Source organism: Lygodium microphyllum, chromosome 4 (genome assembly GCF_053477565.2).
Source record: "Lygodium microphyllum isolate KBCC chromosome 4, Lygodium_microphyllum_v1.1.10, whole genome shotgun sequence".
NCBI classification, from domain to species: Eukaryota; Viridiplantae; Streptophyta; class Polypodiopsida; order Schizaeales; family Lygodiaceae; genus Lygodium; species Lygodium microphyllum.
The window spans coordinates 27,064,247-27,208,425 of record NC_141138.1 but is presented as its reverse complement, the minus strand read 5'-3'; positions in this window follow the sequence as shown (position 1 = coordinate 27,208,425).

Genomic DNA, 144,179 nt, shown 5'->3' with positions numbered 1-144,179 from the left:
ATGTTATTTTTGATGAGATGGGTTCTTGGTATGTATCACCGGCTACAATGCCATCAGATATACCTTCCATTCATGTATTCACAGTTGATATGCAGCAAAGCACTGCTATGACAAGACCTAGTAGTTAGACCGCATCCCCATGGACAGGGAGATTGAGGAGCTCACAGTCCACTAACACCAGTATGTCAGTGAGGGGGAGATATGATGTTGCGGACAAAGGAAAAGAGAAAGTTACTGAGGATGTATCTGGGATGATGACACTTGGTAGAATGACTTCTGGATATGAGTCTATTGACACTTTAGATAGTGAACTTGATATTCCGACTATCTATACGCCTGGCACAAGGTAGAGCAGGTACATTCCACCTCATGAGAGAGGGAAATCAAGCAGTGCACCACAACTTAGATGCTCACAGAGGGTCAGATACCCTGTTGATAGGTTGACATATAGTGGCTACACTGCAAAGCATTATGCTTGCATGACAAAAGTGATAGAGATCAAAGAACCACGTACATATGCTAAAGCAGTGGAAAATGAGAACTGGTGTGCAGCCATAGATGAAGAAATGAATGCCTTGGCTGAAAATAAGACATGGGATCTTGTGCCACTGCCTGAAGGAAAAAAGACCATTGGCTACAAATGGGTCTATAAAATCAAATGCAAGTCAGATGGCAGTGTGGAAAGGTACAAAGCCAGGTTGGTTGCTAAGGGGTATGCCCAACAGTACAGACTTGATTATGAGGAAACCTTCAGCCCTGTTGCCAAGATGGCAACCATATGCACTATGACTGCCTTGGCTGCTGCTAGAGGCTGGAAATTATAGCAGATGGACGCTAAGAATGCATTTCTTAACGATGACTTAGTAGAGGATGTCTATATGGTTCAGCAAGAAGGGTATGTTCACCATGATTTTCAGTATTATGTATGCAAGCTGAAAAAGACACTGTATGGGCTGAAGCAGGCTCCGAGAGCTTGGCATGCTAGGATCAGTAACTACTTGTTGCAGAGGTTGGGATTTACTATTGGTAGGGCTGATCACAGCCTATTTACAAAGAAGGCTGACAGTGGCTTGATAGTGCTGGTCATATATATTGATGATTTGATAATCAGTGGTGATGATGACTTGGGCATACAGCATGCAATGAAGATGCTGAAATCTGAATTTGACATGAAAGATCTCGGTGAGTTGAAGTACTTTTTGGGTATTGAGGTAATCAAGGCTGAAAATGGTTTATGGCTAATGTAGAAACATTATGCCATGGAAATGCTGAAGAATTATGGCATGGTTGAATGCAAACCATTGGATACATCCCTTGATCAGAATGTCAAGTTGGACATTAGCACTAGAGCTAAAATTCAGGATGTAACTATGTACAGGCAGATGGTTGGAAGTCTGATCTACTTGACCATCACCACGCCAGATTTGACCTATGTAGTTGGGCTCATAAGTTAGTTTATGCAGAAGCCCAGGAAGCCACATTTGGATGCTGTTAGGCGGATCATGAGATATGTTAAGTCCACTGTAGATTATTAGGGTGCTCTATATGAGAGATAAGCCCTTGAAACTAGTTGGATACACATATGCAGATTGGGCAGGATGCTCATATGATCGCAAATCTACAAGTGGTTGTGATTTTGGTCTTGGAAGTGGCATGATCAGCTGAAGCAGCAAGAAGCAACCAATGATTGCATTGTCTAGTACTGAGCTAGAGTCCAGGGGTGTTGCATTGGCAACATGTGAGATTTCATGGCTACTCAAGCTTATGGCTGATTTGGATATTCAGGTGGATGCTCCAGTGACCTTATTATGTGACAATCTTAGTAGTGTACTCCTGGCAACGAATCTAGTATACCATGCCAGGACAAAACACATAGAGGTACACTACCATTTTATCAAAGAGATGGTTCTTACAGAGAGAGTAGATCTTATGCATGTGAAGACTGGTGAACAGGTTGCAGATATCTTTACCAAGTCTTTGGGTAAAGATAAGTTTAGTAGTTTTAGACAACTACTTGGAGTTCATCAGATGATTTGAGCTTGAGGGGGAGTATTAGCATATCAAGCTCATGCTATTCTCCTATTAGTATGTATGGCCGATATTAGCCGTGTCCAGTTGTATCAGTAAGTGTGGGACATTAAATAAGTCAGTGGTCTTAGACCCAGTGTGAATGGTCCTATGGATCTTAGTACTATTGTATACACTTACTCTTGTGTGTGGTTAAGTGAGAATGAATAAATGAAGAAGATGAGAGCATGCTTGCTTCTCACTCCATCTCTACCTCTCTCGATCTCAACAGCGGGTGTAGTATCGGCCGCTTCAAAGTAATCTTCCATGGACTCTATCCAAATCTCAGCATCAGCTTGGATAGTCCATCCTTTTTCGTCAAATTTTGGCAGCTTGATCTACTTGAGAAGAAACTTCTTCTCCTAAATCACGGTCGTACTTGGTGTAGGGGTCGGAATGGGAATCTGTACCTAGGGTTGTGCTTGGGCATTGAGATTCTTAACGTTAACAACTTGTTAAACGTTTCTTACATTACATATTATGCCCAACTCAGCTTTCAGCCAAGAAACCTAATCACTTAACTTTTTATCAATACTCATAGACAAGACAATCATTGATAAAAAGAAGTCTTATTTCATTCATATGGGCATAGCCCTTTCGGAGTACAATATTTCTTGGGATGGGTGGATTTGGGTCATGGATCTTCAGGAATTGATAAGTCATTAGAAGATTAGGATATCCTTTCCTTTGGTACCCATTCCTCTCGTAGCGTCCCAACACCTTGATCCTGTCGGCGGGGATTATGCAGGTCACTTCCTCGTACACATATGTGTTCAGCTCGACCTTCCGACCTTCGACATGTAAACTTGTGTTTACGTGAGCCACAACAAAGATGAATAGCTTCACGATCTTCAAGTCCTCCAACCATTTGATTCTCTTTAGGTTGGTTCGAAGGTACGCAAATCAGTGGCCAGCTATGTAATAGATTCTTGAGTCACCCGTCCATCTCGGTTCCACGTACAGAGGCAATGGATTGTAAATGCAGTCTAGGATGTTCATCATATCGATCCTTGGTCGATAATTCGAGGCATGCATCGCGGACATAAACATGACCTGGAATACCATGAACCTGTTCCATGCTTCATGACTTTGCAAGACAGCATCTATAAGTAAGGAAATGTTCTTAACAACAAAATTTTCTTTACTTTTTCTTATTAAGTTTTCTTATAAAGACAGATCCTTTGTTGGTTCGCTTTGATACCAAGTGTAACGTGTCCACCTATTTCCTTTCAGGACACGTCTTAGTAGCCCATCGGAAAGAGGGTCTAGAAAGCTCCGCCGGGACTCCCATAGAATGTTACGGGGTTTGCGATCTAGGTCTTTCTAAGTCTGCCATGTAGCGAAAGTATTCTGACCGTTTCCACTTAGGACCGACCTGAATCAGGGTTTCCCTAGTGGTCAAACTCCTAGAACCGCAGCTAGCGTCGAACCCAAGCGAACTACTTTACTCAGAAACGTCAGTGTGGAAGCAGATTCATGTTGCACTTGGAGAATGGGAAACAAGAGGGATGCAAAGCTCGACCTCTCTGCCCATCGGGCACAGTCCCATTCTGTTCCCCTAAAACAACATAAATCAGGATTCTAGTAACCTAAACTCTAGGTCAGCGCCCTTGCTGTTCATTTCCTTTGAGAAGAGCTCCTTGCTATCCATTTCGATTGAGAAAAGTTCTCGGCCAACCGAGACCACCCATCCGTATAACAGACCCATGGCCACATCCACCGCACTTTCCTCAATGTTGCTTTAGTTGTCTAATTACCTACCACATTTAGTTAGACAGGCATAAAACAGCTTCCTTAATTAGCCACTTAGACACAGGTTCTTTCACATAATCTTGGCACTTGACATAGAAAAACAGTGCCAAACAAGTTCCTTTTCAACAGGTTATCTTACTTATCTTTGGAATACATCAATAAAATCCAACCCATAGGCTAATCCATAATCCGCCCGAAGGCTATCTAGCAATCCACAGGGATTAATAATCCAAGATTCTTCTCGTAGACTAGTATGCGGGCCTCGAGATCCAATCCCAGTTGCGTTGGCCTCTTGTGCAGGGCCCCAAAGGCAAGGGATTTACAGCCACAGCCCCTTCGCACCCAAGCATCCTCCTGCTTCAAGTAGCACTCAACGAAGAGACCTCACATGGCGACGGGTTCAGTCCACGTTCCCGGCGCGGCTAACAACCCCCTTGATTAGGGTCAAGCAGAGAGTCGGGGGTAACTGATGCTGCCTCTCCCTTCAGGCCTTCAACCTGAAGCATTAGTTATCTTTCCATCTTTAGTTCCTTGAGCAAACAATGCAAACAATGCTCCTAAACTGTTACAAGCACAATCAATCTAGTGGTCATTTATTTGGCCAACTGCTAAGGAGTGAATCCTTATCTCCGAATGCATCTAGCATTCGATCCGGGACAATTGCAACTTGGCAAGATCCCCAAGGGTTTGTTTGTTCACCCTTTTGTCCTTGGGTTAGGGCCATAGCCTGTTAACCCAGCTTAACCAACACCTTAGGTTTCATAAATTAAGACAGTGAATCCTGGCGACCATGTCGCTCTAACTTGATTGATCCTTTGTTTACGAGGCAAATACATAACTTTCCTTAACTTGGCAAATCACCCCAAGAAAGGTGACATCACTCAATGTCTACTCATCCTCTTGCAAGTTAGACTTGTGCTAAAACATGCCAACCTCATTCCAAGGAATGACAAATTTATCTTGTGGATAAACCACAAAGTTATGCGACGTTGCAACTTGTTACACAAGTGTCACACCTAACTCATGGGATCATCTCACCCATTGAATGGCATTTCTTAGTCAAGGAATTTTGTTTAGACAATATGTAGGGATTAGGGCGTCTTCTTACCCAACCCAATCCTAATTGTACTAGGCCGACAACATTCAGTCCTAGGGTTTTCAAACTCAATCCAAGTCTTAGCATTAGGTCGAATGATCCTTAGGGTAGAAACCCTAGATCGTTATTTGCATGAGAATCCAATTGACCCAAACATTCCGTGAATGTGGGTAGGACCTTAGGGTTTGAGGGTTTCAACTTGGTGTTCCAAGTGCGATATTAGGTAGCACTTCCAACGTGCCAAGCCCTAGCTAGTACTTAAGGTGTTTATCATGTCGAATAATTATGCCTATACGAAACCCTAATAGTTATAATATCATAAGTGATTTGGATAAATTGTTTTACTTGTCTTGTGACAAGAACAACCCTTTCCTAGAGATGATAAACTTGATCAAAAGGAGAAAAGTAGTTGCAAAATGTCACAATACATGTAAACATGCGATTCATTGCTTCTACATACCACAAGATCCGCAATAAGCCTTTCTTTTCTTGCTAATGTCAAAATGCATGATAATTTGAAGAATAACTTACATAGTACCTACTAGGATTTACATCGAGGAGTAATGCCTACAACCTTTTCTCTAAGCATTTGAGTTTCATACTTTGATAAGCCATACAATCTTTTCTAAATACAACTTGATGAAATGAAATTTATGTAATATGCGACCTTTTCTAAATACAACATTGTTAATGAAGTTCATGTGAAGTGCAACCTTTAGTCCGTCTGACAACATCTTTGCAAGCAACGTGCAATGTCCATTGTTTCATTTTCATGCCGTGCAACAGAAATTAACAGTTTCCTCATGCAAGTCATAACGAAGGAAGTTATTGACTAAATGCAAGATACTCTTTTCCTTCACGGCCAATGCACTTAACAATTTCCTCTTTAACCCTAGGCAATATGTGTTTTAGGCTTCCACTTTGAAAATGCACGACAAGAAAATTTACGACTAAGTTCATAGAGCGAGTAATTGCTTTTCATTCATAACCTTGAAGATGCATGATATGCACAAATCCTTATCTATCGTTCAAAGAGATAATTTATCAAATGTACTTTTATCATTATCCATGAATTAACGATAAACGTAGAATGCATTTTCCCTATGGAATTAAGCATACTTAAAACATTTCTTCATGTGGGAATAAATTTGTGGAACCTGGGCTTGTGGATGCGTGGTGATATCCACGTGTAAGTTCGGGGACAAACCTCCCGCGGGTGCGCCTTGCCTCTTCTAGGGAGCCATCGTTGATGACTTGAACTCCATGAATTACCCTTGCTTCTATGCATTCCCCGAATAGCCTCAAGATTTTCCTTATCCCTCGTACGCAGGAAATTTCTTCACCAAAATGCAGATCTTTAAAAACCCGGGGAGGCTTGTGGGATTGGGGCTTACTGGAAGGCTTGTGGGAATGGAGCTTTATGAGCCCAGTTTAAAAACCAGGAAGGCACGTAAGAACAAGGGTTAAGGAAGCCCCTTGTGGAAGCTTCCAAGGAAGATTTTGAGCCTCAAAAGCTTACATGGATCAAATGATTGGGAAGACGGAAGGATTGACGACGGGGGGGAGTGATTAGGACGAGGTAGGGGGCGATTATGGCGGCGGCTGCAATGGCAGCAGCAAGCATGTGTGGCGGAGTTTCTAGCGGCCCAATGGCATCCTCTATCCTTCCTTAGTGCAGTAGCCTCCACTCCCCTCTCTGATTGTTTGCTCCTCCCCCTTTGATCCTCCCATATGAAAACCTCCTCCTTAATGTGCCCTACTCTTCCTCTTCTCTCGTCAACACGGCAAAGTGGAAAGGCGATGATAGCAGCAGAGTCATTCCCTTCTTCTCTCTCCGTTCATCTGCTCCTCCCCCCGCTTTGTCCACGGGGGGGCTCATATGTTAGAATATCAAGCTCTTTCATATGTGTTTGACCGACATGAGCTGGACACAGCTAGTCTAGCTATATTAGTTAGGTATATTAAATAAGTCAGTACTCTAGTATTTATGGTTGGAGTGAATGGTCCTTCTGGACTTGTAAATACTTGACTTATGTTCTTTTAGTAAAGGAGGAGAATAAGAGAGGAAGCATGTTTCTTCACTGTGTGTGTTGCTCTCTATTTGCATCCATGAAAGCTAACATGGTATCAGAGCCATGAATGGGCTCACTGGTGGAATGCACTGAAGAAGAAGACTTGAAGACTGACCTAAAGGGTTGGAAAAAGAAGAGGACTGACTGTCATTTCCATCAATGGTCAGATAGAGGTATGCATTATTGAGCATTAGATTCTCATTGCTTGAAGGAGGAGCTATGGCTTGCTGAGGAATCTCCCAAGGATTAGTTAGTGAGTGCTTCATCATTAACATAACCATCAAAACGTGCAATAGCAGACATCAGTCCTGGCAGCGTGATTGCGCTTGTTTTGCAGGTTGAACTCCATGGCTGGGATCTATCATATGGACTGCTCATTTTGTGGTATAAGAAATGTGTGTAGCTTGTTTGGAGGCTCACCAAAGCTCCATTGAGCATCAACAAGTGGGCATTCATCATCATTACCATCAAATCTGATCTGGATATACTCTGAGCTGTCTATGTGGACTGCACATGTGAGCATGCTGCTCTCATTGGGCAGAGATTTAAGGTGAAAAGCACTTATCAAGTGGCATAGAGCATGGATGCATACCAAGGAAGGTTCTTGAAGGGTATACTTTGCTATTGCCCCTGTGGGAGCTCATGTGTGAGCTGTAATAGAGTTGTACAGATCTGAATACACAAGGCTGAACTATTATTGGAGTTAGAGGGAAATTATACACTTGTGGTGTCTGCATTTTGGATGCTCTTTGGCATGTACATTGAGCTTGAATGTAGCATATGATGCTTGGTAGAAGACATGTCATATTTCTTGGGTATTTTAACATAAATTTGGAGCTTGGAATGGCCTGATCTGAGAGCTTGTGACAGGATGAAAACTCTTTTTTTAATAAAAAAAATTGCATACATAAAGCACTAATTGGTTACTCCTATTCTTGGAAGAACTAGTTGATTTGGTTAGCCACACAGGTACTTGAAGACTTAGTTTGTGACTGTTAAATGCTTGAGCATTGGAAACGGAAGTGATGCAAATGTTTTATGGTTTTTTGGGACTGAAATCAATCCCTTTTGCTAGTGCATTGGATATTTGAACTCTGGGAATGTATTTACGACATTCATATCGCTGGTTATATACTGTTTTGTGCTTCTATGCCTATGTATGGCTTGACACATGTACTAGCAGCTATCTATGAAAGTTTGAACATGTATGACATGTATACCACTCATGGGCTTGAAACCACTACTGGTCACTCACAAAATTATACTTTTCAGATTGCATGTATGTACCCTGGCAGTGAGGTTGCAGAAGTTCAAACCGAAGTAAATACATAGCATTTGTACTGATTGTTTTACCTACAGGTTAGGCCACTTGTTTGTGGGCTATTTTGGGTTGTCAGTGGGCTGAAATACCCTGGTTTTTTACTGCAATTAATTGCTAAAAACTATCATAAACAGTTGTGGGCTGAAGTTGAACTGTTAAGAAGATCTTGGTTTGTAGGTAGTTACGCAAGGTCTACAACATGGCAAATGCTGATAGAACTGATAACATAACCCAGATTGTGGGAGAAAAGCTTGATAGCAACAATTATGCAATATGGAAGCTCCGCATGGAGAACTTTCTGATAGGCAAAGGATACTAGGACTTAGTGACAGGTATTGAGGCTGAACCTGAAGTTCTAGAAATAAATCCTACAGCTAATCAAAGACGAGCGCATCGAGCTTGGACGGAAAGAGCTCGTAGGGTTTTACATTGGCTGTCATTATGTATCTCGAATGCTATGGTGATGCAGATCATGAACTGTAAATCCCCAACAGATGCATGGAATATATTGGTCAAATACTATGGCACAACCACAAGTGCCAAGAAGATACAATTGAAGCAGAAATTCAATAACATGGAGAGGAAGAGTAGATCCATATAGGATTATGTCATAGAGGTTAAGACCATAGCAGATCGGCTGGCATCTGTTGGTTCATAGGTTGCAGATGAAGATATGGTTGCAGTGACTTTGAATGGCTTGGGTCCTGAATACAAGTCTTTGGACACTTTAGTGTCTGTGTGGGCTGAAATGCCTGACTTTAATGAGCTGGTTGCATTATTGATTCATGAAGAGGTGAAGCTTGGCTTAGCTACACGGTCAAGTAGTTCAAAGAATAAGGATGCAGTTTTTTACTCAAATCAACACGGTCGTGGCAGCCGTGGTAGGGGTTATGGATCTGGCAGAGAAGGCCAGTAGAATGCATCCTATGGTAATAGCAATCAACAGTCATCAAATGCAAGAGGTGGTGGAAATTTTCGAGGTAGGGGGAGATCTAACTCCCTTGGAAGAGGCTCATGGCAGCAGCAGCGTCAGTCAGACAATCCAAATAAGGATAAGGATTGTCACTACTGCGGAAAGTATGGGCATATTGCAAAGGACTGCTGGAAGAAGTAGGAAAACCAGAAGGGCAAACAGCATGGACACTATGCTACATCCAGTCAGGCAGATGACTCTGGTGATAGACTGTTTGCCATGCAATATGTCAAAGATAAGGCTACTGAAAAATCATCTGATGATGTAGTGTGATCCATTGACTCAGGGGCATCGAATGACATGGCCCCTCATGGTGATTGCAATGTTCACGGATATGGTGGCTGAAAAGCATGGCTATGTATGCACAGGTGATGACACGCAGCATAGCATTGAGCATAAAGGCAAAGTGCCTCTTGTGGTTCATGATGGCAGAAAGAAAAATTTGCATGATGTATTGCATGTCCCATCGATTACGAAGAACCTACTGTTTGTCGGGAGCAGAACTTGCAAGTTAGATTCAATAAACATGGCTGCTTTATTGAAGAGTTTGGCAATGGATGCAAGTTGATAGCTCGTGGTCACAGGAATGGCCAAATGTTTACTCTTGATGCTTCTTTGCCTGAGCTAAATTCAGCTATGTTTGGCCATGGTTCAGGCACTGTTAGGGATTTGGAAATATGGAACAAGAGAATGGGGCATGCCAATTTGCAAAGGCTGCAAATTATGCAGAAGAAACAACTGGTTAGAGGTTTACCCAAGTTCCAATATTCAGATATTGGTCATGTATACGATGCTTGCCAGTTTGATAAGCAGTCTAGACTGCCGTTTGTCAGGCATGTAAGGCAGAGTACACGTCCATTGCAGTTAGCGCACTCTGATGTTTGGGGGCCAGCTCGTAATGCATCTATGGGAGGTTCGAGATATTATGTATCTTTCATTGATGACTACAGTCACTATACCTGGCTTTACATATTGAAAACAAAAGATGAGGTCTTTGCTATTTTTCAGCAATTTAAAGCACAGGTTGAGAAGGAGTTTGAATGCTACATCTCTTGCTTGAGATCTGATAGTGGTGGAGAGTATGTATCAAATGATTTTGATGATTTCTTGGCTGAAAATGGCATTCGTAGGCAGCTAACCTGCAGCTACACTCCACAGCAGAACGGAGTAGCTAAAAGAAAGAGCAGGGTTCTGATGGAAGCTACTAGGGCCATGATGAATGAAAAGCATATGCCGCTTTATTATTGGGCAGAGGCTCTTATGACAGCCGTATACATTCTGAAGAGGACTCCCACTACAGGTATTCACGAGGTGACGCCGAGAGGCTGTATGGCTATAAGCCGGATATAAGTCACATGAAAGTCTTTGGTTGTCTTGCATATGTACATATTCCACATGAGAAAAGAAAGAAGCTGGATCTAAAAGCACATAAGTGTGTTTTCATTGGATATACGCAGGAGAAGAAGGCATACAAATGCTATGATCCCTCTACCAGGGAGATTTTGGTGAGCAGGGATGTCATCTTTGATGAGATGGGCTCTTGGTATGCATCACCAGTTGCAGTGCCATCTGATATGCCCTCCACTCATGTATCTACAGTTGATTTGCAGCAGAGCACTGCTATGACAGGACCTAGTAGTCAGACAGTATCCCCATGAACAGAGATTGAGGAGCTCACCGTCCACTAACACCAATATGTCACTGAGGGGGAAACATGATGTCTTGGACATCAAAGGAAAAGAGAAAGCTATTGAGGATGCATATGGTATGATGACAGCTAGAAGAATGACTTCTGGCTATGAGTCTGCTGATACTTTAGACAACGAACTTGGTATTCCGACTGTCTATACGCTTGGCACAGAGCAGGTACATTCCGCCTCATGAGAGAGGGAAATCAAGTAGTGCACCACAACCTAGACACTCACAGAGGGTCAGATACCCTGTTGACAGGTTGACATACAGTGGCTACTCTGCAAAGCATTATGCTTACATGACAAAAGTGATGGAGATCAAAGAACCAGGTACATATGCTGAAGCAGTGAAAGATGAGAACTGGTGTGTAGCCATGGACAAAGAAATTAATGCCTTGGCTGAAAATAAGATATGGGATCTAGTGCCACTGCCTAAAGGGAAAAAGACCATTGACTGCAAATGCATCTACAAAATCAAATGCAAGTTAGATGGTAGTGTGGAGAGATACAAAGCCAAGCTGGTCGCAAAGGGGTATGCCCAACAGTATGGACTTGATTATGAGGAAACATTCAGCCCTGCTGCCAAGATGGCAACCGTTCACACTGTGATTGCCTTGGCTGCTGCTAAAGGCTAGAAATTGCAGTAGATTGACATTAAGAATGCATTTCTTAACGGTGACCTAGCAGAGGATGTTTATATGGTTCAGCCAGAAGGGTATGTTCACCCTGATTTTTAGCATTATGTATCCAGGCTGAAAAAGGCACTGTATGGGCTAAAGCAGGCCTCGAGAGCTTGGCATGATAGGACCAGTAACTACTTGCAGAGATTGGGTTTTGTTGTTGGCAGGGCTGATCACAGTCTCTTTACAAAGAAGACTAACAGTGGCTTGGTAGTGCTGGTCATATATCTTAATGATTTGATAATCACTGGCGATGATGACTTTGGGCATACAGTATGTAATGAAGATGTTGAAATCTGAATTTGACATGAAAGACCTAGGAGAACTGAAGTATTTCTTGGGCATTGAGGTAGTTCTAGCTGAAAATGGTTTATGGTTGATGCAAAAGCACTATGCCATGGAGATGCTGAAGAAGTATGGCATGGCTTAATGCAAACCGTTGGATACACCTCTTGATCAGAATGTCAAGCTAGACATGAACACTGGGGCTGAAGTAGAGGATGTGACTATGTACAGGTAGATGGTTGGCATCTTGATTTACTTGACCATCACTAGGCCTGACTTGAGCTATGTTGTAGGGCTCATAAGCCAGTTTATGCAGAAGCCTAGAAAGCCGCACTTGGATGCATTTAGACGCATTATGAGATATGTTAAGTCCACTATAGAGTATAGGTTGTTCTATGTCAGAGATAAGCCCTTGATATTGACTGGATACACGGATGCAGATTGGGCAGGTTGCTCATATGACCGTAGATCTACGAGTGGATATGCATTTGGATTTGGTAGTGGCATGATTAGCTGGAGCAACAAGAAGCAGTCTATGGTTTCTTTGTCTAGTACTGAGGCAAAGTATAGGGGGGCTGCATTGGCAGCATGCGAGATTTCATGGTTGCTCAAGCTTATGGATGATTTGGACATACAAGTAGATGCTCCAGTGAAGTTACTATGTGATAATATGAGTAGTATACTCCTGGCTATGAATCTAGTCTATCATGCCAGGACGAAACATATGGAGGTACACTACCATTTCATCAGAGAGATGGTTCTTGTAGGACGAGTGGATCTTATGCATGTAAAGACAGATGAACATGTTGCAGATATCTTTACCAAGTCTTTGGGTAAAGATAAGTTCTGTGGTTTTAGATAGCTGCTTGGAGTACAAATGATGTCTTGAGCTTGAGGGGGAGTGTTAGAATATCAAGCTCTTTCATATGTGTTTGACCTGAGCTGGACATAACTAGTCTAGCTACATTAGTCAGGTATATTAAATAAGTCGGTACTCTAATCTTTATGGTTGGTGTGAATGGTCCTTCTGGACTTGTAAATACTTGACTTATGTTCTTTTAGTAAAGGAGGAGAATAAGAGAAGAAGCATGTTGCTTCACTATGTGTGTTGCTCTCTATCTGCATCCATGAAAGCTAACATCATATAGTGCTTAGGGGGGGAAGGGAAGCTCCACCACGTGGATTATGCATGGCTCCCCCCTCATGCAACCCACACCACACTACCTAGCCCATTCCTCCCCACACTCCCTCTCCTCCAGCCATGCATCGGCTGGGGGAAGGGATAATTAAAAAAAATTGACCTAAATTTATCAAATTGCCCCTTCAAAAAGGGTGTTTCCCCGCAACTTTTACGGTCTTCAACCCCCTCCTCGATTTCACAATGCAGAGGCCTCATTTTTGCGCGTGCGGGATACAAATTAATCTACCAATAATTATGATGTGGGAGATAACCTTACACAAATTTTAGGCAGTATGCGGGGAGTTAAGTACAACAATATTTTTTAGCAAAAATATTACAAGGAGGTTGGGTGAGTCAGAGGGTGGTGAAGGACGCCATCAATTGTGAGATGGGTTGTCCTTATCTAGTCAACATCTTGAGGACCACCATTTTGTAGAGATTGTGAGATTTTGGATGGGTGGAGCGAAGTATATCATATCTTTTTTATGAGAATTGAGAGGTGAGGATAAGGAATTTTAAATTAATCAAGAAATTTTGTTTGCATTTTGTATGACGCACGATCACATGTAGATAGACTAGGCACAATTAATTCAATGCATACATTATTTTTGTGTGTAGCATCGATTGATTGGTTTCATATCATGGATCCAACATTGCATATTTTTCCAAATCATGAATGATTGGGCACGGAGTTCATTTCAAAAAACCATATTCATGCTAGGGCACACTACATAAAAAACAGACTCATATCCAGAGAATGTTTATTTTGAAGACTCAAGGATCAAAGGAAAAGATCGTACGTTTTACATCGTCAACGAATATTTCTTGAAGGAAAAGAGGACATGTGTGCTAAAAGTGTGTGCAATTACAAGAACAATAGGCCAAGGAAGGGAATAAGTCATCCAAGATAAAAGATGGAGAAAAATGATGCAATTTACAAAAATCAATAATTTTGTCCATTTTTGATAGATTTTCATAATTCTACGTGCTTTGGCTTGTCGACCAGATGTGTTCCAATCGTTTTGAGTACCCGAACAGCTATATTCGGAGTTCAAATGATGAAGTTATGATCCAAACAATTTGAAATATGCATAGGATAGAAAAAAACGAAAATAGTGAAAAGTAATAGAAAAGCAAAACCAAAAGCTGAAAGCAAAAAGCCTAATGTATGTGAGTGTGGATAGAAAACTATATAAGGAGAGGAGATTGAAGAGTTAAGGGCCTTCACCCTTGATTACAATTGTATTTTTTGAGAGAGAAGAGTGGAGGGTCGCATACTAGAGTGAGCTCTTGTCATGCCAATTTGGAAGTTGGAGCTTTTGGGTGTCAAAGTGCCGAGCATCGGCTCAAGGTTGTTAAGGTATGAAAATATATCTCACTTGGTTTGATTTCGAATTGTTGGTATTTTCATTGTGTTGTGGTTGTGTGATGCTCTACCCACATTCGAGTTTTTACTTGTTTTGAGCTTCAAGAGGCATTGTGTTTTGTCTTGTTTTTATATGTGGCTTGTGGTGTATTATCGAATGTTTGAATTTTTCAAATTGAGTTGTGCATTCAACAAAGTCAATTACCCCAACCGACACTCCTTAACATCTCGTTATCGGGTTATGAGTGAGGCTTGCTCTCGATCACCACTCGCATAACATCTTTTTTTTTGTGTCCCCCGCTGAGGAGTGCCGAAATTGACATTGATGTTGTTTTGCACTTAGGAACGACTTGAACTAGGGTTTCCCTATTGGTCCAGTACCTATAAAGTAACTAGCAAACGAACCCCAGGCAAACTACTTTACGTAGAAACGTCATGGTCGAAGCGGTATCATGCTGCAGTTGGTTCAAGGAGAATGGAAAACGAGAGGGATGCAAAGCTCGACCTCTCTACCCATCACACATAGTCCCATTCCATTCCCCTAAAACAACATAAATCGGGATTCTAGCAACCTAAACTTTGGGTCAGTGCCCTTGCTGTTCATTTCCTTTGAGAAGAGTTCCTTACTGTCCATATTGATTGAGAAAAGTTCCCGGCCAACAGGGACCACCCATCCATAGGATGGACCCATGGCCACATCCACCGCACTTTCTTCATGGTTGCTTTAGTTGTCTAATTACCTACCACATTTAGTGGACATGCATCAAGCAGCTTCCTTAATTAGCCAGTTAGACATTGGTTTCTTTACGTAATCTTGGCACTTGACATAGAAAAACAGTGCCAAACAAGTTCCTTTTCAACAGGTTATCTTATTTAACTTTGGAATACATCCATAAAGTCCAGCCTGTAGGCTAATCCATATTCTTCCTGAAGGCAATCCATAATCTGTCCGAACGCTATCGAGCAATCCACAGGGATTATTAATCCAAGATTCCACCCATAGACTAGTATGCGGGCCTCGAGATCCAATCCCGAGTCACGTTGGCATCTTGTGTAGGGCGTAGAAGGCAAGGGATTTATGGCCAGAGCCCCTCCTGGCACCCAACCATCCTCCTGCTCCAAGTAGCGCTCAACGGAGAGACCTCACACGGCGCGTTCCATCCACGTTCCTAGCATGGCTAACAACACCCTTGGTTAGGGTCAGGCAGACATTTGGGGGTAACTAATGCTGCCACTCTCTTCAAGCCTTCAACCTGAAGCAGTAATTAACTTTCCATCTTTTAGTTCTTTGAGCAAACAATGCGAATAGTGCTCCTAAACTGTTACAAGCACATTCAATCCAGTGGTCGTTTCTTTGGCTAACTGCTAAGGAGTAAATCCTTCTCTCTGAATGCATCCAGCATTCGATCCAGGATGAATTGCGACTTGGCAAGATCCCCCAAGGGTTTGTTTGTTCACCCTTTTGTCCTTAGGTTAGGGCCATATCCTGTTAACCCAACTTAACCAATACCTTAGGATTCATAAATTAACAGTAAATCCTGGCGACCATGTCGCTCTAACTTGATTGATCCTTTGTATCCAAGCAAATACCTAACTTCCCTTAACTTGGCAATTTTTCCCAAGAAAGGTGATGTAACAGGATGACTACTCATCCTCTTGCAAGTTAAACTTGCGCAAGAACCTGCCAACCTCATTCCAAGGAATGGAAAAACTCTCTTGTGATCAAACCACAAGGCCATGCGACGTTGCAACTTGTTGCACAAGTGTCTCATCTATTCCATGGGATCATTTCACCCATTGAATGGCATCTCGTGGTCAAGGAATTATGTTTAGACAAGAAACAGGGTTTAGGGTGTCTTCTTACCCAACCCAATCCTAATTGCACTAGGCCGACAACATTCGGTACTAGGGATTCCAACTCAATTCGAGTTTTAGCATTAGGTCGAATGATCGTTAGGGTAGAAACCCTAGATTGTTATTTGCATGAGCGTCCAATTGACCCAGCATTTCGTGAATGTGGGTAGGACCTTTGGGTTTGAGGATTTTGACTTGGCAACAAGTGCGAAACTAGGCCGAATCCTTAATGTGCTAAACCCTAGTTAGCACATGGGGTATTTATCGTATCGACTGAACCATGCCTATACGAATCCCTTGCGGCGGGTTAGGTGATTTAGATAATTTGATCTACTTATCTTGCAACAAGGACAAGCCTTTCCTAGAGATGATAAACTTGATCTAAAGGAGAAAAATAGTTGCAAATTGTCACAATACACGTAAACATGCGATTCATTGCGTCTATGTACCACTAGATTCGCAATAACCCTATCCTTTCTTGCTAAAAGTCAAAACGCATAATAATTTGCAGAATAACTTTCATAGGGCCTACTAGGATTTACATCAAAGAATCATGCCTACAACCTTTTTTTCTAAGCTTAAGAATCTCATGCTTTGATAAACCATGCAACCTTTCCTAAATGCAACTCTTGATGAATGAAATTATCGCATGACAAATATGCTACAAGCAACCTTCTCCTAGCTACAACGTAGTTAATGAAGTTCATGCAAAGTGAATATTGTAGGACTAGTGTTGACTTATTCCATTTTACAAGCAAATGCCACATGCAAGTCCATAGAATCACTTTTGTGCTCTGCTATTTCTTTTCGGATAGTATCCTACGGGTGTTAACGACTTTTCCTCATGAATCATTACAAGGAAGATATTGCCTAAAATGCGACATACGCTTATTCCTTCCATTTCCACTCAAGAATGCACTTAACAATTTCATTCCTTTTTACTAAATAAGTAATAGGCGTTTAGACTCATTACTTTGGAAATGCACCAAAATAGCAACATGTAGCTAATCTCCTTAGACGGACAACTTTGGAAATGCAAATGATCCAATTGCATAACATGCATTATTTCTTATCTATCGTTCAAAGAGATAATTTATCAAATGTACTTTTATCACTATTACTTGAACTAACGATAAGTGAGAAATGCATTATCCCTATGTTAGGTGAATTAGAAACATGCATAAGCACTTTAAAGAATTTCTTTATGTGGAAAATAAATTCGTGGAACCTGGGTTTGTGGATCCGCGGTGATGTCCACGTGAATGTTAGGGGAAAAACCGCCCGCAGGCGCGCCTTGCGACTTCTTGGGAGCCATTGTTGAGGACTTGAACTCCGCGGATTACCCTCGCTTCTACGCGTTTCCCGAATAGCCTCAAGATTTGCCTTCTCCCTTGTACAGAGGAGATTCCTTCACCCAAAAAGTGGATCTTTACACTACAAGGATTTGAGCTAGTAGCGATGCCAATTAGCGACGGCGGGTAGCGGCGTCGCTATTGGCGTTGCTATTGGCATCGCTATTTGCGTCAACGATGCCAATAGCAATGCAAATAGCGACGCTCCACAGGGAAAAAAAGCGGACTGAAATGGAGCGCGGTTTCATTTCGCGTTTGCACGTTTTGTGTTTTGAGAGCGAGAGCGAGGGAGAGAGCGACCATCATGAGAGAAGGAGAGGAAGAAGACTTGCCTCCACCATTGTTCGCGAAGGAGAGAAGGAGCCTTCATCGCAAAGAGGAGCCGCCCCACACTTGCCATATCTCATCGGTGAGTCTCCCTCTCTCTTTCTTTTGCTTGTTTAAGGTTTAAATCACTTTCTCTTTTTCTTGTTTAGGAGAGGAAATGAGAGAGAAAGAGAGGGAGAGGGAGAGAGAGGGAGAGAAAGAGAAAGAGAGGGAGAGGGAGAGGGAGAGGGAGAGGGAGAGGGAGGGAGAGTGCATTCTCTCTCTCCCTCTCCCTTTTGCTTGTTTAAGGTTTAAATCACTTTCTTTTTTACTTGTTTAGAAGAGGAAATGTGAGAGAAAGAGAGGAAGAGGGAGATAAAGAGAAAGAGAGGGAGAGGGAGAGGGAGGGAGAGTGCATTCTGTCTCTCCCTCTCCCTTTTTCTTGTTTAATGTTTAAATCACTTTCTTTTTTGCTTGTTTAGGAGAGGAAATGAGAGAAAAAGAGAGGGAGAGAGGCAGAGGGAGAAAGAGGGAGAGAAAGAGAGGGAGAGGGAGAGGGAGGAGGAGGAAATGAGAGAGGGAGAGAAAGAGAAAGAGAAAGAGAGGGAGAGGGAGAGGGAGAGGGAGGGAGAGTGCATTCTCTCTCTCCCTCTCCCTTTTGCTTATTAAAGGTTTAAATAACTTTTTTTTGCTTGTTTAGGAGAGGAAATGAGAGAGAAGGAGAGAAAGAGAGGGAGAGGGAGAGGGAGAGAGAGGGAGAGAGAGAGAAAGAGAGGGAGAGGGAGAGGAAGAGGGAGAGGGAGGAAATGGGAGAGGGAGAGAAAGAGAAAGAGAGGGAGAGGGAGAGGGAGGGAGAGTGCATTCTCTCTCTCCCTCTCCCTTTTGCTTTTGGAGAGTGTTAATATATATTGTGAGAGGGAGAGGAAATGCGAGAGAAAGAGAAAGAGAGGGAGGGAGAGGGAGAGAGAGGGAGAGAAAGAGAAAGATAACATATATTGGAATGATAGCATATCCATGATTATGGTAATGGTATCCACTTTACTTTTTTTATGGGTACCATTACATCGACTCCTTAAGAGGGCTAAAAATTAGTCATACACTTTATAAAGTCTAATTAGGAGATTTAAGATGCACGATAATAAACGTATCGATAATGGTATGCAATGTGCTTTGCCATGGGCCACGTACTCGCAAGCTAATTGAAAACCATACACAATAAGATTGGGTCTTGTTGGAAAATTTTCTATCCAGGGGGTGATGTCCCGTCCCAAGGGGGAGTACACCCTTTGTGGCCAATTAGAAGAGTTTGTGGACGTGTGATGGATGGATTGCAGGAGCCAATCCACCACTCGCAAGGCCCATCTATACCGTCAATGCCAGAGGAGACAGACAACCTTCCCGACCTACCTACAATCTTGGAGCCTGAGATGGAGGCAATGATTGATGCATTGATTCCCATGGATGTCGAGACATCTGATCCTCTTAGAGAGCAAGCATCCATACCATTATATGATGGGTGCCGAGTATCTCGGTTGAAGACATTGCTTGCACTCTTAAGTGTGTAAGCAAAATACGGGTGGAGCGATACGAGTGTGACCGAGTTATTCAGGTGCCTTGCACATAGGCTTCATTGATTTTTTTTTTGACACTATTATTACAAACATTTGTGCTTTTTCAAGGTGTTTTATGATTTTTTTCAGGCTATTGAAATATCATATATTACCACCTGCAAATACCATGCCTGAGTCTTGTGATGATGCACGACATGTTTTATGGGAGCTTGGCATGGACTACAATAACATCCATGCATGTATCAACGACTGCATACTATTTTGAGATGAATACGAGACTATGGAGACATGTCGAAAGTGTGGTGCTCACAGGTATTGACAGGACTTGCAAGGGCAAACCATCCCTCAAAAAGCTCTTAGACACTTTCCTCTCATCCCCCGCATAAACCACATGTTCCACACATCCGGCATGGCAAGCTTGACAACGTGGCATGTGCAGAATAGGTCCACGGATGGAGTTCAACGAATATCAGTGGATTCACGCGGATGGAGCCACATTGACTCTACCTTCCTAGGCTTTGCGCAAGAGCCAAGGAATCTTTGGCTCGGTCTCGCAATGGATGGTGTGAACACATTCAGTCTGCGCTCAACTTCTTACAGTGTGTGGCCTATAGTGCTTGTCAACTACAACATCCCTCCATGGCTTTCTACGAAGAAAGGACATCTCATCCTTAGCTTGCTCGTCCCAGACCACTACAAAGTAAAAAATATGGATGTGTATCTTCGTCCATTAGTCGATGAGCTTAAGATTTTGTGGGAGGAGGGGGTCACTATGCAAGATATAAGCAGGCGCGATGGTTTGCGGGTTAGCCAACATTCCAGCCATTCTCATGTGGACGATGCATGACTTTTCGGGATTGGGAGAGTGCTCAGGTGAGCAGACTCCATTCTCACTGGTAATATATATATTTTATCTCATTCAATCAAGTATTCACTAGGTCGTGGTACAGGTCTAGTTACCTCAGGTTATCATGCATGTCCATTGTGTGGGCCACAGTTAGACTCCCGAAGGTCACCAACCATGAAGAAGATGGTATATCAAGGGCACGCTGCTTTCTTGCCGCAGGATCATGAACTCAGGGAAGGTTTCCTTGGATGACCTCCAACACGTATGAACACCGCAAGCTGGTACGAGCTAAAAATGGTAAACCCGGAATCACATCCAAATGGAATGCGACAGTTCTCAGTTTTCTACGAGTTGCCATATTGGACCCACTTATAGGTCAACCACTTGTTGGATCCCATGCATATTTTCAAGAATATGGGCAGCTTGCTATGGGACCACATCACCGAAAAGAGAGACACTATAGGGGCACGAATGGATTTGAAGAAGGTAGGTAAGATGGAGGCGCTTTGGCCGCAGTCGAGTGCTAATGGTGAAGTGCAACTTCCTCGCGTTCCTTGGGTTATGTCCACTAAAGAAGAGCGCATTGTGAGGGAAGTAATCAAGTCTATCCGCACTCCGACGGGTATGATGCGTCCTCTCAGGTCCGCATTTTCTAAAGATGACCAATTGTCAGGGCTAAAATCCCATGATTGGCATAAAATATGTCACGTTTGTGAATAGAATGGATTTTAATTAGTGTGGGCATTTTGCAATTTGAAAAGTAGCCATTATTCATAATGCTTTCTCATTTGTGGCAGTTTGTCCTACCGATCGCGATCGCAGGATGCGTTACTCTAGAAATTCGCGGGGCCATTTACAAGTTGTCGATTTTGGTGCAATGGATCTCACAGAAAGAGATTAAGACATCCTCTATTGAATCCACGAGGCGGGGAGCAGTGGAGACGGTCAGTCTCTTTGAGAAATACCTGCCCACTAGCATGCTCAAGATACAAGTCCATCTTCTTGTGCATCTTGTGGATGAAGTGGAGATTGCTGGACCTGTCCATACGCGATGGATGTTCTTCTTGGAGCGCTTCATGAAAACCCTGAAAGGCTTTGTGCGACAATGAGCTTGGCCAGAAGGTAGCATGGCCGAAGGTTGGTTGGTGTCAGAGGCCTTAGTGCATATCTCACAATGGCTACCAACGGTGGAACCAGACAATGAAATGCTATGGACGCTGAAGGAAGATGATAGACTGACTGGAGATGTGGTGGTTGGAAATAGGGTAGAAAAAAGAATGGATGCCTTAATGGAAGAGAAGGTGAATCGCTTTTGTATGTTGCACCATGCCTCCATGGAGACATGGCTCGCCAAGTACCAGATTGCAAGGCAAGATTTAGAGGAAGCACGAGTTGAATTCCGACGTAGTACGCGTCATCGACCGATTCGATATCCCGAAGGCATGGAGGAGATGCTGTGGTTTATGTCAACACAATGGTTGCATGGAGCCTTGACCGCAACATCCAACGAAGGGACAGAGGTCTCAATGGAGGAGTGGGAATTCTCGAGGGGATGTATTCCAAAGGTGATGAGGGGTTTAGAATATGTCGTATCTAAATTTTATATGCGACATCTAATTTGAGTATTTCAATGTACAGTACAAAATATATAGTGCAGCGTGGTCGCGTAGACGGCATTTTCGTGTGGAGCGTATTGACAAAATGCACTCCACAATGGACTGTGGTGTCATGGCAAGGTTTGAGCAAGAGAGCCAGCGACGAGCAACGGATCCGAACACGGTTGTGGATGAGATGGAGTATTTTGGGAACTTGCAAAGTATTATTATGATGGATTACCATAGCTTCTCCATGATACTATTCGATGTGCAGTGGTTCAAAGTGGTACTTGGAGGAGCTATAGCAATAGTTCGACGAGGTCCATCAGGATTTCTCGAAATAGATTCCGAAAAAAAATTGGACGGATTTGCGCGACACCTTTGTGTTACCGGCCCATTGTGAACAGGTGCCTAGAGTCATTTGCTTGCTAATTGTAATATGACATGGTTTATGTCACAATGGTTTGAACTAGCTTTGTACGTGTTTGTGAACATGTAATCTTCTATCCAAACCCCCGACAACCTCGATGGTGGTATGTTATACCTTCAACTCTCCGAAGTGTGAGAGTATATGATCAAAGCGATGTTTCGGGAATAGATGAAGATAATATGCAAATAGAGGGGTCGATATTACAAGGGGTGGAGGCCGCCACAAGCTTGGAGCCCGCATTGGCTAACAATGATGGAAATACAGGAGTCCAAGAATTTTTTGAGAACGAGGCAGACTCATTCTTTTGTGGTGACATGTCTATCGACCTTCCAGTGTATGCGGAGTTGTGTCAGGAGATTAACATGGGACCATAGGTTACTTCATTCTTGGAGCATCCACTTACTCAATTCGTTGTTTAGATCTCTTATAAAGGTACATAAGATATGCATTTTAAGAGGGACTTTTTAAAAATGATTTATATTACTGTGCTTTGTATAATTTAAATTGATTATTCTAACACCATTTTTTATCTGTGCAGGTGACATTTTCAAGATGAGTCGAGGGATGAGCAATGAGGAGTTTCAGGACATCTTCGCATGCATGTCTCCAGACCAGCTCGCGAGATTCAGAGAGATGGCAGACCAGGAGCTGTCTCGTTCTTCGTCAGGGCGCTCTGCTAGATCTGCTTCAGCGCGATCAAATGCTTCAGCTTTGAGCATACAATCTCGATGCTCACGACTTGGGCCAGAGGGAGGGACTGCATCCGGATCAGGGGGATGTTGTTGTGGAGACATGAATGTGGTGTCTCTGTCTCGTCGTTCAGCTGGAGCTGCATCACCTCCAAGATTTGTCACACTTATGGGGATGTCTACTCCAGTTACTCCGGCTTTTGCGCAGTCGTCAGCACAGGTGGCACCCCTTTGGGTGCCACTCCGAGAGAGGTTACCCCCGTCGTTACACCGGATGTAGAGGGGTCTCCTGGATATGCCCAGGAGCATGGACGGAGATGGGAGAGGACCCATCTTAGGCAGACTCCTAGGGGTTATGGATATCTGGTTGATAGTAGGTCAGGAGCCTCATGAATGATGAGGGGAGGAGGGTGATGGCTCGCATGAGAGAGTTGTGCCAACAAGTTTTTTGGCACAACGTCCTGGATCATTGGAAGAACATACCGGAGGGGAGCAAGGACTACATAGTAGCATCCTTGCACGAGGAGTTTCCGGTGCCAGCCGCAGTAGATAGATTCTCTATGGGTTGGATGATGGATTGCATGCGTGTATACATGTCACATAGACGATCCGATGCACGCAAGGCAATCAAGAGTGGGGCTGCAAAGCCCGAGTGGTTAGATGCAGACGATTGGTGCCGACTGAGGGAGGAGGCTACAGATTTGCCAGCACGTTGGAGTTAGCAGTGCGAGGCGGTGAGGGCACGACTCGAGGCCGGAGTGGTCCATCATCTTGGAAGTGGCGGCCACAGGACATATTTGGAGGACTTTGTAATTTTCTCTTTTGTTTTTCTTGTTTGTTTTTTTGAAATATTCTTTGTACTGACAATCATGTTTCTAACAGTTAGCATTTTGTTTTCTTTGCAACACTCCATTACAAATCACGAGCCACAAGGCCTTGAGACTCGATATGCAGAGAGGCACGATCTCAATGCATTGATCGACCGATTGTATAGACGCGGCAGCCCTATAAGTCACTCATCTTTCTTGTCCATAGTTACCATGAGATATTTGAATGCATTATTGTATGGTGGATTGATGTGTTGTTTCTTTTTCTGCAGAATCCGCTCGATGCTCCTTTGCGGTGGGAGGAGCTTTCAGGGGATGAGGATTTCTAGCTCGCCCTTGGATCCTTGGAGCTCACACACCTTTATTTTTTAGTCGCCTGATCTATGTAGACATTTTCTATGTATTAGTGATATCCTGTCATGATTGTACCAATTGCTTTTATGCGATCATGTATTTATTTCATGTATTAGTTTTATGATTTCAGTATACATTCTTTTTGTTTGCAAGCATTTTGTATACAGTAGTGCAGAAACTATTTTGTATGGCTCTCATACAAGCTGCCCTGCCACAATTTTTTTTTTCCCTGTTACCATCGCTATTTGCGTCACAAATTTACTGCTTGCGTCGCTATTGGCGTCACTATGTGCATCGCAAATTTACTGGTAGCGTCGCTATTGGCGTTGCTATATGTGTCGCTATTAGCATCGCAAATGCGACGCATATAGCGACGCCAATAGTGATGCCAATAGCGACGTTTCTATGGTGTCGTCAATAACGACACTTTTTGCGACGACGGGGGTAAATTTTTTTGTTTGTATTTTCGTCACTTTAATCGTCAGTATAAGGTCTATATCTTGTAGTGTTAAAAACCCAGGAGCTTGTGGGATTGGGGCTTATGGGAAGGCTTGTGGAAAGGAGCTTTATGAGCCCAGTTTTAAAACCAGGAAGGCACGTAGGAACAAGGCCCAAAGGCCTTATCCTTTAGAAGCTTCTTAGAGAAGCTTCTGAGAGGCTTGTGACTTTCCAGGAGCCACGTGGAAGAGAGGAAAGTAATGATTGGGGGAAAAAATAAGCACCGATGGGAGGGGGGGTTTAGGATGGAGTGGCGGAGGGAGCATGATGAGCAGCAACAGAGCTGCAATGGCGGTAGCAGGCGTATGAGGGAGGCATCTTCCTGGAGGTGACGTCGCCAGCACAGTCGCTTCATGGCGGCGTTCTCCTCCTTATCCTCTCGTGCACAGTGCGCAGCCTTTCCCTCACGGTAGCATCTCAGACTCCTCTTCCTTTCAATTTAAAGCTAAGGGGGGGTTTTTATAGCTTAAGGGGGGGAGAGGGAAGCCACCATGTGGCTGGTGCATGGCTCTCCTCCCATACACCAACTTCACCACATCACCTCCTTTACCCATTCCCTTCCCTCCAGCCATGCATCGGCTAGGGGAATTAGTAAAAAAAAATTGCTTTATTTTCATAATTATCCATTTTTCCCCTTCCAAAAGGGTGTTTCCCCGTGGTTATGCAATCTTGAATCCCTAGGCTCGATTTCACAATGTTGAGGCCTCGTTTTTGCCCATGCAGGGTATGGATTAAACTACCGATAATTACAATGCGGGAAATAACCTTGCACAGGTTTTATGCAGCGTGCGAGGAGTCAGGTTTAGTAATATTTTTGAGCGGGAATATTACATTCTCTCCCCCTTGGAGGAATCGAGATGTCCTCATCTCGAGAAGAACTGGGGGTATTGTTGGTTGAGAGAGCTTTCATCCATCTAAGTGGCATCCTCCTCGGGATAATCTTTCCACTGGACGAGGCATTCTCTCAAGGTTCTGGATCTCAATTGTCTCTCCCTAACATCTAAGATCTTGTCAGGTCGTAGCTCAAGGACTCCTTGGCTAGGCATTACAACTTATTGGTCATCAAGTACATGGATAGGATTAGGTACATACTTCTTCAGTAGGTTGATGTGGAATACATTATGAACCTTTAGATTCTCAGGGAGTTGCAGTCTATAAGCATTGGGTCCTAGGCACTTGAGGATCTTGTATGGTCCACAACACCTTGGACTTAGCTTCTTGCAATCTCCTAAGGATAGGGAACTCTTCTTTGGGCGTAGGTCAATGAAGACCATGTCTTCTTCCTCGAAGGTTCTATCTTGACTTTTCAAATCCGCGTATGCCTTCTGTCTATCCTTGGCGGCTTGGATGTCCTGTCTTATTAACTTCATTTGGTCATCCATATCTTCCAGCATTTGCCTTGAAGCTTCAACCCTCAGGGTTGGATCCGAGAAGTTTGAAGGACTTCGACAGTCATGCCCATACAATGCTTGAAAAGGGGTCATCTGAATACTTTGTTGGTAAGAAGCATTGTAGGCAAACTCAACCAGTGCCAAGTATTGAATCCACCTATTTGGTTCACGGTAGTAGTGTGCCCTTAGCATATCCTCGATGACTTGGTTGACTTGCTCCATTTGACCATCGTTTTGGGGATGATAAGCTATACAAAAATAGAGTCGAGTCCCAATGGCTTCAAAGATAGCTCTCTAGAAGTGTGATGTGAAGAGAGAATCACGATCACTAATGATTCTTCTGGGCAACCCATGTAGCTTGAATATCTCCTTGATGAACAACCTTGCAATGTCTCAGGCTTTATAGTTTGTCTTAACAAGAATAAGGTGTGCAACCTTAGTAAGCATATCAACCACAACCATAATGGAGTTGTATCCTCTCTCAACTTGGGGTAGGCCAATAACAAAGTCCATACTGATGAATTCCCATTTCATTTGGGAAATGTCAAGTGGTATATTTGAGAACATATTTGAGACAAACACTCAATGACATATTTGAGAACATCACCTTTAAGCATCTCCCAATAGTAGCTCTTTCTGACTGCATTGAGGGTCTTGGAATAGCCAAGATGTCCTGAAAGGGGAATCATGAGCGTCCCAAAGTATCTTTTGCTTGAGTGACTGGCTTGCTGGTATACATAATCTCATTCTATAGTAGGTAAGTCCACTATTGATAGAGAATTCATGATACTTAGCCTGTAGTTTTGGGTCTTGATCCTTGATAGGGATCTTGTTGAGATGACAAGCTCAACACATGCGGACACTGATGATGGACCGCCTGGTTAGATGGGTCCACACGTCCACACTTAGCACATCGGTGGTCATTACGACTCACACAGGGCCACTGAATCATTACTTATTATATTCAAGTTGTTACACCTATTTACAGCTGGCATAGTTATAGCTCCAGTCGACTAGTGTAGTCGATTATGCATTGTTTGACTTAGTAGGCCACTTTCCTTTATGTTGTATCTTATCTATACTTTGTGTATGTTGTAAAGTGTATGGAAGAAGAAGAAGAAATCAGCAAGAAAACGTTTTGTCCTCCATCTCTCTTCTTGTCTCTTGAGTGAGCTTCTCCTTGTGCATTCTGTGTATGTTCGGCGCAGCATCTTAAGCAAGTCTCCCCACCACGCGATTCTTGACATGGTATCATAGCCATGCCACTTAGAGAGGCTGATTTCAAAGGCTGAAGTGAAGGAGAAGAAGCAAGGTTCGAGCAAGCAAGCCACGGGTAAGAAGCTCTCCCATTCTTTCACTCTCTCTCTTGGATAGTGCCTGTGGAGGCACCGGAAGCAGGGTCGAGCAAAAATCTCAGATTGCAGTGAGATTTGGTGTGCGTGAAGAGCACTGTATATTCTGTCCCGCAGTTATTTTGGGCATCTGAGGCCGTTTCAGGGCCCGTTTTAGAGCCGCAAGGTTGCGGATAGCACTTTCAAGGTATACTATGATTTCGATTGTTTTGACCGAAAGTGGGTGTGCAGGTTACAGATTGTGAATCTGTAAATCTTGGGGTATTTGCAGGAAGCAAACATAAGATTTATCTGCAAATAGGTTGCAGATTGTATGTATTGTTGAGCACACAGTAAAAAAGGCTGTCTGGTGTATTGCTGTGCACTATAGGTCAAAGGTTGGAGAAGATTTGCTTGCTGTTTGGTATTAGGTTTGTGATAATGGCAGAGAACTGTGGAAGCCCCATCATTGAGAAGCTCGACAAGAACAACTATCTATCATGGAAGTTCCGTGTCACGAACTTCCTTATTGGAAAAGGCCTCTACGAGTTTGTTTCAGGTGAAGAAAAGGAGCCGGAGGTGAGTGATTCTCCAACTGAAGAAGAGACAAAGGCACGGAAGGAATGGAATGCAAAAGATAAAAAGGTCATGTATTGGTTGTCTTCAGTAATTGACAATAATATGCTGGGACACATTAGAAATGCAGAGAATTCATATGCAGCTTGGACCATACTTGAAAGTATGTTTTCTGTAAATACAAAGGCACGAAAGATTCAACTCAAGCAAGAGTTAAATATATTGAAGAAAGGGAAGATGTCTATCAATGAGTATGCACTGAAGGTAAGGAGCATTGCAGATGCCTTGGTAGTGATTGATGCAATGCCCGATGATGATGATTTGGTGTCGTCTACCTTCGGTGGACTTAACAATGAAAAGGCTTGGAAGTCTTTTGTAACTTCCGTATATATTAGAAAGCCATTTCCAGATTTCGATGAGTTGGTCTCTCTTATGATCACTGAAGAGATCAACATGCAGAGTGAGACATCTGAAAGAAGCGGTGAACATGTCCAAGCTTTCTACTCCAGTTCAGGAAGGAGACGTGGCAGGTTCTCTTCAAGAGGCCATGGTATAGGACATGGTAGTGACAACCAGCAAAACAGATTGAATCAGCAATTTGGCGATATACAAGTTTCAGGAGGTCGTGGTAACTTTAGAGGTAGGGGAGCTTTAGAGGAAGAGCTGGATGGCAGAATGGAGGTTCTAATAACTCTGGTATTGTGTGTCACTACTGTGGCAAAACAGGTCATATTGTAGCCCAATCTTATGCTAAGAAAGATGATATCCGCAGTGGTAAGTTGCAGCAAGGAAACTATGTATCGTCTTCACGACATAATGAAGACAGAAATGAACGTATGCTTGTTATGCAGCATATGGTGAATGCTGTTACAGGAAAGGGAACACATGACGATGTTTGGTATGTTGATTCAGGTGCATCAAATCATATGACCAGCCATGCAGAATGGTTTGGAGAGATGTAGTATTCATAAAATGCAGGTTATGTACAGACGGGTGATAATTCATGCCACCCAATTTCACACATTGGAAAAGTTCCCTTGTCCTTGCATGATGGTAAGACAAAGAGTCTTTTAGATGCATTACATGTGCCATCTATTACAAAGAACTTGTTGTCAATCGGTTAAATGGTAGAGCAAGGGCTGCAAGTCAGATTTAATGCAAAGGGCTGCTTTGTAGAAGACTTCAATGACAAGTGCAGGTTGGTAGCAAAGGAAAGTAGACTTGGACGTATGTTTACTCTAGATGCTGGAATTCCTACTATGAATGCTACTATGTATACTAAAGGAAAAGGTGTTGTTGCAGATATTGAAATTTGGCACAAACACATTGGACATGCAAATGTACAAAGGCTGAAATTAATGCAGTCCAGAGGGTTGGTTACAGGTTTTCCTACATTTAGAGTTGTAGAATTTCATAAGGTATGCAAAGCATGTCAGTTTGGTAAGCAGGCAAGACAACCCTTTTCACATGACAGAGATGTAAGCAGAAATATCCTTGATGTTGTGCATACAGACATTTGGGGACCTACACAAAATATATCTCTTGGAGGCAGTTCATACTTTGTCACATTCATTGATGATTGTTCTAGAAAGCTGTGGGTATATTTTATGAAGGAAAAGAGTGAAGCGTTTGAGCACTTTAGAACTTTCAAGGCTGTAGTTGAAAGAGAAATATGCTTGAAAGTAAAGTGCTTGAGGTCAGATGGAGGGGGAGAGTACCTCTCAAATGAGTTTAGTGATTTTCTGAGGTCTCATGGGATAAAGAGACAGTTCACATGCAGGTATACCCCACAGCAAAATGGGGTTGCAGAAAGGAAAAACAGACATATTGCACAAGTTGCACGCGCCTTGAATGACTGAAAAGAATATGCCTAAGCATTTTTTGTCTGAGACTGTTTATACTGCTGTCTATATTATGAACAGAACTCCCACAGCTACAGTTCATGGTATGACCCCCAAAGAATGTTTTACAGGTAAGAAGCCTGATGTCTCACACTTGAAAGTGTTTGGCTGCATTGTGTATGTTCATGTGCTAGATGAGTTGTGGAAGAAACTGGATCCAAAGGATGAAAAGTGTGTCTTTATTGGATACTCTTTAGAGCAGAAAGGGTATCGTTGTTATAACCGTGCCACATGTAAGTTCAGAGTGAGCAGAGATGTTATCTTTGATGAAATGAGCAGTTGGTATGCATCTAGTGGTGATGCATGGAATGATGATGATGATCATGACACTCATGTGCAGGCTGAAAAGAAAGAATAACGGACTCTTAGTGGACCAGAGACATCATTTGGTAGTCCTTGTTCTGGGAGACTAAGGAGTACCTCTACATCTTCAGGTGCATCTAGTAGCACTACAGGTAAAGACAAAGGAAAGAATAAAGTGTCAAATGGCATTGATACAGTTCTTGATGGAGACTCCAGTGGCTCAGAGAGCTTAGATGATGAGCTTGGTATTCCTTTTGTCAAGACACCAGGTATACAGAGAGCTCATAATAATGTAAAGGCTCTATTGAGTGATCCGGTGGTACGCACATCTAGCAGGGTCAGATACCCTGTTAAAAGATTTGGTTTTGAAGGTTATGCAGCTCACCATTATGCTTATATGGTGAAACTAGTTGAGGATGTTGAGCCCACATGTTTTGAGGAGGCTATTAGTCATGCTCATTGGGATGCAGCAATGGATGAGGAGATGGTTGCATTAGAGGCCAATAAGACTTGGGATCTAGTATCATTGCCGAAGGGCAAGAAAGCTATTGGATGTAAGTGGGTTTATAAGATTAAGCACAATGCAGATGGTTCTATTAGTAGGTACAAAGCTAGGCTGGTTGCAAAAGTCTATGCCCAGACATATGGCATAGATTATGATGAAACCTTCAGTCCAGTTGCTAGGATGGCAACTGTCAGATGTGTGATTGCTTTGGCAGCAGCCAAAGGTTGGAGGTTGCAGAAAATGGATGTGAAGAATGCCTTCTTGCACGATGATTTGCAAGAAGAAGTGTATATGGATCAGCCAGCAAGTTATGAATATTTAGAGCATCCCACGTATGCGTGCAGGTTGAAGAAGGCGCTCTATGGGCTCAAGCAAGCACCTAGAGCATGGTCTGATAAGATCAGAGAGTATCTTGTCAATATTGGCTTTTATGTTTCTGATGCTGATTACTCACTTTATGTGAGAAAGGGAGATGCAGGTTTGGTCATCATAGTCATCTATGTGAATGACTTGATTATTACAGGTGATAGTGATAGTGGGATTGCTGAAGTCAAGGATTTTTTGAAGAAGAAGTTTGAGATAAAGGATTTAGGTGAGCTAAGGTACTTCCTTGGCATTGAGGTGATCAGATGTGATGATGGTATATGGTTGTCCCAAAGACAGTATGGCTTGGATATGTTGTCCAAGTATGGTATGATAGCATGCAAACCACTTTTAGTTCCATTGGAGCAGAATGTAAAGTTGAGTGCTGATGTTGGGGATGAGATAGAAGACCCTACTATGTTCAGGAGGATAGTGGGGAGTTTGATCTACATGACCATTACAAGGCCAGACTTGAGCTACATTGTTGGTCTTGTGAGTCAGTCTATGCAAGTACCTAGAAAGCCACATTTGGATGCAGTCAGACGCATATTGAGATATGTGAAGTTCACATTACATTATGGACTTTTCTATGAGGCAAGTACAGATTTACAGGTGTTTGGATACACAGATGCAGATTGGGCTGGTAGTATGTCTAATAGAAGATCTACCAGTGGATACATGTTCTCTCTTGGTAGTGCAGCGGTTGCTTAGAGCAGCAAAAAGCAATCTACAGTTGCTTTGTCGAGTACAGAGGCTCAGTATAGAGGTGCTGTTGTTGCAGCATGTGAGATAGTATGGCTACAAAAGTTATTGGCTGATTTGGATGTGCAAGTGGAAGGTCCAGTTGTTATTTATTGTGACAACATGAGTAGTATACAGTTGGCTAGGAACCCTGTGTTCCATGCCAGGACAAAACATATTGAGGTACACTACCACTTTGTGAAAGAGAAGGTACTAGTAGGTGAGATTGACTTGGTGTATGTCAGCACACAGGATCATATAGCTGACATCTTCACGAAGGCATTGGGTACAGATAAGCTTCAAAATTTTCGAAGCTTACTTGGAGTTTCAGAGATGCAATTGAGCTTGAGGGGGAGTGTTGAGATGATAAGCTCAACACATGCGGACATTGATAATGGACCGCCTGGTTAGATGGGTCCACATGTCCACACTTAGCACGGCGGTGGTCATTATGACTCACACATGGCCATTGACTCATTACTTATTATATTCAGGTTGTTACACCTATTTACAGCTGGCATAGTTATAGCACCAGTCGACTAGTGTAGTCGGTTATGCATTGTTTGACTTAGTAGGCCACTTTCCTTTATGTTGTATCTTATCTATACTTTGTGTATGTTGTAAAGTGTGTGGAAGAAGAAGAAGAAATCAGCAAAAAAACGTTTTGGCCTCCATCTCTTTTCTTGTCTCTTGAGTGAGCTTCTCCTTGTGCATTCTGTGTGTGTTCGGCGCAACATCTTGAGCAGGTCCTCCCACCACGCGATTCTTGACAGATCTCACTTAGCATCTTCTGATAGGTTGGATCATGGCAAGCTTCTTCTCTAGCTAGCTCAAGTATTGGGTTGTTTGGCATGGATACCTTTGTGGCTAGAGATCTAGATGTTGATGGATTTTGCAAGATTAGAGAATTAAGGAATACCTTGCGACTGAGTGCATCGGCAACTACATTCTCCTTTTCACACCGGCATTTGATTTCAATATCATACTCCTCCGGCACTGCAATCCACCGACGTTGCCTCATGTTGAGTTCATTCTGGGTACAGATCCACTTGAGACTTTTATGATCCACGTCACTAGGGTAAACTTGTTACCTAGCAAGGACACGCAGGCTAACCTATCCCATATGCACAGTGGTGCCTACTGCAGTTTTCTACTTTCCTATAAAGCATTGTACTTGCTTCCTTTTCTTAATGCAATGATAGTACTCCTTTCTTTTCAGTGAAGTTTCAATGTCATTTCCCACATACACAAGATTGTGTTTATGAGTCCAAGTCTCAATCTTGGAACCTAATTCACTTGTGTAACAAACAGTGTCTTTGTTATCTCCATCATGAGTCCACACTTCTCCTTCCATCCACCCTAACTCACTGCCATGTCCTAGATCCCGCATCTTTCACATGGTATCAGAGCATAGACGGGCATGGCACTACTCCTTCAGCTCCATTTCACTTTCATCTAGCTCAGCTTGAGCTCAATCCAGCTGAAGACTTCATCTTCTACTCTTTTTTCTCACTGCCTTGTTTGGCAGCCATAGCCAAACATGCACCTACCTGCCTTTGAGCTCTTAGATCTCTTGAACCATGCAATATCTCCCCAAGCTCTCTTCTAGAGGATTGTTCCTAAAATCCTTGAGATTCCCTCTGTTGCATAACAATCCAACATTGGGCTCCTATAGCTCCAGCATTGTCATTCTTCTGTGTTTCTGTCCTGTGGCCACCATAGCCAGCCTGGACATACCTCTGATAGAGGGCTGAGACCTCCCTCTACAGGTCAAATCAGCCTATGATCTCTTCTTGGAAGATGTTCCCCAACACTAGGTGCAACTCCCTATCACAATAACTGATGACATTGTTGCTCTCTGGCCCTGGCATTACAGAAATTGACTGCGCCGATTCTGATTCAGTGCTCTGTGTGCGCCATACTGCCTTTGATCTGGATGATCTCCATGGGGCTTTGATAGCCCTTGACATAAGCTTCCTAGACATGTAAAAAGTTTTGAAAATGATGAAGTATTGAGGTCACAGCAGCTGAAAAACCAGGCCCCTATCTCAAAAACCCTAATTCCACCATAGCCAAAATCTTCCAAGCTCATTTTTTCTCTTATTTTCTCACTCCTGCCACTAAACCAAGCTAAAGCCCACTCTGACCCATTTTCCCAGCACCAAATCAAGGAGAGGAAGGACCTGAGAAGATTGAAGAACGACCGAACGACCCCGAACAAGAAGATTCAAACTCAACATCAGCACAGACATAGTGTGTTTTCACACTGTCATTACCTGTGTCTCTTAACACATTGTAATCTGCTCTTCCACTGATAAAATCTCAGAATTCTGGAGTTGATTTACTGCTGATCTTGCAACCTCAACATCGGAAAAGACTCTCCAAATGCTCGATTCAAAGGAGTCAGGTTTCACACCTGGGAAACTTGCATCAAGCTCATCCTGATGAAGAAGGGTCTTTGGGCAATCACAAATGGCAAAGAGAAGAAACCTCGAGATGCAGACCTTGTAGTTACTTGGCAGAAGAATGATGACAAGGTACAAGCCATCATTAAACTAGAATTGGACGACAGCTACATCCATTATGTGGATGCCTGTGACACGTCCCATGACACTTGGGACAAATTGGATACCTTATTTGGTGCACAGTCAAAGTCGTCTAAGTATGGTCTATTAATTGAATTTTTTTGACTTGATATGAATCCTCATACATCCCTGGCATCCCATCTGAACTACATGGAAAGCCTTCTTACTCAACTTGCAGGGATAAAGCTAATAATGGATGAAGATGTTTGTATTGGTGTTTTGTTAAAAAGTTTGCCTCCTGCTTATGATAATGTATCAACACCTCTAATAACCAATATGCCTAATCCTCAACTTGTTGACATTAAAGCCTCTCTGCTAGAGGAAGAAAAGAAACTTAAAAGCAAAGAAGAGCCTAGCACTTCAAAGGATGAACAAATGCTATATGTAAACAACAGATACAAAGGTAAAAAGGAACCGCTCTTCTGTGACTTCTGCAAAAGGACCGGACACACTGAGAAGTTCTGTCATGCTAGAAAGAGGTCCCAAAAGGCCTATCTTGCATCTGTGAAAGAAGAAGAAGACCATGGACCAAAAGATGAAGATGAAGACCACCAGGATCGGAAGGACAAGACTCATCAGTCCTTCTACTCTCATTACTCTGATAGACTGTTTTAAAACCCTTGTATTTCCTTGCCCTAATGCTTCTTGTCATAAGCTTTGTAAACTCCTCATGTAACTTGGCATTACAGTCCCTATACACTTTGTGAGGTCCCTGTTACAGCCTCTGGATGTCCATCATGTTTTCGTGCCCACACTAAGCCTTTTCTGCGACAGCCTCTGGTGTCTACCATGTTTGTGGTGTGCCCACACTTTGCAGGTGGTTCTCATTACAGCCCCAACATACTTTGTGCCTTTCTAGTTGTGATTGAGGAGGGGTATTGAGATTCAGCAATCACACTCATTGATAGCCTCTTTGTATGGAGCTTCAGGGCCAAGGACATGCAGGCTAACCTATCCCATATGCACAGTGGTGCCTACTGCAGTTTCCTACTTTCCTAAAAAGCATTGTACTTGCTTCCTTTTCTTAATGCAATGATAGTACTCCTTTCTTTTCAGTGAAGTGTCAATGTCATTGTCCACATACACAAGATTGTGTTTATGAGTCCAAGTCTCAATCTTGGAACCTAATTCACTTGTATAACAAATAGTGTCTTTGTCATCTCCATCATGAGTCCACACTTCTCCTTCCATCCACCCTAACTCACTGCCATCGTAAGAGCAGTCATTGCTATGGCTGCATCAAAGGGATGGTCTTTACATCAAATTGATGTAAAGAATGCCTTCTTGCATGGTGATTTGCAAGAAGAGGTCTATATGGAGCAACCACCAGGTTATGTGCATGCTGTTTATCCTGAGTTTGTTTGCAGGTTGAAGAAAGCCTTGTATGGCTTGAAGCAAGCACCTAGAGCATGGTCTGACAAGATAGGACAGTATCTTGTCACTATTGGCTTTTAGATTTCCAAGGCAAATTTCTCACTTTATGTGAGAAAAACAGAGAAAGGTATTATGCTACTTGTCATTTATGTTGATGATTTGATTATGACAGGTGACAGTGATGAAGATATCCTTCATGTGAAAATGCTATTGAAGCAGAAGTTTGAGATGAAGGATTTGGGAGAGCTACGTTATTTCTTGGGCATTGAGGTGATTAGATCACCAAGTGGGATATGGCTCTTGCAGAGGCAGTATGGATTGGACATGTTGTCCAAATATGGGATGACAGGCTGTAAGCCTATTTCAGTTTCTTTGGAGCAGAATGTGAAGCTGAGCGCAGATGCAGGTGAGCTTCTGGAAGACCCTACTATGTACAGATGCATAGTAGGAAGTTTGATTTATATGACTATTACCAGGCCAGATTTGAGCTATGCTGTTGGATTGGTAAGTCAGTTTATGCAGGCTCCAAGAAAACCGCATTTGGATGCGGCTAGACGCATACTCAGGTATGTGAAGTCAACATTGCAGTATGGACTATTTTATGAGATTGGGGTTCAGATACAGTTGCATGGATACACTGATGCTGATTGGGCTGGTAGTATTTCTGATAGACGATCTACCAGTGGATATGTGTTCTCTTTTGGGAGTGCTACAATCACTTGGAGCAGCAAGAAACAGCCTACAGTTGCCTTGTCGAGCACAGATGCTGAGTACAGGGGTGCAACAATGGCTGCATGTGAGGTAGCTTGGTTGCATAAGCTACTTTATGATATGCATCAGTCTACAAATGGGCCAGTTGTCATTTATTGTGACAACATGAGTAGTATACACTTGGCAAATAACCCAGTCTATCATGCTAGAACAAAGCACATTGAGGTGTATTATCACTATGTGCGGGAGAGGGTTTTACTAGGTCTTATTGATCTAGTCTATGTCAACACAGAGGATCAGGTAGCTGACTTATTCACGAAGGCATTGGGCGCAGAGAAGTTGCACAAGTTCAGAGACCTGCTTGGTGTGCAGGAATTGGGATTGAGCTCGAGGGGGAGTGTTGAGATATCGAGCTCCACTCGTGATATGCCAGGGTGACCGTTGTGCATTTATATCACTGACTTGTTAGTTGCAGATGCGGTTGGTACACAGCCCATGAATAATAGCTACATGACAGCTATCCTTATCTACTCTAGTTCATGGCTCAATTAGTATGCCACCTTAGTTAGTTGAGTTTGGTTGAGACCCATATGTAGGGTTCTTCTATTTCTTTGTACTTGACTTCTTTTTGGCTTACACAACTAAGAAGAGAAAAACTGTTTTCAGCCTCCGCCTTTGTGTGTATTCCCCCATTGTGCAAGCAAGAAAGCTACAAGTGAGACTCCTTCCTTCTCTCCCACAATCTTGACAAAACGATCAATGGAAATGCTTGCGCTTGCTACATATTTTAGAGCACTGTTTAGCTTTGTTTGATCAATGAATTAAAAGATAAATGGATATCTTTACTTCAAGTTGATGGCTTGAAGGGAGAGGCAGCTTTAGTTACCCCCAACTCCCTGCCTGATCCTAACCAAGGGGGTTGTTAACCACGCCGGGAAAGTGGACCGAACCCACCGCAAGAGGTCTCTCCATTGAGTGCTACTTGGAGTAGGAGGATGCTTGGGTGCCAGAGGGGGCTCTGGCCATAAATCCCTTGCCTTCCACGCCTTGCACAAGAGGCTAACGTGACTCGCATTGGATTTCGAGGCCCGCATAGTAGTCTATGGGTGGAAACTTGGATTAGTGATCCTTGTGGATTGCTGGATAGCCTTCGGGCAGATTGTGGATAAGCCTACGGGCTGGATTCTTTGTATTTCAAAGATAAATATGATAACCTGTTAATAAGGAACTTGTCTGATATTTTTTTCTATGTCAAGTGATAAGATTATATCAAAGAACCAGTGCCTAATGGGTTAATTAAAGAAGGTGATTGATACATGTCCAACTAATGTGTTTGGTAATTAAATAACTAAAACAACCCAAGGAAAGTGCGGTGGATGTGGCCATAGGTCCATCCTAAGGATGGGTGGTCCGGATTGGCTGGGAACTTTTCTCGAATCATGATGGACAGCTAGAAGATCGTCAAAGAACACGAACATCAAATGCATTGACCTAAAGTTATGACTGGTCCCGATTTACGTTGTTTTAGGGGAACAGAATGGGACTATGCCTTATGGCAGAGAGGTTGAGCCTTGCATCCCTCTCCTTTCCCATTCTCCTTGAACCAAGTGCAGCGTGAATCCGCTTTGGACCTGGCATTTCTGTGTAAAGTAGTTTGCTTAGGTCCGACGCTAGTTGCCGTTAGGAAATGATCAATAAAGAAAACCCTAATTCAGGTCAATCCTAAGTGGGAACGTCCGGAATACTTCCGCTACGTGGCAGACGTGGAAAACCCTAAATTGCAAATCCCGTAACATTCCATGGGAGTACCAGGATTTTAGAAACTTGCAAAGTATTGTTACAGTGGATTACCATAGCTTCTCCATGATACTATTCGATGTGCAATGGTTCAAAGTGGTACTTGAAGGAGCTGGAGCAATAGTTCAACGAGGTCCATCTGGATTTCTCGAAGTAGATTTCGAAAAAAATGGACGGATTTACGCGACATCTTTGTGTTGCCGGCCCATTGGGAACATGTGCATGAACTCATTTGTTTGTTAATTGTATTACGACGTGGTACATGTCACAATAGTTTAAACTCTCTTATTCGTGTTTGTGAACAAGTAATCTTCTATCCAAAACCTCAACAACTGCGATGGTGGTCTGTTATACCTTCACCTCCCCGAAGTGCGAGAGTATATGATCAAAGCAATGTTCCGAGCATAGATGAAGACAATATGCAAATAGAGGGGTGGATATTGCAAGAGGTGGAGGCCACCGAAAGCTTGAAGCCAACTTCGGCTAACAATGATGGAAATACAAGAGTCCAAGAATTCTTTGAGAATGAGGTGGACTCATGCTTTTGTGGTGACATGTCTATCGACCTTCCAATGTATGTGGAGTTGTGTCAGGAGATTAAGGGAGGGTTACCTCTATTTTGTCTTACCACCTCGTCTAGCATCAACCTTTTTCTTCACTTAGAGTATACATGGCATATATTTTTAGTAAGCAATCTGCATGGGATGCATTGGAAAGGAAACATTGTGTCATTTCATGAGATGCAAGGATGAATAAGAGCTTGGATAGGGATTACCTTGGTAGTCCAGTGACTCACTAGCTGCTACTTACGCATTTACAAAGGTCTATTACTCACTTTGAGACTTATCCAAGACACACAAGAGAAAGAGGGGGTTAATGTTAGCAATTACAATTGATTTGGGATTAATTATGATACATTAGAAAGCAAACCATATATTGACTTTTAGTGGAAACATGCATAAAATGAGGGACTGAACTACCTATGCAATCTTTAATCTCTCCAACAAAGGGATTAAGATCAACAAGTGGATGAATATGAGGGATTAAGATTAGGTTAGTATACCTCTTCAGTGTTTGGGAAAGATGGTTGAAGCATAACTTGTTATGATGCTAATTGCTCCATCAAGCAAGCACGGATGGTTGGAGCACTCCAATGGCTGAAGACTTCAAGCATCCGAATGCTTCCAGTCATGATGGGGCTCCTATGTGTGCTCTTGAGTTTGGGTCTGACAATGGAAGCTTCAAATGGAGCTTTCATTGTTGCCCACAAAACTCCAGGTAGAAGAGGTAAAAGAGGGGGCTGAAGGAGCTTGAGGGGGCTGGGCTCTCAAGGCAAGAGGGCTTGGGTTGAGCTTCAATAGTCTCAGATAGCTCCAGGTGAAGAATCCATGGCTGCTGAAACTAATCAATTGTTGTCCATCTTTCCAAGTTTGTTTCTAGGGTCTAGAGTGCCAAGAAGGGAGAGGGAGGAGTGTTGAAGGAGTGCCCTGAGGTGGCCAAGAGTGCTAGAGGGTAGCAGGAGGGGAGTAGGAGAGCTGGAGCAGGCAGGGGTAGCCAATGCAAAATGTACTGCAAATTGCGAGGGCTACCTTGCAAGCCTTCTAGGGTAGCAATCCCCCATTCCACTACTTAATCTTAAGCTGAGGGAGTCAGGAAGAAGGTTGTAGGGATGGTTGAAGGATTGGAGTAGACTAAAACAAGTTCTTGGTGATTTTTGGGGCTGAAAGAAGGCAAAAATTAAAAAAGAGGTACCAAAGCTGGTCCAAAGACCAAAGGAGAGAATGGTTTGGCACGAGAAGAGAACTTTGGCTAACTATCACGACTTTGATCTAGCAAGTTCTCTTTGCAAAATTAAACTAGATGTGAATCTCTTGCAATTGATTAAAACTTTCTCCAGGAGTACGCAAGGAATTCAAGAAAATCTTGCGTATTGGGTATATTGTAGAACCTTTGGGCATAGCACGAGTGGAAGAAGATTGGTTGGATCATGCTGAAAAGCATTGTCCTAGGATTCCAGCATGCGTGGATGGAATATTACTACAGCATCCTATTGTGGATACTAGATCCTCCGTCAGTATCATGAGTTCAGACTTGATGGAGAGGCTAGGTCTCGAAATTCAAAAAGACATCTCCACACTTCTTAGGATGGCGGATGACAGTCTAAGACAACCAGAAGGTTGCATCACTAAAGTCCACATTATTTTTGCAAGCAGGGAATGCCATCTAGACTTTAGGGTGATAAGGTTTGTAGGATGTCCTAGCTATCGAGTTTTTCCAGGTAGGCCATGGATCTTATGAACAGACTGCCAAGTCGATATACCCACTAGTCGAGTGATTATAGGTAGAGGTGCTAATCGTGTAATAGTGGATACTTACCATGAGTCTCCTTAGAGTGAGAGAGCTCCTTTATCCTCAGCAAAACTAGAAACAGTAGATGACCCATCTAGTAGTGAGATGTCATCGAGCGATGGATCTAAAGAAGGGTCCACTACAAAGGACATTTATCAGATAACATTGAATGAGCTGATAAAGCCTCAAGATTGAATAAGAGACACACACATTATTGAGTTGGACCTTGGTATACCTAATGATTCATGGCCAGTGAAATTAGGTTCCATGCTCAATTTAGAAGAGAGAGAGGACTATGTGTCCTTGATTCAAGAGTTCTGTGTGACATTTTTGCTTGGAGCTATGACAGACTTAGGGGCATTTCCCCCGATCTGGCTATGCATACTATTCTTGTAAAGGAAGATACCCATCCTATACGTCAGAAAGTAAGGCATATGCCTTTTGAATTAAGGGACGAGTTGTTTGAAAAGCTACATAGGTTGCGAAAAGTGGGTTTGATCTTCCCTGTTCAGCATACTGAATGGTATTCACTGATTGTGATTAGAAAGAAGAAGAATAATCAAATCCGGCTTTGTTTAGACTTTAGAGAGCTAAATAAGTAAACAATCAAGGACTACTACCTGTTGCCATTTATTATTGACCAAAATTTGGATCAATTAGCAAGTATAGGGAAATATATTTGTTCATGGATTTTTTTGCGAGGTATAACCAAATGGCAGTTTTTTTCTGAGCAAGACAAGCTTAAAATGACATTTATTACTAACTTCGATACCTTTGTGTACCATGTGGTGGCATTTGGTTTATGTAATGCACTTGGTTCGTGGCAAAGAATAGCCGACAACACCTTTGGTGACATCCCCCCAAAGGAATTGAAAGTATTTATTGATGACCTGGGGGCAACCACCGCAAGAAAAAGGCGGTTAATTATTTTGTGGAACTGTTTTGAGCGTTTAGACAATTTTACATAGCTCTTAACCCATGGAATTAGCAAATTTTGCTTATGAAGAGGATATCTTCTTCAACTGTGGTCCTAGTTTGGATGTTGCTATTGATAATGAGATAGGACATGGTTGTTTGTGAGGAATTTCATCAGACCACGTGTTATATGGCAGGCAATAGTTGATATGGGTAATGCGAAGAGTGGCCGAGACCCATCTACCGCTATTATCTTGGACCCATAGGTTGATTCGATGACATGTAATGCGTACCCCTCTTGCTATATATGCAGGAGGGACAAGTCACAACTTGATGCATTTAGTTTAGGGCTGAGAGCCCTATTTTTCCCCTTGGAATGGAGCATATTTTCATATATATGCCTTCTTCCAAGGAGAGATCTATATAAGTTGGTTTGCTTGATTTCTTTAGGCCAAGAGGGCCAATTGCTTTTAGATTTTAATGATTGATTTATTTACGCCAAGAGGGCCAGTACTTAGTTTGTAGTAAAACATGCTATTTCTTTAGGTCAAGAGGGCCCTATGTCTGTTTGGTGTAGGTACATTTATGGTTTGTTGTTTTGGTGATTGCACCATACAGGTTGACAAAGTTGTTGGAGGGAGCCTTTGCTATGGAGAAGCTTCTTGTGGCCATTCCAGGTGGTTTCATCCCCATTCCGAGTCTTTTTCCCTTAAGCAAATAATGATACATGTGTATGTAAAGGTGCTTTCTTTTTGTTTGTTGGGGACCGGAAATCAAGGCATGAAGTCCCAAGTTTAGATTTTGTAAGGGTGCTTTCGTTTTGTTTGTTGGGGACCAGCAATCAAGGCATGAAGTCCCAAGTTTAGATCCTGTATGTCTCGGAGAGGTCTGAGTAGTCATTGCCTCCTGCACCGGCATTATCAGGCACTAAAAGGCCTATTTTAGATAGGAGTTCTAATGATTGTGTTCTGTTGAACTACTAGGCGACTATTCTAAGAGGTTCTATTAGTGTGGGGTAGTTAGAGAAGCCTACTAAAAATAACAAAAAGAAAACACCCTAAATATATGAAAGAAAATATATGAATATACAGAGGTGTGTAAAAGGGGGCTCTAACCCCTACAAAAATTTAAAAAAAGGAAACATCTTTGAGTAGTTGTTTATCGCCTTGCGAAGGCTTGGTAGGTTCCTGGGGACAAGGCAAGACCCGGGGCCGATGCCTTGTCTTCCTAGGGGTGAGAACTAGCTGAAAAGAAAAACAAATAAAAGAAGGTTGAAGCGAAAATAAAAGTGAGTGTTAGAAAAGGATTAAGTATTGTCTCGTGAGGGCTTGGTAGGTTCTTGGATACCGAGACAAGACCTGAGGCCAATGGCCTGTTCTCCTTGGGTTCCTACGCTCAGCTCCCTCCTTTTTACATGCCCGAGTATGGAAACTAAAGACCTAAAAGGCCAATGTACTAAAAGAAAATATTTGTTGATCAAGCTATAGGAGTCCTTGCCTAGTAGGAGCTTCTGGTTGAGTTATCCTTAGTTAGATCGGTAGTTCACACCACCACTTAGGATGACCTCTTTGATAGTTCTTTTTGGCTTGGCCGTGTTAGAGTAGCAAGTTAGTGACTAGCTTTGGGCTTTCTGTCAGATTATGCTAGGCCTACTCCTCGTGGATTTCCTGCCTTAGTTTTGTCATGGGGTAGGGTGAGAGCCGTGATGTGTTTTGTTGTGTATCTATTTTGTATCAGCTTGATGATCTTTGTGGTTGTGTTTATGTGCAGATCTGTTTGTGGGATTCGATAAGCTGAGTCACCCTATTTTGTGGTTACCAATGAGCGGTGATTTTTGACTCCGAGAAGTGCTTATAAATAGCCAAAGAATCCTAATTTCAAGGGAAAAATAGACTTCGCCGAAGGCGACAGCTGCAATCAGTACGATTTTAAGCGGCAAGGCCCTAAAGTGCTTTAAAGACCCACCAAGTGACGGTTGGGGAATTTTCATAATTTCCCATGATTTTGGATGAGACTCCACAATATGCCCGACTGTGGGGGACTTCGAGACGGACGTGTAGGATTTTTTAGATCGCAATTCCAATGCTAGACAATCAAATAGGGGTGCCCGGAGGCCAAGACCCAAAAAGGTCAAGTGTAAATGAACTTGAGGCTTGGGGGGTGTGACCCGTGGGGTCTCCACCCCCAAAAATTCACAAAATGGGGGGGGGGGGCATTTTTTTTTCCTAAAAAGAATGGACAGCTGTCATCCATGCTCTAAAGGTTTGGAGACACTATCTGTTGGGTAACAAGTTTACTCTAGTAACCGACCATAAGAGTCTCAAATGGATCTTTACCCAGAACGAGCTCAACATGAGGCAACGTCGGTGGATTGAAGTGTTGGAGGAATATGACTTTGAAATCAAATACCGACTAGGAAAAGAGAATGTAGTTGCCGATGCACTTAGTCGCAAGGCATTCCTAAATTTCCTAATCTTGCAGAATCCATCAATGGCTCGATCTCTAGCTACAAAAGTATCTATGCCAAACAACCCTATACTTGAGTTAGATAGAGAGGAAGCATGCACTACAAGGAATTGGGCAATTAGCGACGCCGATTAGCGACGACAGATATCGGTGTCGCTATTGGCATCACTATTGGCGTTGCTATTTGCATCGCATTTGCGATGCAAATAGCGACGCCGTAGGAAAAAAATGCAGCCAAAACCCGAGCGCCGTTTTCATTTCTTTTGTTTCGCCGTTTGAGAGCGAGAGCGAGGGAAAGATCGAAGGCTTTGTGAGAGAAGAAGAGGAAGAGACTTGCTGCCGCCGCCGCCGCCCCCACCGCCGTTGTTTGCGAAGGAGATGAGGAGCCCTCGTTGCAAAGAGAAGCCGCCCACGCTCGCCATATCTCATTGGTGAGTCTCCCTCTCTCTTTCTTTTGCTTGTTGAAGGTTTAAATCGTTCTCTTTTGCTTGTTTAGGAGAGGAAATGAAAGAGAAGGAGAGGGAGAGGGAGAGGGAGAGAGAGGGAGAGAAAGAGAGGAGAGGGAGAGGGAGAGGGAGAGAAAGAGAGGGAGAGTGCATTCTCTCTCTCTCTCTCCCTTTTGCTTGTTTAATGTTTAAATTACTTTCTTTTTTGCTTGTTTAGGAGAGGAAACGAGAGAGTAAGAGATAAAGAGAGGGAGAGGGAAAGAAAGAGAAAGAGAAATAGAGGGAGAGGGAGAGGGAGAGGGAGGGGGAGGAAATGAGAGAGGGAGAGAAAGAGAAAGAGAGGGAGAAGGAGGGAGAGTGCATTCTCTCTCTCCCTCTCCCTTTTGCTTGTTTAATGTTTGAATCACTTTATTTTTTGCTTGTTTAGGAGAGGAAATGAGAGAGAAAGAGAGCGAGAGGGAGAGGGAGGGGAAGGAAATGAGAGAGGGATAGAAAGAGAAAGAGAGGGAGAGTGCATTGTATCTCTTCCTCTCCCTTTTGCTTGGAGGATGTTTAAATCACTTTATTTTTTGCTTGTTTAGGAAATGAGAGAGAAAGAGAGATAGAGAGGGAGAGGGAGAAAAAGAGAAAGAGAGGGAGAGGGAGAGGGAGAGGGAGGGGAAGGAAATGAGAGAGGGAGAGAAAGAGAACGAGAGGGAGAGGGAGAGGGTAAGAGAAAGAGAGAAAGAGAGGGAGAGGGAGGGGAAGGAAATTTAAGATAATAGACTTATTGATAATGGTATGCAATGTGCTTTGCCATGGGCCACGTACTTCATCAAAATGAACCCAAAAGTATTGTTATAGAAGAAGAAACCCTTAAATTGAGTATAGGATAATTTCTCTCAGGTCTTATGACTATGAGTAGAATTGATTGAAATAAATTTTATTACTATAGTTATAAAATTTCATAGATGGCGCGCATTAATTTTAAAATGGATTACTTATACTCAAAGCCGAGATATAACAAATAATTATCTACCAGGACAAACAAATCGTTGAGCATGATACAAGGCCGAGATATAACATCGAAAAATCTCTCAACTACTATATACAATGCAAGATTTATGGTCAACTTGCAACTTGACGTACATCTCCATAAAGCTATCCATTTAAGCCTCGTTTGCTGTAATGTAGATAAGATGGCAAACAAAGAAGGTCTTATTGTTCAAGACCGCGAGACGTATCTTAATTAGAGTGTCCCATGTCCTTGCTCTCAATGCAAGTTGGCAATTAGACGAAAACGCCGATTGTCTATAGAACACGTACGACGATTTGGCGAGTTTTAATCTGAGATCATTGATTAGGTGATTGCGGATTTTCAGCAAACGGTAATTTGAAGTTAGCATTTCTCATGCATTGTACTCTCAAGCTAATTGAAAACCATACACAATAAGATTGGGTCTTGTTGGCAAATTTTGTATCCAGGGGGGTGATGTCTCGACCCAAGGGGGAGTGCACCCTTTGCGGCCAATTAGAAGAGTTCGTGGACATGCGATGGATGGATTGCAGGAGCCAATCGACCACCACTCGCAAGGCCCATCTATACCGTTAATGCCAGAGGAGACAGACAACCTTCCCGACCTGCCTATGATCTTGGAGCCTGAGATGGAGGCAATGATCGATGCATTGATTCCCATGGATGTTGCGACATCTGACCCGCTTAGAGAGGAAGCATCCATACCATTATATGATGGGTGCCAAGTATCTCGGTTGAAGACATTGCTTGCACTCTTAAGTGTGCAAGCAAAATACGGTTGGAGCGATACGAGTGTGACTGAGTTATTCAGGTACCTTGCACATTGGCTTCATTGATTTTTTTTTTAACAGTATTATTGCAAACATTTGTGTTTTTTCAAGGTGTTTTATGTTTTTTTTCAGGTTATTGAAATATCATATATTGCCACCTGCAAATACCATGCCTGAGTCTCGTGATGATGCACGACATGTTTTACGGAAGCTTGGCATGGACTACAATAACATCCATGCATGTATCAACGATTGCATATTGTTTCGAGATGAATACGAGACTATGGAGACATGTCCAAAGTGTGGTGCTCACAGGTATCGACAGGACTTGCAAGGGCAAACCATCCCTCAAAAAGTTCTCAGACACTTTCCGCTCATCCCCCGCATAAACCACATGTTTCGCACGTATGCCATGGCAAGCTTGACAACGTGGCATGTCCAGAATAGGTCCACGGATGGAGTTCAACGAATATCAGCAGATTCGCGCGCATGGAGCCACATTGACTCTACCTTCCTAGGCTTTGCGCGAGAGCCAAGGAATCTTCGGCTCGGTCTCGCCATGGATGGTGTGAACCCATTCGGTCTACGCTCGACTTCTTACAGTGTGTGGCCTATAGTGCTTGTCAACTACAACATCCCTCCATGGCTTTCTACGAAGAAAGGACATCTCATCCTTAGCTTGCTCGTCTCGGGCCGCTACAAAGTAAAAAATATGGACATGTATCTTCATCCATTAGTCGATGGGCTTAAGATTTTGTGGGAGGAGGGGGTCACGGTGCAAGATATGAGCAGGCGCGATGCTCGGCGGTCAGCCAACATTCGAGCCATTCTCATGTGGACGATGCATGACTTTCCGGGATTGGGAGAGTGCTCAGGTGAGCAGACCTTTGTTCTCACTAGTAATATCTATATTTTATTTCATTCAATCAAGTATTCACTAGGTCGTGGATCGCCTTGCAGGTCTGGTTACCTCAGGTTATCATGCATGTCCATTGTGTGGGCCACAGTTAGACTCCCGAAGGTCACGAACCATGAAGAAGATGGTATATCAAGGACACGCCGCTTTCTTGTCGGAGGATCATGAACTCATGGAAGGTTTTCTTGGACGACCTCCAACACGTATGAATGCTGCAAGCTGGTACGAGCTGAAAATGGTAAACCCGGAATCACATCCAAATGGAATGCGACGTTTCTCAGTTTTCTACGAGTTGCCATATTGGACCCACTTACAGGTCAACCACTTGTTGGATCCCATGCATATTTTCAAAAATGTGGGCAGCTTGCTATGGGACCACATCACAGGAAAGAGAGGTAAGATGGAGGCGCTTTGGTCGCAGTCCAATGCTGAAGGGGGAGTGCAGCTTCCTCGCGCTCCCTGGGTTTTGTCTACTAAAGAAGAGTGCATTGTGAAGCAAGTAATCAAGTCTATCCGCACTCCGATAGGTATGATGTGTTCTCTCAGGTCCACATTTTCTAAAGATGACCAAATGTCTGGGCTAAAATCCCATGATTAGCATAAGATATGTCAGGTTTGTGAACAAAATGGATTTTAATTAGCGTGGACATTTTGAAATTTGAAAAGTGACCATTATTCTTAATGCTTTCTCATTTCTGGTAGTTTGTCCTACCGATCGCGATCGCGGGATGCCTAACTCCAGAAATTCGCGGGGCCATTTACAAGTTGTCGACTTTGGTGCAATGGATCTCACAGAAAGAGATTAAGACGTTCTCTATTGAATCCGCAAGGCGGGGAGCAGTTGAGACGGTCTGTCTCTTTGAGAAATACATGCCCATTAGCATGCTCACGATACAAGTTCACCTTCTTGTGCATCTTGTGGACAAAGTGGAGATTGCTGGACCTGTCCATACGCGATGGATGTTCTTCCTGGAGTGCTTCATGAAAACCCTAAAAGGCTTTGTGCGACAACGAGCTCGTCCGGAAGGTAGCATGGCGGAAGGTTGGTTGGTATCAGAGGCGTTAGTGCATATCTCACAATGGCTACCAACAGTGGAATCAGACAATGAAATGCTATGGACGCTGAAGGACGATGATAGACTGACTGGAGATGTGGTGGTTGGAAATGGGGTAGAAAAAAGAATGGATGCCTCAATGGAAGAGAAGGTGAATCGCTTTTGTATGTTGCACCATGCCTCCATGGAGACGTGGCTCGCCAAGTACCAGATTGCAAGGCAAGATCGAGAGGAAGCGTGAGCTGAATTCCGACACAGTACATGTCACCGATCGATTCGATATTCCGAAGGCATGGAGGAGATGCCATGGTTTATGTCAACACGATGGTTGCATGGAGCCTTGACCGCAGCATCCAGCGAAGGGACAAAGGTCTCAATGGAGGAGTGGGAGTTCTCGAGGGGATGTAGTCCAAAGGTAATGAGGGGTTTAGAATGTGTCGTATCTAAATTTGCTTGCTACATCTAATTTGAGTGTTTCAACATGCAGTACAAAATATATAGTGCAGCGTGGTCGCGCGGACGGCATTTTCGGGTGGAGCGTATTGACCAAATGCGCTCCACAATGGACTGTGGTGTCATGGCAAGGTTTGAGCAAGAGAGCCGACGACGAGCAACGGATCCGAACACGGTTGTGGATGAGATGGAGTATTTTGGAAACTTGCAAAGTATTATTACGGTGGATTACCGTAGCTTCTCCATGATACTGTTCGATGTGCAGTGGTTCAAAGTGGTACTTGGAGGAGCTGGAGCAACAGTTCGACGAGGTCCATCTGGATTTCTCGAAATAGATTCCGAAAAAAAATAGATAGATTTGCGCGACACCTTTGTGTTGCCGGCCCATTGTGAACAGGTACAAATAGTCATTTGCTTGCTAATTGTAATACGACATGGTTTATGTCACAATGGTTTGAACTCGCTTTGTAAGTGTTTGTGAACATGTAATCTTCTATCCAAACCCCCGACAACCTCGATGGTGGTATGTTATACCTTCAACTCCTCAAGGTGCGAGAGTATATGATCAAAGCGATGTTCCAGGAATAGATGAAGAAAATATGCAAATAGAGGGATCGATATTACAAGGGGTGGAGGCCACCGCAAGCTTGGAGCCCGCATCGGCTAACAATGATGGAAATACAGAAGTCGTAGAATTTTTTGAGAACGAGGTAGACTCGTTCTTTTGTGGTGACATGTCTATCGACCTTCCAGTGTATGTAGAGTTGTGTCAGGAGATTAACATGGGACCATAGAATACTTCATTCTTGGAGAATTGTATTACTCAATTCGTTGTTTAGATCTTCCATAAAGGTAGATAAGATATGCATTTTAAGAGGGATTTTTCAAAAATGATTTATATTAATGTGCTTTGTATAGTTTAAATTGATTATTCTAACATCATTTTTTATCTGTGCAAGTATCGACATTTTCAGGATGAGTCGAGGGATGAGCGATGATGAGTTTCAGGACATGATGTCATGCATGTCTCCAGATCAGCTCGCGAGATTCAGAGAGATGGCAGATCAGGAGTTGTCTCGTTCTTCGTCAGCGCGCTCTGCTAGATCAGCTTCAGCTAGATCAGCTTCAGCACGATCAGATGCTTAAGCTTCAAGTAGACGATCTCGACGCTCACTACTTGGGCCAGAGGTAGGGACTGCGACTGCAGGAGGATCAGGGGGGTGCTGCTGTGGAGACACGGACGTGGTGTCTCTGTCTCGTCATTCAGCTGGAGTTGCGTCACCTCCAGGATTTGTCACACCTGTGGGAACGTCCACTCCAGTTACTCCGGCTTTTGCGCAGCCGTCGGTAGATGACACGCCTTTTGGTGGCACTCCTTTTGGTGGCACCCACTTTGGTGGCACCCCTTTGAGTGGCACTCTGGGAGAGGGTACCCCCGTCGGTACACCGGATGTACAAGGGTCTCCTAGATATGCCCAGGAGCGTGGATGGAGATGGGAGGGGGCTCATCTTAGGCAAACTCCTAGGGGTTATGGATACCTAGTGGATAGCAGGTCAGGAGCCATCATCATGAATGATGAGGGGAGGAGGGTGATGGCTCACATGAGGGAGTTGTGCCAACAAGTTTTTTGGCACAACATCCTAGATCATTGGAGGAACATACCGGAGGGGAGCAAGGACTACATAGTAGCATCCTTGCACGAGGAGTTCCCGGTACCAGCCGCAGTGGATAGATTCTCTACGGGTTGGATGATGGATTGCATGCGTGCATACATGTCACATAGACGATCCGACGCACGCAAAGCAATCAAGAGTGGGGATCCAAAGCCGGACTGGTTAGATGCAGACGACTGGCGCTGACTGAGGGAGGAGGCTATAAATTCGCCAAGACGTTGGAGTCAGCAGAGCGAGAGGCGGCGAGGGCACGAATCGAGGCCGGATCGGTACATCATCTTGGGAGTGGCAGCCACAGGACATATTTGAAGGACTTTGTAAGTTTCTCTTTTGTTTTGCTTATTTGTTTTTTTGAGATATTCTTTGTACTGACAATCATGTTTCTAACAGTTAGCATTTTGTTTTCTTTGCAGCACTCCATTACAAATCGCGATCCACAAGGCCTTGAGACTCGATATGCAGAGAGGCACGATTTCAGGGCATTGATCGACCGATTGTATAGACGCGACGGCCCTGTAAGTCACTCATCTTTCTTGTTCGTAGTTACCATGAGATAATTGAATGCATTATTGTATGGTGGATTGATATGTTGTTTCTTTTTCTGCAGAATTCGTTTGATGCTCCTTTGCAGCGGGACGAGCTTTCGGGGGACGAGGATTTGTAGCTCGCCCTTGGATCCTTAGAGCTCACACACCTTTAGTTTTTAGTCGCCCGATCTATGTAGACATTTTCTATGTATTAGTGATATCGTTTCATGATTGTACCAATCGCATTTTATGCGATCATGTATTTATTTCATGTATCAGTTTTATGATTTCAGTATACATTCTTTTTGTTTGCAAACGCTTTGTATGCAGCAGTGCAGAAACTATTTTGTATGGCTCTGATACAGCACACAATGCTCTGCCACAATTTTTTTTTTCTCTATTACCGTCGCTATTTGCGTCGCAAATTTATTGCACGCGTCGCTATTGGCATCGCTATGAGCGTCGCAAATTTGCAACCGTCGACGCATATAGCGATGATTCTATGGCATCGTTAATAACGACACTTTTTGCGACGACGGGGAAAAATTTTGTTGTTTGTATTTTCGTCGCTTTAAACGTCGCTATAAGGTCTATATCTTGTAGTGATGCCATGATTTGGCCTACCAAACAATGCTAAAGGATCAGATCTCTATCAAGGAGCAAAACCAAAAGTCGCAAGCTAAGTATCAGGAATTTTCCATTAATAGTGGACTTGTCTACTACAGAACAAGGCTGTGTATACCAGCAAGCAAGTCACTTAAGCAGAAGATATTGTGGGAAGCTCATGATTCTCCTTTCGCACGACATCTTGGCTATGCTAAGACTCTTAATGCAATTAGGAAGAGCTACCATTGGGAGAGGCTCAAAGGTGACGTTCTCAAATATGTTACTGAGTGTTTGTCTTGCCAACGTATCAAAGCCGAACATGTCATGATGCCCGGGAAACTGCAACCGCTTGACATTCCCCAAATGAAATGGGAATTCATCAGTATGGATTTTGTTGTAGGCCTACCCCAAGTCCAAGGAGGATACAACTCCATCATGGTTGTGGTTGACATGCTTACTAAGGTTGCACACCTTATTCCAATAAAAACAAACTATAAAGCCTCAGACATTGCAAGATTTCTTATCAAAGAGATATTCAAGCTACATGGGTTACCTAGAAGAATCATTAGTGATCGTGATTCTCTGTTCACATCACACTTCTGGAAAGCTATCTTTGAAGCTATTGGGACTCAACTTTTTTTTAATACCGCCTACCATCCCCAAACGGATGGCCAAAACAGAGTGAGTAAATCAAGTCATTGAGGATATGCTTAGGGCATACTGCTGTCGAGAGCCGATGAGGTGGATTCAATACTTGCCTTTGGTAGAATTTGCATACAATGCTTCTTACTAGCAAAGCATTCACATGACCCCTTTCCAAGCATTGTATGGTCATGACTATCGAAGTCCCCTAAACTTTTTTGATCCAACCCTGAGGTTTGAAGCTTCAAGGCTAATGTTGGAAGAGATGGATGACCAAATTAAGTCAACAAGACAAGACATACAAGCGGCTAAGGATAGACAAAAGGCATACACGGATTTAAAGCGTCAAGAAAGGGTCTTCAAAGAAGGAGACATGGTCTTCATTCGCGTATGCCCTAAAAAGAGTTCTCTATCCTTAGGAGATTGCAAGAAGCTAAGTCCAAGGTATTGTGGGCCATAGAAAATCCTCAAAAGCCTAGGACCTAATGCTTATAAACTACAACTCCCTGAGAACCTAAAAGTTCATAATGTATTCCACATTAGCCTATTGAAAAAGTATGTACTTAATCCTAACCACGTACTTGACGGCCAACAAGTTGTCATGCCTAGTCAAGGAGTCCTTGAACTAAGGCCTGACAGGATCTTAGATGTTAGGGAGAGACAATTAAGATCCAGAACCCTGAGAGAATGCCTCGTCCAATGGAAAGATTATCCCAAAGAGGATGCCACTTGGATAGATGAAGGCACACTCAACCATGAATATCCCCAGTTTATCTCGAGATGAGGACATCTCGATTCCTCTAAGGAGGAGAGAATGTAATATGTCAAACATTGAAAATTTTATGGTAAATTTTTATTCTCTTAATTTACCATCGGCGACGGTCATGCTCGAGGATGGAGAAGCAACTAGTAGGCCAGCAAGCTCCTTGCTAGATCTTGCTCGGCCTCATGGTCATGCAGGGCGACACGAGGGGAGGGAGGATTTCCTTCCCTCTCCCTATAAAAACCCCCCAACCAAGGGAAGTAGAAAGGGGGAAGTGAGAAGACAACACTGCCCAGATTCGTCGTACAGAGGAGCTGAAGTGAGGAGGAAGAGGCGGACGATCATGCTGGAGGATGGAGAAGGAACGAGTAGGCCAGCAAGCTCCTCGCTGGAGCTTGCTTGGCCTCATGGTCATGCAGGGCAACACGAGGGGAGGGAGGATTTCCTTCCCTCTCCCTATAAAAACCCCCCAATCAAGGGAAGGAGGAGGGGGAAGTGAGAAGACGATGCTGCTCAGATTCGTCGTACGGAGGAGCTGAAGTGAGGAGGAAGAGGCGAATGAGGAGGAATATCACTGAGAGCGCTGCCGCCTACAACCATCGACCCCGGTTCAAAGCGTTGCCTGCCCATTGCTAATGCAACGTTGAAACCCCCCCCCCACCCCCTGCCATGTTGAAGCATAGAAGCTTCTTAAAAGAAGCTTTTTAAGGGGGCTAATTAAGCCCCCTTTCACCCTCCCTCCTGTCCCCTTTTATTCCCCTCCCCCCCCTTTCTTTTGGGCTAGTTACTCCCCCCCTGTGTAACCCCTATAGGGCCTTTTTCATGGGCTTTTTAAGCCTTTTCCTCCCAGAATAACTAAGACCTTAAAGGTCTTATTACCCCCCTCCTCATGGTTAAACCTTTAATTGTTCCTTGCCTTTCCAAAATACCCTTGGAACTTGGTTTTTCCCCTACTAGAAAAAGAGAAGAAGAATATTGGCGTGCAAGGGAGCGATGGTGGAATTTCGAAAAGGAGTGTAAAGCTGCTTCCACGTTCAAAGGACTACAATTGCGATGTCTCCTAAGAAAGTCCAAGGGGTAGCTGCGGAACGGTCATCTCCCAGTATCCATGTGGATATCTCACCCCAAACCCAGGTTTTTCCTTCTTAATTTATATCATTGTAATTCAATCGTGCAAGATGAATTGTTAGGGATAGGATATATTTTGTCCTAGTTGTTCACGACGAAGGAATTTAGTTTAATGCAACATGCAAGATAAATAAAGTATAAACGTATTTTTTTTCAAATAGCATTATGCATTGAAATGAATTATGAGCAAGATTATTTACCCATTAAAGTAGTATACTTCGATTAAGCCTAAAAGGTATAAAACTGCATCTTGCACTATTAACCCCTATTCTTTTTACAACGAATCATCATGGAAAGTGTAAATCATGAAAGGATTCTTACAATGCTTAAACTCTAGGATGTTATCATTGCTAACTGCATAACTTAGCAAGGGAAAGGTTGCTTATTTGGCATGAGTTTTGTCCGCAAGGAAAAAGAAATATTAATTCAATTAACCTAACCTCAAATCGATAAAGTTCAGGAGTGAAAAATCAATTGACACATAGATAACAAATCATGCAGAGGTGATCTCGATATTACCTTCTAAAGTCAACCAAATTAATATAGACTTAGAAATACTTATGCTGCAAAATATTCATTGGGAATGAATTAAAATCCAAGAAACGCTTATACCTTAAATACTTGCCCACATTCCCTGATTGTAGGGTCAGTAAATTCTAAACGTAAAAGAAATTAGGGTTTGTCCCTGAGTTTCTTAAAATCAAATAATAAAGCTAGGAAACCCTAGGTCTAACAATGTCAGCTTAAAGAAACTGAAACGGATTGTTTCGTAACTCCATTATCGCATAGTACGATGCAGGACTTGCGCAGCAAGTACGAAGTCATATGGTCTTGTGATTGAATCACAAGAAGAAAGGCTAAATTCTCGCAACAAGGATGGCAGATCCTTACGCAAGTTATCTTGCGAGAGGATGTATACTTTGATATCCTTCTGAGTAAGAAAGGTTAAAAACTAGAAACTGAAGTATCCAATGAACTTTAGGGTTTGACCAAGTTGGGTTAATAGGGTACGCCCTAACCCAGAATAGAAGAGATCTTGCCAAGTTGCAAGACACCCCGGATCGAGTGCTGGATGCATTTGAAAGGAAAGATTCCTTCCTTAGCAATTTGCCAACAACAAAAATGATCAAAGGAAATGTTTGTGCTTGCTAGAGATTTTAGAGCATTGTTTGACTTGTTTGACCAATGAATTAAAAATTAAATGAATATCCATACTTCAGGTTGAATGCCTGAAGGGAGAGGCACCTTTAGTTACCCCCGACTGCCTGCCTGACCCTATCCAAGGGGGTTGTTGACCGTGTCGAGAATGTGGACCTAACCCGCCGCGAGAGGTCTCTTCGTTGAGCAGGAGGATGCTTGGGTGTCAGGGGGGGCTCTGGCCGTAAATCCCTCGCCTTCCGGGTCCTGCACAAGAGGCTAACGTGACTCAGGATTGGATCTCGAGGCCCGCAAACTAGTTGTCAGGCGAAAACTTGGAATAGTGATCCCTGTGGATTGCAAGATAGATTCGGGCGGATTGTGGATAAGCCTACAGGCAGAACTCTTGTATTTCAAAGTTAAATATGATGACCAAAGAACTTGTCTGATATTTTTTTTCTATGTCAAGTGATAAGATTACGTGAAAGAACCAGTGCTTAATGGGCTAATTAAAGAAGCTGGTTGTTACATGTCCAACTATTGTGTTAGATAATTACATAACTAAAACAACCTAAGGAAAGTGCGGAGGATGGGCCATGGGTCCGTCCTACGGTTGGGTGGTTCCGGTTGGGCGGGAACTTTTCTCAAATCACGAAGAACAGCGGGATGATCGTCAAAGGACACGAACAACAAAAGTGTTGACCTAGAGTTATGTCTTATCCTAATATATGTGTGCAAGTACCTAGAGCATGGTCTAACAAGATCGAAGAGTATCTTGTCAACATTGGCTTTTATGTTTTTGATGCTAATCACTCACTTTATGTGAGAAAAGGAGATGTTGGTTTGGCTGTCATAATCATCTATGTGGCTTGACTATTACAAATGACTGTGGTAGTGGGCTTTGCCGAAGTCAAGGACCTTTTGCAAAAGAAATTTGAGATCAAGGATTTGGGTGAGCTAAGGTACTTTCTTAGTATTGAGGTGATCAAATATGATAATGATATATGGTTGTCCCAAAGGCAATATATCTTGCATATGTTGTCCAAGTATGGTATGACAACATTAAGCCTCTTTCAGTACCATTAGTCTAAGTATGGTATGATAACATTAAGCCTCCTTTAGTGCCATTGGAGAAAAATGTGAAGTTGAGTGCTGATGTTAGGGATGAGATAGAAGATCCTAGTATGTTAAAGAGGATACCAGAGAGTTTGATTTACATGACTATCACAAGGCCAAAATGCTATTGGCCTTGTCAATTAGTTTATGCCAATGCCTAGAAAGCCTCATTTGGATGCACTTAGATGCATATTGAGGTATGTGAAGTCCATTATGGACTTTTTAATGAGGAAAGTAAGGATATATAGGTATTTGGATACACAGATGTAGAAGATTGGGATGGTAGCATGTTTGATAAAAGATCTACCACTGGATTCATGTTTTCTCTTGGTAGTGCAATAAATATGTGGACTAGCAAAAAGCAACCTACATTTGATTCATTGAGTATAGAGACTAAGTACAAATGTGTTGCTATGGCAGCATCATGTGAGGTGGTATGATTGCAAAATTTATTGGGTGATTTGGATATGTAAGGAGATGGTCCAATTGTCATTCAGTGTGACAACATGAGTAGCATATAGTTAGCGAAGAACCTGGTATTACATGCTAGGACAAAACACATTGACATGCATTATCACTTTGTGAGAGAGAAGGTACTTGCAAGAGAGGTTGACTTGGTATATATCAACATATAGGATCAAATAGTTGATATTTTTACAAAGGCATTAGGTACATAGAAGCTTTAAAAATTTCAAAACTTACTTAGAGTTGCAGAGATACTGTTGATCTTAAGAGAGAATATTGAGATGGCAAGCTCAAGACATGTAGACATTGATGATGGATTGCTTGGTTAGATGGGTCTACATATCTACACTTAGCAAATCAGTGGTCATTATGAACCTCATATGGTCATTGACTTATCACTTATTATATTTAGTTTATTCCACCTACCTCAACAACTAGCATAGTTATAGTGTGAGTTGATTAGTATAGTCAGTTATTCACTGTGTGACTTAGTAAACTAGTTTTCTTTATGTTATATCTTATCCACACTTTGTGTACATTGTATTGCATGTGAAGGAAGAAGAAAAAAATAGCAAGAAAATATTTTGGCCTCCATCTCTCTTCTTGTGTTGTTGAGTGAGCTTCCTCTTGTGTGTATGGTATGTGTTTTGTACAGTAGCTCAAACAAATCTCTCCACCACATGATTCTTGGAAGATACTAGCAGATGTATCCATTAAATATCTTCCTCATAAGTGTAGTACTTACGAGTGGTCTAGGCTTTTGTGGATTGGAGACACAATCAGAATTAACTATTGCTTCACTATGACTAGAGTTTTTTTTGGGGAGGGGAGGGTGACTTTGCATCCATACTCACATTTGAATAAGAGATAGGCAAAGAAAGAGAGAGAGGTTGTGCTAATGTGATGCATGTGCCAGGTGGCAAATAAGCTATTGTGCACAATGGAGGTGGAAAGGTGTGGGTGTGAGCCCATTGGTAGTGGAGTTGTACAAGATGGATGCCAACAACTATATATTGGCCCTACAAGATGATGTGGAGGACATTGATAGGAGACTTGCATGAGGTGGTAGCCTTTTATTTGCTAGCAAAGCCACCTAAAAAAGAAACCACTGAAGAAAACATGGGTCAAATCAAGGTACCTTTGCAAGCACAGGACCGTTTCATGCTTCGCAAAGGTTTTCTTGAAATGACCATATTTTCCATAATCCCTTTTGGAATAATAGAGTTGCAGCATGGATGAGTGTGCACAAGAGGGAGAAGAGAGCTCACAAAAGTACAGGAAGAAGATATTACTTATTTAGTTTCTCATGAAGTACAACTAGTACACTCTCTGTTTAACACTAAGAGCGACGCTTAGGGCTACTTGTATAGCCATTAGATGAGCTAGGATTAGGGTTTTCCATGTCTTCTAGTCTATTTACACCTCAACTTCCCTCATGCACCCTTGCTTATATAGGGATGTCATGTGATACTTCTAACACCCCCCACGAAATGCCAAGGTGGCATTGGATTACATAGCATGGAAATTTTCCCACCCTCAATTAATCAATGCGATGCATTTATAAAGGAGGCTACAAAGATGTTTATAGAAATATGATACAATAGATACTAAAAAATGTATTAATTAGGTGCTTTGGAGACATATTTGGCCTCCAATTATTTTGGTGCTCTAGGGGAGTTAGTGTTGAGGAACCCTTCACGTGCAGTTTGCATTTCTGTGTTTTGTATTTAGGGTTTGCAGCCCCAAAAAGGCATTCCACCCTAGACTAACTGTGCCTATTTCTAGGCCACTCTCTCACTCATTGTTTATGGCTGATTCATTCAGTCCATCATCTCTTCTCTCTAGCCTCTCCACTACCCTCACACCCCTTTAGGAGGACACTATGGTTTGTGGTTTGTCGCTGTCCTCATCATCTTCCTTGTGCTACGGCACCCTTGTTCCCTTGTATCACATTCATTCCATGATTCAAAACTTCATCATTCCATTCATCAGAGTTTCTTTTCTCCTCTCTTCTCTTCTCCATGTTTACCAAGTTCACTCCATGTTCCTCCCCACAAAACCTACTATCTCGCTGGTATGTCATCTAAATTTGACATGGTATCAGAGCTAGATCTTCTCAAACAGTGGCAAAGATCCTTCACTCCAGTGATGGAAAATATTGGTGGCGGATTCAACATCCACTCTTCTTTCTTCCATTGCATCAAAATCTCATTTTTGCAGGTTTTAGGTGTTTTCAGCTTGTTTCTCACACCCCTTTCACGAAGCACATCGCACTCTTAGTTGTCCCTTATTGTTGTCATCTACAGCTTGGTGCCTGTTTCCAGCCTTCCACCTACAGTTTGCAGCTATTTATAACAGAGCAACTATTTTTGACCACTCTCCATTCAGAAAATAATCTTGTTTTTGTAAATATCAAGTATCTTAGTAGCTTGCTATTCATACCCCCGATGCAGAGGACATCGCGATCCAAGCTGTCCATTAATGTCTACAACAGCCTGGCACCTGTTTCCAACCTATGACACACTGTTTGGAGCTGATTTTAGAATGCTAACTACTATTGTTGGTTTTTCATGCGTTTTTAGTCTTTCTCTCTCCTACAACAACTTGTGTTTGTTGTTTTCTCTCTCCTGTAGCCTTTGTTTTTAATATTTCTCTCTCCTCACCTATGTTTTTCTATGGGTTGCAGCCTCTTATTGATGGTAGCATCCTTCTACCAGTGGCAACTCACTTCTAGCCCTTCCACTACCCTCCCACCCCTTGCGACAGACATTGTGGTTTGTACTTTACACTGCCCTCACACCCCTTGAGGTGGACATTGCGGTTTGTGGTTCATGGTTGACCTCTTCCACCTCTTCCTTCTTCAACAAGGCACATTGGTATCCATGGCTTCTTTACCAATAGATGACCTGATTACGAGGTTCTCCTAATGTGGCATCATCGGACACACCACCGATGCTTGCAAACTTCGACCTTTATCCCCATGCACTCCTTGTGCCACCTCTCCTTTCTGGGCCATAGAGATTGTTCTGCATCCACTGTCAGAGTACTATGCTTAAGATAATAAGACGCATCCGATGCACACTAAGTCATTTTGAGCACATGGAGGATTGATTGGCACTACAGCCTCCTGGAGATCATCGTAATGGCAACGTCAGTCTTCTCCCACCTATTTTTGGGTACAGTGGCTACCACGGCCAGTGGTTCTGCAATATGCTACCACGGCCAGTGGTCTCGAAAATGCCTTTTAGGATATATAGAGAGGGTGCTCTAGACCAATAGGAGTAGAGTTTCTATAACGGAGGTTCTATTTTTAAAAATACCAAAAATCATTTTACAAAAAGATATATATATATAATAATATTATGACTTTGTATTATCAATATCTATTTTTAGCCTCTTATATTTGTGATTATGACATTCTTTGCATTAATGATATACAATCCCCGTCGCTTTTATTTAATGATATGTCTGGATTAATGATAATTACATATTTAATCTAAATTCAAATGAATAAATAGCTTGACACTTATTTTTTTTCCCTCCTTTCTTTTATCCCTCTTGTGTTTTCCCTCCTTTCTTGTGGTAGCTTAGTCCTCTCTCTCTCTCTCTCTCTCTCTCTCTCTCTCTCTCTCTCTCTCTCTCTCTCTCATATGGATACAAAAGTTTGACCTTCAACAAGGCGTCCAAGCTCCCAAATCACATCCATATTAATGTTTAACTCATTCCAAAAAGATGGAAGATGGATTCTTACAATCATTAGCAAAGGCAGTTGGATCACCATGCAATAGGCACAATGTGGAAAAAGGTGAAGATATGAGAGCTTGTTCATCTCTTCTTGGAAGGGTAGAATCTGAGATTTCAAGCTTGGAGTAAATAAGAATAGCATAAAAGAGGTTCTAGTGCAACATGTGTTTATGCATAGAGAAAGCTATATTTGGAACTTGGAAGTTCAAATCTTCCAATGCATAAACCAAATTGTAAGGATTTGATTCTTAAAGTATTTCTTTTCTTGAACTTGGTTTAAGGTTTTCCATTATAAGATTTGTTCATTTGTCTTGTAGATGTCTATCCCTCTAATCTTGAGGAATGACAACCGGCCGAGTCTATTTTTGATGTGATTGATGTGATGCATGGCTTGATTGGAGAAGAGATGTACAAAGGTAGAAAGAAGATGGAGCTTGTAGAGAATGGAATATTCTTCTATGACCATTCTTATATTGTCCCCATGCAGCATAGCCAATGGGGATCAATATCCCCCCTTCCTTTGCCAGATTTTTCAAGCTTTGAGTGGCCTTTGCTAAGTCCAGCTATTAGTGAGGGCTATAGATGTAAAATATTTTCTAAGATACAGAGAGCATTAAAACGTAGTATCTAGGCTAAGCAAAATTACTTTGTTCATGTCTATTAATATATTTTTTGACTTTTTTTCTAATTCTGAGATAATAAAATCAAAGGCTATGCTTTCAATGAAGAGGCTAACATATGATCATGTTATACAATTTGTTGATGAGGGATGGAACACTAGGAAAAAAGGGAAAATTATATGTAAGATAGATCAAGACTCTATAGCTTGTAAATATATGATACCTACTCAACATTTCATCCTTATCTTTTATTATAGTAGATGACATTATGTTGGTGATAGTTTGGTTGCCTTAGACCAAAATCTTGATAATTTTAGCAAAGATTCTATAGTGGATCTTGAGGTTTGGTACAATGAGGACATTATTACAATCCTAAAGGTTAGATAATCATGTACAATACATCAAATGAGGATGGATTTACAAAATAAAGATATTGAACTACCATACTCATTTGTGTTCCAACTTAATAACAGATAAGTAAGTTTTTATATCATATTATATCCACTTAGGTGTATATTTGATTTCACTTCCTGATTAATAAACATTTGTAACATATATTTTTTATAGATATCAATGAGGAGAGAGAAGAATATACAATGCAAGGATATTGAAGAAAAGATCTCTTTACTATCAATATAAAATACATATACAAATTTTTGTCAGCCATCTCCATGACTTATACACAAGGGCTTACAAATGAGGCAAAGCTACTTTTTTTGAGAACTTTTATTAGGAGAAGGAACATCCTTTCTAGGAATCCTTTTGCCTATCTTTTATGCTTTGTTTATGTAGAGGCGAGCTCAACCACCAAGTCCCACGGACCGCTTGTTGGTCAAGAATTTCAAGTGAGTACTAATGGCTACCTCTCACATAGCCAATGCGCTATCCTCTCTACGAGTGTAGTGAGCTAATCTTAATGCCCTATTGAGTTGCTTCCTCTCTCAAGCACTCCGATAGCTCCACAATTCCTGATGCACGCTAAAGCATCCTCAAGCCACGTCCTTCAAGCTCCATCCTCCATAGCCATGCACGAGACGAGAGAAGAGAAGAGAAGAAGAAGACAGGAAATGGGGGAGGGCTAAACCTCGAAAATCTATCACTCACTCATACTCCCTCCCTCAAGCACTCACAAGCAAGCAAGAGAAGAGAAGAAGAGAAGAAGAATAGTCCACTTTGCTGCACACCAAAGAATGAGCTCTCATTCACTTTTTGAACTTTATATACAAAACCCTGAATCCCTTTTGGCGGTCATCCCCTTATCCTCTTTTTTACATGGCCAGTCGTGGCCTAGGCCCTTTTTCCCATTTGCCCTTCTCTCTTCCTAGCTTGGTCCTCCTGCCCATTCATGGTTACAAATTGCACAGGAGGGAGCCTGGTGCTCTTTTATAGAGTTTTTGATTTTGCCTTTATATTTAAAGGTGCACCTTCTTGATTTTGGCTTCTTGTAGCTTCCATGGTTGCGTCTTGGACTCGTGGTGGTTGTTCCTATACCTTTTAGATTTCCTTTGGGCCCACTCTTTTGTAGGGAGGCTTTCCTTTTTTCCGCCTTGCGCTTTTCCTCTTGATGCCTCATTTTCAGCTTCCTTCACTTTGTAATAAACATTACCCCCTCCTAGTTGAGTGCCAGTTCCATGGCACTCTTGGGTGGTGAGTCGGAAGGTGTTGCTAGAGTAGCGGGGTGGCTTTTTGAGTTTGTATACGAGCTTTGGTGAATCGTGCATTGGAGAGATTTATGGATCTGGAAGGCCCTTGAGTTTGGAATTAGCCCTAGTGTTGTAGGGATTTATGGATCTGGAACACCCTTTAGTTTGGAATGAGTCTTGGTGTTAAAGGGATTTACGGAACTGGAAGGCCCTTGAGTTTGGAATGAGCCTTGGTGTTAGAGGGATTTATGGAATTGAAGGGCCCTTGAGTTTGGAATGAGCCCTAGTGTTGGAGGGATTTATGAAATTGGGAGGCCCTTGTGTACGAGCCCTGGTGGAAGGTGTGCTAGAGGGATTGATGCCTTTGAAATTGAAGATAAAGTTGGGCGAATCCGTGCGTGGAGAGAGGCGGGTGTGCAGATCCATATTTGAAATTGAAGATGTAGTTGGACAAATCTGTCGTTTGGCCCTCCTTGGCTACCTTCTCTTGCATTGTTCCAAATGAGCTTCTCCATTCACTTTTTGACTAGGGTTGTTGCATCCTCCCCTTGCTTTGTTGCCATTTAGGTTGACACTCATAGCTGGCCACGTACCTAGGCACTTCAAAAACCTTATTTTTCCAAAACAGGACATCTTCAATGGACCATAAGGTGGGATTGTGCTCTCTCTCCTCCAACCATTTCTGTTCGAGCTTGCTTCCGATGTTAATCACCTCCTCCACCACCTTGATGGGCAAGACCCTACGCAAGGTGGTGGGGAACTGGAACTTAAAATTGAAGGGGCTCATGGATATTTCTTGCCTCTCCCAGATTACAAGGTCGGTGTGGAAGCTCAATAGGGCATCATCCTCGTATGGTGGGATAGGTGCCTAGGGTGCTCTCACTCCCTTAGCATTCCATTTTCTCCTTGTGTCCTCCACCATTTGTTTTCTTCTTTTCCTCAGTGCCACCTTTCTTTTTGGGAAGGTTTCTGCGTTTTGCTGCTCTTCAAGCCACGAGGGAGGAGGGGGTGGGAAAAGCTCTTCTTTGTGTGATCTTATTTCAAAGTTCACATCCACCTCCCTCTCCTGGCTTGGCTCTTGTTGCTCTTCTTTGAGGAACCTGAGTGCATCCACTTCCTGTGAGGTTAGACCTACCAATAGGAGATAATGGAATTGCTCTTCCAGACTTGGACCAACTCCATTAGCTTGTGGTGGTGTCTGCAGTCGTGATTTTAGTGCCCTATGAGCCATTCCCAGTTTTGTTTTCATTGCCTCTATGGACTCTCCCTTCTCTGCCTGGGTGACATTCAATAGGGTATCCAGGAAGACGTATTGATGGGTTTGGAAGCTCACTTGGGTGGCTTTTGCTCTGCTTTCTGCAAGTATCTTTTCTTTTTCAATTTGAGTGAGACATTGTGCCAAGGCTTTGACTCTTTTTTCGTTTTGATTTGCCCATTCTTATACCCTCATGTTCATATCTTTAAGGCTTTCCCCCTGCGTATGAGCTAGCATTGTCAACCTTCATTCTTGATCTTACATTTCTATCCTTATCTTTTACCGATCTTCTTGTGCTGAAGTAGCCTCTTAGGTTACTTTCTCCACCTCTCTTTCATACCTGCGAGCTCTTTCCTCCCTCAACTCCTCCAGTTCTTCTGTGGCTCTAGTGATTTTCTCCATTTCAGCTTGTAGATATTCGTAGCATGCCACAATCTCGTCATTGTGCCATTTTAGGTGTTGTATGGCCTCAATTTCTTTGTTCAATCACGCTTTCCATTATGCTTATGTCTCTTCCTTAGCTTGTAGTTGCTCCTTCAGCTCGTGAACTTCCCTTTGGGCCATGGCTGTCTAGCATGTTTTCTCCAACTAGGATGTAGACATGGCCTCTTTTTTGGTTTCGAGCTCTAGTATGGTGATTTTTTCTCCTCCTTGGCTTTCTCTAATTGAGAGAGGAGCTCCTTGACATACTTGTCGTATTCTTTGGATGGCCTCTCTGTTGTGGGGATGGAGGTTGTGGAGTCTGCTACCGTTTTCCTCTTAGGGTCATGCCTTGACTCGGCGTTTGCTGCAGTCGGCCTTTTGGTTCCTACCAGGGGGTTTCTTCTCTTGCTCCTTGGCCCACTTCTTTATTCATGAAGTACTAGACCCAAGCCATTAAGTTGTTGGCATCCACTTGGATCATAGAATTGGGAGTGGAGATGGCGGCGGTGGTGGAGGGCGTCAAGAGAGTGGGAATGGGGGTGATTGGGGCCTTGCCCTTGCCTTCTTCCACTCTATGTGGCATGAAATCTGGCACATGGGTGCTTGAGCTTGGCCCTTCGTCTCGAATTGGGCTTGTAGGTTTTGGCTTGTTTTGCTTGGATTGCTGGTTAATGCACCTGCGCGTGGTGAGGGCCATGTCTTCCTCCTTTTTTGTCAACTCTTCCTCCTCTTCCTTATTTCTCCTTCTTTCCTCAACCTTTTTGGACTCCCTACGAGCCTTTTGCAAGTACGCCTTCTCTTGTTTTCTCCTATCCTCTTTCTACTTTATTAGTGAAATTTTTCTTTATCTTCTTAGCCTTCCCTCGATTAATTTGCTCTTCTTGTTCCCTATTTTCTTCTTCCTCACTCAGTGTCCTTTCACTAGACTGCGCCTACTATTCCTGGTGAGGCAGCGACTTTCTTGGCATTTTATCTACTCCTCCTACTTCTTCCTGACCTTGTTCCAAGGCTCCCCTGATGATCATAGTGAGGACCCCACCAAATCCGATGGTTGTAACTTTTGAAGATGAAGCTTTCCTTTTAGCCTTGGTGGTAGGAGACTCTCCTCTAAAAGGTTATCCTCCCGTTGCCAAAGCTTTTGCTGAGGTCTCAATGGTGTTTCTCACAAAACCATTGAGGTTCACCTCATCCAGCAACCTTGCTACAATGCTCTCTATCAAGGGGACATTGATGCGGCTCATGATGGTTTTGTATCTCTGACTAGAGAACAACGCGTGCACCATCTTGGCTTGGAGTTGGACTTTGGGATCGAGGATATTTGCCAAGCTGATGCCATTGTTGGTGTGGAACTTTACCTTTTCCATTCCTAGCAAGGCATATACATCTCTCTTCGGCTTCCTCTCTACTTTGTTTGCCAAGCCCAATGACTTTTCCACCAACTCCGAGGTCAGTTCAATCTGCACATGACGAGTTCCCTCTCCCTCATGCACAGTTACGGTGTCGCTGTTCCTGTGGAAAGTCCTTAGGAACTCTGCACAGTGGAAGTTCTACAGATTGCATTGCTCGATGATCTGCCTCATAGCCCACTCTTCAATGGCCACATCTTCTAGGTTGAAGACTTGAATTGGTTGAAGGCTCGTGTTTCCACTAAAAGTCTATGTTTTTCTTGTTCTTCTTTTGAAAAAGGAAAATTTCTAGCCTTTTCTTGGCCTGCCATGATAGATGCCTATCATGAAGCCATATTCACCATTAGTGTTTTTCAGGATAATTACAAGCAACACGAAACGACTACATACTTGTTGAATTGAAATGCTTGAGTGAAAAAGTAGATTTTTTTCTCCCAGTAGTCTATTGATTTTAAATTTTATTGACATTTTCCTCAATTACAAGTTGTTGCATCCTACCCTTGCAATGTGTACTTTTCCTTTATTATTTTTCTTATGTGTTTGGTTTAAATTACCTTACCCCCTCCCCCTTCTAAAATGAGAAGAATCCTTCCTAGGAGTAAAGGGTTAGAGGATGAAGGGTCTTCAGCACATAATCTTAGTGTTTTACTTTTGCATGAGCCAAGCGTATAAATTTAGATTATATTCTAAATTAGCATAGCTATCCATATCAAAAGGGTGGATGCCTACATGCATAATGTAAGTGAGGACATCAAGCAAGAAGTCACCGGAGTCCACTCCGCTAGCAACATGCAACTCCTCCTCAATGAGGATGCAAGCTAAATAAGGATGTCCCTTAATGTGTTCTTCGAGGGGTCGATTATGAAGGGTAGTCAACACCCTATATGAAGTTGGAGATACATAGGTTGGGTTGTATTTCGATGCCTTGATTGCACGTCGCTGCTCAACGTTGGTCATTAATTGGCATCCCTCTAGCTCCCATTGCAGTCGTAGAGTGTACCATTTTTTCAAGAAATGGGAGTTGTTGGTGGAAAGCTATTTCAAGTCTTCTATTTCTTGATCGTTGGTACACATTGCACGCTTGTCATATGTAGTGATGAGGCATTGTCACTACACTTGCTCGTGGGAGACCTTGGTGGCAATCAACTCTGCATCTGCTTCTGAAGCTTTGACAAACACGAATTCTGATTGTTCCCAAGAACAAGGGAGTGTCTGTATTTTCATCACCAAAGGTTTGTCCAAGAGCCCTAAGTCTAAGCGGTCATAGCTTTTAGCAAGAGGGACATGAAAGTCACATCCAAGCATCTAAAGCTAGCAACCAAGTCATCCCCTATTTTTTTAGCTGTCTGCAGCCAAGGTTAGAATTGAACGTTGCTCATAAGAGGGTTTAAGGCCGGTGGGTGGTTGAGGTTTGATAGCACTAGAGAGTTTAATAGCTAATGGTTGTAGCTTGGTTTGCTCCTTAGGTTGTAGCTTGGTCTCATATTTGATGAGTTGGGTTGTAGTTGTGGTTGTCATGCTACTAGATGCATCTGAGATTTGAGGGTATCATCACCATGAGATTTGGGTGTTTTATTAGTAGCAGACTACAATTTTGGGTGATAGATTGGTTTAGGCATTGTTGAGCTAGGTTTTAGCGGTTCTATGGACTTGGTGGCCCGCTTCTCTTGTGGTTTGAGTGTCTCCAACTCATAGTTTCGTGTGGCCAAGCTCGAGGGTTGGATTTGAATAGCAGTTTTGGTTGCTTTGGCTTTAGGTATCCAAATCTAGGGATTACCGTCATAATAGCCTTGTGCTTGCAACAAGATTTTGGGGACGCATCGCGATTTGACTATGCGTCTGGTTTACAGTTTCGTCTTGGCTTCCTAGGTTTCGAGTGTGGGCCCTTAGCGCCACAAGGGCACGGGTGTCTGCTTCGAGGTCGTAGTCCTTAACGCTTAGGTACCCATTTGAATTGGGGTTTCTCTATCGTAGTGTTGGATTCAACGACTTTGAGGTTTGGCAGGTTGTGACAAGTCATAACCCCCTCCTTAGGCTTGACAGTGGGGTTCTCTACTGGTGGCTTTGCAGACTTGGAAGGAGCCACACTGCCCTTGCTATAAGATGCAACTATTCAAAGGTCGCCTATGGCTAGTTAGGTATGTTGCAACTTTGTAGTTGACAATACAACGAGCTTGCTTCTTCAAGGTTCGTCCTAACAACGATTTTGTGCATGCATTCTTAGTGTTAGGAAACACATAGAATATTATCGACGTGCTTTCAAACTCAATAGAAACTACAACCTTGCACTTTCCCAACAGTGTGTAGGGTTGGCCTCCATAAGGGCTGAGCTTAGCATTAGTGGGCTATAACTATGGTTTGCCAATTTGGGTCCAATGGTCATGGGTTAAGATATTAAAATCAACTCCCTCATCGATCAATGTGTTGATGGTGCATGTGTGCTTAGCAATGACCATCATGCTTAGGTAAGCTGGTGCTACTACTACCTTATCCTCACTATCCATCTCAATGATAGTGGCTAGTCGTATGTGGACAGGGGGTGCTAGCATTGGGGGCTCATGTAATGGGTGTGTGGGAGGTAAGTACTTCTTTATAGGGCTACCATTGAAGAAGGTTATGCCCTTATCTTCTAGGGTTTCGAGTTCTATGTTGCTAGTTCGCTGATGGTTTAGAGCTTAAAAGGTCCTAGCCCCTGAAACTTGAGCTTTTGCTTATGTCCTTTGACTAAGTATAGCAATAGTAAGTCACCCTATTCAAAGTGCTGCTTGACATGCTTATCAAACTAGCGTTTGCATCTTGCCTTTTTGCATATTAGCCCATGGGTGGCTAGAGGCTTGTTTTCGGATAAGCATTCGAGTTCAACCAACTGTTTTGTCCATGCCTCCTTCCCATCCCATCTCTCTTGAAGGGCTGTCCAGAGGCTTGGTACGAAGAATTTTGAGGGAAGGATTGCCTATGTACCATATTTCAATCGAAAGGGGGTTTTTCCTATAGCCATCTTGTAAGCTATGTGGTAGGCCCACAAGGCCACCATCAACTTATTATCCCAATCACTACGTGAAGCAGAGATGACTTTGGTCACGACGTTTACTAAGATATTATTTGTGGATTCAACTTGACCGTTTTCCTGAGGGTATTAAGGTGAGGATTTCCAATGGATGATTAGAAAGGAGGACAAGAGGTGAGCTATCACTTCATTGATGAATTGTATGCTTTGGTTGCTAACTAGTTTGATGGGGCAACCAAACCATGAGATCACTTGCTCCCATAGGAACTTAGCAGTGGTCCTAGAATCCTTCTATTTCATAGCTCGTTCTTCTGCCCTTTTTGTTAGATAGTCAGTGGCCACAAAGATATATTTGGCTTTTGAATACTGTGCCGCAGGACTAATGGGTCCAATGAAGTTGATCCCTGATTTCTCGAAGGGTTGTTGTGTGCTAATTGGGGTTAGCTCCATGTGATCCTTATGAATTGGGACTTTAGTCTGTTGGCATTCATCACAATGCTTCACAAATCATACTGCATCTCGAAAGAGGGTAGGTCACCACAGCTGGGATTACAGTACTTTACTGGCTGTTGAGTCTCTGCTAAAATGTCCTCTTGTGATTCTACCATGTGCTTCTGTCAGTACGTCATGCATCTCATGCTCACACACACATCTGTGCAATAACCCATCTTGCCCCAGTCTGTAAAGTTGGCCTATTATCAATTGATAGGGTTAGATCTTCAGGATGAGCCACCTAAGTCAGGCTTTTTCTATCGGTCGTTTTCATAATCCATGCTCAAGTACTTGAACTATGCCATTTGCCCAATACGGCATCATGGTAGCTCTAAACAAATCTTTTTCATTGGATAAGTAGAATAGATGCACGTCTGGCAGTTCACCCATAATGCCTTGTCCAGCCGCTTCTCTCATGGGGATATGAGACAAATGGCTAGCCATGTAATGCTACTCCCTTTACACACCACCATGGAGAAGTCAAACTCCAAAAGCAAAAGAAGCCATCTAGTGATGCATCCTGTAGCTCATGGTTTATTAACAAGATACAACAAGGCTTGATGGTCAACAAAGAAATTAAAAGGCATAGCCAAAAGATAATGTCCAAATTTCTTTACAAAAAATATCATGGCCAAGCCCTCTCTCTCTATTGTTGAGTAATTTATTTCGGTCTTAGTGAGTTGTCTACTAGCAAAGCTCAGTGGGTAATCCAGGTTGTGTTCACTAGGTTGGCACAACACAGCTCCTACGGAAAATTTTGAAGCGTCGATGTGCACATGAAATGTGAGTGTCCAATCTGAGGCTCGTAGAATCGGTACTGTGATCAAAGCCTTTTTTAGTTCCTCATATGCATGTTATCATTCCTCAGTCCATTCGAGTATGATCAACAACTTTTATAGAGCTCTAGCAATCAATGCATAGTTCAACAAAAACTGTTGATAATACCCTATGTGTCCTAAGAGAAGCACTGAACACCCTTGACATTAGTAGGGGTGGAAGATTAACAATGACTTTGATCTTCAAGAAATCTTTGGAAATACCATTCTTTGACACCATCTGTCCTAGGATACATCCATGCTTTACCAAAAACTGGCACTTCAAGGGGTTGAATGAGAGATGGTATAGTCGACATTGTTCAAAGACCGCTCGGAGTCTGTCTAAGTGTTCTCTCCAAGTAGAGTGAATACACAAGTTTTCCATGAAGACCTCTAACTCCTTCCTCAACATGTCTTTGAATATTGTACATATTAGTCATTGGAAGGTGGTTGGCATGTTAGTCAATCCAAAAGGCATGACTAGGTAGGCAAAGATGCCCCATTTAGTGGGAAAAATGTGATTTTATGCCTATTTTTAGGATGTACTTGCACCTAATTGTATCCAAGGAAGTCATTTAGGAAGCTGTAGGCCTCTTTGCCAGCCACTCTCTCAAGTATATGCTCGATGTATGGCAATGGGTAATTATCTCTCTTTGTAGCTGCATTTACCTTCCTATAATTGATATACACTCTAATCTTTCTATTTTTCTTTAATACGATGACTATGGGGGAAACCAAACCCATGTGTTCAATTTCGTAGATGAATCCTACTCTCATTAGCTTTTTGATTTCTTCCTTGACAGCATGGGCGTGCTTTGGATTCATGGGATAGGGTCATTGCTTGACCGGTGTTGCATCTGCTTTCATGGGTATGTTGTGAGTCACCACACTTAGGTCTACCCCTTTGAGCCCTTCTAGGGACCAAGCAAAGACATCTACATACTCCCACAAGAGAGCAATGAGACATGCTTCCTCTTTCTTAGTCCAGTCATCGGCTGTAAAGACAAGTCATGGGATCTCCCCTTCTCTAGCTAAATTGACCTTCTTGACCTCGGCGAGTCCCTCAATTGGTTCGCTTGCTTGCCCCTATTGTTTGGATCCCAGCAAGATCACTACCCTATCTCCCTTTTTGAACTTTGTGAATCATTTTGGTAGGTCTTGCAAATTTCATTGTTTTTCTATCTATGTTTCTTTAGGTAGCTTCTGTTGTTCCCGTCGGTGTCTTAGGTGGACGGATAGGTCCCCCTTGGTGCGTCTAGTCTTGGGGAGTCAAGGTATTTCACGGTCACTTTTTGAGCTGACTTCTAACTCAAAATAAAACTCCCCATCTTTGCTAGAAGAGGGGCTCTCTCCTAGTGGTCGTAGCTCAGAAGGTGAGTCTATTCACAACAGTGGTGTGTCACTCAATTGGGTTAGGCCTGCTTGCTCGTAGTTGATTGCACCTATGTGCTCCAACCAAGTTCAATCACAGTCCTTTTGTTAGACTCCTTTCTCTACTCTAAGGGCATTATGCCTGTGTGGTTTGGAGTCTTCTCGTATTTGTTTGATTATATGTCCCCCAGTGTTGTATTCTATGGTACAGATTTCCATTTCACTCTAATCACTAAAGGAAAAACAATCCTCATATTCATCGTCAGAATTGTCTTTGTTCGATTGCTCATCATTCTCCAGGTTTTGACATTTCTCTTTTTGCTGGTCAAGGATTAAGGCCCAATTGTACCTCAGGTTTAAATCGTGCACCTTGGACCATTGCCATTCAGGCTCGTCTAAGAGGTCTTGGAGTGGCTTGAGATTCGTGGCTGGATTGTCATTCAATTTTTTTATCAGATATCCTAAGATCTCCAGGAGCTCTCCTCTATTTTTTGGGGCTCGAAACATGACTGAGTTGGGTCTTATATATAGGCTTTTGGTCATCATGCAGACAGGCACTGAGCGTATGTCCTTGAGTTTTCTAGTTGCCTTGATGCCTTGTTCGTACTCCTCAGTTTCTAAGAACGGTAGGTCAATGGTAGCAAGAACATGCATCCAGTTTCGCTTGTTCTCAGGGCACGAGATATACTTGGTAAGGGCCCCATAGGATCCCCTAGCCTATGAGTCAGCCTTCAGCATGGTGGAGATGGCATCTAGGTTGACAAGCATAGTCTTCCATGTGTCCATCTCCACTATTATGGTCTCTGTTCGATTACCCAAGAAGATAAGACAATTGCCCCAATCCTCCATGACTCTCGTGTTGCACATCTAGGGTCAGCCTCGTAGGATGTCGTAGTCCACTCCCTTCATGACTATAAAGTCAACAGAGAATTGGATTCCCATTATCTTCACTGGCCAATTTTTCAACACTTCAAACGGTTTCACCTTCATTTTGTAAGTGAGTGTGATATTGAACTTAGCAGTCTCGACCAGTGGGTTACCCCAAGATTGGAGTACCACATGGCTTAGCACAGTCACTCCTATCCCTGTGTCCATGATCTCCTTTCCGATGATGTCCCTTAGGCAGGATGTTAAAGATATGGGATCTAGGACATGGCAGTGAGTTATGGTGGATGGAAGGAGAACTGTGGACTCATGATGGAGAAGACAAAGACACTGTTTGTTACACAAGTGAATTAGGTTCCAAGATTGAGACTTGGACTCATAAACACAATCTTGTGTATGTGGACAATGACACTGACACTTTACTGAAAAGAAAAGAGTACTATCGTTGCATTAAGAAAAGGAAGCAAGTACAATGCTTTATAGGAAAGTAGGAAACTGCAATAGGCACCACTGTGCATATGGGATAGGTTAGCCTGCATGTCCTTGGCCCTGAAGCTCCATACAAAGAGGCTGTTTAGTGAGTGTGATTGCTGATTCTCAATACCCCTCCTCAATCGCAACTAGAAAGGCACAAAGTGTGTAGAGGCTGTAATGAGAACCACATGCAAAGTGTGGGCACACCACAGACATGGTAGACACCAGAGGCTATTGCAGAAAAGGCTAAGTGTGGGCACCAAAACATGATGGACATCCAGAGGCTGTAACAGGGGCCTCACAAAGTGTACAGGGACTATAATGCCAAGTTACATGAGAAGTTTACAAAGCTTATGGCAAGAAGCATTAGGGCAAGGAAATACAAGGCTTTTAAAACAATTTATCAGAGTAATGAGAGTAGGAGGACTAATGAGCCTTGTCCTTCCGATCCTGGTGGTCTTCATCTTCATCTTTTGGTCCATGGTCTTCTTCTTCTTTCACAGCTGCAAGATAGGCCTTTTGGGACCTCTTTCTAGCATGACAGAACTTCTCAGTGTGTCCGGTCCTTTTGCAGAAGTCATAGAAGAGTGGTTCCTTTTTACCTTTGTATCTGTTGTTTACATATAACATTTGTTCATCCTTTGAAGTGCTAGGCTCTTCTTTGCTTTTAAGTTTCTTTTCTTCCTCTAGCAGAGAGGCTTTAATATCAACAAGTTGAGGATCAGACATGTTGGTTAGAGTGGTTGATACATTATCATAAGCAGGAGGCAAACTTTTTAATAAGACATCAATGCAAACATCTTCATCCATTTTTAGCTTTATCCCTGCAAGTTGAGTAAGCAGGCTTTCCATGTAGTTCAGATGGGATGCCAGGGATGTATGAGGCTTCATATCAAGTCGAAAAAATTCAATTAATAGACCATACTTAGACGACTTTGACTGTGCACCAAATAGGGTATCCAATTTATCCCAAGTGTCATGGGACGTGTCACAGGCATCCACATGATGGATGTAGCTATCGTCCAATTCCACTTTGATGATGTCTTGTGCCTTGTCATCATTCTTCTGCCAAGTAACTACAAGGTCCGCATCTCGAGGTTTCTTCTCTTTGCCATTTGTGATGGCCCAAAGACCCTTCTTCATCAGGATGAGCTTGATGCGGGTTTGCCAAGTGTGAAACCCAACTCCTTTGAATTGAGCATTTGGAGAGTCTTTTCCCATGTTGAGGTTGCAAGATCAGCAGCAAATCAACACTAGAATTCTAAGATTTTATCAGTAGAAGAGCAGATTACAATGTGTCAAGAGACACAGGTAATGACAGTGTGAAAACACACTATGTTAGTGTTGATGTTGAGCTTGATTCTTCTTGTTCGGGATCGTTCGGTCATTCTTCAATCTTCTCAAGTCCTTCCCCTCCTTGATTTGATACTGGGTCAATGGATTAGAGTGGGCTTTAGCTTGGTTTAGTGTCAAGAGTGAGAAAAATGAGGAAAAAAGAAGCTTGAGAGATTTTGGCTATGGTGGAATTAGGGTTTCTGAGACAGGGGCATGGTTTTTTTCAGATTGTAGGACTTGTAGTTGATTATTTTCAAAAAAATTTACATGTCTAGGAAGCTTATGTCAAGGGCTATCAAAGACTTATGGAAATCGTCCAGATCGTGGACAGCACAGCACATGCAGAGGGCTCGAATAGACACGATGCAGATCTGGGCAGCGATGTCGAATTTCTGCAATCCAGGGCTGTAGATCACCAATGTTGGTGTTTAAAGTGATAGGAAGCAGCACCCTGAGCCAAGGAACATTTCTCCAGAAGAAATCATGTTGAAATTTTGCCTATGGAGGGAGATCAAGAAGCTCCAAGTGAGCTAGGTCCTGTCTAGCTATGGCAGACACAGGGCAGAGATTGAGAATTTTCACAATGCTGGAGCTATGCTTGCCCAAAGTCAGTGATTGATGTGTCAAGAAGAAGCTCTCGAAGCAAGGGAACACTTTCCCAAAAGGAAGATCCAAGAGGTTTGACCTGTGGAGTGGGATATAAGAGCTTGAAGCAGGTTTGGCTATGGCTGCCAAACAGGGCAAGTGGAGATAGAGTTCTGAAATGAGCTCATTAGCTGGGACTGAGCTGGACTTGAGTTGACTTGAGTGAAGAGGAGCTGAGAGAGGAGTGAAATGAGCTAGGCCATGCCCGACTGAGCTCTGATACCATGTTAAAGATACGAGATCTAGGACATGGCAGTGAGTTATAGTGGATCGAAGGAGAAGTGTGGACTCATGATGGAGAAGACAAAGACACTGTTTGTTACACAAGTGAATTAGGTTCCAAGATTGAGACTTGGACTCATAAACACAATCTTGTGTATGTGGACAATGACACTGACACTTTACTAAAAAGAAAAGAGTACTATCATTGCATTAAGAAAAGGAAGCAAGTACAATGCTTTATAGGAAAGTAGGAAACTGCAGTAGGCACCACTGTGCATATGGGATAGGTTAGCTTGCATGTCCTTGGCCCTGAAGCTCCATACAAAGAGGCTATTTAGTGAGTGTGATTGCTGATTCTCAACATAGGATTGGATGCATTTCCTTGCCTTCCCAAAAGGAAATAACGTGCAAGGATTTAGGTATGGAGTGCATCATCAGACTCGGTATTTGAGTTTCTACATCGTGCTTAGGCAAGTTTGTGGTAGTTGGTTCATTTGGTTCTTCAAACCATTGTTTCAACTCTAGCCATAGCATTGGATGTTGCCTAAGTAGGTCGCCTAAGCTTAGAGTTATAGGGGTGGTCACCAGTGTATTGAGGAGGTTGCTAATCACCTGCCGCTCTCCTAATTCTGTGGTGCTTGGCCAATGGCCCTAACTGGTTTGCAAGCCTAGATCCATTACCTCCCTTGATCTTGGTCGTGGGAGAGAGATTGGCGAGCTTATGCTTGAGAGATCATTGATCTCATCTTCTAGTATGGGCTCAGCATCCTTTAGGTGCTCCTAGGCCTTCTTCATCCAATCTTTCACCTTCTTGATGGCTTTGAGTTGGCGTACTCCTCAACCTTAGCACTTCCCTTTTCAGTTGTCCGTGGGGCTGACTTTTCTTCCTCTGCATCAATGACTTTCCTTCCAATCGGCAATGTTGTGGCACTTTTCATTTTGAGGGTGACCTTAGTGTTTGGTCTTTTCTTTCTTCGTCTTCGGCTCTTCTTTCCAATTGAGGTTGCATCAAGGTTGCTAGTCTTTGGCAATGATATGCTGGCTTGCTTGCCTGTGCGCGGGTCATGACATGCAACGAGAAAGGTGTGGCCTCCCTATTGAGTGTCTCGACATCAAACAACCCCAATGGAACCAATGTGCCCTTTCCTTTGTCCTGCAAGCTTGGGTCTACTCTCTCACTTGACATTGAGGCTCTCTCAAAACTTCTCGCACTGGACTTTTCTCAATCCGAGCCTCTTTCCTTGAGTTGGTCATCCACCACTCTTTTGGTTGGTCTCGCCCATAGGGATTCTCTTGAAGAGACTCCTCACATGGGTTTTATAATCTCGAATATCCTCTTTCTCTCTCTACTTGATGTTCATGAGTTGTACTAGCAGGTTATTAGAGTACCCAGGTTTGGAAAATCTCTTAATGAAAAGATTTTTCAAGCCATTGAAATTGGGAGGCTCTACAGTATCCAAACTCGTGTACTAAGTTTGACCCTTGTCACCTAAGCTTAGTCCGAAAGCTTGGGAGTGTTGAGTAGGATTGGCAAGGCCATTGGCCTCGTAGACCTACTCAAACTGTTCCACAAAGCCGTACAAGTGCTTGGCATTTGTCCAGTTGCTTCACCACCACATGAATTTTTTATTGGCTCTTACAGCCTTGGTTAACCCCTAACCTCGCTAGTAGCAATGTTGCTAATGCTGTAACGCTTTGCTCTGTTGCCATGTTATCTAGCAGCTGCTTCATTAGAAGCTTGCTCAGTGTGAGGTCCCCTTCTAGTGCTCTCTCGCTCTTCAATCGATTCTTACCTACTAATGCTAGCACTCTCTGAATCTCTCGCATTTCCAAGCTCTGGCACAAGCTCCTAGTTTGGTGGTCTTGGTTGTACACGTCTACGCCTTGCAAAGCCCTGCGAGCCAGCTTCCTCTCTTCCTCAAGGTTTGCTATGACGTCCTCTATAGGTCTACTGTGGTGTTCTAGTAGGTGGGTTTGAGCATCATATTTTTTCACCAACTACTGGATAGCTTCAAGAAGGTCTCCTAGGTCAAGCTCCTCATTGCTTCTTTGGCCTAAGATGCCCTCTTCCATTTCTAGGGCTTCCTATTGCACCAAGTTGTCGATCAAGTGAATGAGGTCATGTAGATTCACTTCCCTAATGGGGAAAATCCTTGCTATGTCTGGCTCTTTAGTCACATTATTTGTCTAGTTCTACTTTTGGGGATTCGATCACCCTTTTATGTCCTGGGATCTTCTCCTTCTGGTGGGTTCCTTTAAGGTTTTATGTCTGAGTGAGTTCTTTGTTAATTGCAACCAGTCCTCAACTTACCCTCACTCCTTGTGTGTACATGCAGGTGTATTCTTCTCAATGAACTACGTGCAACCATGCTCTTTGCTCTCCTTAAGTGTGTTTCAAGTGCTGGAAGTTAGTGTGAGTGTGAGAAAACAAAGTGGGTGGAGCTCTGGCACTCTTATCTATGGGTTGGCTTGATAGGGTCATGTAGCTGTCCTCGTCGGCTTCTAGGGTTTTTTGCTACGATGTTGTGTTCAACTCGACTGGGGTCAAGTTAGGGCCTTATAATCAGCCCACAACACCAAACACAATTCTTGACTATTCAACCACAATTTCTAGGTTTTTAACTACCTATGAGGCGTTTGGTGGGTTCTTCCAGTGTGGATCACGCTTCTCATTGGTCAGAGTTTGTCAAATTTCTAGATTATTAGTGTCCAATTTTAAAAATCAAACATCTAATTTACCAGTGCCCAATTCTTGGAATTGAACAAGGTCAGGTCCGATTGTTACAATCGGACAAGGTGTGTCTGATCGGATGGCTTGAGTTGGTCCAATTGGGTTATATCCGATTCTTGGAGTCAGACAATTCTTGGAATCGGACAGGGGTGCTTGGTTCGATTCGAATGTGTGTATGATCGGACAAGATGATACTGGGTCTGATTCTTTAGTCTGATTGCTGCGATCGGATGGCCGAGCATTTAATTAGACAGGGTGGTATGTCCAATTCCTTCTTGCCCGATTCTCGGAATCAGATGAAGATGGTGTGTTTGATTAGGAAGTGATCGGATTTGGAGTTGGTCTGATTTTTAAAATATTTGATTTTCAAAATGTTTGATTGTCAAAATTGGATGGGTATGTCTGATCAGACTGGCTGGGCTTGTCCAAGTCCAATTCGGGGAATCGGATCGATCACTCGGGCTGATTCTGGGAATCAAACACTATGGAAAACATTCGATTCCGTCGGCGGCGGCTGGAACGTGTATCGATCACATTTTGCCAAAAATTTCAACTCTAATATTGCCACTATCTACAAAAACTTCCAAGAATCAAGCAGAGGTGTAGGCCAAGGGCATCCTATACCGGAATCTCACAGAAAGCCCCGATACACTTTGAGCGATGTGACATAGACTCGTGACTTGCAAGCTTTCTCTCTCACAAAGCCAAGATTGCAAATGAGGTTTTCCTTGGTCACCCAGGACCTTAAACCCTTGTTGGCCAACATGCCAGCCTTCTCGATCACTCCACTTGCGACTTTGAGACATCTGAGAACTCTTTTTTTTCCATTTTTTCATGCTATTTCCCTGTTCAAGACTGTTTTACACCAGTGAATCTTAAGCTTCCCACTTTGATTTCTCCGTCTTGCCCTACTCTAAATGCAACAAAAATCAAAAGCAAAGTACTGTATTGATTTCTCCTACTCAACTAATCATCAGAAACCAAAAATACTTGTAACATTGATTAAAAACCCAAAACCTCCTATTTATCTCAAGCTTTGGTTCATGGATGAAACCCTTACTTTGATATGCTCGATTTGAAGCATGCAAGTGCTCAAGCTTGAATCTATTGGTCTCGACAATGGAACCAAAATGTAGAGGCGAGTTCAAGCTCAACGACCAAGACCAATGCACCACTTCTTGGTCAAGCATTTCAAGCAAGCACTAATGGCTACCTCTCACATAGCCGATGCACTATCCCTCTCTACGAGTGTAGTGAGCTTAACTTAATGCCCGATTGAGTTGCTTCCTCTCTCAAGCAATCCAATAGCTCCATGATTTGTGATGCATGCTCAAGCATCCTCAAGCCTCTTCCTTCAAGCTCCATCCTCCATAGTCACGCGTGTGACGAGAGAAGAGAAGAGAAGAAGAAGAGAGGAAATGGGGGAGGGCTTCACCTCCAAGATTCCTCACTCACTCACACTCCCTCCCTCAAGCACTCACAAGTAAGCAAGAGAAGAGAAAAAGAGAAGAAGAAGAGTCCACTTTGCCATACACAAAAGAATGAGCTCTCATTCACTATTTAAACTTTATATATAAAACCCTAAATCCCTTTTGGGCGGTCATCCCCTTATCCCCTTTTTTACATGACCAACCATGGCCTAGGTCATTTTTTCCATTTGTCCTCCTCTCTTCCTAGCTTGGTCTTCTTGCCCATTCATGGTTACAAATTGCATAGGAGGGAGTCTGGCACTCTTTTATAGAGGTTTCAACTACACCTTTATATTTAAAGGTGTGCCTTCTCACTTTTAGCTTCTTGCAACTTCCATGGTTGCGTCTTGGACTCCTAGTGGTTGTTCCCATGCTTTTAGATCTCCTCCAAGCCCACTCTTTTGTAGGGCGCCTTTCCTTTTTTTTGCCTTGTGCTTTTTCTCCTGATGCCTCGTTTTGTGCTTCCTTCGCTTTGTATAGTAAACAGGTTGCCTTGGGTGTTGAATGCATAGCTTCACCTTTTGTAGTTACATGCACCTCCTCTCCTTCAATGTTGAAGTCCCCATTCTTGTTGGTTGTATACAATTGGCCATTATGTGCTTCATGTGCTTTGCTCTTATATACCAAATGTGCTCACTTGTATAGCAATCCCTTATAAAGTATCATACATTTGTAAGAAAATATTTTTAGTTCATTGTTATGTTTGACAATGGACTATTTTGCAATAAAGCTCTATTTTAAAATTTAGTATGTTTCACATTACCTTTATAAGTTTATCATCATTGAGATAAATAAAAAACTGTTAGTCTCTAGCCATAAGAGTAATTATCATCCTGATGAGGACACTGCAATCAACAATATAAAGTAAAACTATGAAACTTGTTTATGGTAGTTTTTAGAATAAATTTTCTTGACCTTACTGCAACTTGTCTATATTGCATTGTTGCAAGTAAGTCAAAAGGCATAGGAGGCCTTTTCTCTAGCACTTCAATCAATCTTTTTACAAATCTATACCAAAAAGGCAATAAAATTTAGAGTTATTACAAAAGAAAGATTATAATATTTAGAGTACCTGCAACAAAAAGATCAAAATATCAAGGAGACCCTAGATTATATAACTTACAACTTGGCATTTCCATGGCTTCCTTGTATAGAATTGATGAGGAAACATTGCCTCTCCACACAGTCTATTCCAATTAGGCTCCAATGAGAACTGAAAACAAAAATATTTCAATAATCTAGCAAAACAAGATCTCATAAAATCTAACAAAATATCAAATTACTTACTTTTCATTGTATGGAATTAGAAGTTCCAAAGTTTCAAAGTCAATTTAATTGAACCAATGGTCAAAAGCACTTGCATCAAGCTCACTCCTCATATAGTATGAGATAGATGGATCAAGAACCTCAATCTTTTGTTGTATATCAAAGGGGAGCTCATGCATTACACACCTAGCAAGGGAATGAAGATAGTAAGAATCAACATGAAAGTCTATTGTTAGAAAAAAATGGTGAGAAAAAACAAATGTTGGTATACTATACCTCATTCTAGCAAGAAGAATTGAGTCATTTACTTCTCTCACTTTATTCTTGATAATTTGAACACAATCAAAGTCCAAAAATACCAGATCAGATCTTTTGTTAATATCACTAGGTAAAAAGCAACAAACATTAAAGACCTTAGGGTCAGCCCTTTCAAGAAGGTTGGATAACTCCTCTTAAAAAGATTGGAGTTTTTCTACTTCCTTTTCTTCTTCCTTCTTTCTTTTATACTTCTACCATTTATTTGCCTATTGTTCTGTGGAATTTTCCTCTTTCTCATGTCGTCTTGTGTCCTTTACATGCGTAACATCTTCAACCTTCACACCAAGATCATTTTTCTTCTTTCTATATGGAGACACATTTAAAATATAAAAGTATTCACATAAAAAAGAGAGACTAGCTCAAGGACCTTTGAAAACCTATATCTCAATCTCCTGAGAATTATCATGTCTTTATCCATAAGCATAAGCCTATGTGCATGAGCAGTACATATATAAGAATCTTGGAAAAACTCAATAAAAAAATATTTTGTAGTCTCTTGAATACAGTTGAGAGTTGCCCTAGTCTACTATCTAAAACTATGTAGACTATGATTGTCACAAATTTCTTTGACAAGACTCTAAAAAGATAGCTTTGGAATTGCATTATTCAGAGCCTTCATTGCACTTCTAATCTCCTTATGGCACCTCATATGCTATGAGAACCTTCTTATTGGCTTTGATTTCCTTGTAAGTTTGGAAGGCTTGTAGGATTGATGGATCTTTGAAGCAAGACCTATAGGATCAGCTTTCTACTTCCTTGCAGTGGCCTTAGTTCTAGCCATTTGAAACATCCAAAAAAACAAATAATATAAAATTTTTAGAAAATATTCTCAAATATTTTATATCATTTTATCTACAATCAATAAAAAGCAAGCAAACACTAATCACATAGTCTAAATCTAATTTCAATAAAACAATGCACAAGATATATGAAATGCAAGCATGCCTTTTGGACCAGAGAATTTAACACCATATCGTGTTTCATACGTCACAAGAGAAACAATGCACGCCTAAGTCGTATGAAATGCAAGGAAGTTTTTTACAATTCCTCTTCATAACCTATACAATTCTTATCATTTTGACCCCATGCAACATGGATTGCCAAGCAATAATCTTCTCTAAGATAAACAATGTGTTGAATATCATTTAGCAATACATATCTCTTTTTGTTGATGAGATAACTGGCAAATGCTGGGACACATTTAAGAGGATCTATTTCAATCTATGGACTCAAATCTATCTCCTTTTCTTCAACTTTTGTAATGTTCTAGCAACTCTTGACATTGAGGGGGTGAGAATTTTCAAGACAGTTCTTTAGCCTTGCATTCTTGTAGTGAAGTCTCCATTAGAGGAGAAACCAAAAAGTTCAATAAATATATATGATGATAGTCTTCTTGAAGAAGACTAAAATCCTAAGCTATGAAAGATAATTCTAAGATATCCATTGTGATTTATATTAGAGTATGTTATGCATATCTACTAACATCTTATACTATTGTGGTTTATTGTGTACATAGAAATTGAAGATGCATACAACTTTCTTGGAAGAGCCAAGGGCTCAAGGCCATTGAAACTTGGAAAAAGTGGCCTTGGTCATTATATTGGAAGCTTAAATAATCAAATAGTTACAATTTATCATAGTAGGTTTTCAAGCTCTCCAAGCTTACAATAATGGCTTTGAAAGCTATCTCCAAGGTGATTGGATCCCAAGCTTTCAATAGAGGTTCAAACAAGATAATTTTGGTGGAGAAGGAAGAATATGTAAGAGTTTTTTGCTTCATGCATGGATACAGTGGATCTAGGGTAGGATACTTTGGAGTTCTTGCCTCTTATTTGCTCTCCCATGTAGGAGATGCCAAGAACTTGAAGCTCCTTCTAGGCTGTAGGAAATAAGAGTTCCTGAAATGTAGAGGCCTCATCGAGTGGGATGAAACAAAAGATTCCTTTAGAGGACCTAGTGAATTTCCTAAAACTAAAGACTCTTCTGCAACAGAGTTAGACTAAAAGATGTTAAGGGTTTCTTGAAACCCATATTTTTCCATCTCTTTGTCTAGTTTATAACCATTCAGAATATCTTTGCTTTGCACAATAGTTTAAATATCCCTCTTTTCTTCTTTGGATAATAGTGGATATAGTTCTTGCTAAAGATGATGTATTACATGATGCGATTGTGTCTTTGAGCTTGAATTTGTGCCAAATTTTCCTGTAGAACCATCAAAATACCTCTAATAAATTGTTTGCTTTGTATCTTCCACCTCCATGTCTTGTGTGCCTAAAGTATTTCGTTCTTGCTTAATAATGTGATTTTTCTATACCTTGGGTTGACCAAATAGAAAACCCTATATGAGTCAGACAATAAAGAGACATACATATGCAAATTCTTACCATATAGTGAGTGAAGTGTTGATTACCCCAAGATTTTTTCAATGCCTTTTTAAAAAGGTTCAATTGGTTTTTTCAGTCTTTGAGATCATCATCATTCCACTCTGCTTTATCACAACAAAAGAATACTTTATCTAGTGTTCCCCAAACATTGACTTTTCTATTCCTAGCTTTTCCATTATCAGCATGATCCTTAACTACATTATGTAGGCACTTCCATTGATTGTATCTAATAGTTGAGCCACCATTCCTAGAGTTTATCTTACCAAGTCTCCCATGAAAGTCTAGGAACCTTCTAGCCTTCACTCCACCAATAGATGGCTTTTTGGGGACACAATTGCCATCCTTAGACTTTTGAAGATCCGGTTCAATAATTACATTACTACCATGCAAACCAATTGCAAATAAGACTTTTTCAATATTTGTTATAACATCTGTTCTAGCTGATAATGGCTTCAAATTCCATGCAAATCCTATATAAAGATGAACAAGCTTTTCAATTATCCTACAAAGGACATGAAGTGTATAGATATGGGCATTCACTAAAGGAATATCTAGTATTGGCTTAAACTGTGGATCCTTGTTGTGCCTAGAGGGAGCTCTATTCCTATTGCTTGAGTTCAACTCTATGGCAGAGGACATGCAATATAGGAAAGGAGATCTAGAGTTGGCTCCCTTTGATACATCGTACATACATTTAAGTGTCTTTAAGTCACCAACTACATGCCACTCAATCTTATAGTTCCCAAACCTTTCAACAAATAGCTCTTTTCCTACTTGTTGTCTCTTAATAACATCAGGTATTGGTGTTTGATGAAAAACCCAATACAATATATCAAAATCCCCTATATCTACTTTGAATGCTTCTAGCCACCAGATGTTGTGTTTTGATTGAACTCTAAATGACATTGAGTAATTGTAATGATCTAATGAAAGTGCTCTATTCATCAAGGTAATAGAGACCCTCTCTAGTTTTGTACATTTTAGAATCTCACTTTCATCAAGTTTAACCACAAATCTAGCTACTCCTTGTGCCTCTTCTAGTGACAAGTCATCGAATCTAATCATTAAGCATTGTAGAGTGGGTAAGTCAAGGAAAATATTGTTAAATTCATTGAATACAACATCCTTTTTCTTGCCCTTGAAGCTAGCCTTGATATGGAAAGGCTCACCCAAAATCTCCATTACTTTGTTATTCACACTCTCTCTAATAGTTCTAATCACAGATGGCCTTGGAAGTATGCAATTATATACTTGTGCTTACTTCATATTTGATTGTAAAAGCTAGAAAAGTTATATATAAGCATCTCAACTGATACCAATATTATCTAGTGTCTTCTACGTTAAGTCAGTATCCAAAGAGAGATCCTTTATAAATGACTCCAAGCATTGTTTCTTTGCCTTTTAAAATTTCTTCTTCTCTAAAATACATTTTGAAACTACTGAAGGAAGAAGATGATAATAAAACTGAGATGCTTTCAAAGAATCTCTTTTGCTTGCATTTGGTTGAAGAAGAAACCTAAACAAAATCAACATCACAAATCAATACAATCAATTATAAAAAAAGTCATATTTCATATTTTGAAAGTGGAAAAAAATGTACATTGCTGCTTGGATTCTTTTACTACAACCACCACCTCCTTGTCTTAGACTCTCAATATTTCTAAGAGCCTTTTGTCAATTTCGAAGTCCTGAAATAGTTTGCTTTCGTTGATAAGATTTGATACATTTCTCCAACAAATGAATCCTTTGTTGATAGCCTTCTAGCTTCTGCAAGTAGTAACTCATTGTTATGTTTTAATAAAAGATGGTTCTCCAATTTGAGGACATCCTTTTCTGCAACCAAGTGTATAGCTTAGAAACCCATTATAACCATCATGAATGAACCTCAACAATGAAGAGCTATTATACAAAGGTGGAGTGCTATTTTTAGGATCTTTGGGATATAGCTTTCCATCTAACCAAAGGTCAAGATTATTCTTTCCTTCAAACATGAGTATATGTTTCATAGACTCTATAATAGTAATGGGTTTTGTTCTCTTCCTTATTGGTTCATGCTCACTATCCAACTCAATATGAAGTTGATAGAGAGGCCTTTTAATAGAGCTATAGAGATCATTGGATGACTGATCCATAGCTAAGGATATGATTAGAAGATTGGATTGAAAAAGTATGCGAATTAGAAACAGGAAGGAAAACAAAGAAGAAACTAGATGGGAAAGAAAGAAGAAAGTGAGAATGGAGGGAAGTAATCAAACATCAAACAAAATTCAAATTTAATATTAGTATTCACTTTAATGAGGATGAGTAAGATCTTCATTATGACAATATTTGTCACCTTTATGGCGACCTAGATTTCTAGGTTTGATGTGACCACGAGAATATTACGACAATGACTTATTACAATTTTTGATATATTTACTTACCAAAATATAAAAGTTTCAAAAAATCTAAAAAATCATTTTATTTCCTAAAATATTTTATCTCTCTAGGATCTCTTATAGGGCATTTTATTTCCTAAAATATTTTATCTCTAGGATCACTTGGTCAGTATGGAGCTAACTCCCAAGATTGATTATGGGCATATCCTTATGGTTCTCGACACCACACAAAGTTTGACATTCCTCCTCTCCATTGCATGTTTTTGTCATCTTTGTACTAGGGTGCTTGGGCAAGTGAACAAATTCCCCCCGAGGGACACAGTCCAAGAAGTGGCATTTGTTGCATGAGCATAGCATGTAGCATTCCATTTCCACCTCACTCTTCTCTTCTTCCCCTTTTTAGTCTTGAGAGGGGGTGTTGAGAAACCCTTCACCCGCAGTTTGTGTTTCTACATTTTGCATTTAGGGTTTGTAGCCCCAAAAAGGGGTATGGCCCTAGACTGACTGTGCCTATTTATAGGCCACTCTCTCACTTAACACCATATTGGGGAATATGGGAAATTTCCATAAGTTTGGGATGCGTGGTCAAATCTTTGGATTTGTCATAACTTGAACACTATAACTCCAAATCGAGCGCTCTATAGCTCATTAGATTCCATTTTTCAAGCGCTTTCCAATGATAGGTAACATCATATGGTCATGTTATCCGGGTGCCACCTTTTTAGTATTCAAAAAATGGGAATTGGGAGATTCCCAAACTCACTAATATTGTGTTACTTGTTCTTTACGGCTGATTCATTTAGTCCATCACCTCTTCTCTCCAGCCTCTCCACTACCCTCACACACCCTTAGGAGGACATTGCAATTCGTGGTTCATGGCTGTCCTCATCATCTTCCTTGTGCTATGATACCCTTGTTCCCTTGTATCACATTCACTTCATGATTTAGAACTTCATCATTCCATTCATAAGAGTTTCTTCTCTCCTCTCTTCTCGTCTCCATGTTTGTCGAGTTCACTCCGTGTTCCTCCCCGCCGCAAAATCTACTGTCTCACTAGTACATCATCTTTTGATAGTTAGGACATTTACTAGTGATATGTGTTGTTTGCTTACATTTGTTACACCATCTTGTTGGTATATTTTTTCTAGTAGTTTCTTACAATATGTAACTTTTTATTGCAAAAGGAACATTTATTAGAAGCAATATGGAGTAAGAGTTGATCATGTGTTGTTGAGGTAGATATTGAGCTAGTAATGCCTTCCTTTTGATTTATTTTCTACTCATCTAGACAAGACTGAATGGCACCTTCAAGTGTAGTGTTTGGTACATTTGTTAGAGTAGTTACAAGAGTTGGGAAGACTTTACTTATAGCTTTTAAAAGTATTGCAATACCATCTTCTTCAGCAAGCTCGGACTGAAGTTAATTGGACCATTAGCCCCTTCATGTATTCATAAGAGTCTCCTCCCTACTTGTATTCCAAGCTGAAAAACTCTATTTGAGAAATATTTTAGAGTTTTTCCCTCTTGCATCATACAATTTCTCAAGCTCATCCACTTCTCCTTTGCAATTACAAGTTGATTAATGTGGTGGATTAAGGATTCATCTAGGTGCAATGTTTTTATGGCTTGGGCTCTTTTCTCATCTTCTACATCTATAGGGTCGGATGGGTCAATGCCTTGGTCCCTTTGATGAAGGGACAATAATATATCTCCATTATTTTAGATTTCACTAATACCTGCCATGGATGGAGATCTTTCCCATCAAACTTGTGGATTTGAGGTTTTACATTAACATAGGCCATGATAGGAAGGTCCTACCAATTGCACACGACAATAGTAGTGTCTAATCCTTCATAAGGTGGGCAATAAGAGTGGAAGAAAATGAAATGATGTTTAAATAAAATGAGTGACAGGTTGAAAGTGATTGAAAAACAGATTAAGAAATCAATAAGACAACATTTGGAGACGATGTGTATATAATTTTACACATTAGCCTTACAATGTCACTTAATGGGAGAAGTACTTATTGACCATGTTAAAAATTCTAAATGGCATTCATATCTCAGTCTCAACATTTAGATTTCTACTTATAATTAGTAAGCAATGATTGAGAAATGTAGCATTAGTGCTTGTAAACTCTCATCTCACATTTTATGCCTCACTTGAGATGTGAAATGTCGGTTTTTTGATGGACTTACTGATGTCCACCAAGTGTGTCCAACCTAGAGAGAGAGCTTCTAGATTTGCAATAAACTTTAGAGAATATTAATCAGTGGTTATAATCTCTGTTAGTGACTTCTAGGATGATTAAATTGAAATGAGAAAGCTTGAAACTTTCTAGCTATGGATGTCATGAAGACTAATAATTAGGGTTTCATTTAGTGTGAGCACCAGAGGAGGAATTTATGGAAACCCTTTTAGGTTAGGATAGCCCACTTATTAGGGGGCTATAAATGCCCCATGATATCTATGGAGATTGCACCTTCTACAGGTTGTAAGAAACCACGAACTGGAGCATTTGTCCTAGATTGCACCAGATCTACAATTCCGTCAATGCTGTGCTCTTACATGACCAATGTCAGGGTTTTTTGTGATAGGATGCTATGCCCTGAGGTGGGGTAGAAGTCTCTAGAAGAGACCATGAGCTGAAATCCCCTCCTTTGGCCTCATTAGGTCCTCCACTGATTTTTCTGGTCTAGAGCTAGCTATGGTGGTTGAGAGGTTAAGAGGAGGAAGAATGAAATTTTCTTATGCATTCAATTGAGATAAGATTAGGGGAATATTAATGGGTTTTTGATACCATGTTGGATGAATAGAGTTGCAACATGGAAGAGTGTGCACATGAGGGAAAAGAGAGCTCACAATGTACAAGAATAAGATCTTGCTTATTTAGTTTCTCATAAAGTACAATTGGTACACTCTCTCTTCTATACTGAGAGTGACCCTTAGGGCTGTTTATATAGCCACTAGATGAGCTAGGGTTAGGGTTTCCCTATCCTCTAATCCATTCACACCTTATCTTCCCTTACGCACCCTTGCTTACATAGGATCCTCATGCTATACTTCTAACAACCCCCCATCTCTTGTAGAATGACCAAGGCCCCAAGGCTCTGACCAAAACCATGATTTACACCATAATATCCTACTTTAGCGTGGCTCTTGTGATGGCTTTCACAATGGTGAGATAGTGGAGGATACCCACACCTTGTGGACTTGTTGACACACTTGACACAAACTTATAATTGATGTTATGTTGATTGAACTAGCTACTACCATTGTGGTAGAAATTATGTCCTCTAGATTGTTAATATTATGGGTCAAGCTACTAAATCATAATCACAACTTGTTAATTGAACTAGCTAACTACCACTGTGGTAGAAATGATGTCCTCTAGATTGTTAATATTATGGTACAAGCTACTAAATCATAATCACAACTTGTTTCATGCATTTCCTTAATTTCTATAATCAATATCATATTTGATATGACATGATGACCAAATTTTTGAAAATAAGAAGAAATTGGAGAGAGAGAGAGAGAGAGAGAGAGAGAGAGAGAGAGAGAGAGAGAGAGAGAGAGCACTATTGAGGATGTGCTAGAAAATATGATAATTGCCAAGGGTGTGGAGGTTAGTGACATGTAAGTAATTGGAGGTACTATTGAAGGAGCACATGTGACAATGACATAACCACTAGGGTAGTCTAGCCCATACGGGTGGCCTGCAGTGATGACATGACCACTAGGGTAAATCAAAGTAGTCCAATGATGATGACACAACCATCATGGTATATTTCCTATGTGGATCTCTCATGGAAGTTAATAAATTCTCCATTATCCCCAAAAAATATGGAGTATTAAAGGAATGGATAAGCCATGTTGAAGTTGTGCTAAATGTAGATCTAATAGATTTAGTGCAACAAGCCAACAAAATGGACCTAATGGTAACTTTATCCCCTTCCAAGATAGAAGATTCTTAGATAAAAAGCATATATCAAGTGTTACTTGTACACATAGATGTTTTCCATGATATTTTTTTGCATGGACATTGGTCTCATCATGCTTGGAACACTCCTTCTGTCCTTCCTCCAGGTTGGAATCCCTTAACTCACCTTCAATTACATGAATGACCATGCTAACACCTAAAGCCTTACTAGACCCATATCCTTACTTTTATTGACTATAGTCTATATAAGTATCCACAAAGATGCACAATTCGTGATGTCTTTCCAGCTTATTTATGGGATATTTACACATTTATCTTGATGTTTTCTTCTTAGCACCATCTTAAGGTACAACATGTATTTGTGAATAATAAGCAAGATTGCTTTGCACTCTGACTAAATCTCCATTTTGTGTTAATTATCTATTCTATATAAAGTCATTAATTTCTAATTCATTTGACAGAAGCGAACCTTTTATATGATGTTAAAATATGCAACGTTGTACTTGTAGATGATCTTGATCCCTACCTCTTAACTCCATGGCCATGCTGGGAAGCAAAGCACCCCAAAAGAGGAATCATGTTTACAAGATTTACAATTCAAAATTAAAAACTTTCTAACATCAACACTTCAATTTCTAGCATTATCCTAAATCTTTTCTCTGTTAGCCTCCTCCCTACCTTGGCTATCCACCTTTCTCATCCTCTCATTTTCCTCCTTTACTCTCTCTCCTCCATCCTCTCCTCCTTCCATTCTTCTCATGAGGTTTGAATATTTTAAGTTGATGTAACAAACATAATTTAAACCAATACAACTAAATTTATCATCCTGCACGTGTCATGCCAACAAGAGGGTGGAGGGTGAGATAGAAAGTGAGAGAGAGGGGGAGACTAAAAGCATGTGAAAGATGTGTGTGTGTGTGTGTGATAGAGAGAGGGAAGGAGTGAGAAAAAGAGAGATATGGAGAAAGAGAGGGAGGTAGACCTCCTTAGTCAAGATCTACCCATAGAAAAATTTATTCAAAATGTTTGCAAAATTCATTGCTTATGATGTAGACTCGTTGAATCTCATGAGAAAGCCTAGCAATGGGCATTTGCGCTATGCATGGGTGCAATTTGATCACACTCACAAATTTAATGGATGTGTATAAATGACTTGCAATCTCTATGTGTGAAGGTAAGAGCATTTGTTATGTAATGTCATATGATACGATGCTCATGGTCTCACTCTTGGTTGCAATCTATTTGAGTGTGCAAGAACTATTGATGATATCCATGTGCAAGATGAAAGAGAAAAATAGTAGTACCCAAGTGTTGTTCTAGGAGTGATGTAACCCTATGATGTGGCAATGTGGATATTCATATGCTAATTCATACAGGTTCATGACTAGCGAGGAAGGGGTAAATTGGCGTGTTATCAGGATATCTTCAATGGAGGCAAAGAAAATATATTGGAGGGAAGAGAGTGGTCATACTTGTTCCAGTAGAAGCAAAGCCTACAACAAACAAAAACAAGGAAGTTTATCAAGAAGGATAAGCAATGGGAGCATCTTGTTCCCTATTAGAAATGGAGGCTACCACAAAGAAAAGGTGTTGATGCCACTACACAAGTATCACTAATAAGAAAGTGGTGGCAAAAGGAAATGTGCAAGAAAGTGATATACCTTTGAAGGATATTTGGCTTATTTGGTGAGATAATCAAACTACTTATTAGGAAAAGGCAATGTGCAAGAAAATGACATACCTTTCATGGATATTTGGCTTATTTGGATTATTTGGTGGGATAATCAAATTTCACATTAGGAAATATCATGTCTAATCTGTAAGTACTCTTAATGCATGTGATTTCATTCATTGCTATTTTTGAGTTGCATGACATTGATTTCACTACAATCTATTACACTTGCAAATTTTAAGGAGTACTACGGAGATTGCCCAGAGACAGCAAGGATAAATCTATTATAGAGAGCATGTATGGTTCATGGCTTGATGGGGAGGGGCTTGAGGACAAGATCTCACTCTATGATGCGTGTTTCTATGACAAGGCCAATGTCATGCTTCAAAGTACAAGACAACATGTATATACCCTTGGTAGGCATCTTGGTGATGGCCGAAGCATGGAACCACTTTTGCAATATATTATAGCAAGGAATACTGTACCTCAAGTTTCCCATATGGTGCATGAAGAAATTGGCAAGGATTCCCATGTTTGAGAAGCTAACAAATTTATAAGGGAAGAAGACCATGTAAAGAAAGAGAAGGATGTCACTAGATATAATAGGAATTTTCTCTCAAAAGCTTGGGTTTGCCAAAAAAACTAGGGATTACAAACAAGAACCTCAGCTAAATTTCAATTTATCCAAAGAAGCTCGCCCAAGTATCTCACCAAATTTTTTTCCCTTGCCAATTGTGGTGTAAATAATTGAATTAGGGGCATATTTAAACAAATACTTAGGGCCACATTGACCTAAGTATAAAAGGTATGAAGAAAACTCATACATCCACCACTTTGAATAATATAACATGTCCTTCCATCTTGTCGAGATTCCCTCTTGTCCTTTCATGGATGCCATCTATCTCTCTCTCTTCTTTTTTTCTCTCTCCATTTCTAATATTTCTCTCTCCTCTTTCAATATTTCTTTCTCCTTTACACTCTTTTTCTCTCCTTTGTAGTATTCCCTCTCTTCTTTCTCTCTCCTTTGGGATCTCTTCATTACAAGCTCAACTAAGACCTTGGGTAAGTTACTCATGAATATATGTGTGCATCATGTGGGTTCAAAAAAAGGTATTTTTAAAATACCACATTTATATATTTTTTACATATAGAAGGGCGTAATATAAATGTATTATTTACAGATTTAATAGAAAAGGGCTATGTTTTATTTAGTAAAAATTCAAAGATAAGGAAAGTTATAAATAGGCCTTGAACACACATGATGTAGAGAATATACATATAGTACCTTCCCCGAGACTAAGACTGAGAAAGCATCAACCTAAGAGGAGATTCAAATAGATGGCTTGAGTCATTTCCAATAGACCTAAGTATGATCTCTCTTCAATTCCAAACTTCAAATTCCAAAGGATGTAGCTTGATGAGCCTCTGAAATATATAGATGTAGTAGACTTTTCCAATGAGTCATTGACTTTGATCACTTACAGATTAGAACCTCTTGTACTTGATTCAGAATCTAAAAATGGAGTTAGTGTTGCTAGGGAAAGTGCTTGCAAGTTAAATTAGTGTGAGAAGGCTCCAACATCATCTATTCTGTTAATATGATTTGCATTACTTCCCGACTGAGTACTACCATTGCATCCTTATAGTATGGATAGGTCTAATAAACCTTGCCACTTCTTTCTATAGTGATGTAGGCCAAGCCATGCACATCGGTGGAAAGGTAAAAAAAAACCCTGCCACTTAAAGGAAATCATTTGTTTCATGGTTCTCTACATCAATGTGCCAATCACTCTCTACATTCTAAGAATTAGAAACTTCTTTGCTTTGTTGCTCACACTATAGGGGATGTTGGAAAAGTTTTTTTTTTTCCAAATATGAGATGCAAGTTCTCTTCGGTAAGTATGGATTGGTGAATAAACATGTTAATATTTTGATCCATTCCAAATACTCACTAAACATTTTTCTTTATACATGGCTCTAGAAACCTCATTGAGAATTCGTTTAAAAATAAAAACTCATTATTAAAGCTTGCACATTTGTGATTTATTTATTGTGGTGGAAAAAATAGATATTGATAGGTAAAAATAAGAACACCATATTGGGGAATATGGGAATTTTCCATAAGTTTGGGACACATGGTCAAATCTTTGGATGTGTCATAACTTAAACACTATAACTCCAAATCCAGCACTCTATAGCTCAACAGATTCCATTTTTAAAGCACTTTCCAATGATAGGTCACATCATATGATTTTGAGAAACTTATGGGCATGTTATCCGGGTACCACGTTTTTAGTATTCAAAAAATGGGAATTGGGAGATTCCCAAACTCACTAATATTGTGTTTAAGTATAAATTTGATGCTAAATTAATATGCTTAGTGAGAGAGAGAGAGAGAGACCATCATCTTGATCTCTCATTGTGCATGTCTTTGCTAACTTGGCATCATCTTGTTGTAATTATTAATATTCATAGGCTATAAAATATAGGTATACTTCTTTGAACTAATCATATGTGTGTACATGTGTGTATACACATATTATGACTTCCAACACACACACACACACACACACACACACACACACACACACACACATTAATGAGAGAGAGGGAGAGAAAGAGAGATTTTTAGTGATAATAGTTTTTGAATAAGAGAGAGATATAGAAATAAGTTCTTAATAAGACACACACACACACACACACATGCATGCATGCATACAAACGCACATACATAGAGAGACGAATCAAGGTATTTGAGTAAGGGAGAGATATAGAAACAAGTTCTTAATGAGACACACATGCATGCATGTACATGCACATACACATAGAGAGACAAACCAAGGTAGGTTTGTTTAGTGGATATTATAGAACTAAAGACATACTTTAAAGATTATTGCTCGTACAAACTCTAATCCACATTGACTAAGTAATTCATCAATTAATTTTGTCTAGTATTTAAAATAAAAAATACATTCAAGATACTTTGAATGTAAGGAATTTCAATTTGAAGGGTATTAGGAATCAATGGAGAAGAGAGATAAAAATAACTTTTGGATGAGAGAGAGAGAGAGAAGATTTAAAAAGTTATTGATAAGAAACAAGAAAGAGGTGTCTTTTTTAAAATCATTGATAAGGGAGAAAAGAAAGAAATGTGAAAAGTAGTCTCGATAGAGAGGTACAATTTTCAAATTAATATAGGAGAGGCCCAAAAGTAGTATTGTAGTATTATAGGAGAGAGTGCTATAAATTTTTGAAGCCAAAGAAGGGTACTGACTGGCTCTCACCCAGCACTCAAACAAGCATAAAACCAGGGTACTGAGTAGCAAAGTATATGCTTGGAGCTTTGCTCCTCACCATGAAACTTTCAAATACGCCTCTCTTGCCATGAATACACACACACAAAAGACTCGAGACACACCCTCACCAATCAAGAAACAAGATCAGGGGGCTCCTCCTCTTCCTCTACACAATCAAGATTCATAGTTACAGCACAAAGGAAGAGCAAGAAGAAGGATGGAAAAAGAGAGTTTGGAAAAGAGGGAAGAAAGAAGTTAAAGAGGCACCACAATCGGCCGTGCTCCAACCTCCTCAACCACTTTTTCCCAAGAACCCCAATTGCACCCTTTTGAACCTTTATTAAATCAAATATTTTGACCATACAAAAGCAAAGGTTGAATCCCTTATGTGTTGCATGCATTCTAGGCAAGATTCCTAAGGTTTTTAAAATAAATGAACATATGCAATGGCTTTTATAGCTCCAAGCCAAGCATTTACAACACATAAAAATATATCAATGAAGTACAACTTAGATACAATAACACAAATATTTTTTATAAAGTGAATAACTTGTCGATGTAGAGCCCCATGCTTTTAGCCTTTTTGATGACAAAATTGGAGGCTATCAGTCCTCCCACACTTAAATTAGTGAGCTCCCGCGAACCAAAGAACCATGGTAAACTTCCATTTACACTTCCATTGCAATCTTCAAGAAAATTTGTGTATCCTTATTCTCTTTTCTTCTCACTTCCGTGGATCAGATGTCCACTTCTTCAACAACCACTATCTCTTCACATCAATAATTTGTCTTAATTCCAAACACCCATCACTGACTAACACACTGATAAGGATGAATACCACAACACTTTGATTTTGGGAGACACACTATCTCCATGAAAAAGAAACATTGAAAATCCACCAATTTGACACCAAAAAGGTGAAAAACCCGCAAAAGATCTTCAATAAGTACTCCCACTTCATGAGATTAATATCTTTAAGGTACTCCCACCCATTTGACTTTGAGCTTCGCATAGTTAAAGAAAATGAAATATCACTAAGAAGGCTCAAAGTGCATTTGCATATGAACTAGTTCCTCTTTTTCTTGGTTTAAACCTTAGGGTTTTAAGGTTTCATTAAAAGAAAAAGATTATCTGATCTTCTTTTTTGGCTATCGTTTCTTGCCGATGCCTTCTGTGGATGAGGATGAGGACAAAAGGTCTGTTGTAAACCATCGAGGGAAACGAGAGCAGAATAGATCGCCATGGATAATAGAGCAGGAGCAAAATAGGTCACCTTCAATCATCATTTCTTCTGCTTTGTTTGTGAAGGAAAATATGAATAGGTCACCTTGATTTGCGAGAGAGACAACAGTAGAAAAAATCGCCATGTTTCTCCCAGGCGTTGAGCTTCCTCTTTTCCTTCTTCTTCATCTTCATTCATTACACAAGATCATTCTTCTTCAACAACAACACTGAGAAGGATGAGCGTCATGGAAGGGGTAATGCGGTAGAATGATTTTCCTCGATCGAGGTGCTTGATCGCGGACATTGGATTGCCCTTCGGGTAGGCGTTGGTGGATAAATACAGCATTCCAAGAGTGGCCTTCTAGATGCAGTTGGCAGAAGTTGTTGGGGGAATTGTACTAGCTGCCAGAAGGTGAGAGGCATGTTGGTGGCACAATGTGATGAGAGGCAGCGTGTTGGACCCATCTGATGAATTTTGCTTCCTTTCTTCACATAACTCGTATGATTTTTAATTTACCCTAGGCCTCTATTATTTGCAGCAACTCCCGGATGTAGTTATGAGATTTAACCATGAAGTCTCAAAATCTATCCCCTTCTTCCTCTTCATCACGGCTCTTCTTGCAGACTCCATAGTGAGCCCAGTCTCCGCAACGGAACCAAAAATGATTGGCTCTCACCTAGCACTCAAACAAGCATAAAACCAGGGTACTGAGCAGCAAAGTATATGCTTGGAGCTTTGCTCCTCACCACGAAACCTACAAACACACCTCTCTTGCCATGAATACACACAAACAAAAGACTCAAGACACACCCTCACTAATCAAGAAACAAGATCAGGAGGCTCCTCCTCTTCCTCTACACACTCAAGATCCATAGTTGCAACACAAAGGAAAAGCTAGAAGAAGGATGGACAAAGAGAGTTTGGAAAAGAGGGAAGAAAGAAGTTAAAGAGGCACCACAATCTGCCGTGCTCCAACCTCCTCAACCACTTTTTCCCAAGAACCCCAATTGCACCCTTTTGAACCTTTATTAAATCAAATATTTTGACCATACAAAAGAAAAGGTTGAAGCCCTTATGTGTTGCATGCATTCTAGACAAGATTCCTAACGTTTTTAAAATAAAGGAACATATGCAATGGCTTTTATAGCTCCAAGCCAAGCATTTACAACACATGGAAATATATCAATGAAGTACAACTTAGATACAATAACACAAATATTTTTGATAAAGTGAATAACTTGTTGATGTAGAGCCCCATGCTTTTAGCCTTTTTGATGACAAAATTGGAGGCTATCTGGTGCTAGTGCCCCTTCTTTGGCTTCAAATTTTTTTAGCCCTCGCTTCTATAATACTACCTTAGACCCTCTCCTACATTAATAGCCTTGGATCTTTACACACACACACACACACTCTCTCTCTCTCTCTCTCTCAATACTACAATATTATCTTTGGGCCTTTCTTACATATTAATAGCTTTGAATCTTTATCAAAATATACACACAATCTCTCTCTCTCCTTATGGCTTTTAAAAATTCTAGCAACTCTCTCCTATAATACCACAGTACTATCTTTGGACTTCTCTTATATTAATAACTTTGGACCTTTATCAACACACACATACACAAAGTGTATGTGTGTGTGTGCCTGTATGTGTACGTGTGTATCTTTCAAATAATATTTTAACTTTCTCTTATAATACTACATTTGGACCTTTCCTACACATTAATAGCTTTAGAACTTTATCAACACACATACACACACACACACACTCTCTCTCTCTCTCTCTCTCTCTCTCTCTCTATGGCTAAATTTTTTTATGGGAACTCTCTTCTATAATACTACAATACTTCCGTTGGGCTTCTCTTACATTAATAACTTTGGACCTTTATCAAAATACATACATACGTTCTCTCTCTCTCTCTCTCTCTCTCTCTCACACACACACACACACACTCTCTCTCTCTCTCTCTCTCTAACTTGAGATCAAATTTCTCTATTTAAAAGTTTTTGGCCCAAGTACAATTAGATGAAAAATTTACATTTTGATTATAATTTTAATAGTATAGAACTTTTTTATATATTTGATAAGATCTTTATTCTTTCAAATACACAATGCAAAAGACAATAGCCTACACCATTATAAGTTATGTTAATTATTAGTTTTCTATGTTAGGAAAAAAAATGTCCCAAAAAGAGAGGATTACTTTTTGTTCATAGGGTTCAAACATTTCAATATAGTTCATTCAAAAAGTCTCGATCTACTATGTCTCATATTAAAACATATCATAAATATATACATAATTTGATCTTCCTAACTAGTAATTATTTTTTATCTCTACTCTCTCATCAAACATTATTTTTAAACTTCCCTCTTCTCTCTCTCTCTCATAAAAAAATTATTTATATATATACATATCTCTCTCTTCTCTCTTTCTCTATTGTCTCTATTGAGTCCTAATGAGAGAGAGAGAGAGAGAGAGAGAGAGAGAGAGAGAGAGAGAGAGAGAGAGAGAGACACACATATTGAGAAATGAAGATAAGGGCCATGCACAAACACATACACGTACACAAACATACATATAGAGAGAGTGGTGCATACACACATGCACTACTTAATTTATTAATTAGTTAAAAATTTAATTACTAATTATATTTAAGTTAATTACTAATAAAAATATAAAGAGAGGGGGAGAGAGAGACAGAGACGAATGAGAGAAGGGTTTTTTTCACCAAACAAGGAGTTACCGACAATCCCTTCTTGGCGATTTTTTTTTTCACAAGTCCTCTCTATTTTATTTTATTTTTCACTAAACATAGAGTTGTCAACAACCCCTTCCCAACCTAAAAATTTTCCATAAGTCCCCTCATAGATATGGAGGTAACTTGTGAATTCTTTTCGTTGAGAAGAGGTTGCCTTGGCAACCCCTATCTGGCAAACAAAAATTTCATGTCTCCTTAGAGAGATGATGGAGGGGAGTTGTGATCCAAAGCTCTCTCTCTCTCTCTCTCTCTCTCATCAAGAAGGCATTGCTGATAACCTCTATTCAGCTATAATAATTTTATGTCTCCTTAGAGAGATGATTATAAAGTCACATAATCTCTCTCTCTCTCTCTCTCTCTCTCTCTTTCTCTCTCTCTCTCTCTCTCTCTCTCTCTCATTTTTAATGAAGAAACTACTACAATATTCAAGTGGACAAAAATTTGTTCTTGTCATTCACATAGGAGATAAAGAGAATTTCACACCAGATGATGATATTGAGTCTCAAAAGTCATGCAATTTAGTAGTATGGAGACTTCTCTATAGGCATAACTTAGTATCCTTCTATAAAAGTATATTTGGGGGAGATGGTATCTTGTCGATGTGTTCTCTATATGTAAGGTAGGTTTATGTGTGGGTAATTGGATAAGGGAATATTGCAAACATTGCCAAGGAAATACATAGATTAGATACATTTGAAGGAGGAGTAGCTCATATACAAGGATCACTTGATTGAGTAGCAGCAGAATGAGGACTGTACTAGAGATGTCCTATCTTCCTCGACTACCTAAAGGTGAATTCCCCTCTAATGAGAAAGAATTATATAAAAAATGCTCGAAGAAAAAAAAAGGTGCAAGAGACATAAGGATCCAGATTTTGGTAAGTAATTCCACATTTATTCTTTAGAATATACCACACTTTTATGTCTTCTTCTAAAGAGAATGTGGTTGATCGTAGGAAAGTAATACCTCGAGTGTACTTGTTCTCGTAACACATTATTTGGTAAGGATTTAGAGTAAAGCCACAATTTCTAAAAAATTTTGATGATATTGATTGGCCACACTTTAGCCGTACAATGATACTATTTGTGGATGATAGCATAATGAAGATACAATCTAACACTACAACAAAAAGGCTCCATAGACGCGCTTGTAGACATAATATTTGAACTGTGTTTAAAAATGTTGAGCACATTTATTACCGCATCTACTGGCACATCTAAAATTTCGTGTCTACAAGTGCGCTTATGGTGAAAACTACATGTGCATATAGACATGCCGATTGATGTGCTCCGTAAATATATAATCATATTTATAAAAAATTAGATATATTCATATTCTGTGTCTATACACGCGTGTAACTACGCGTCTAAAAAGGCGTGTACTCTGTAATTTTTGACGATAATAGATGTGCATTTTTCATGCAATTTAGATGTGCGGATAGACGTGCAAAAGAGAGGCATGAAAAAATAAACCAGAGAGCTCTTTGGTTTATTTTCCCCCATCAACATCATATTGTATGCTTAGGAAAAATATAGAAAGATTATTATACTGAAAGCAAAAGAATGTGGAGAGCCAAAGTCCATATATTGATAATAACACATGATGAGCGTACTGTGCTGAAACATTTGTACATATTTCGAAGACTTTTGTATTGAAAATAAAAAATGTATGTAGAACACGAAATTTCATATATATAGATGAAATGTTTTTACATGACGAGTTCTAGTGCTTGTGACCTCAAGCATGGTCATGGTCGCAAGCACTAGTTGAAAGTAATATATATCAAAAATGAAAACTACAAGCCAAGGGGAGGCATGCATGCATGGGACTCCTCTACATCACCTTAGAAGAGGCACCATCATCACTACCACCACCGCTATCGGTGCAATGCTATTGCCGCCACCGCTATTGCTAGTCCCCCCTTCGCTATCCTCAACTACATCAGGGTTCGCCTACACAAAGGATTAAGTTATATAAATACCATTACAAACAATAAATTAGAGTTACCTATAATTTTCATGTAAAAAATAAAACTTATCTCTTCTGGTTGTGGAATCCTCATGGCATGATTATATTGCTCCTTCGTGATCACTCTCTCCTCATAGAAATGCTACCAAGTGGATGCTTGGTTATGACCTCGATGGTAGCCTACCTCTCTAGGAGTAGGCATCCTACCAAGGATATGATACTACAAAACAATTTTAACATACAACGTATTAGAACACACTACATAATGAATTGAAACAAATTACAAAATTTAATTTTAAAAAAGAAATCAAATAATACTTACAAACTTAGCCTTCCATGACTCCTTGCCACCTGATCCATAATGCGATGATCCCATGGTTGCCGTCTGGATATGTTGCGCCTCTGCATGCTGGTGACTTGTCCTTTTCTTTGCTGCTCTCTTCTTGGCCTCTTTCCACTCCCTGTTGTGGTGGCAACTGGGTGGTTGGCCATATCAAGGGTGCCCCTGCTCTTGTCTCCGTAGTGACTCTTTGGCGCGCGTCATAAGGTGAGACCTCTTATTATGAAGCGCATCTCTCACCTTTGACTGTTCCCAATCATCTGAGAATCATGAATTCTTGAGATTAGGATACCTTCTAAGTACTACTGTAACGTGTCCACTAGAATCATCTAGGACACGTCTTGGCAGTCCATCGGAAAGGATGTCTAGAAAACTCCGCCCGGCACTCCCATGGAATGTTACGGGTTTTGCAATCTAGGTCTTCCCGCGTCTGCCACGTAGCGGAAGTATCCTGGCCATTTCCCACTTAGGATCGACCGGAATTAAGGTTTTCCTGTTTGGTCATTAGCTAACAGCAACTAGCGTCAGACCCGATCGAACTACTTTACGCAGAAACGCCAGGTCCGAAGCGGATTCACGCTGCACTTGGTTCAAGGAGAATGGGAAACGAGAGGGATGCAAGGCTCAACCTCTCTGCCATAAGGCATAGTCCCATTCCGTTCCCCTAAAACAGCGTAAATCGGGTAAGACGTAACTCTAGGTTATCGCTCTCATTATTCGCTTTGATAATGATGATCATCCCGCTGTTCTTCGAGATTTTTGAGAAAAGTTCCCGGCTAACCGGGACCACCCAACCGTAGGACGGACCCATGGCCCATCCTCCGCACTTTCCTCAGTTTGTTTTAGTTATGTAATTATCTAACACATTTAATTTGACATATAGCAATCAGCTTCTTTAATTAATCCTGTTAAGCACTGGTTCCTTCACGTAATCTTATCACGTGATATAGAAAAACAATATCAGACAAATTCTTTATTATCATTTCATCATTTTATCTTTGAAATACAAGGAGTTTTGCCCGTAGGCTTGTCCATAATCTGCTCGAAGGCTATCCAGTAATCCGCCAGGGATCACTATTCCAAGCTTCTGCCCGTAGACTAGTATGCGGGCCTCGAGATCCAATCCCGAGTCACATTAGCCTCTTGTGCAGGACCGGGAAGGCGAGGGATTTACGGCCAGAGCCCCCCCTGGCACCCAAGCGTCCTCCTGCTCCAAGTAGAGCTCAACGGAAAGACCTCTCGCGGCGGGTTCGGTCCACGTTCCCGGCGCGGTCAACAACCCCCTTGGTTAGGGTCAGGCAGGCAGTCGGGGGTAACTGAAGCTGCCTCTCCCTTCAGGCTTTCAACCTGAAGCATTAGATATCATTTCATCCTTTAGTTCTTTGAGCAAACAATGCAAACAGTGTTTCCTAAACTGTTACAAGCACAATCAATTCCAGTGGTCGTTTAATTTGCCAATTGTTAAGGAGTGAATCCTTCTCTCCAAATGCATCCAGCATTCGATTTGGGATCAATTTGACTTCGCAAGATTCCCAAGGGTTTGTTTATTCACCCTTTTGTCCTTGGGTTAGGGATATACCCTGTTAACCCAACTTAACCAATACCTTAGGTTCTATTAATAGTGAATCCTGGCGACCATGTCGCTCCAATTTATTGATTGATCATTTGCTTCCAAGCAAATATCTAACTTTCCTTTACTTGGCAAATTTTCCCCAAGAAAGGTGATGTAACAGGATGATTACTCATTCTCTTGCAAGTTAAACTTGCACAAGAGCTTGCCAACCCCATTTCAAGAAATGGCAAAACTCTCTTGTGAACAAATCACAAGTCTATGCGACGTAGCAACTTTTTGCACAAGTGTCGCATCTATTCCATGGGATCGTTTCACCCATTGAATGGTGTTTTCTGGTCAAGGAATTATCTCCAGACGAGAAGCAGGGTTTAGGGTGTCTTCTTACCCAACCTATTCCTAATTACACTAGGCCGATGTAATATTTCCGTTTGAAATATTACTAGACCAACCTCCCGCACATCGTAAATTTGTAAAAAGGTTATCTCCATTTCCGGTAGCTGATTTATGATCGTACGCGAGAAAAGGAGTACTCCGCATTGGTAAATCGGGACCGAAGAATCATGACCTCTCCACTGGCAAAACGGGACCAAGGTTTAAATAACCCGCATAACCATAGGTGAACTCCCTCTTGGGAGGAGGTCAAGAGGATAATGTTGGGACAAAATTGTTGAAAAATTTTTTATATTCCTTCCCCCAGCCGATGCGTGGCTGAGGGAAGAGGATGGGCTATTATAGAAATTTAAGAGGTGGAGGGGAAGAGGCCATGCGAGGGGCCACGTAGGGGGAGGTCCTCTCCTCCCCCCAAACTATAAGAACACCTTCTAAGGTGTTGAAGGGGGGGGGGGGGGGGGGGGGAAATGCTGCGACAGACTGCTTGAGAGGTGAGAGGGAGAACGACGGCCTGACTGTGGATGTCGTCGTGGTGCCGCGAGGAGGAGGGAAGGACAATGCCGTGCTGCAGAGGTTGTGTGGAGAGAAGGAGTCGGTCGTGTTGTTGAGGGAGGTGGTTGCCACGCTAACGGTCAGAGAGGGGAGGAGAAACGAGGCTACCATGCTGAGAGGCAAGGGCTTCCTGCTGTCGTGCTGAGGTTGTGGAGAGAGAGGGGGAAGCTATTGTTGACGCCGCCCAGCTGTGGAGGCCGCCGCCCAATCCAGCCGCCAGCGTCGCCGCCTTGCGCCGCCAATAGGCCGTCACGCTGCTGCCAAATTCCCTGGCAAAGTCAACCCCTCCATTCGACGTCATCTCCCATTTCTTTTACCCCTTAATCATTCCCTTTGACCACGTGCTTCCTAGGAAGCAGAAGATTCCTAAAGCTTTTGAAGCTTCTTAAAAAAAAACAAGGCCTAAGACCTTGTGCACATGGGGTCTATCCCGAGGGTTAAAAACCTTTCCTAAAAGCCCATTTTCCATAAGCTTATTTCCCGCAAGCCCCATTCGTAAGGGCCCTTTACGCAAACAAGCTTTAAAATCCCACAAACCTGCTCATGAAAACCCCAATCAACCCCACCCATACACCCAAATCCCATAGGCCCAAGTCTCACAGGCCTTGCCTTTTAAAGATCCGAAGTTCCGTGAAGGTATCTCCTGCGTATGAGGGAGAAGGGCAAGAACTTGAGGCTGCATACCAAGGTGAGTAAATTCATAGACCTAGACCGTGAAGGCAAACCGGAAGTCGAAATCATGCCTACGATGGCCCCTATAAAGTCACAAGGTGTGCTTGTAGGAGGTTCATCTCCTAGTATTCTCATGGATATTTCCCGGAGCCCACAAGTCTAGGTTTGATCTATTTGGATTTCACACAAAAGTATTGAATTAGTCACGATAACTTCATCGGTTAGGAAGCACTCATGCATGTTCAAATTCAACTAGTCAAGTTAAATGCAATTGGAAAATGAATTGGCTATTTGAACATTTATTAGAAATAGCTTAAGATATGAAAATTGTTCATTGGTACGTTCAATGGAATGAATGAAAAGAGCATAAGGTGTCTACGCATTTGTAGGACCTTATCAGTAAGTTTCCTTTGTGCATTCAAAAGTGACGAGCCTAGGACAACTGTTACCTCATTACAAGGTTGAAATTATTGAGGTACACCTTTTTACTAGGCATGGGAAGATTAATGGCATGTCACATTTTTAGATAAATCTTCCTTGTAATGATTCATGAGGAAAAGTTAACACCCATAAGATGTTATTCGAAAAGAAATAGAAGAGCACGAAAATGATCTATGGACTTGCAAGTGGCATGTAAAATGGAATAAGTTAACACTAGCTTTAGTTTTGTATGAGCTTCATTGACTACATTGTAGCTAGGAGAAAGTTGCATATTGCATAGTCGTCATGCAAAAATGTCATCAGGAGCCGCATTTAGGAAAGGTTGCATGGTTTATCAAAGCATAAGATTCTAAAGTGTAGACAACAAGGTTGTAGGCATGATTATTTGATGTAAGTCCTAGTAGGACCTAGGAAAGTTAGTGTCCAGATTATCAGGCATTTTTTTTCTACTTTACCAAGGAAAGATAGGGTTATTGTGAACCATGTGATGCATAGAAGCAATGAATCGCATGTTTACATGTATTGGTGTAGTTGTAACTATTTTTCCCCCTTTAGATCTAGTTTATTATCTCTAGGAAAGGCTCATCCTTGTCGCAAGACAAGTATATTGAATTGTCTAAATCACCTAACCCACAAGGGATTCATATAGGCATGGTTCAGTCGATATGATAATTATCCCAAGTGCTAACTAGGGTTTAGCGCGATAAGGATTCGACCTAGTTTTACACTTGTTGCCAAGTCAAAACCCTCAAACCCAATGATCATACCCACATTCACGAAATGTTGAGTCAATTGGATGCTCATGCATAAAACGATCTAAGGTTTCTATCCTAGGGATCACTCGTTCAAATGATGAAACTCCGACTGAGTTGGAAATTCCTAGGACCGTGGCCCAATATAATTAGGAATGGGTTGGGTAAGAAGACACCCTAAACCCTGCTACTCGGCTAGAGGTAATTCCGTGACCACAAAACGCCATTCAATGGGTGAAATGATCCCGTGGAATAGATGCAACACATGTGCAAAAAGTTGCAACATCGCATAGACTTGTGATTTGTCCACAAGAGAGTTTTGTCATTTCTTGAAATGAGGTTGGCAAGTTATTGCGCAAATTTAACTTACAAGAGGATGAGTAATCATCCTGTTACATCACCTTTCTTGGGGAATAATTGCCAAGTAAAAGGAGAGTTAGGTATTTGCCTGGAAGCAAATGACCAATCAATAAATTGAAGCGACATGGTCGCCAGGATTTACTATTACCTAAGGTATTGGTTAAGTTGGGTTAACAGGGTATGGCCCTAACCCAAGGATAAAAGGGTGAACAAACAAACCCTTGGAGATCTTGCCAAGTCGCAATTTGATCCCAGATCGAATGCTGGATGCATTCGGAGAGAAAGATTCGATTTTTAACAGTTGGCCAAATAAACGACCACTGGAATTGATTGTGCTTGTAATAGTTTAGAAAGCACTGTTTGCATTGTTTACTCAAGGAACTAAAGGACGAAAAGATATCTAAATGCTTCAGGTTGAGGGCCTGAAGGGAGAGGCAGCTTCAGTTACCCCCGACTGCCTGCCTGACCCTAACCAAGGGGGTTGTTGACCGCGCCGGGAACGTGGACCGAACCCGCCGTGAGAGGTCTTTCCGTTGAGCTCTACTTGGAGTAGGAGGACGCTTGGGTGCCAGGGGGGGCTCTCGCCGTAAATCCCTCGCCTTCCGGGTCCTGCACAAGAGGCTAACCTGACTCGGGATTGGATCTCGAGGCCCGCATACTAGTCTACGGGCAGAAGCTTGGAATAGTGATCCCTAGCGGATTATTGGATAGCCTTCGGGCGGATTATGAACAAGCCTACGGGCGGAACCTCTGTATTTCAAATATAAAATAATGTTATGATAATAAAGAAGTTGTTTGATATTGTTTTTCTATGTCACGTGATAAGATTACGTGAAGGAACCAGTGCTTAACAGGGCTAATCAAAGAAGCTGTTTGTTATATGTCAAATTAATGTGTTAGGTAATTACATAACTAAAACAAACCGAGGAAAGTGCGCAGGATGGGCCATGGGTCCGTCCTATGGATGGGTGGTCCCGGTTAGCCGGGAACTTTTCTCAAAGTCCTTGACAAACGGAGGGATGATCAGCATCACCAAAATAAAAAACGAGAACGATGACTTAGAATTACCTATTACCCGATTCACGCTGTTTTAGGGGAACGGAATGGGACTATGCCTTATGGCAGAGAGGTCGAGCCTTGCATCCCTCTCGTTTCCCATTCTCCTTGAACCAAGTGCGGCATGAATCCGCTTGAGACCGGGCGTTTCTGCGTAAAGTAGTTCGATCGGGTCTGACGCTAGCTGATGTTAGTTAATGACCAAACAGGAAAACCTTAATTTCGGTCGATCCTAAGTGGGAAACGGCCAGGACACTTCCGCTACGTGGCAGACACGGGGAGACCTAGATTACAAAACCCGTAACATTCCACGGGAGTGCCGGGTGGAGTTCTCTAGACAGCCTTTCCGATGGACTGCCAAGACGTGTCCTAGAGGATTCTAGTGGACACGTTACAGCCGACAACGTTTGGTCCTAGGAATTCCAACTCAATCCGAGTTTCATCATTTGAACGAGTGATCCTTAGGGTAGAAACCTTAGATCGTTTTATGCATGAGCGTCCAATTGTCCCTACATTCCGTGAATGTGGGTAGGACCTTTGGTTTAAGGGTTTGTCGTGGTAACAAGTGCGTGAAACTAGGTCAAGTCCTTAATGTGCTAAACTCTAGCTAGCACTTGGAGCATATTGTATCGATTTAACCATCTAAATGAGTCCTTTGCGGTTTAGGTGTTTTGGGTAAATCAATTTACTTGTCTTACGACAAGGACGAGCCATTCCTAAAGATATTGTCTTGATCTAAGAGGGGAAAGACTAGTTGCATTACGTCATAACTTACGTAAGCACGCGATTCATTTTCTCTAGATTTGCAATCCCTAATTTTTCTTGTTAAGACCAAGCACATGATAAAATTCGCATGACTTCCATTGGTCCTACTAGGGCATGTATTCACGACTCATGCTACTAAGCTTTAAAGTTTTTATGTTAAGGTCCTACTAGGGCATGTATTCACGACTCATGCTACTAAGCTTTAAAGTTTTTATGTTAAACAAACCATGCAGCCTTTCCCTAACTTCATAAATTTTTTTTGAATGAAATATTCGAACGCACTGATTGAGCATTACTCAATCTCGACTTTGTAATGATAGTCATTAGTTGTTCTAGATTCGTTACTTTGCAATGCACTGAAGCAACTTGCTATAGACATCTTTCATTCATTCCATTGAAACATACAAATGACCGATCTTCGATCATGTGTTACTTCCTTTAAAATAGCCAAAGTATTTCAATCGCAAAAGTGCATCCTAGTTCCATAAATTAACCATGCATAATTGCAATACTTTGACGTGAATCAAAAATAGGAAGAAAACCTGGACTTGTGGGTTCGGTAAAATATCCACATGAATATTCGGAGATGATCCTCCTGCGGATGCACCTTGTACCTTTTTAGGGGCCATCGTGAATTCGACCTCTATTTTTTTGCCTTCGGGAATTCGAACTTCTTGCCTTGGCTCGCAATCTTATGATTTTTGGCCTTCTCCCTTGTATGCGCAAGTCCCTTTGAGGTATGGCTCCTTGACTTGTGGAATTTGGATTTGGAAGGTCTTATGGTTCGGAGCTTGGGCCTTCTTTCTTTCGGAAAAGAGGGATTTGTGAGAGGGTTCTTGCGAAAGCCTTGCGGAAACAGAGGCTTGAGAGATTCTTCTCCTTGAAATTCCGGCTAGGAATGGTTTTATGTGCTTTGTGGAAATGGGGACTTATGAACTTCTCCTTCCTTTCATAGAAGTTCCGGGGATAAAGATCTTTGTGGAGAGGGAGTGGGGGGGGGGGAAATTTAGAGATGGGTTTATGGGGGAAATCGAGTGGGAAGGGTTTAGAGAAACCCCTCTTCTTCTTACAAGAATCGGGGCTAGGGCTTTAGTAGCTTCCTTTGCTTCAAAGCCGGGATGGATTATTGGGAATCTAAAGGGGAAGGCCTTTAAAACCGGGGGTAAAGATTTTACTTGTGGTGGATGCTATGGAAAGGGGACTTGAAAATTTTTGGGACTCGAATGAACTTACGGAGATCAATATGAAGGCTTTAAATTCCGGGAATAAAATGGCCTTCACAGAAAGGGGGCTTAAGAACAACCCGAGGTAAAATGCCTTGTGGGAGTTACAATGGAAAGGAGGGCTTTAAATTCGGAGGGTAGAATGGACTTTAAAGGAGATTCAATGGGAAAAGGGCTTACTTCCCGGGGAATGCAAGGGAAAAGGGCTTTAAATCCCGGGGGTGGTAAAAACTGCTTGTGAAGGATCCAACGTGGGGAAGGGGCTTATGGAAGCCCCCTTAAAAGCTTCCTAGAGAAGCTTCTAAGAAGCTTCAGCACGTGGCGTGACGACGTGGAGACTTGCAGGCGGTGGCCAAATGAGCCAAGTGGCGGCGATTCTATCAGCTGGCGGCTCCACGGATTGTAGCGGCTTCTGGCGATGGCAGCGGCGGCCTCAGTTTTCAGGCGGCGGCTCCTCCCGTACGGCGGCAGCTGGCACAGCACAGCACGTCGTTCTATTCCCTTCCTCCACTCAAGCATAGTCTGGCACAGTATTCTTTTCTCACGCTCTCCTCCTCCGCGGCAGCCTCCTCACGGCCCCTCCTTCACCGGCAGCTCCCTCACGGCCCTCCTTCACCGGCAGCCTCCTCACGTCGCCTCCTTCATGGTCGCCTCCTTCACCGGCAGCCTCCTCACGTCCCTCTCCTTCACGGTCGCCTCCCATACCACTTAAATAAGTGAGGGGGAGGGTCCTCCCTCCCCCACGCGGCATCATGCATGCCTACATTCCCTTACGAGCTCCAGTTCGATGCTAAGTCATAGCAGCTCCCCTCTCTCTCCTCCAGCACGATCGTTGGCTAGATTTGTTTTTATAACCATAAATCAAAAATTTCATTTTGATTTCTTTCCAAGAGGGGGTTCACACAAGCATAAGCGGGTTTCCTTGACTTTGGTCTTGTTCATGCCAATGGAGATTGTACAATTTCACTGTCCAAATATTCAATGCCGTCATTCCCTTGCATGAGTATCATACGGGTTGGAAATATTTACAACGGAAATATTACATTCTCTCCCCCTTGGAGGAATCGAGATGACCTCATCTCGAGATAAACTGGGGGATATTGTTGGTTGAGAGTGCTTTCATCCATCCAAGTGACATCCTCCTCGGGATAAACTTTCCAGTAGGCGAGGCATTCTCTCAAGTTTCTGGATCTTAGTTGTCTCTCCCTAACATCTAAGATCCTGTCATGGCTTAGTTCAAGGACTCCTTGACTAGGCATTACAACTTGTTGGACATCGAATACATGGTTAGGATTAGGTACATACTTCTTCACTAGGTTGATATGGAATATATTATGAACCTTTAGGTTTTCAAGGAGTTGCAATCTATCAGCGATAGGTCCTAGGCACTTAAGGATCTTGTATGGTCAAGAATACGTTGGACTTAGCTTCTTGCAATCTCCCAAGGATAGGGAACTCTTTTTAGGGTGCACACGAATGAAAACCATGTCTCCTTCTTCGAAGACTCTTACTTGATGTTTCAAATCTGCGTATGCCTTTTGTCTATCCTTGGCCACTTGTATGTCTTGTCTTATTGACTTTATTTGATCGTTCATGTCTTTCAACATCTGTCTTGATGCTTCAACTCTTAGGTTTGGATCATAAAAGTTTAGGGGACTTCGACAATCATGACCATCCAATGCCTGGAAAGGGGTCATTTGAATGCTCTGCTGGTAAGAAGCATTGTAGGCAAATTCTACTAACGGCAAGTATTGAATCCACCTCTTCGGCTCTCGACAGCAGTAAGCCCTAAGCATATCCTCAATGATTTGATTCACTCGCTCTGTTTGTCCATCCGTTTGGGGATGGTAGGCGGTGCTAAAACAGAGTTGAGTCCCAATAGCTTCAAAGATAGCTCTCCAGAAGTGTGAAGTGAAGAGAGAATCTCGATCGCTAATGATTCTTCTAGGTAACCCATGTAGCTTGAATATCTTCTTGATAAACAATCTTGCAATGTCGGAGGCTTTATAGTTTGTCTTTACTGGAATCAGGTGTGCAATCTTAGTAAGCATGTCAACTACAACCATAATGGAATTGTATCCTCTTTGGACTTGGGGTAAGCCCACAAAAAAATCCATACTGATGAATTCCCATTTCATTTGGGGAATGTCAAGTGGTTGCAATTTTCCTGGCATCATGACATGTTCAGCCTTGATACGTTGGCAAGACAAACATTCAGGGACATATTTGAGAACGTCACCTTTGAGCCTCTCCCAATGGTAGCTCCTCCTAACTGCATTAAGAGTTTTTTTTTGCATAGCCAGGATGTCCTGAGAAAGGGGAATCATGAGCTTCCCACAATATCTTCTACTTAAGTGACTGGCTTGCTGGTATACATACTCTCGTCCCATAGTAGATAAGTCCACTATTGATAGAGAATTCATGATACTTAGCCTCTAGCTTTTGTTCCTGGTCCTCGATAGAGATTTCCCTTAGCATCCTTTGATAGGCTAAATCATGGCATCCTTCCTCTCTAGCTAGCTCAAATATGGGGTTGTTCGGCATTGATACCTTTGTGGCTAGAGATCTAGCTATTGATGGATTTTAGAGACTTAAGGAATGCCTTGCGACTGAGTGCATCAGCAACTACATACTCCTTTCCAGTTCAGTACTTGATCTTAAGGTCACACTCCTCCAACACTTCAATCCATAGACATTGCCTCATGTTGAGCTTGTTCTAGGTAAAGTTCCACTTGAGACTTTTTATGATCAGTCACTAGTGTAAAGTTGTTACCCAGCAAGTAGTGTCTCCAAAGCTTGACAACTAAAAGTTCAAGATCATGGGTAGCATAATTCTTTTCATGGATCTTCAGTTTCTTGAAGATTAGGCTATAGGATGACTTTTCTACATAAGCATGCTAGTATCAGTTACTACCTCTACTCCTTACTGTGGTCTAGAAGTTTTAGGATCGGTGCTGATACCAAACTTTGCTTCAACCTATCAAAGCTAGTTCGTTTGGCAGTTGACCATGCAATGGACGTTTACTTCTTCAATAATTCTGTCAAAGGTGCTGCAATCAAAGCATAGTTTTTGATGAAGACCCCATACCATCTTGTCAATCCAAGGAAGTTGCGTATTTCTTTGACAGTTGTTGGTATTTGGCCATCCTAGAACATTTCTAACTTAGGCTGGCTCCACTGAGATTCCTTCTACCGATATGATGAATCCCAGATAACCAATTTGATGTTTGAGGAATGCACATTTCGTCATCTTAGCATACAGCTTGTGTGACCTCCTTGTCTCAAGGAAAATCCGAAGTTGGGGTTCATGATCTCCTTCCTGTTTGGAATAGACTAGAGTGTCATCAAAGAAGACGAGCATAAAGTTTATCAAGATATGGTCTAAAGATATCCTTCATTAACCTATTGAATGTGGCAGGCACATTCGTAAGCCCTAATGACATAACTAGAACTCAAAGTGTCCATATCTAGTGTTGAAGGTCATCTTTGGGATATCTTCTTCCTTGATTCTTATCTGATAGTAACCAGACCTAAGATAATCTTGCAGAAGATCTTGGCACCCTGAGGACTATCAAGAAGCTCATCTACTCTAGGAATATGATATTTGTTCTTGACTGTTGATTGATTCAACCCTCTATAATCAATACATAGTCGAAGTGTTCCATCTTTCTTTTTCTAGAACAGTACAGGTGCTTCTCATGGTGAACTGCTAGGACGGATGTAGCCCTTTGATCTAGCACTTGTTGAGTTGTTCCTTTAGTTCAATTGCTTCCGGTATAGACATTCTTTAGGGTCTCTTCTCAATTGGCACAGCTCCTATTACTAGCTTGATCTCATGATCCACTTCTCTTTGAAGCGAGAGTTCTGTTAACTCTTTAGGAACTACGTCCGCATATTCCTTTAGCCAAGTGACCAAATCACTTTACTTTTTTATCAATATCCATAGTCAAGAAAAAAGTTTTATTCCATTCATATCAGCATAGCCCTTTCGGGGTACAATTATTTCTTGGGGCGATGGAACAAGTTGATACATTAATTCGAAGAGAATAAGATATTGTTGCATTCAGCTACAGGAACTGAGTAGTAGTACGGATTGGGGTCATCGATTTTCAGGAATCGATAGTTCATTGGAAGATTAGGGTATCTTTTCCTTTGATATCCATTCTTCTCATGACGTCCCAAAACCTTGATTCGGTTGGCAGGGATTCTTTGAATCACTTCTCCGTATACATACTTATTCTGGTTAACCCTTCGACCTCCAACCTGTAGGGTCGCGTTTGCGTGAGCCTCAACAAAGATGAACAGCTTCACGATCTTCAAATCCTCCATCCACTTGATTCTCTTCAAGTTAATTTGAAGGTACGCAGGTCGATGGGCAGCTATGCAATAGATCCCTGAAACACCCATCCATCTCCGTTCCATGTATACAGGCGATGGATTGTAAATGCGGTTTAGGATGTTCATCATCTCAACCCTTTGTCGATAATCCGTGGAATGCATCGCGGTCATAAACATGACTCGGAACACTAAGAATTTGTTCCATGCTTCATAATTCTGCAAGACAGCATTGAAAGTAAGAAAATGTTTGGGACAGTAACATTTGCTTTACTTCGTCTTATTAAAATTTCCTAAAAACAAGTCCTTTGTTGGTTTGCTCTGATACCAACTGTAACGTGTCCACTAGAATCATCTAGGACACGTTTTGGCAGTCCATCGGAAAGGATGTCTAGAAAACTCCGCCCGGCACTCCTATGGAATGTTACGGGTTTTGCAATCTAGGTCTTCTCGCGTCTGCCACGTAGCGGAAGTATCCTGGCCGTTTTCCACTTAGGATCGACCGAAATTAGGGTTTTCCTGTTTGGTCATTAGCTAACAGCAACTAGCGTCAGACCCGATCGAACTACTTTACACAGAAACGCCAGGTCCGAAGCGGATTCACGCTGCACTTGGTTCAAGGAGAATGGGAAACGAGAGGGATGCAAGGCTCAACCTCTCTGCCATAAGGCATAGTCCCATTCCGTTCCCCTAAAATAGCGTAAATCGGGTAAGACGTAACTCTAGGTTATCGCTCTCATTATTCGCTTTGATAATGATGATCATCCCGCTGTTCTTCGAGATTTTTGAGAAAAGTTCCCGGCTAACCGGGACCACCCAACCGTAGGACGGACCCATGGCCAATCCTCCGCACTTTCCTCAGTTTGTTTTAGTTACGTAATTATCTAACACATTTAATTTGACATATAGCAATCAGCTTCTTTAATTAATCCTGTTAAGCACTGGTTCCTTCACGTAATCTTATCACGTGACATAGAAAAACAATATCAGACAAATTCTTTATTATCATTTCATCATTTTATCTTTGAAATACAAGGAGTTCCGCCCGTAGGCTTGTCCATAATCTGCCCGAAGGCTATCCAGTAATTCGCCAGGGATCACTATTCCAAGCTTCTGCCCGTAGACTAGTATGCGGGCCTCGAGATCCAATCCCGAGTCACGTTAGCCTCTTGTGCAGGACCCGGAAGGCGAGGGATTTACGGCCAGAGCCCCCCCTGGCACCCAAGCGTCCTCCTGCTCCAAGTAGAGCTCAACAGAAAGACTCTCGCGGCGGGTTCGGTCCACGTTCCCGGCGCGGTCAACAACCCCCTTGGTTAGGGTCAGGCAGGCAGTCGGGGGTAACTGAAGTTGCCTCTCCCTTCAGGCTTTCAACCTAAAGCATTAGATATCATTTCATCCTTTAGTTCTTTGAGCAAACAATGCAAACAGTGCTTCCTAAACTGTTACAAGCACAATCAATTCCAGTGGTCGTTTAATTTGCCAACTGTTAAGGAGTGAATCCTTCTCTCCGAATGCATCCAACATTCGATTTGGGATCAATTTGACTTTGCAAGATTCCCAAGGGTTTGTTTATTCACCCTTTTGTCCTTGGGTTAGGGATATACCCTGTTAACCCAACTTAACCAATACCTTAGGTTCTATTAATAGTGAATCCTGGCGACCATGTCGCTCCAATTTATTGATTGATCATTTGCTTCCAAGCAAATACCTAACTTTCCTTTACTTGGCAAATTTTCCCCAAGAAAGGTGATGTAACAGGATGATTACTCATTCTCTTGCAAGTTAAACTTGCACAAGAGCTTGCCAATCCCATTTCAAGAAATGGCAAAACTCTCTTGTGAACAAATCACAAGTCTATGTGACGTAGCAACTTTTTGCACAAGTGTCGCATCTATTCCATGGGATCGTTTCACCCATTGAATGGCGTTTTCTGGTCACGGAATTATCTCCAGACGAGAAGCAGGGTTTAGGGTGTCTTCTTACCCAACCTATTCCTAATTACACTAGGCCGACAACGTTTGGTCCTAGAAATTCCAACTCAATTCGAGTTTCATCATTTGAACGAGTGATCCTTAGGGTAGAAACCTTAGATCGTTTTATGCATGAGCGTCCAATTGTCCCTACATTCCGTGAATGTGGATAGGACCTTTGGTTTAAGGGTTCGTCGTGGTAACAAGTGCGTGAAACTAGGTCAAGTCCTTAATGTGCTAAACTCTAGCTAGCACTTGGAGCATATTGTATCGATTTAACCATCTAAATGAGTCCTTTGCGGTTTAGGTGTTTTGGGTAAATCAATTTACTTGTCTTACGACAAGGACGAGCCATTCCTAAAGATATTGTCTTGATCTAAGAGGGGAAAGACTAGTTGCATTACGTCATAACTTATGTAAGCATGCGATTCATTTTCTCTAGATTTGCAATCCCTAATTTTTCTTGTTAAGACCAAGCACATGATAAAATTCGCATAACTTCCATTGGTCCTACTAGGGCATGTATTCACGACTCATGCTACTAAGCTTTAAAGTTTTTATGTTAAGGTCCTACTAGGGCATGTATTCACGACTCATGCTACTAAGCTTTAAAGTTTTTATGTTAAACAAACCATGCAGCCTTTCCCTAACTTCATCATTTTTTTTTGAATGAAATATTCGAACGCACTGATTGAGCATTACGCAATCTCGACATTGTAATGATAGTCATTAGTTGTTCTAGATTCGTTACTTTGCAATGCACTGAAGCAACTTGCTATAGACATCTTTCATTCATTCCATTGAAACATACAAATGACCGATCTTCGATCATGTGTTACTTCCTTTAAAATAGCCAAAGTATTTCAATCGCAAAAGTGCATCCTAGTTCCATAAATTAACCATGCATAATTGCAATACTTTGACGTGAATCAAAAATAGGAAGAAAACCTGGATTTGTGGGTTTGGTAAAATATCCACATGAATATTCGGAGATGATCCTCCTGCGGATGCACCTTGTACCTTTTTAGGGGCCATCGTGAATTCGACCTCTATTTTTTTGCCTTCGGGAATTCGAACTTCTTGCCTTGGCTCGCAATCTTATGATTTTTGGCCTTCTCCCTTGTACGCGCAAGTCCCTTTGAGGTATGGCTCCTTGACTTGTGGAATTTGGATTTGGAAGGTCTTATGGTTCGGAGCTTGGGCCTTCTTTCTTTCGGAAAAGAGGGATTCGTGAGAGGGTTCTTGCGAAAGCCTTGTGGAAACAGAGGCTTGAGAGATTCTTCTCCTTGAAATTCCAGCTAGGAATGGTTTTATGTGCTTTGTGGAAATGGGGACTTATGAACTTCTCCTTCCTTTCATAGAAGTTCCGGGGATAAAGATCTTTGTGGAGAGGGAGTGTGGGGGGAAAATTTAGAGATGGGTTTATGGGGGAAATCGAGTGGGAAGGGTTTAGAGAAACCCCTCTTCTTCTTACAAGAATCGGGGCTAGGGCTTTAGTAGCTTCCTTTGCTTCAAAGCCGGGATGGATTATTGGGAATCTAAAGGGGAAGGCCTTTAAAACCGGGGGTAAAGATTTTACTTGTGGTGGATGCTATGGAAAGGGGACTTGAAAATTTTTGGGACTCGAATGAACTTACGGAGATCAATATGAAGGCTTTAAATTCCGGGAATAAAATGGCCTTCACAGAAAGGGGGCTTAAGAACAACCCGGGTTAAAATGCCTTGTGGGAGTTACAATGGAAAGGAGGGCTTTAAATTCGGAGGGTAGAATGGACTTTAAAGGAGATTCAATGGGAAAAGGGCTTACTTCCCGGGGAATGCAAGGGAAAAGGGCTTTAAATCCCGGGGGTGGTAAAAATTGCTTGTGAAGGATCCAACGTGGGGAAGGGGCTTATGGAAGCCCCCTTAAAAGCTTCCTAGAGAAGCTTCTAAGAAGCTTCAGCACGTGGCGTGATGACGTGGAGACCTGCAGGCGGTGGCCAAATGAGCCAAGTGGCGGCGATTTTGTCAGCTGGCGGCTCCACGGATTGTAGCGGCTTCTGGCGATGGCAGCGGCGGCCTCAGTTTTCAGGGGGCGGCTCCTCCCGTACGGCAGCAGCTGGCACATCACAGCACGTCGTTCTATTCCCTTCCTCCACTCAAGCATAGTCTGGCACAGTATTCTTTCCTCACGCTCTCCTCCTCCGCGGCAGCCTCCTCACGGCCCCTCCTTCACCGGCAGCTCCCTCACGGCCCTCCTTCACCGGCAGCCTCCTCACGTCGCCTCCTTCACGGTCGCCTCCTTCACCGGCATCCTCCTCACGTCCCTCTCCTTCACGGTCGCCTCCCATACCACTTAAATAAGTGAGGGGGAGGGTCCTCCCTCCCCCACGCGGCATCATGCATGCCTACATTCCCTTACGAGCTCCAGTTCGATGCTAAGTCATAGCAGCTCCCCTCTCTCTCCTCCAGCACGATCGTTGGCTAGATTTGTTTTTATAACCATAAATCAAAAATTTCATTTTGATTTCTTTCCAAGAGGGGGTTCACACAAGCATAAGCGGGTTTCCTTGACTTTGGTCTTGTTCATGCCAATGGAGATTGTACAATTTCACTGTCCAAATATTCAATGCCGTCATTCCCTTGCATGAGTATCATACGAGTTGGAAATATTTACAACGGAAATATTACAACTACCCACAAGACCTCTTGCCGCAAACCATTTTTTTGGTGCTTGAAGGGAATCATACAATCTTTATATGTGGCATGCATGACACTCCTCAAGTAGGCTATCACCTTCCTCCCCTCAGGGTTATGTAAGATACCACCAACATCTGTGACAGAGTAGTACATTTGTGGAGGCTCACCTCTCTCATTTCCCAGTGAGGGTGATCGAGAGCCACCTCCTAGGCAACCCCCACAAAGCCCTTGACCTTCTCGTCCTCCCACACAACTCTTCCTTCTCCCTCGACGAGCACTAGTCTCTACCTCACTCGATACACGTGCTTCTGCAGATCCACGTGATTTGGACGATTCATATACTTCAGCTCATGCATGTGCATCAACTGATATGTGTGTATGCATAGTGTGTGGAGTACCTATTAGTAGAGGTGTACCAAGGTTTGGTGTTTGTGCGGCAGTGCTAGGCAAATATGTGATAGGTTTCCCAGACATGACACTAAAAACCTCCTTTGCAATGGGAGGGCGACTAAGATAACTGGTCATCTCCCCCATCAATTGCTTCTTGTTTGGAAAACCTTTAAAAAAAACTACTAATACCTCTAGAAAACTCTGCTAAGGTGTTGTTCATGCGTTCCAACTCAGGATCAGTGCTGGAAGATCCAGGATTCCACATCTACCCAAGCAAAAATCCATTACTACCCTGTGCAGATAAAACATATTACATGTTGCACCTATACTTGTATCTATATCCACGTCTGTCAGCGCATCTATATACGTGTCTAAAAATGCGTCTACACTGTCATCTAGATGCGCTGATAGACGCGCAAAGTCAGACCATATTTTGCAAATTGTTATAAAAAATGTGCAGAAAACCTCCATAGATGACAATCTAAAGCATGTAAAGAGAGAGAGAGAGAGAGAAATAGACAAAGAGAAAGCAAACAAGATTGAGAGAGAGAAGAAGAACTCACCTTCTTTGCTTGTTCCGACGGGTGGCGACTAGGTAGGTTGCAAGATTCTTGTCCTCCTTCTCCCTTCCCTTGGTAGGTTGCTTGATTCTTCTTCTCTTCCTTGTTGTTTGGCTCTTGTTCTTTACTCTTTGGCTCTTCCTTCCTCCTGTCCTCTTTTTACTCTTATTTCCTTCCCTCATTGTCTTCATGAAGTGATAGATAGACATGATTAGTGATGTCGAGCTCGAACAGCAGGAAACACAAAAAAAATGCAGGAAAGCACTGGTTTAAAAAGAAAGCCACAATTTTTTTAAAATTTTTTTAATATTCACTTGGTGCATCTGTAAGCGCGTGTAATTACGCGTCTATATGCACAGATAAAACATATTACACGCACTGATAGACGCGCAATTACAATTAAACTTATTAAATGCTAGCTTATGGTTGTTTTTGGATCAACATGACTTTCCTAGTCTTTCAATATCAAAATGTTTGTATCCATGTTGTAAGTATCAAAATATTTAGGGAATATGACATATATACCAAATGAAATCATATATGTCCTTATGATTTAGGTGTAATTATGTCGTCATCTTCTACTAGTATGGGACATGTTGAGTCAAAAAATAGGACATCCTCCAATTAGGACGAGACATTGCATCTTCACAATCGAGATGCTTGGCTACGATGGAAAATCAAATGGATGTGTGATCATTGTCGAGGATGTTTTTTTCGAGCACGTCGAATCACAATGTCACACCTCAACATGTACGAAGAGTGGGACCAAGAAAAAGACTAAGTATTTTTTATTGCTTTATTTGCATAAATATTATTGGTCTATGTTGCGTCTTCACCATTAAACAAAACCTCCTTTTTTTTATTGAGTAGGATGTGGTACCACATCCTCAAATGGTCCCTCCAGGGCGTTGAGAGGCTGCGAAGCATCGACACGAGGAGGCAGAGTCCTCAAGAAGAGTAGAGACTGATGACAACAATAGCAGCCCTCTTCAAATGCCCCATCAAGTTTTGGAGGAAGAGATTTTGGACAACATGGTGTACGATTTATTTTCCCATGAGGTTTTGGGGGAGGGCGCCACTAGAGAGACAGATGACCCGCTAGACATAGTGTCAAAAACTCCATTGTACGAAGATTACACATACTCCGTTCTACGTGCATCTCTCAAGATCCTGAACTTACAAACCATTTTTGGATGGAGTAATGCTAACTTGAATGCATTATTGAAGTATGTATCATTTGATATTAATGCATAAATGCTTCTAGACAATATTCACGATTTGTTAACTCTGTTTGCACAATATATGCAGGATATTGTCACAAATGCTTCCGAATGGAAATAAATTACCAACTAGAAGGGAGCAAGCAAGGCGTTTCTTGACATCTCTTGGAGGTCTCGATTACGTTAAAATCCATGCATATGTCAATGATTGCATCTTGTTTCGTGGGGATCATGCATCTGCACAACAGTGTCCTATTTGTGGTAAACCAAGATACAACCAGGAGATGAAATCAATGGATGTGCCTCGTAAGGTTTTGCGACAATTTTCTATTATTCCATGTATTCAACTTATGTTTAAGTATGAATCTATTGCAAGACTCATGTAATGGCATGCTAGTCACCATTCAAGTGATGGAAAGTGAAGGATTCCTTCAAACACACCAGCTTGGCAACACGTAGACAATTTGTGGTCTACTTTCAAAGAAGAGCCCACAAATTTGAGATTTGGTCTAGGATTAGATGGAATAAATCCATTTGGCATCAAAAGCACCACATATAGTGTATGGCCAATGGTATTGGTGAACTATAATATCCCTCCGTCCATGGCAATAAAAAAAAGGACATGTAATGTTGTCCCTTTTGATTCCTGGAAAACACAAAGTAAAAAACATGGATGTTTACATAGAGCCTTTGATCGAGGAGCTAGAAATGCTATGGAGAGGTATTGAGGTGCAAGATGTGAGTGCATCATTGTCCTCTAGAGATTTCACTTTAAAGAGCATGTTGTTGTGGACCATGCATGACTTTCCAGGCTATGAAGAGTGTTTCGGTAGTTGCGTACTCTATTTTATAATTCATTCTTACCCTTAATCAAATATATGCCATCATTAACCCACTTGTTTTTACAGGTTTAACTACATCAGGATATCATGCACGTCCAATTTTCGGTCCCTCTCTGGTTTCCTATTTACAGGTTTACTTCTTATTGACCACCCCTCTTTACCATGACTATGGAAAGATGATGAAGATTTGAGGATGACCTCTATAATACCTCAAGGAAAAGGAAGGAGCAAAGTGCTAATGAAAGAGGAACTTCGTAAGTTAAATGTATTTTGTGTGCTTAACAGCGAAGTAATGAGCAAATGGATGACACTATATAAAGAAGTAAGGGAAAGAAGAGTAAGCAAAAGGCAAGCATTTCGTGCTAGACATGGACGTAGTGTCCCATATCCAGAACATTTAAGTGTGCTTCCACATAATATCGATATAGATTGGCTACATGAAGAAATGGAGAAGATGGAAAAAGAGGAGGCGATGGATATATCACAAGAGGAGTGGGAATACGCACGAGGTTGCTTATCAAAGGTGAGATGTACTTATAATTAAATTATCTTTAGTTATATATGATATAATAATTTCACATGTTTTATCTTTAACTAAATCATTAATATGATCTCAACGATGTACTACTAGTGCACATTGTTCAATGTTATTTGGTGTGAAGGCAAACATTTTCGAACTCAACGTATAGATGATAAGATAAATACCCAGGATTGTGGTATCCTTGCAAACTTCTAGGATACCTATGGCACCATGGAAGGTTATTGTGGCTTAATCCAAGATATTTTGAAGCTTGACTTTAGGCGATTTTTTATATATGTGCTAGATGTGAAGTGGTTAAAAGAAGTAGTAACAACTGGTGAGCATTGCACAATTAGACGTCATCCAAGTGGTTTGTAGTGATTGACTCTACAAAATTTCACCAAGGCAAGAAAATGACACATTTGTACTATCTCAACAATGCGAGCAGGTATATTAGAAGCTATTTATTTTCATATATATTACTTCTTGATACATTCTCAAAATACAATAAATATCTAAGTTGCTTACTTTTTGTTTTTTAAATGCAGGTTGTGTATCACCCAATGGTAAACAATAACCGATGGTGGCACGTCATTTCCATATCTAATCATTCAAAACCAATATATGGCAATGCTACCAACATAGAGATAGTTGATGAAAATCCAACAATCAATGATGATGCCATGATCGATAATATACATGATGTAGTGCAAGATGATCCCCGCGAGGATGTTCAAGGAAGCGCAGAAGAGGATAACAATATGGTTGTAGATGATGATGAAGAAATTGAGCATAGCAATACATCTGACAGTGGGATAGACTTATTTGTTTCATTGCCTATTGGTAACATAGACCTAGAGGTAGATAGTCTAGCAAGGGCGCCCGATCTCATTGAAGATGAGATTGATCATTCATTGTAGCATATAATTAGCTTTGAATGATTGGATGTATATTTATAATACTCAGAAAGAAGTAAAGTTAGTAATGTATTCTAAAAAATACTAGCTGTTAAGATGTTTGGTCATATTTAGGGACTTTATGAGAAATGAAAAATATGTGCATTTATTTTCGCATCTATAAGCGCATTTAAAAATGTGGGTATATAGACTCATTATTCGCGTCTATATACTAGCGCCAATAGACGCGCTAATAGATGCACCCGCTATTTCACGTGTACAATGCGTGACTAGAGAGAGAGAGAGAGAGAGAGAGAGAGAGAGAGAGATACACACACATACACATACACACAGACACACACACACATTGAGAAATGAAGATAAGGGCCATGCATAAACACGTACACGTACACAAACATACATATAGAGAGAGTGGTGCATACACACATGCACTACTTAATTTATTAATTAGTTAAAAACTTAATTACTAATTATTTTTAAGTTAATTACTAAATAAAAATATAAAGAGAGGGGAAGAGAGAGACAGAGATGAATGAGAGAGGGGTTTTTTTTTTCACTAAACATAGAGTTGTCAGTAACCCCTTCCCAACCTAAAAATTTTCCATAAGTCCCCTCATAGATATGGAGGTAACTTGTGAATTCTTTTCATTGAGAAGAGGTTGCCCCGGCAACCGACAAAAAAAAATTTCATGTCTCCTTAGAGAGATGATGGAGGGGAGTTGTGATCCAAAACTCTCTCTCTCTCTCTCTCTCTTGCGTCAAGAAGGCATTGCTGATAACCCCTATTCAACTAAAATAATTTTATGTCTCCTTAGAGATATGATTATAAAGTCACATAATCTCTCTCTCTCTCTCTCTCTCTCTCTCTTTCTCTCTCATTTTTTATGAAGAAAATACTACAATATTCAAGTGGAAAAAGATTTGTTCTTGTCATTCACATAGGAGATAAAGAGAATTCCAAACCAGATGATGATATTGAGTCTCAAAAGTCATGTAAGTTAGTAGTATGGAGACGTCTCTATAGGCATTGAGGGCTGAAATGATGAATGGGTTGCCTCTTACCCATCCAACCTCCAATCCTCACTAAGCGAACTAAAGAGGGGCACCACCTAGCCAAAGGGAGGATGGGCTAGGACATCCCTTTTCTCAAAGAGAATCAAGAGAACCAAGAAACAAATTTACAAGAGAGAATATATGTACTAGACACCATATTGGAATAGAAGAGAAAGAGATGAGAGGAGAGGGAGACAAGAGGAGAAGAGGTAAAGGAAGCTTGCCATTATGCTACATGGAATGAGAAGATGAGAAGAGAGGGAGATAATAGGAGAAAAGGTAGAAGAAGCTTGCCATTATACTACATAATAAAAGAACTTACTCATAGCTTACCTCAAAGAGATGAGGATATTGTAGAGTGCTCTCATGGACTTGTCATTCTCCCCCCCTTCATTCTCCATGGGCTCTTTATATAGCCTCCATGAGGGATTAGATTAAGCTAATCTTCTTGATTAACATAATCCTAGATGATGTATGGCATCTTTGAAAATATGGAGAATAGTGGATGGGACAAGTTCCCACCTTGGTCATCATGCAAGAAGCCAAGGGTGGTGGTAGACAAAATAGAGAAATGGAGCTAGATTACAAGAAGTGGGTGCCCAAAGCACATTATTATAATATATTTACAAGAAGGATAGAGTGGAAAGTTGGTGTGGTGAAAGAAAGAAGAAAATTGCATGTAGCCAGCAGTCTGCGCCTTTGTAACTTCAAATCCGTGAAGAATTTGAAAAAAGTTTCTTCTGCAACTTTGTAGGCCAGGTCGAAACCGATCAATTTTCGTGGGAATTTTCTTGAAATTCACTTTTTCTTGAGAGTTATTGAGATTATAAAAAAATGGCTTCTAAAAGCTGCTTTGACTTTAGTCCCCCATATGTATATAAATACATATAAGCATGTGACAAAAGGGGTCCATGCTTGTAAGCTTTTGTGCAAGATCCAAATGACACCATGATGTGGATATTGACTTGTGTGCTAGGGTGAGGTGTCCTCTAATGATGGTGATAGATTCCAAATCTTAGTGATGCAGACGGAGCCCATGTGTAGTTGGAGGCTAGTCCTTTGAAAAATCTATGCATTCACTCAACTCCTAGGTGTAATCCATTTTCATCTTCACTAAGATAACCATCCCTTTGACCCTTTACATTGACATGCCTTCTAAGAACTTGTTCCCCCCATTTTCTAGAGTTATCGTAATCAAGAAGCAATGTAGCATACCTAGTGCTTGAAGAGTAAACCCAAAGTGATATGGTAAGCTCTTGATAAGGGCTTTGGCCAAAATTTTGTGGTAATAATCTGGGTTGTAAAAAACCCGGATCATTAGCCCTCCCCTTAGGCTAGAGGTATTCATGCCTCTAGCTTGATAATGATGGTCCAATAGAGCAAGGAGGACTGCACCCCCTCATTGGTGGCTCTTCATTGAATGACTACTCCAAAGTGTTCATATTTCTTTGAAAATAAGGCTTCAGTCGCCATCCATTTACCCTTGTCTTGTGAACCTTCCCATCCATGTTACCTAGCTTATAGCTGCCATTTGGATATCTTCTTATGACCATGAATGGCCCTTCCCACTTGAACACAAGTTTAGCATCCTTTATGTTACAAAGCGGTTATCATAGCATAGCACAAGTGATCCTTCCCTTATGTGTTTGCTAGCCAGCTTCTTATTAAAGGTCTTCCTCCTCTCTTCAGCCTACATGGAATAGTGTTGGACTGCTGCTTCTCTGTCTAACTCTAGCCTCTCTAGATCCAAGATCCTTTCCTCTAACTTCTTATCTTGATTCTTCTCTTGACTGGCTACTAAAACACGCAAACTGGCCAGTTCCACCTCTATAGGAAGCAAAGCTTCTTGGCCATAGACGAGGTGAAATGGAGTATAGCCAAGTGAGGTTCTAAATGAAGTCCTGTAGGCCCAAAGAGCTGCATTCAATTTTTTATCCCAGTGCTTGGGGTGCATGTGTACCTGCTTGGTAATTATCTTACAAATCAGCCCATTCACTTTTTCGACCAAACCATTACACTGTGGATAGTAGGGAGTAGAATGCATATGCTTGATTTTTAGCCTTTCCATTAGCTCCCCTACTAGGTTTGCCCTAAAACCAGGACCCCGATCAGAGATAATTTCCAAAGGTGTGCCAAACCTGCAACAAATATTTTCAAACACAAATTTTTCCACTTCTTGGGCTGTGATCCTACTAGTTGCTGAAGCCTCTGCCCACCTCCTCATGTAGTCCACTCCCATTATGATATATTCCTTGCCAGATTGAGTTCGTGGGAGTGGTCCTATTGCATCAATTCCCCATTTCTCAAATGGGCCATATGTAGTTATGGGATTTTGTTCCGCATGCACTAGCTTCCTTGGTCCGGCCTTTTGGCAATCGTCACAAGTGCGGCACCAATATTGCACATCTCGATGTAGACTAGGCCACACAAAACCGGCTTGGAGAATCTTCCTGCTGGTTATTTCTTGAGCAAAATGTCTGCCACAAACCCCTTCATGGCAGCTCTTAATCACATCTATAATCTCCTTTGCTGTTGGCACCCTTCTAAGCACTGCATCCTTTCCTTTGCAATACAACACATCATTTATCAAGCGGTATTTAGTGGCGTTAGTAGCCAGCCACCTTTTCTCACTTTTACTCATATGTGTAGGTGCCTCACCTTGTCAAGAAAATAAAGCACATCTTGTAGTTGAAACTTACCCTGAAACAAGGGAAGCTTTACTGTAATGATTCCCACCATTACCTCTTTCAAATTTTCAGCTGCTAGAGCATCTGCATCGCCATTTGTGCGCCTTGGCACAAAATAGATTTGAGCTTTCTGTAGCTTTCTCATGAGAGTTTTAGCTTCCCTCATTTTCATTGCTAAGTTATCATTTTTACAAGCCCAGATTCCTTTCATTTGCTTAACAATGAGCATAGAATCCCCAAAAACATTAAGGCGAGTGATACCATGTGAGAGACACCACCTCAAACCTAAAAGCAAGGCTTGATATTCTGCCTCATTGTTAGAATGGACATCCTCCAAGCTGATACCTTCTCCATAAAGTTTGTCACCTTCGGGACTGAACACCACTATTCCTGCTGCCACTCTGTCTTTAATACACTTGTAGGCCCCATCGAAGTAGAGGGCATGGGCATTCTCCACCCGTGGCGGCTCCTCAAGAGGAGGTGTCTCCTCTTTTACCTTTCCCTTCTTCTTTTCCTTCTTTTGATGGCATCTATGGGTCAACAAATCAGCTAGGCAAGCTCGAGTAGAACCCTCCACCTTGAAGGTGTAGTCAAACTCTTGGAGTTGTATCACCCACTTACAATTCTAGCTAAAACATCCATGTGCTGTAAGGCATAGGGAAAATGCTCTTCTGTCGTGATCACTGTGAATGGCCTAGGGAGAAGATAAGGATGAAACTTTCTTACAGCAAACATTAGAGACAAAACCATCAGCTCGACCATCTTGTACCCTCGTTCTGATGCTGTCATTACTCTACTAGAAAAGGAAACCGGTCTCATTAGGCCAGTTTTAGCATCCTTTTGTATTAGTGCTGCCCCTAGAGCATCTTCCCCAAAACTCAGATTGACAAAAAACTCTTGATTCCAACACAACTGTAAAATTATAGGAAGGGTGCTAAGAGCCTTCTTCACCTCGTGAAAGCACCTTTCGCTATCGTCACTCCATAGGAGCTCCTCAGAGTGGGTTAACTGTTGTAGTGGAAATATTAATTGGGAGAGGAGATAAATGAACCGCCCCATATATCGCACCTTCTGAATGAAAGAGGTTAGTTGCTTCACAGAAGATGGTGATGGCACCGCTAATAGGGCCTTAACTTTGTTTGGATCTGCTTCAATGCCCCTCTCACTTACGACATGCCCTAACAAAGTTACACTACTTTCGCCAATGCGGCACTTCTCATGGTTTAATTGCCCCCCCATTTGTGCAAGGCGGTTGAAAGCTTCATCCACCTTCCCTAGATGTAAAGCCTTAGAACTATAAATACAAAAATCATCAATAAAGACCATGATGGATTTCCCAAAATATGGCTGAAAGACATAATTCATGAATCGCTGGAAGGTAGCTGGGGCATTTGTTAATCCAAATGGCATTACTTTGTAAGCAAAACAACCCCAAGGTGTAATGAAGGTGGTCTTCTGTTGATCCTCCTCAGCTATTCGGATCTGGAAATAACCTGAATACCCATCACAAACAGTGTATCTCTCATGCCCTGCCACCTCGTTAAGTATTTCATCCTGAAAGGGAAGAGAAAAGTGATCTCTCTTTGTTGCAGCATTTAGCGGCTTGTAGTCCACACAAATCCTCCATTTTCCATTCTTCTTGGGTATCACCACCACAGGTGAAACCCACTCTGAGTCCCCTATTGGATAGATGAAGCCTGCCTTTAAAAGTCATTGCACCTCAGTGAGTAGAGCGTTTTGTTGAACTACTCCCAATCGTCGTAGTCGCTGCACCACTGGTCGTGCTCCCTCTTTTAGATTAATGTGATGTTGTACTGCTGTCACACCTGTGATGTGTTCATAATCAGAAATAAAAAGTGTAGAGTGTTTTATCTACACTTCCATGTAGGTTGCCTTCTCCTCAACTGATAGATCCTTAGCCAACATTTTTTCTAACCCCTCCTTCTTGACCTTTGGAAGCTGCTCTGGAACTACACTACTAGAAGGCCCTTTTAATGTAATCCCCATCACTTCTAGAGAGCTTTCTTCCTCCTCATTAGAAGACTCTCCCTCTATCATAGATGACCAACCCTCGCTGGAACTCCATTCATCAGCGGTGGTCTCTAACACAAAATCCTCCTGTCGGCCCTCCTTCATGTTGTAGATAGTACTCTTCCATTTTTTATGCAGCCCCTTTTGTGGCCTTAGCTCTAAAGCCCCTGTCTCCCAATCTTGTCTAGCTTTCATTCCCATTAGCCATGGTTGCCCAAGAATGAGCGGATAGCCGTCCCCCTTCACTGGCATCACATACATGTCAAGCTCCAATTGCACTCCACACACCTTTACCTTGACTTTATTTATAACTCCCAAACAATTTACTACTACATTGTTAGCCATTTTGGCTCCAAATTTAGTAGTTTCATTTACCTCTAATCCCAAATGATGCATCAACTTTTCCGTCATGACACAAATCTCTGCACCTCCATCCACATATGTCTTTGAGACTCTCTGCCCATTGATTTCGGCTTCCACTAGAGGCACAATATCTTTCATCTTTTTAGCCTGAATTGCATTCACATGTCTATTCTTCATGGGTCTAATGCTTACCATCTTTGACCATTGTCGCCGCACTGTTGGAGATAGATGTAGTAATTGTGGCCATGAAATTTTTGGCCCTTGATTCCTCACATCAGCAAGCAAATCAAAAGCTCTAGTACCTTTACCCAGGGAAAAATCATCTGGCTCAATGTGTCGGCATGAGCGAGCCCTCCTCTTTTTACTGTTGCGTGTCTTTGCATCCATTGATGACTCTGCCTCCTCTTCCATGTTTTCAACCTCCTTTGGTGGTGTAGGCTCCATTCTCTCAATTCTACGGGCTTTCTTCACCGGCATTGCTTCAACCTCTACTACTTTGGCCTTCCCTTTGACATCGCTCTCATCTAAACTAATTATCATAACATCATGATTCTCTGACGGTTGGACAGGCAAGGGCGGCACCTCTGCAAGTAGTCGAGGATGCTGGAGAACTTGAACCAGTGGTGGAGACCTTGGATTCGGTGGAACAAACCTTTCCCTAGGTGGTGTCACTTGTTGTCTCCTCCTTCTTGGTTGGAACCCATTTCCTGGAAAACGCCTAGAATGAGGGAAAAAGTACATACCATGGCCAGTCTCCCCACAATTATAGCAAACATACTCTCTTTCTTGTCTTCTTGGACCTCGATTGCCTTCATTTATGAGGGGAGGGGGTCGTACTCCTTGCACCAAATTTAACGAAAGGCTTTCAAGTTGATTAGTAATGCATTGTAGGAGCTCTTTCTGTGGTATCTCCGATCCAGGTGGGGCCTCTGCTATTTCTCTAGGCCTTGGCATGGTTGGTAAAACCTGTATGGGCTCAACTCCCCCCTTCAACTGGGCTTGATACTTCAATTTTCTATCTTTCTCCCTCGCATAAGTGACTGATTCTTCATAGGACGTGGGAAACTTTCCTTTGACCTTATCCCTTAGTAGAGGATGGAGTCTGGCCAGAAAACAATCTTTCTTAAGGCAATCAGGTACTCTTTCTCCCTCGGCTAAGGAGGTTGTCCATTTATCCCACAATTTTATAAACATGCCTTCATAGGCTTGGTACTCCCTTGCTATAGTTTGACGAAGATCTAAGAGTTGTCTCCCAATATCTTCAGGTGGCTCTATATCTTGGTACTTGTGCATGAATGCGGTCTTGAGATCCTCCCAATTACCCTTTGTAGCCTCTGAGAGAACTTGATACCACACTCGAGTATCACCCTTTAGGACTAAAGGAAAGGCCCGTACTTTGGTTGCTTCATCATCCCGGCCTGTGACTAGAAAGGCCATTTCTAAGTCATCCAAAAAGTCCAGAGATTTCTCCCCTTTGTGCCCAAAAAAACTTGGAAAAGCCATGATAGGAAGATATTGATCTAGCTCAATACAAAATAAAGATGAACACGTCTAGGCCCAAGTCATATCTTATTAAGGATAGAGTAAATGGATTTACAGATGCATTAATCTCAGCAAGATGACGAGGGCCCAATAAGACCCTTATAACATTTCGAAACCTGAGCTTTGTGCTAACAATTATATGCACGGTTTGTCTAGCAAGTGGACAGATAGATCCGTACAAGTCCCTATGGTTTATGGGATACACTTAGAGTAGAATGAATATGTGTACATTAAAGGAGATTTTATAATCCAAAATAGGGAGTATTATGGGATCAGGAGACAACAAGATCTCTCTCAACCTCTCAGCTCCAAAATAGAAGACCAACCTTTGCTGAAAATGTATCTTTCTACTAATGCACACATCCACCCGAATGTTTTGAACCGATTGAAAGTTGTAGAAAGTAGAAGTAGTCATTTATGCATTAACTACAAATTTACACTACAAACTTTCATGAAGCGTGTCGTTGAAGCTATGGCCTCTTAGATCCCACCATTCAAGAGATGTGAAGGATTTTCTCACCACTGATTAGCGTAGCTTTTGTGTGACCATCATCAGCCTTGTAAAGTTTATAGGCTTCGATAGCTATCTTTTCAATTACTTTGAGTCTTCTTGCTAGTAGTAGTTGAAGCACATCACCATATGTAGCCTCTCGCCAATACCGCACACCAATGATGTGTAACTCACTCTCCAAAAACTTGTTAATCCCCGAATTTGAAAGCGCCTTCACCACTTGAAGACGAAGCTCTGTAGGGAGTGTCTTTACACTAGACACCAAGCACTCAACACAATGCCTTGACCTAGAGACTTGATGAGAGCAAGGTTTCTCATGAATCAAAGAAGGGTGTGTGTAATTAACTTGCTTTACCCGCATACGTGCCGTTTGTCGATAAAGATCCTTCTTCTCTTGAGCTTCTTTTGGAGACCATAGCGGTACTCTTGAGCGGTGAATCCCTTGAATAGGGTTTGATGAAGATTCCTCCTTAGTGATTTCTTGACAAACACTCGTTGAAGAAGAGGACAACTCCTTAGATGTTTCTTTCTTCATGGAAGTTGTAGAGCATAGCTTGAGAACTCCTCAGTGGGGGCATAAAAAATGAGGGCTGAAATGATGAACGGGTTGCCTCTTACCCATCCAACCTCCAATCCTCACTAAGCAAACTAAAGAGGGGCACCACCTAGCCAAAGGGAGGATGGGCTAGGACATCCCTTTTCTCAAAGAGAATCAAGAGAACCAAGAAACAAATTTACAAGAGAGAATATATGTACTAGACACCATATTGGAATTGAAGAGAAAGAGATGAGAGGAGAGGGAGACAAGAGGAGAAGAGGTAAAGGAAGCTTGCCATTATGCTACATGAAATGAGAAGATGAGAAGAGAGGGAGATAATAGGAGAAAAGGTAGAAGAAGCTTGCCATTATACTACATAATAAAAGAACTTACTCATAGCTTACCTAAAAGAGATGAGGATATTGTAGAGTGCTCTCATGGACTTGTCATTCTCCCCCCCTTCATTCTCCATGGGCTCTTTATATAGCCTCCATGAGGGATTAGATTAAGCTAATCTTCTTGATTAACACAATCCTAGATGATGTATGGCATCTTTGAAAATATGGAGAATAGTGGATGGGACAAGTTCCCACCTTGGTCATCATGCAAGAAGCCAAGGGTGGTGGTAGAAAAAATAGAGAAATGGAGCTAGATTACAAGAAGTGGGTGCCCAAAGCACATTATTATAATATATTTACAAGAAGGATAGAGTGGAAAGTTGGTGTGGTGAAAGAAAGAAGAAAATTGCATGTAGCCAGCAGTCTGCGCCTTTGTAACTTCAAATCCGTGAAGAATTTGAAAAAAGTTTATTCTGCAACTTTGTAGGCCAGGTCGAAACCGATCGGTCTTCGCAAGAATTTTCTTGAAATTCGCTTTTTCTTGGGAGTTATTGAGATTATAAAAAAAGGTTTCTAAAAGCTGCTTTGACTTTAGTCCCCCAGATGTATATAAATACATATAAGCATGGGACAAAAGGGGTCCATGTTTGTAAGCTTTTGTGCAAGATCCAAATGACACCATGATGTGGATATTGACTTGTGTGCTAGGGTGAGGTGTCCTCTAATGATGGTGATAGATTCCAAATCTTAGTGATGCAGATGGAGCCCATGTGTAGTTGGAGGCTAGTCCTTTGAAAAATCTATGCATTCACTCAACTCCTAGGTGTAATCCATTTTCATCTTCACTAAGATAACTATCCCTTTGACCCTTTACATTGACATGCCTTCTAAGAACTTGTTCCCCCCATTTGCTAGAGTTATTGTAATCGAGAAGCAATGTAGTATACCTAGTGCTTGAAGAGTAAACCCAAAGTGATATGGTAAGCTCTTGATAGGGGCTTTGGCCAAAATTTTGTGGTAATAATCCGAGTTGTAAAAAACCCGGATCAACATAACTTAGTATCCTTCTATAGAAGTATATTTGTAATGGTATCTTGTCGATGTGTTCTCTATATGTAATAGAACTATGAATGGTAGGTTTATGTGTGGGTAATTGGATAAGGGAATATTGCAAACTTTACCAAGGAAATACATAGATTAGGTACATTTGAAGGAGGAGTAGCTCATATACAAGGATCACTTGATTGAGTAGTAGCAGAATGAGGACTGTACTGGAGATGTCCTATCTTCCTCGACTACCTAAAGGTGAATTCCCCTCTAATGAGAAGGCATTATATAAAAAATACTTGAAAAAAGAAGAAGGTGTAAGAGACATAAGGATCCAGATTTTGGTAAGTAATTCCACATGTATTCTTTAGAATATATCACACTTTTATGTCTTTTTCTAAAGAGAATATGGTTGATCATAGGAAAGTGATACCTTGAGTGTATTTGTTCTCGTAACACATTATTTGGTAAGGATTCAGGGTAAAGCCACAATTTCTAAAAAATTTTGATGATATTGATTGGCCACACTTTAGCCGTACAATGATACTATTTGTGGATGATAGCATAATGAAGATACAATCTAACCCACCTAACTCCTTTACATATGCATTTACATTTCAAGAAAATCCCATGGATACCATTCTCTCCAAACACACGTTTCCCTATTTGACTAAGGAAAATTTCTTCAATACTATCCTCTTCGAGCACATGTTTCCATGTTTGATTGAGCTAACAGGTTTTCACAGGGGAGTCTAGAAGTTTGTTAGAGAATACGTATTTCACCCTCCAGCATTGATATTTAATGTTTGCAATAAATATATTCATTTTCTTTGCGCATAGTATTTCACTAACTTGCAAATACATTTGTGGATTTAGTATATTTTTGTAGTTTTTATAGTAAGTTCATACAATACAATGTGAAATATATCAATATATTAAAATATTTGATTGTTGAAGTCTGGAGTTTAAAATGAAGAATATGGTTTTTTTGCCTAGTGAAAAATGTGCTTTGCCATGGAAGTGGGTTTATAAGTTGAAGAGTATCCCTAGATGCCCCAAGAGAGCCTACAAATTGAGATTGGTTTGCTAAGGATTTAAAGTAGGAGCATGGTATTAACTTCGATAAAGTATTTTGTCCTATTATCAAGATGACTATCTTAAGCTTGGTTTCGGCTTTGGTTGCATAGCTTGATCTGGACCTCTATCAGATAGATATCAAGACAACTTTCTTACATGGAGACTAGTATGGATGAGATTTATATGTAATAGCCTAAGGGCTTTGAGGAAAAAGGAAAGGAATACCTAGTGTAAAAGTAGAGAAAGAGCTGTTATGGCCTTAAGTAGATACCTAGGGAATGGTACGATAAGTTTGACACTTTCATGCATTCATAGGGATATACCCATAGTGATATGGATATGTATTTATACATAATGAATGCCTGTGATGGTAGCCTTATGATTTTGGTACTCTATGTGGATTATCTGTTCATTGCTAGGAATGCTCATGTGATGAGTTGGATGCCTTGAAAGGTCAACTCAAGAAAAGCTTTGAGATGAAGTATATGGGATAGATCAGGCATATTCTTCGGATGCATATCATGTGTGATTGGTCTAAGGGACTCCATTACTTATCGTAGAAGGAGTACATCCAGAAGGTCCTTCAGATCCTTCATATGCAAGATATTAAGCCTATTAGATGCTTTTTACCTTCTCATGTGAAGGTCAATCAAACATATTTTCCATAGTTTGATGAGCAGAAGGTCATGATGGCCAAAATCCCTTATGCATCCATAGTGGATAGTTTTATGTATACCATGATAGCCACTCATTCTGACATAGCATTTGTAGTGGATGTTGTAGCACGCTATATGGCTACACCTCGCATGTGGCATTGGGATGCCATGAAGGGTATCATGAGATACCTTAAGGACATCGCATATATGTGCATATGTTATGGTGGTTAGGATAACGAGTCATGGAATACACCAACTTTGATTACACATAATATATAGATAGTAGAAAGTTCATCTCTAGCTATGTCTTCACCTTTGCTGGAGGTGCTGTTTCTTGGATACCTAGAGTGCACAAATGCATGACTCTATCTATTACAGAGGTAGAGTATATTGTAGTTATTGAGGCTTGTAAGGAGGCTCTCTAGTTAGGCCATTTGGCCGCACATCTTGGTAGTTTCTACAGACACTACATTCGAATTCTATGAGGGCCATTTAGTTGGCCAAGAATTTGGTCTTCCATGCAAAGACAAAGCACATTGAGATACACTCACTTCATTAGGAAGGTGGTAGAGGATAAGTGTGTTGAGCTTTGATTGAAAAAAATCATGTAAATTTTCATACTAAAAGTCTCTCATCTTAGAATAGATGATGAGTGTAGGATGAGATGCTATCTATTCCTCATCTTGTTATACTTTATATAGATTTATACTTTGTTACTTTTTTCTTATTCTCTCCTCCCTAAGGGAACATTCATCTTTAAGTGAGAGGTTGTTGGGGTAAAGGCACCTATGCCTAACCGCTCGTGTATTCATTACATTGATAGTACCCACACACTTGTACACGACAAGAGGCGGGTTCCCATCACTGTTACTTTATTGATTATTCTTTTAGTAACATTTGAATAAGAGAAGGATGGTCACATATTGTGACTGTTGGAATTCCAACATATAGTGTGTCTCATTTTGCTCTCTCGCTCCATCTGCCATAGTTTTTGATTTTCTCTTGCTTTTGCTTTTGTGCTTTCACTCGGACTCTACCTTTCACAGTTGTGGTCTATCAGTTTTTTGCTCATACACTACAACAAAAGGCCTCTTAGATGCACTTTTAGTCGCAATTTTTGAATTGAGAGAAAATATTATGGGCACTCTATAAGCCCCTCTATTTGCGCGTGTACCATTTCGCGTCTATAGTCGCTTGTAGAAGGAAATCCACACGCACCAATAGATGCGCTTTAGATGGGCATATGCACACATCAGTAAATGCGCTTACCAAAATTAAAATTATTATTTATTTAATTTATTTTGTGCATTTACAAGCACGTTTACATGGAAGATTAGATGGGCACATAGACACCTGCATAGACACGCTTTTACATGTGCCAATAGACGCGCATGCAAAACCAAAAATCTCTTTTTTTTAAAAAGATATTTAATTTCTTTTTATTAATTTGAATTATATAGCGCATGTATGACCGCGTGTATTCTGCATTCTAGACGCGATTATAGATACACGTTTTTTGCAATTTAGATGTGCAAATAGACGTGAAGTACAGAATTGGAAAAAAAACCCCAGAGAGCATGTGGTTGATCTTTGGTTTTTTTTTCCCCTCCCATACATCAAATTGTGCATTTGGGGAAAAAAAAAAGATTTGAAGGCACGAGAATTGAAAACAAAAATCCATGTATTCATTATATATAAAATACATTTACATGGGGAGTTTAAGTGCCTGCGACCTAAAGCGTGGCCGCAAGCAGTAAGCTTAAAGATGGATAATAGATATATAAGGAAATAAGGCCATAGAGGAGGTATGGTGTTCCTTTATGAATCTGAAGAAGAAACATCTTTGCTAGTACCACCATCGCTACTAGCGTCGCTATCCCCCTCCTCGCTATGCTCCACATTGAGGTTCGCCTACACACACAAAAGATCAAGGTTGCTTACATACAATTGCAAAGAAAAAGTTATAATTAGCTATAATTTTAATAAGAAAGTAAGAAAAACATACCTCCTGTGGTTGTCGAATCCTCATAGCCCAGTTGTATTGCTCCTCAGTGATGAGACCCTCCTCATAGAAGTGAAGCCATGTGGCTGCGCGGTTATGGCCTCGATGGTAACCTACCTCTCTAGGAGTAGGTATCCTACCAACGATAGTAGTCTGCAAAACAATTATGATATATACAAGCAATTATGAGACACAATGTATTAGAACAAATTATATAAAGAATTGAAAAAAATATAAATTTTAAAAAACTAGAAATCAAAATATACTTACAAACTCTGCCTCCCATGGCTCTCTGTCGCCCGATCCGTAATGCAACGATCCCATGGTTTCCATTTGGATGCGTCACACCTTTGCATGCTGGCGACTCTTCACTTTCTCTACTGCTTTCTTCTTGGCTTTCTTCCACTCTATCTGGTGGCATATAGGTGGTTGGCTATAGGCTCCACATCCCTCCTCTTGTCTCCACAGTGACTCCTTGGCGTGTGTCATGAGGTGGGATCTTTTGTTGTGAAACGAATCCCTCACCTTTGTGCATCCCCAATCATCCAAGAATCACTGACCCTTAGGATTTGGGTACCTCCTATGGACTGCCCTCAATACCTCCTACCACAAGCCGCTTTTCTGATTCTTGAAGTAAACGAAACAATCTTTATACGTTACATGCACGACGCTCCTTATGTATGCCATTACATCCCTTCCTTTATCATCATGGAAGATACCACCAGTATCTGTAACTCTATAGTACTAGCATACAGACTCCTCTATGTGATCTTCAGGTGAGGGTAATCGTTGGCCACCTGCTAGGCAACCCCTACACAAGCCTCGTCCTCCCCCTCGACTCTCTCTCCTCCCTCTCTGTCAACTACCCTCTGTCTCGCTGGTGGATACACGTGCTTCCAAAAATGCACGTGTGTTGGCTCACGCTTGTGCTTCGGCTAACACACATGCGTCGGCTGACCTGGAGTACCTGTAATTGGAGTTTGGAAATTTAGTTTTTGGGAAGCAGTGCCAGGCAAAGACGTCAGAGGCGTTCCAGACATGACGCTGAACACCTCGTCTGCTATGGGAGAGCGGTCAAGGTGTCTAGTCATCTCTCCCATGAAGTCTTCCTTACTAGAAAAACCTCCAAAAAAAGCATTGATCCCTCTACTGAACAAGCCCAATGTATCATTCATGCGCTCCAAATCTGGGTCATTGCTAGATGAACCAGGATGCGACATCTACAAATAAAACACAAGAATAAGACAAATTTGCTAAACCGTAATATTATGTAACATGTTCGTATAATTCGAGAAATAAAAACTTGTTTTTTCATTAGAGCTAGTGCGTGTATATTCGCATCTGAGATGTTGAATAGACACACTCTCAGACGCTTCCTTGAAGTCAAACCTTCTGGTCAGAGCGCATGTATATTTGCGTCTGAGATGCTGAATAGACACGCTCTTAGATGCTTCCCAAAAGTTAAAGCTTGTGGGGAGAGCGCGTGTATATTTGTGTCTGAGATGTAGAATAAACACACTCTCAGACGCGTCTCTGAAGTCAAAGCTTCTGGGCATACCGCGTGTGTTCTCGCATCTGAGATGTAGAATACATGCGCTTGTAGATGTGATAATAACAAACATAGCTGCGTGTCTATGTTTATGTTTGCACTGGAATCTACACGCGCTGTCAAATGCGCTAAGTCGGTCACTCTCAATCCGACAACCTCCATCCATGATTTATTTGTAATATAAAAACTTCAATTATAGATCCTAATACAGAAACAGAGAGAGAGAGAGAGAGAGAGAGGAATCACCTTGGGTCTTTGGTGTGGACGGGTGGTGGCCCTACTTTCTTTCCCTTATTCCTCTCCTTGGTGAGTTATTCTCCCTTGATGCTTACTGCTTGTGGTCTCCTCTCTTTGCCTCTTGTTCCTCTTGTTCTCCTCTCTTTTGTTCTCTCTTTCTTCCTCTCCTTGGCTTTCTTCTCTTTAGTTGTCTCCTTTCCCTTCTTATCTCTTTAAAGTGAAAGAAGAGGTGAGTCATGAGGAGGTGAGTCATGAAGAGACTAGTGGAGATAGATTGCATGTCGGCTGAACTCGAGCTTCAGAACGTGCAAAAAACGCAGGAAATGCGCAATTTGAAAAGAAATCACTTGTATCTTTTGAATTTTGAAATTTGTGTCTATTTTTGCATCTATATGCACGTCTAATTTTACATAAACGTGCTAATAGATGCGTAGTTAGATGCGCAGATAGACACAGATGTAGACATGCAATTAGACGCAAATATAGACGCACATTTAGCGTGCTTACCTTTTTATCATAAGTTTTTGTATTTAAGATAAGTTTTGATAGTAAGTTTTTATCATAAGTTTTTATGTATTTATGATATGTTTTGTGTATTTAAAATTGAATATCTCACTACAAGATATAGATCTTATACTGACATTTAAAGCGATGAAAATGCAAATAACAAAATTTGCCCCCGTCGTTGCAAAAAGCATCATTATTAGCGACGCCATAGAATAGTCGGTATCACCGTTGCTATCAGCGTTGGTACTGGCGTAGGTATCAGCATCGCAAATGTGAGGCTGATACCAATACCAATACCAATGCTGATAGCGACGATTTGCGATGTATATAACGATGCCAATAATGACGCAAGCAGTAAAATTTGCGATGCTAATAGCGACGGTAATAGGAGAAAAAGAAATTTTGAGAGCCATACAAAACAGTTTCTGCACTGTGTACAATGCACTTGCAAACAAAAACAATGTATATTGAAATCATAACACTGATACATGAAATAAATACATGATCGCATAATAAGTGATTGGCACAATCATGACAAGATATCACTAATACATAGAAAATGTCTACATAGATCAGGCGACTAAAAAATAAAGATGTGTGAGCTCTCGGGATCCAAGGGCGAGCTATATATCCTCATCCCCCAAAAGCTCGTCCCACCGCAAAGGCGCATCGAACGGACTCTGCAAAAAAAGAAACAACACATCAGTCCACCATACAATAATGTATTCAAATATCTCATGGTAACTACAGACAAGAAAGATGAGTGACTTACAGGGCCGCCGCGTCTATACAATTAGTTGATTAATGAAGTGAGACCATGCCTCTCTACATATCGAGTCTCAAGGCCAGTCAGATCGCGATTTGTAATAGAGTGCTGCAAAGAAAACAAAATGCTAACTGTTAGAAACATGATTGTCAGTACAAAGAATAATTCAAAAAAATAAACAAGCAAAACAAAAGAAAAACTTACAAAGCCCTCCAAATATGTCCTATGGCCACCACTCCCAAGATGATGGACCACTCCGGCCTCAAGTCGTGCTCTCGCCACCTCGCATTGCTGACTCCAACGTCCTGGAGAATCTGTAGCCTCCTCTATCAATCGGCACCAGTCGTCTGCATCTAAGCACCTGGGCTTTGTAGCCCCACTCTTGATTGCCTTGCGTGCATCGGATCGTCTATGTGACATGTATGCACACATGCAATCCATCATCCATCCCATAGAGAATCTATCTACTGAGGCTAGCACCGGAAACTCCTCGTGCAAAGATGCTACTATGTAGCCCTTCCTCCCCTCTGGTATGTTCTTTCAATGATCCAAGACGTTGTGCCGAAAAACTTGTTCGCAAAACTCTCTCATGCGAGCCATCACTCTCCTCCCCTCATCATTCATGATGATGGCTCTTGACCTACTATCGACTAGATATCCATAACCCCTTGGAGTTTGCCTAAGATGGATCCTCTTCCATCTGCATCTATGCTCCTGGGCATATCTAGGAGACCCCTGTGCATCCGGTGTACCGACCGAGGTAATATCTCTCGGAGTGGCACCCACAGGGGTGCCACCTCTACTAACGACTGAGCAAAAGCCGGAGTAACTGGAGTAGGCGTCCCCACAGGTGTGACAAATCCCTGAGGTGATGCAGCTCCAGCTGAACGATGAGATGGAGACACCGCGTCCGTGCCTGCACAGCATCCACCTGAGCCCGAGCCACGCTCCTTGGAAGGGCCACGAGAGCGAGGAGTCGCACCTGTATCTCGTGTCGACCGTAGGCTCACTGCCTCTATATCTCTGTAGTATTCCCCTGATCCCGATGCACTCTCTCCCTCTGGCCCAGTCGTGAGCGTCGAGCTCGTCTGCTCGAAGTCAAAGCATGTGATCGCGCTGAAGTAGATCTAACAGAGTGCCCTGACGAAGACTGAAATAGCTCTTGGTCTGCCATCTCTTTGAATCTTGCGATCTGGTTTGGAGACATGCGTGTGAAGATATCCTGTAACTCCTCATCGCTCATCTCTCAACTCATCCTAAAAATGTCACCTGTACAGATAAAAAATGATGTTAGAATAATCAATTTAAATCATGCAAAGCACAGTCATATAAATCATTTAAAAAAAATCTCACTTAAAATGCATATCTTATGTACCCTTATAAGCGATTGGTTAACGAATTGAGTAAGTGGATGCTCCAAGTATGAAGTATCCTGTGGTCCCATGTTAATCTCCTGACACAACTCCGCATACACTGGAAGGTCGATAGACATGTCACCACAAAAGAATGAGTCGACCTCGTTCTCAAAGGATTCTTGGACTCCTATATTTCCATCATTGTTAGCCAATGTTGGCTCCAAGCTTTCGACGGCCTCCACCCCTTGCAATATCGACCCCTCTATTTGCATATTATCTTCATCTATGCCCGGAACATCACTTTGATCATATACTCTTGCACTTCGAGGAGTTATAGGAGGAGGTATAACATACCACCATCGAGGTTGTCGGGGGTTTGGATAGAAGATTACCTATTCACAAACCCGTACAAGAGAGTTCAAACCATTGTGACATAAACCATGTCCTAATACAATTAGCAAGCAAATGAGTCCATGCACCTATTCACAATGGACCGACAACACAAAGGTGTCACACAAATCCGTCATTTTTTTTCGGAATCTATTTCGAGAAATCTAGTGGACCTCTTTGAACTGTTGCTCTAGCTCCTCCAAGTACCACTTTGAATCACTGCACATCGAATAGTATCATGGAGAAGCTACGATAATCCATCGTAACAATAATTTGCAAGTTCCCAAAATACTCCATCTCATCCACAATCGTGTTTGGATCCATTGCTCGTTGTCAGCTCTCTTGCTCGAACCTTGCCATGATACCACAATCCATTGTGAAGCGCATTTTGTTAATATGCTCCATGCAAAAATATCGTCCCCACGACCATGTTGCACTATATATTTTGTATTGTACATTGAAACACTCAAATTAGATTTCACATATAAAATTTAGATACGACAGATTCTAAACCCCTCATCACCTTTGGACTACATCCCCTCGAGAATTCCCACCCCTCCATTGAGACCTCTGTCCCTTCGCAATACGTTGCGGTCAAAGCTCCATGCAACCATTACGTTGACATGAATCGCGGCATCTCCTCCATGCCTTCAGGATATCGAATTGATTGATGGCGCGTACTATGTTGGAATTCAGCTCGCACTTCCTCTCAATCTTGCCTAGCGATCTGGTACTTGGCGAGCCACGTCTCCATAGAGGCATGGTGCAACATACAAAAGCGATTCACCTTCTCTTCCATTGAGGCATCCATTCTATTTTCTACCCCATTTCCAACCACCACATCTCCAGTCAGTCTATCATCATCCTTCAGCAACAACCAAAGCATTTCATTGTCTGGTTCCACCATTGGTAGCCATTGTGAAATATGCACTAGTGCCTTAGACACCAACCAACCTTCAACCATGCTATCTTTTGGCCGAGCTCGTTGTCGCACAAAGCCTTTCACGGTTTTCATGAAGCGCTCCAAGAAGAACATCCGTCGTGTATGGACAGGTCCAGCAATCTTCACTTCATCTACAAGATGCACAAGAAGGTGGATTTGTATCGTGAGCATGCTGGTGGGTAAGTATTTCTCAAAGAGACAGACCGTCTCCACTGGTCCCTGCCTTGCAGACTCAATAGAGGACGTCTTAATCTCCTTCTGTGAGATCCATTGCACAAAAGTCGACAACCTATAAATGGCGCCACGTATTTTTGGAGTAAGACATCCTACGATTGCGATCCATAGTACAAACTGCCACAAATGAGAAAGCATTATGAATAATGGCTACATTCCAAATAGCAAAATGCCCACGCCAATTACAATCCATTCGTAGCACAAACCTGACATATCTTATGCCAGTCATGGGATTTTAGCCCTGATAATTGGTCATCTTTAGAAAATGCAGATCTGCGAGAATGCATCATACCCGTTGGAGTGTGGATAGACTTGATTACTTGCTTCACAATATGCTCTTCTTTAGTGGAAAAAACCCAAGGAGCGCGAGGAAGCTGCATGCGACCATCAGCACTCGACTGCAGCCAAAGCGCCTCCATCTTACTTACCTCCTTCAAATCCATTCATGCCCCTATAGTGTCTCTCTTTCTTGTGATGTGGTCCCATAACAAGATGCCCACATTCTTGAAAATATGCATGGGATCCAACCAAGTGGTTGACCTGTAAGTAGGTCCAATATGGCAACTTGTAGAAATTTGAGAACCGCCGCATTCCATTTGGATGTGATTCCGCATGGACCATTTTCAGCTCGTACCAGCTTGTGGCGTTCATATGTGTTGGAGGTCATCCAAGGAAACCTTCCCTGAGTTCATGATCCTTTGGCAAGAAAGCAACGTATCATTGATATACCATCTTCTTCATGGTTCATGACCTTCGGGAGTCTAACTGTGGCCCGCACAATGGACATGCATGATAACCTGAGGTAACCAGACCTGTTCCAACACCATGACCTAGTGAATACTTGCTTGAACGAGATAAAATATAGATATTATCAGTGAGAATGGAGGCCTGCTCACCTAAGCACTCTCCGAATCCCAGAAAGTCATGCATCGTCCATATGAGAATGGCTCGAATATTGGTTGACCCGCTGACCATCGCGCCTGCTCATATCTTGCACGGTGATACCCTCCTCCAACAAAATCTTAAGCTCATCGACTCATGGACGAAGATACACGTCCATATTTTTGACTTTGTAGCGGTCGGGGACAAGTAAGCTAAGGATGAGATGTCATTTCTTCGTAGAAAGCCATGGAGGGATATTGTAGTTGACAAGGACTATAGGCCACACACTATAAGAAGTTGAGCGCAGACCGAATGGATTCACGCCATCCATTGCAAGACCGAGCCGAAGATTCCTTGGCTCTCGAGCAAAGCCTGGGAAGGTAGAGTTAATGTGGCTCCATGTGCGTGAATCCGCTGATATTTGTTGAACTCCATCCGCGTGGACCTATTCTGCGCATGCCACATTGTCAAGCTCGCCATGCCGGACGTACGAAACATGTGGTTTATGCGGGGGAAAGGTGGAAAGTGTCTAAGAACTTTTGATGGATGGTTTGCCCTTGTAAGTCGTGTCGATACCTATGAGCATCACATTTTGGACATGTCTCCATAGTCTCGTATTCTCCTCGAAACAGTATGCAATCGTTAATACATGCATGGATGTTATTGTAGTCCATGCCAAGCTTTCGTAAAACATGTCATGCATCATCACAAGACTCAAGCATGGTATTTGTAGGTGGTAATATATGATATTTCAATAACCTGAAAAAGAATCATAAAACACCTTGAAAAAGCACAAATTTTTGTAATAATAGTGCCGAAAAAAAAAACAATGAAGCGTATGTACAAGGTACTTGAACAACTTGGTCACACTCGTATCGCTCCATCTGTATTTTGCTTGCACACTTAAGAGTACAAGCAGTGTCTTTAGTTGAGATACTCGGCATCCATCATATAATGGTATGGATGCTTCCTCTCTAAGCGGATCAGAAGTCTCGATATCCATGCGAATCAATGCATTGATCATTGCCTCCATTTCAGGCTCCAAGATTGTAGGTAGGTTTGGAAGGTTGCCTGTCTCCTCTGGCATTGACGGTATAGATTGGCCTTGCGAGTGGTGGATTGGCTCCTGCACTCCATCCATCGCATGCCCACGTACTCTTCTAATTCACCGCAAAGGGTGCACTCCCCCTTGGGATGAGACATCACCTCCCTGGATAGGAAATTTGCTAGTGGGACCCAATCTTATTGTATATGGTATTCAATTAGCTTGCGAGCACAATGCATGATTGATATTAACTTCAAATTACCGTTTGTTGAAAATCCGCAATCGCTGATCAATG